The sequence below is a fragment of the Nyctereutes procyonoides genome, unplaced genomic scaffold (assembly GCF_905146905.1).
Source record: "Nyctereutes procyonoides isolate TBG_1078 unplaced genomic scaffold, NYPRO_anot_genome, whole genome shotgun sequence".
Classification (NCBI taxonomy): Eukaryota; Metazoa; Chordata; class Mammalia; order Carnivora; family Canidae; genus Nyctereutes; species Nyctereutes procyonoides.
The window spans coordinates 8,204,933-8,326,828 of record NW_026575030.1 but is presented as its reverse complement, the minus strand read 5'-3'; the positions used below and the strand labels follow the sequence as shown (position 1 = coordinate 8,326,828).

Genomic DNA, 121,896 nt, shown 5'->3' with positions numbered 1-121,896 from the left:
TATCCTGAAGTGATTCTTTGGAAGTGCAGAGGCCATCAGAAGCCAGAATGGACCTGAGTGTGAAGGTGACACCTGGTGAGGAGGATTGGCAGAGCAAGGAGACAGGAAGAAGATTCTGGACCTGGATGACATAATCTCACCTTTGCTTGCCTGGTACCTGCATCCGTTCTTTCTTTCTTTGAACTGAAAACATTCTGGCACACAATGATTTCTAAACAGTAACTACTCAAAGCGTGAACTGTGTGCACAGGATCTTGTTAGAAATGCAGAATTTCAGATCACCCCAGACCTACTGAATCATAACCTGCATATTAATAAGATCCCCCAGAGATTCACAGACATATTAAAGTTTGAGAATCACTAAGCTGATGCCCTGCAATCACAGCTGTCTTCGATGAGCAATTATTTAACCAATTCATTTATGTATTTCTTACTTATTTTACCAAGAGTTTGCAGTGAGCAGAATACAAAGGTATCCCAGCCTCTGCCAAACTAAGTCAATGAAATGGTGTGAAAACAGGCAGAGAAGCTATAAACTAGAAGTTTCAGCAGCACAGGAGGAACAGTAATTTCCTTGCTTAGAACTCCTCAATGTCTTCATGTCGAATGGAAAATAAAATGTAAAATTCTTAACACAATTTTTAAGGCTCTACAGGAAGTTACTTAGGGCCTTCTCTCTCCACCTTCTCACCAAACCCCCTGCCTGTGCTCCACTCCCCCTCCCACATCCCCTTTGCCTGGTGTAATGGGTAAAAGCTGGCTAAAAATTCTGATGCCCCTCTCATGGGCTCCTTTTGCTCTCCCTTTGAATGTAGGTGGGTCTGTGACTGCTTTAACTCCCAATCCTGTCCTGCCTGAATTTCTAACCCCAGCAATCATGAGAAATAATAAAATGGTTATTGTTTCAAGCCTGCAAGCTTTGGGATTGCTGCAATGATAAACAGAAACTTGGCTAATTTCCACTCAGCTGAAGGATTTCTTTCTTGGGCTTTCTATGGCTTCTTTTTTTTTTTTTTAAGATTTTATTTATTTATTCATGAGAGGCCCAGAGAGGGGCCCAAAAGGAGCACCAAGGGCAGGCCACTCCAAGATGGGCCACTTTGGCATGAAGATTATTTTGAGTTAAAAAGCAATAAATACCCAGCAGATTGAAGAAAAGCTCTTTATCTCCTCTTCAACTGCCTGAAAAGAATGTAGATGGAGGAATTACTCTGAGAAGGGAGCTATCACCATAGGCAACTATGTTATACTATGAACTAGGCATGGCAGACAGGGAGGGACCTAGCAAGGCCTGTTTGATCAAAGTCCTCCAACTCCCCTTGGTCCTGAGGGGCCCAGCAAACATTTGTTTACCAAACATTTACTCATTTTCAGCTTCCTGTGAATTGCTTTGCTTCCCTTTGAAGTCCCAGATTCCTACCCCCTTCTCCTTGGTCCAGAATTACATATGTAACTTATTTTGCCTGTCTTTGGAATGTCTTGTCTGTGTGGATTCCCTGGATGTATGATATTAAATTTGATTTTCTCCTGTTATTTTGTCTCATGCCCATTAGATTCTTAGTGTAGCTAGAAGGACGTCGACAGGTAGAGTAACTTCTTCCTCCCCAACAGATTCCGTCTTTCAACGGAGAAGTGTCAGTATCTTAAGAGAGTACCACATTCTCTGTTGCTCGGGCATTAACTAGATGGTGGGGTACAGAACTGCTGTAGTCATCTTACTACCAGCCTTAGCTTATGCAACTCAGAGGAGGGCAGAACCACGAGAACCATGCACAAACAGAACCTGAACCATGCGTGAGTCCACCCTGAAGTGTACTCGGTCTCTGGACACTCAATCACGCGAGCCAGTACTCATCCTTATTGCTATTTCAGCCAATTTGAGTTGGTTTGTCTGTTATATGGAGCCAAATGCCTCTCAATTTGTACATGCAGACCATTTAATTGCACTGATTTTTTTTTCAACCTCATGATAATGCTGAAAAATCAGGATTATTTTCCCCATTACACAGATGAGGATTTTAGCCCTGGAGGGCTAAAGTGGCTGCCCAAGGTCACATGGCTAATTGATGCCTAAATCAGGATTTGAACCCAGGTTTGTTTGTTGCTGGCTTCTTTTCTGTATGCCAAGCTAAACTGCCTAATTAGGCAGAAATGTGGGGAGCTCTGGGAGGTCAGGGTACCCCCTGATCTTTCTTTGTTCCCTCCAGTGAAGATAAGGCCTTGGGAACACTGGCAACATTGTCTTTCAGATATGGTTTTATTTGCTCTCTTTTATTTGACCTGTTTTAATGATAATATTTCATATAAATATTTAAAAGGATGCTGACAAATGGAGAGGGAAAATAAGAAAAGTAAAGGAAAACTGCTTTCCTGAGAAAGCCAGCCCACATTTTCAGAGTGTAAACAGTGAGCCTGGACTATAAAAACCTCATTAAAATGTCAGTGTTATACCTTTGTACTTGAGCACTGAATAGAAAATCATCCTTGCCCCATTATTTATGGCTCATCAATAATACATTAGCTCGGCTCCAGAAAAGCTCACATTCAAGAGAGGACAGACCTCTTTGTTTGGTTTATTGAGCAGCTGAAGGGGCGGAACAAGTTCATTTCATTGGTGTGGTCATTTGGTGAAGGCCTTAAATCCAGACATCCAGGGACAGCCAATTTCTCATGCCTTCCCAATGCTCTCCTCATCCCTTACCCCCAAACCAATCCCTTCTGCTCAAATGTCACTTTTCCGGGACACCTTCCTTAAGCATATGCCAGAGGAAATTGTTACAGGTGACAGAAATGGATCTAAGTGACAGAAATGGATTACAAGCAACAGAATGAACTCAAAAGTAAAAAAAAGTTAAAAATCTTTCTATCTACCTGTCTCTCTTCTATCAAGAGAGGCTTCAGTCACAGCTACATCTAGATGCCAGAGGATGGTGTTAGGATCTTGTCTTTCTGTCTCTTGGTTCTCTACTCCATGTTGGCTTCATTCTCAACCAGGACTCTTCATGATGTGAGAGGGCTGCCATCTTGCTATGAGTTTTAGGTATAATGCTAATGCATAGGTCTTGGTGATGCCCCTCTTAATGGCCCAGCATCAATCATGTGTCCATTCCTGAACAAGCTACTGTGGCTATTTGGTGGAGGTGCTTCTCCTCGCATAGGTCTGGGTCATGTGCTCACCCCTGGGCTGCTATTGGTGAAAGCCCCACTGAAGCCACAAGGTCTGAGAGTGGGAGAGAGGAAGGGAGATCCTTGTACCAGAAGAAGGGAGAATGGAGGCTAGCCAGACACACCATCCAATGTCTATTAGATTGAACCTTTTTTTAAAACGCTTTATTTATTCGTGAGAGACACACAGAATGAGGCAGAGACATAGGCAGAAGGAGAAGCAGGCTCCTCACAGGAAGCCTGACATGGGACTCAATCCCAGGACTCCAGGATCATGCTCTGAGCCAAAGGCAGACACTCAATTGCTGAGCCACTCAGGAGTCCCTATATGGTTCAATCTAGTGACTCCTCGGTGGCTCAGAGATTGAGTATCTGCTTTTGGCTCAGGTTGTGATCCCAGGGTCCTGGGATCGAGTCCCACATTGCGCTCCCTGCATGGAGCCTGCTTCTCCCTCTGCCTCTGTCTCTGCTTCTCTCTCTCTCTGTCTCTCACAAACAAATAAATAAAACCCTTAAAGAAAAACCGATTTAACCTTATAAAATCATCAATATTCAACTACATTTTACCTGTAAGAATGGTGACTGATATGGCTCAGCCTCATACATTAACCCACAAGGTTTGGTCTGGTCCCTTGGTACATGCTGCTATAGCATGTATCATAGTTTACGGTATCATCCCACCATACATTCTACAGTTGCTTACTTCAGCTGACCAATCAGATTGTTCACTATGTGGTTATGCAAGTCTCTGAAGTCTTGCAAACCAGCTTCCATCATCTTGCTTGGCCTCCTGGGAGGGGGTGCAATTGTAGTATCACAGGCTTTGTGCACTAGGCCTCTATCATTCTGGCACAGTCACCTGGAACAGAGTAGGTACTCAAGGAATATTCATTGAATAAATGTGCTTAATTAGTTCTCTAACAAGTGTTTATTGCTCCTGGAAAAAAAAGCAACCTAATTTCTTGTTGGAGAAGTTATTTATTTATTTATTTATTTATTTATTTATTTATTTATTTATTTATTTTAATGGAGAAGTAATTTAAAATAAAATCTCTAGTCAACCAAGTGAACCCTCTTCACAAAATGAAGAAAAGAATGAATCAGTTTTATTATTAAGCATTAAACCAGACTGAGATGTGCATCATTGACAATCCACAAAGAGATAGCAAAGACAAATAAAAATCTTACCGTTTGATAGAGCCTGGCACAAACAATCCCTTACACACAAGTTAATTGTCTTTATCCAAAGGAAAAATGAAACTTCTCATATCTTTTTGACAAGCAGGAAATTACAACTTGGAGCCAAATGTCTGAGCTAACCTCCCACAGTGACAGGGAGCTGGGGCATCACCGTGCCTTATATCCACATTTCACGGAGATGGATCCAACGCCTTCAAGAAAAACATTTCCTGACACAAAGCTGGCAATAGGCTTATTTCACTTTTAAAAAGATTTACATACATTTCAGAAAGATGGAGGAGATTTCTAATTACAAGTTTTATAAAGGAAATACTAAAAGAGAAGGAAGAGGAGAAAAGATCTCTTTCCCTTCGGGCACCAGAGATTTTTAAAATCTAGCTTTTGGGGGGTTGTATTGTAGGGGACGAAAAATCTTTTATCCCTACCCTCCCGGGTTCAATTGCAAATCAATTTGTTAGAAGACAGATGAACAAGAGCAAAAGCAATTGTAATGACCTGCAGATGCACTGACGTTTCATAAGGAAATGAGATTCAGAAAGGTGGTCAGATGATCGTAGTATATTTATCATTTTAGGCTAAGCAAAAGAAAAGGGGGCTTGGGAGCTTCTGGGCTGGGGAGGCAAGTATAGGAAGAGGAGGGGAGAAAATGTATGATAAATAAGGTTTGTCCTGTTATGTGGCTAAGAGTCTCTCAGGTAATACGAGTTGTCTTGGGTGCATAGCTCTCTTCCTGGTATAGACTTTTTTTTTTTTAACAAATGGAAATTTCCATTATAAGTGTAAATTTCCTTTACAAAAAGGCATATTTATACTTTATCATTAGGCAAAGGGGAGGGGAAATGGGTAAAGAGTTTTTCCTGTGGCCACTAGTTCTCAATTGCTTTTGGCTCAAAATAATCCTTATGACCAAAGTGGCATATTTGGGGTCCCATATTCTGGTTACCCTTCAGTATTTACCCTTACATTCTGTCTCACTGGGATAAGAATATTTGTATGAAACCAATGGAGAACTAGTTATCTTAGAATCAAATATAAGATCTTCCATCATCAGGGTAACTTCTAAACTACTGTTACAAGAACATGAACTTCTAGAGTTTGGGGTGGTCACGACTTAGGTTTGTATGCCCCACTCTACCTGCGTGGGTACTAGGAGAAAAGGATTAGAATCAAGATCTAGATAGAAAATCATCAAAATCAGAGAGATGGAAAAAAAAAATCAAAGAGATGGGTGCTTGGGTGGCTCAGTTGGTTAAGCTCCTGACTCTTGATTTCAGATCAGGTCATGACTCAGGGTTGGGAGATTGAGCCCTGCACTGGGCTCCACACTCAGCAGGGAGTCTGTTTGAGATTCTCTCACTCCCTCTTCTTCTGCCTCTCCCCCTTTTATTGGTAAATAAATCTTTAAAAGAAAAAAGAGAGATAGCCCCTCTTCATCACTCATGGGGGTTATAATGCAGTTTAGAGGGTGTATAGTATGGCATTTCCCCACAATGGCCATAATGATATTTGTGGTTTCACAGGTTCTTCTAGAATCTTCTCATTCTCTCATCAAGAGGTTGAGTGTATGGTGCCTTCCATTGAACCTGGGCAGGCTTTTCTGATTGTCTGGATGTCAGTGAGCCCTCTTGCTCAACTATAGACCCCCAACAGTTATAACCAGAAATAGTAAAGACCCCTTAATTCAGATCTAACTTAAACCTATTGTGCTTATTTCTTATCACACTTTCTTGAGGCATTGACAAGACATTTTGCAATGACCTCATTCCAACTGCCAGACCAGAAAAGCCTTCATAGCAATGGAATGCCTAGAAGACCACACCCCAATGTCTCCTTCCCCACCATGATCAAGTGCTGAACACATATTGACCCCCACCCATGACCAGGTGCTCTCTGCCTGCTTTCTTGCACACACACCCCAACCTCTCTCTATAAACTCTAGATGTCCATCTTGATGTGGAGAACAAAGACAAAAGAAATGTAGATAAAATTAAATTTCCTAATAACCTGCAGCCCATTGACAAATACTTGAGACAGGCAGAGTTTGACATTCCTCCAGTAACTCCCAACTGTCTTAATATTAATGCCTTGCTAGAGGAAAAAACAATCTTAGCTTGACAATAGCCAGGCCTCCAGGATCCTGAGAGTCTTCTTTAACATATGAAAGTCCTTTTGGAAACTTCCTTTGTCTCATAACTTAAAAGTATATAATCAATTGCTCCTCACAATCCCAGGGCAACTCTTTCTGCCCACAGGTCCTGTCCCTGTGCTTTAATAAAAACAACTTTCTTGCACTGAAAATGTCTCAAGAATTCTTTCTTGGCCATTTGCTCCTGGACTGAAACATCAAATCACATCACATCTTGAGGGCTGGAAAGGTTGGTTGAGCCTGCTACCTCCCTGCTGCTGCAGGCACCCAAAATAAATTTCTCCCTTTCTTTTTTCCAAACTCTCATCTCTTGAGTTATTGGCTTCTCTTGCCACGAGTTTATCGGAGTTTGTTGAACAATAATGCTAGCAAACCCAGCCAGGAGCTCTCCTTTCAATTTGTCCGCCCGTCTTTGGATCCCCACCCTACCAACCAGTTGGCTGAGGAGCGTGCCAGGGCTCACCAGTACCTTTTCTGAGTTAGCAACTATGATAGATCAATTGGTAATATGGACAATTCAAAGCAACAGAAGCAGCACTGTGTGATTCCCAAAGCTGCATCATCAATCACAATACAGTTTCCACATGCTCTTTCTTGGGATGCACACTTTTGTGATCATGAGCCACTCTCGAAGCTCTCTGTCACCAAGATCATGTGGAGAAAGCACACAGAACAGTGGGAGACACATGAGGAGCCCCTGTTGCTCCAGCCCCAGACATTTATTTGACCGAGCACATTTTAGGGTGACTCTGGTCCTAGCCACTGTCTGATTGCAACCCTTGGAGACTTTTTTTTTCTTTTTTCAGATTTGTTTATTTATTTGAGAGCATGGGGAAAGGGGCAGAGGGAGAGGGAGAAAGAGTCCCAAGCAGATTCCTCACTGAACTTGTAGTCCAATCCAGGGCTCAACCCCATGACCCTGAGATCATGATCTGAGCCACCTGAGTCAGCGCTTTACCAACTGAGCCACCCAGGTGCCCTGGGGAGAGACTCTGAATGAGAACTGCCTGGTTGAGGTCAACCCTAGAACTGTGAAATGATAATAAATAATTGCTGAGGTTTTCCATCACTAGAGTTGGGTGTAAGGGGTGTGGGATGGAAGCAATTCAAGGCTGGGGACCCACAGTCCAGAGTTCTGGTACCAGCAAGCCTACCTCCCAAATGTGTGATTGTTGAGTTACAGTCTCATCACATCTCTTTTTCTTCATCTGTTAAATGGATATAAGATTTCCAAGTGGGGCTATCCTTTCTCCTTTTGCCTCTTCCTTCCCAAATCCATTTTCTCCCTTCTCCATCCAGCAGGTAAACTGTATGGATAGTTTCTCTATTTCTCATATGCCTGTCTTGTCTCTGGCACTGGGTTGTGTTCAGCTAATGGAGACATCACCAGGAGATCAGTGGACAAGGAGAAGAGAAGTCAGGGTATTTATCTGACCACCTAACCCCCTTCCAGGGCTGCAGTTTTAACAGTGGCCACATCCCTTTCTGGTTAAGTTCCTAGGGTGACTCTAGGACAGCTCTTGCCAACTTCTGGGATGCTGCTTTTTCTCCTTGCCCCTTGTTAAAGAAAACATTTTAACACTTGTTAAAATGGTTAGAAAGACTTTATTCAAGACAGTTAGTAAAGGGGTATTGCAATAGGGGAGAGAGACCCAGCTCAATTTGGAACACAATAAGGACAAGTGGGGATTTATGGCCTAGGAGCAGGATGAGGGGGCAGTGGATGGAAGATCACTAAGAGGAGACATCAAGAGTGGGGGATTCTTGCTAGCAGGACTTAACAGGATCCTTGCTGAAGGCAGGCCAGATTGAGACAGCAGAGGTGGGGAATGAGGAACTTGACCAGATATCAAAGATGGTCAGCTATCAAGAGTTGGAGGGGGGGAAAAGAGTTGGAGGAATTCTTACTAAGCTGAGGACGGTGGGACTCTTGCTGAGACCGGGCTGGGCAGGCCAGAGACAGAGGGGGCCAAGATCCAGGCCTAGGTGAGAATAGGGCTCTGAGGAGTTAAGCTCAAGTTTTGTCAAGGGGAGAGTCTTTGCCCTCTACTTGCTAGTTGCTAGTCCCTGCTACCTCACTGTCCCTCACTGGCTCCCTTAACCTTGCCCACAGCACTACACCTCCATTGTCCTTTCATTAAACACTTGTGAAACCACCCATGCCATCGGTTCTCCGTCTCCTGCCAGGCCATGGCTGCTGATCTTGCCAACCTCATAGGGCTGTTTTAAGGGACAAATGAGATGATGCATACAAAAGCACTTTGGAAGCCCAAGAGTAAGGAAGTCATCTTCATGACGGACAAGAATCCTAGTACAGTACAAAAGATAAAGGCAGGAGCTTTGAGCTCAGTCCTGGGTTCAAATCCTGCCCCTGCCCCTTGTTAGCTGGTCCCATCTCATTGATCAAGGAAAGTAAATATCTCTCATATAGTCCTGGAGGATTGGCTATGGTAACACACTCCAAATGCCTAAAAAGGGTCTCTAGCACATGGCAGGTATTAAAAACATTGTTAGTTCCCAACCTCTTTCCTTCCACCCCTGTTATGAAATCATTTTCTCAGGCAGGTTTTACAAAGCCACTAACTGCATCCATGACTTGAAAATGGGCTTCTCATGGAGCACCTCAGACCCTTTTCTCAATACTCAGAGAGGCAGAGCCTCCCATTTAAGGAAGAATGGCTTGCCACAGGCCAGAAATTTATTAAGTTGCATAGAACCAATGTGGTTCTGCTATTTTCCTGGAGATCATGAGGCTCTGGTATAGAGCACAGATTCCGTTTTTGTACTGTTTTCTTGAAATTTCTTCCCATCAAAAAACCAATGCATACAGTGGTTATAGAAAATACAACACAGAGGTCTATACAGTAAAAATGGCAAGTCCTTACGGCGTGGTTTTTCTGATGTACGTTTAGGGTGTTGGGGCTTAAGGGGCCAGGGAAGCAACATTCTTTCCAGCCTGAATTTTGACTCATTTAAGAAATAAGATTAAGACAGATGAGGTCAAGTAGCACTTTCATGAGTGATAACGTTCATCTGGGAGACTGCGTTTATACTTGAGGGCAAGTGGGTTTTCTGACTTTGAACTGCAGAATTACCACTGTCCCTGGTGACACACAGGCAGAGCCTTGACCAGCAATGAGTCCGCTGGGACAATCCACTTACAGGCTCTCTGCAGATGAGGGAGCTGTCAAAGGGAGGCAGGAGTGCAGAACCTCATGCAAGTCCTTACCACATATGTGTGAATCACATAGAGCTCTCTCTACCTCTGTGTGTGTGTGTGTGTGTGTGTGTGTGTGTGTGTGTGTGTGTGTGTGTTAGGGGGAGAGCCTTAATGAGGGAGTAGAGAAAGGTCAGGAGGATTATACTAATGGATGCACTCCGGGAGGAAGGAAATCAAGGGTGGGGTTGAGTGTTCCCCTTCCACATACATTATCTCCTGTTCTCCACTACTGTACTAGTGCTTCTACAAACATCCTTGCACATATTTCATTGAATCTTTGGGTGAGTATTTCCGTAGGAAAAGTTCTTAAAAATGAATTCATGTGGGGCACCTGGGTGGCTCAGTGGTAAAGCATCTGCCTTTGGCTCAGGTCGCGATCCCAGGGTCCTGGGATTGAGTCCTGCATTGGGCTCCCTGCAGGGAGCCTGCTTCTCCTTCTGCCTAAGTCTCTGCCTCTCTCTCTGTGTCTCTCATGAATAAATAAATAAAATCTTTTTTTTTTTAAATTGAGTTCATTTTTCTGTATACTTTAGGCTGATATACCCTGGGTATTGACTGTGGACCTGAGAGCTGAAAGTTCTTTCTCCCTTTTATTTTTACTCTGATTTACCAGCCTTGCCCTATCAATAGCTTTTTCAGGTGAGGAAGGCCGCTAAGGACTAGCATATGCTGCTTTAAAAGCAGGTTAGCTAAACAAACAAAAAAAAGCAGGTTAGCCATCTGACCAGAGGTCAGTCACAGAAAATCAGGGTACCAGGGGTAGCCAGGCTTTCTGATCTGACCTTCTGAGTCACAGGTACCCAGCAGCATGGTTGATCCTCCTGCACCCTCAATACCCTTCTCTATCAAATGGGCATATTATGACTAAAGGGCTTGGGGGGGAATTCAAGGAGCTGATGTGTACTTAAAGTGCTGGGAGAAAGGTCAAGATAGGAGAACCAAGAGAAGAGGAGTGGGCACAAAAACAAAGAAAGAAAAAACTGGGCCTGTAAGAGTCATTTGAGGGTACCCAGTACTGAGAGGCTAAAAGCCCACCTCCAGGTCGTCTAGGCACTCAGACTCTGGTTGAGCAGCTACTGGGGAGACCTGCCTGGTGCTTAAATAGCTTCACAGGGACACCAGGAAGCACAAAGCCTCCAGGGGTTCATCTTCAGCTCAGCCCCCATAACACCTTGGGTGTACCACGGGGTCCTTTCCCGTCTCACCTGATCATCCGAACTTCCTCGTGTGATGGTGCTCAGGGGAATGAAATTCCCTAGAAATGAGCGTTATGACCTTATTTTTTTAGAATGACTTTATTTTTTTCAAAAAGAATTTATTTGACAGAGCACAAGCAGAGCAGCAGAGGGAGAGGGAGAAGCAGGCTCCCCCTCTGAGCAGAAAGCCCGATGTGGGGCTCCGTCCCAGGACCCTGGGATCATGACCTGAGCCAACAGCGGACGCTCAACAGACTGAGCACCCAGGGGTCCCTCAATAATGAGGAAATATAAAGTGAAAAATCAGAAAGGAAGTGCCAAGTAGCTACCCCCCCCACCCCCACCCCGCCCCAGCAGATGCGATCTGCATCCAGGAGCAGCCGCTCAACCTCCCTTCAACCCGGGGGCGGGTATCAACCGATGCGAGACGCAGAAGGGGGGCGCACGTTGCCCTCCGCGGCAGCGGGGCTGTGGCGGGGCCGCGGCAGAAGCCAGGGAGCGCGCCCTCGGGACTCGGGGGGCGGGGGGCTGCCTCTCCCGGGGCCTCCGCCCCCCACCCCCACCCCCCACCGCCGGCCCGGGCCCCCCTCCGCCTGCTCGGCCGCTGCCAGTCGGGCCGGCTGGAGGAGCGCGGGCGCCCGCGCCTTATCAATGGGCTGGGCGGCGTAGCGCGCGGCCACCTCCGGGAGGAGGAGCAGTCCCGGGGCCGCGGCGGGTGGGCCGCCCCGCAGGGCTCCTCCGCACGCGGCGGCCGGCCGGGGCGCGGGCCCCTGCGCAGGGCGCTGAGCCCCCGGGGCCGCGGGGCGCACACGGGCGGCCGTCGAGGCGCCCCCGGGAGCGCGCAGGGCACCATGCGTCCCCGCCTGCTGCTGCTGCTCGCCTGCGCCGCGCACGCCGTGAGTACCGCTCCCCTCGTGGGCCCCGTCCCACGCCAGGGGGGCCTGCAGGGTCCCCAGATCTTCCGCGGAAGAGGGGGAAACTCTGACACCCCGTGCCCCGCCCCCATCTCCTCTCCAGGTAGCCTCTTCCCCCAGAATGAAGAGCAGGTGCGTCTGGCGAAGGCGGGCTTGGCCCCCCTCCCGTCTGCACACCGACCCCTTCCTCCGGGCTGTGCCTCGACGGAAGCCCTGCCGCGCCCCTGGCAGGGCCCACTGTGTGCCGGGCACGCCGCCTCCATTCTTTCATTGAAACCTCACGATCGGCTTTCCAGGTCGATATTGTCACCCTCGATTTTAGGGACTGGGAAACAGGGACTCTAAGAGGCCAGAAATCTTGCCCCAGGAAAAGATGTTTGGAACCCACATCCTTCGGTCCCAAAGCCTTGACATTTTAACACACACACACACACACACACACACACACACACACACACTCCGAGGGAAACCTCAGAAAGTTCTGGCTGGAGCTTCTGGGTCTGTCTGTGGGGGGACGGTTCACAGCTCCCTCCCTCTCTTTTGGGATTTGGCTCCCTGAAGTCTGTCTGAGGGGGTCCTGGGAGTAGCTGGTCCCTGCCAACCCTATCCAGGGAGGAGCTGGAAAAGAAAAGAGAAAGGCAAAGTGGGTGGCTTGTTTTCCTTTCCTACAGAAACTCCTTGGACTCTAGAGCCTCTCCCACTGGGATTTGTGAATGAGTGGCTGCACCCAGATAGCCTGGATGGAAGGAATGGTGGTGGGGGGGGTTGGGGGGTAGGGTGGGAGGAGGGCCCAGGGGGTGCAGATTTCCAAAACCACTTCTTCCCACCAGCATTCCAAACTGGCCCTCAAGGCCCCTGTCCTAAGAAACTCCCCAGGAAAAGTGCTTGGGGACCTAATTCTGAGTCTCCAGTCTCCATCCTGGGTGAGTCCTTTCTGATGTCCAAATGACCTTGCCTTCCAGTAGTCCTCTCCTGTTTGATTATAAGAAAAACCTTCACCGCCAGAGCTGATGGGAGTGTTCATACTCAGGGGATGCCCCTCGGGCAGCTCTGTGACATTCCAGCAGCAGTAGTTTGGAAGAGTGGGATGTGAGACTCTCATTCCCAGCTCCCTTGTAACCCTGGAGTCTCTTCTCATCCGTGGCAGTGCTGGTGTCGGAAAGTGCTAGAGCAATAGTACCCCCTCACTAATCTGAACTCCCAACTTGGGGAAATACCACTCAGGACACTGGGGACAATTCAACGCCTCTAGGTATGTTGCTATTCAGTGCCCAGGATGAGAGAGGCAGTAGCTTCTTCCTTATGACCTTCCCCACCTACTGCTTAACCCTGAGGTTGTCGGAAGAAACCAACGTGTGGCTGAGCTTCAGGACTGAGGTTCAACCCACATTTTTAATCTCAAGGGGATCCCCAGGTTACGTCAGGAATAAGCAGAGGGGGCAATGAAAGCTTCCACTTGCTTTGAATCTTCAGTGTGCCTTGGAAGGCTTTTCATGATGCTCTGGTCCAATTCCCTTATTTTACAGATGAGCACACTGAGAACCACAGAAAAAAAGAGACCTGCCCCAAATCAGCAAGTTAGCGGTGGAGCTGGGACTAGAACCCAGCTCTCTTGATCTCAGTCACCCATAGCAATGCTTCCTTATGTCCTTTGTCTTTACATGTCATTTTCATACACTCATGTCCTGCTTTGTATTATCCCAAGATGGTTTCCTGTGTATAAGTTTCGGTCCTCTGGGCGTTTTATGGGGTTATCTGGACCTGAGGTCTCATACGTCTTGGCAAGAATTCCTTTAATAAATAAGAATGGAACTGACCTACTTTGGTTGGAGTATTTCCCAGCCTTTGAAACCCTGCTTACCTTCTGTTTCTTTGACTCTGAATGGTCAGACATTTGATTTGGAGATTTAGGGCATTTAAACAATTTTTTAAAGTTATTTTTAAATTTTATTTATTTATTCATGAGAGACAGAGAGAGAGAGAGGCAGAGACACAGGCAGAGGGAGAAGCAGGCTCCACGTGGGAAGCCCGATGTGGGACTCAATCCCAGGTCTCCAGGACTGCGACCTGAGCCAAAGGCAGACACTCAGCCACTGAGCCACCCAGTTGCCCCTAAAGTTATTATTTTTTAAAGATTTCATTTACTCATGAGCAACACAGAGAGAGAGAGAGGGAGAGAGAGAGACAGACATAGGCAGAGGGAGAAGCTGGCTCCCTATGGGGAGCCCATACTGGACTTGATCCCAGAACCCTGGGATCATGCTCTGAGCCGAAGGCAGATGCTCAACCACTGAGCCTCCCAGGCATCCCAACAAATTTTTATTCATTTTGCCCCCCCCCCCCATTGAGTAAGATCATGGACATCTTCCTAATGGGACATCATTAAGCCAAATTGCTTTTTACTGCTACCTACCCTGTCCCCTCGCCTTTCCATATAGGGAAGAGTCAGGAGGGTCCCTTGCAAATGGAAACCAGAAAGTGATGATGACTGAAGGGGCCAGTTTTCTGAGACCTCCATAGAAACATGGTCTTACCTCCCTTTGCTATCCCACCCCCTTGAAGCTCATGAGGACTTTTCCCTGGAACGATATTGATATTATTCACTAGCATATCTGTACTCCTCCTCCTCCCCAATACACACACTTTGAGATGTTGTCTTATTCATCTTCTATCCCTAGAGCCTGCCACAGTGTAAGGAGGAGCTCAGTGAGTGTGTTGGTTGAGTGAAAGAGCGAATGAGTGAATGAATGCGTGTCATAAGCTGTGGCACTTTCCTATAGCACCAAGTAATAAACAGTGACATCCTGAAGGCAATCATTACTTACAAAATTGTACATAACTGTGTCAAGTAAATGAAAAACAGTCATTCAAGGAAGGGCTTTTTAATCTGTGGCATCTGGCAAACTGCCAACTTCATGACCTTAGTGAGTTAAATGGGGTGTAGAGAGCTACTTTCCCCTTCAAGTGGGGTTTCTTCACTTTGACACTGTAACCCTGGATATTAAATCTGGGCTTTCAGCAAAGGGTGCCAGGAAGGGAGTGAGCTCCTCTCTCAGCTTGGAGGAAGTGATAGGGTAGGAAGAGTGGGGACACGGTGGAGAGAGGAGAGTTACAGAATTCTTTGTTATGGGGGATCCTGTACATCGGGTGCCATCTAGCACCATCCCTGGCCTTTACCCACCAGAAGCCAGTAGCACCTCTCTGCGTTGTGCCAACAGAAATATGTCTCCAGACATTGCCAAATGTTGTCTGAGAGGCAGGGAGAGAAGAACTGCCCCTGGTCAAGAATTGCTGCCTCGAAGCTTGTCCTGTTTCAGGGGAAATGCATTAGCAGAACTAACAATAGGGGTTTGTTGCATATGGGATTCAAGATGGTGGGATTGGTGACAGGGAATCGGAGCCGAAGACAGAACATGTGTACCTGATGAACAGACACTTCCAGACAAAATGACTGGTGCCAAGAATGGGCTTAATCTTCTCTGGCCTCCCTCCTCTCTCCATCCTACCTCAGTGGACAGCTCAGAAACAGAAAAAGTCTTGGCACAGCCGTCTGGCACATGGTGCTGCTGCCTCCAGGGCGCTGACAGGCTCTGTGGCAACCCAGGGGAGCAGGATTTTAGGAAGACCTGCAAGGGTCACCTGAGGAGCTGGCTCTGGACAACTCTTCAGAGGAGGCTCGCTGGGATTTTTTTTATCTGCCAGAAAAATCACCTTCTCATTTTCTGGGGGAAATATTTGTGGATTCCTTTTGAAAACTGTCGCTCTCTCTAAAATTAATGTGGATGATGATGATAATGATGATGAAGGCTTCCTTTATCGAGCACTCACTTCATACCAGATACCCTGCCAGAGCCTTGCCAGCACCATCCGACTTTTTTCTCATAACCCTCATCATGCAGAGAAAGAAGCCCAGGCTCCAAGAGGGGTGAAGCCATTTGTCAGGGCCACTCACCCAGACATGGTGTGAGGACCCAACCCTGGGATTCCTAACAAGCACCCACATCTGCTCCTAGAAAGAGGCCTGCACTGGTTTCTGGTGCCCAAGGGGGCTGTCACAAAATTTTCTCCCAAACCTCAAAGTGACATTAATTTCAGTTTAATCTAATCACTTTATAAGACATACAATAAATACTGAATTACACATGCCATTTTATTAAGGGCCCCAGAGATGAACTTGAGGAGTCATAAAATCAATCACCTGGAGGTTACACCTTCCAAACTCTTTAAGAGGCTCCTTCTCTTAGCTTTGACCCACCTTTCTGTGCTCCCATGGGGCCTTCCTCCATGCACCCTGTTCCCATTATCCATGCCCTACAGCTTCCTCCATGCCCAGGGAGGAGGAAGGGCGCCCCACTTGGAAGCCTAGACTTCATAACCAGGATTAGAGTTTCACTATCACAGCAAGTGCCCTCCAATGTCCCCTGACTTGCTCCTCACTTTCCTGCCTTTAGCAAGCTGAGATTTCTCACCACTGACCTTCACTCAGGCATTGGGACAACCTGCAGCCCAGGGTAAAACCCACAACACTCAGATCCTATCTACGTGCTTACATTACAAACAGAGGGCTACTTGGCATTCATGTGGACTCCAGAAAATAATAATATCCTGGGGCCCACTCAACCTCAATGTTCTGTGTCCGGCAGATTCCAGGGGGCATTTGGGGCAAGAACGTCTTTTCTTGGCCATGTGCTATAGTCCCAGCCCACCCTGCTGCCAGGGTTCCTGTTTTCCTGTCTTCTTCAGAATCCCCACATGTCCAACATCCTCACCTGTGGGCTCTCCCTGATGTCTGTGTTCCTGACCTTCCTGGCCCTTCTTTCATTGCCATAGACAAGCTTGCCTCCTATTTCCTGACAGCCATGAATGAACTTCCTCCGACCAGCATTGGGCTCTTTTAGATGTATCTAAATTGTATCCACCTGTTCCCTCCCTTCGCATGTGCGTCAGTCAGCTCAGGCTGCGTAAGAAAGTACCACAGTCTGGGTAGGCTCAAACAACAGAAATGTATTTTCTCACAATTCTGGAGGCTTGATGGCCCAGATCAAGGGCCGGTGGGGCTGGGCCTTGTGAGAGCTCCCTTGCTTTGTCCTCACATGGTCTTTCCTCTGAGTGGGTGCAGAGAGGCAGATAGAGAAGGAGCTCTTTGGAGTCTCTTCTTATAAGGACACTAATCCTATCATATTAGGGCCCCACTCGTATGATCCTGTTTAACTTTCATTACCTCCCTACAGACCCTATCTTCAAATATAGTCACTCTGGGGGGAATAGGGTTTCAACATGAATTTGGGCAGGATAACATGGATATTGAGTCCATAGCACCATCTGAGTGGGAAGAGAGCCTCCCCTCCTGCTTGTGAGGCCAGTCCCTGCCCCTGCACTCCCAGTCCTCCCACCCCAATCCACTTCCATCTTGAGAGGACACAGTGAAGCCACTGTGCCCTGTCTTTATCTTTCTTCCTCTTAACTGGCCTTCCCCATCTGCTGGTCTGTCTGGGTCTTGCCCAGGTCTGACCAGCCCAGATGGTCAAGAGCCCTCCCTCTGCACTCAGGGCCTTCCAGATGCAGTTCCACCTCTGCTGCCTGATGGCCAGCTTCTTGGAAGAGGCATCCACAATGATTGCCTCCACTTGCAATGATTTCTCAGCCCACCACAACCGGCTTCCACCCCAACACCCACTGAAACCAGTCTCTTACATGGCCTTCGTTTTGCTGTCTTCATTTCACGCTTTTTGGCCTTGATCCCACCTAGAGTGACCACATGACTTAGAGAGATGGGAGGTTGTAAGTAATGATGTCGAGACAGCAGGCATACACCTGACTGTCTTGGGCAAAGTGGGCACAGGACCCTGGCCTCTCGAGGCATCCAGTGGAGGACCCTCCTTCCTTTCCACTCCCCACTCCCTTGGCTTCTGCTCTTTCCAGGCTTCTGGTCCCCATCCTTGTGCCCTGTCTTCTCAGGCCTATAAGGATCTCTTGCCCAGGCTCCCTCTTACTCTCCTCACTCTGCCCACTCTTACTGTATGATCCTCTTTAGCAGTCCTACCACATCAGAGATCCAGTCTTCCAAACTCATCTTACCCCCCCTCCCACCTCCCATGCTTTCTTCTTCTTTCCTCATTTTTCCCACTCTTGAGGCAGCCTTGTGGGAGTCCCACTGTCCCCCATCCTCACCCTGACATTCAATCCACTGTCTGCCGCTGCAGAACCTACCTGCTCACTGTCACTCTGGGCCCTACTCTTCCTGGGATGTTCAGGTGTTGCTGTTCTGGGTCTAACAATTCTCACTTCCTCCCTAAGTGGTAGGGCCACCTCATGGAGGGTCCCAGGCCTCCACTTTTGGTCCATTATGGCTGTTGCCTTCACTGTGTACTGCAGCTGTTGGTCTCTCTGGACCCCTTAGACCATGAGCTTGAAGAACAGGAGCTATGTCCCATGCACCTTCGTGTCCCCAGTGACGAATCAATTGCTGGGCAGAGAAGAGGTGCCCAATAAATATTTGATGAAATTTTGCATTTTGAACTGGTTGCTTGATAATGAGTTTCCTCTTCTTAGCTCTATTGTATAAACTGACTGGTATCATATCTCCATTTATTTCCCCCTTGAAAAAATTTCTTTCAGCCTAAGTTGGAAGGCAAGTAATTATATCATAAGGTGTGATTGGCAGAGCGATATTGAGTCTCTTCACCTTCTTTAGAATCCCGTAGATTTTTACTTCATCTCCTCCCAGATACTACCTTTTCAGATGCAAGAGTCCAGAGTTAAACTAGCAGAACTCGCTCTCAACATCTTTTTCCTCTTTTTTTTTTTCATTTTTCTCCTCTTATTTTGCTTTAGTTATTCTCTCTGTAGACTAGAGTTTCCTGTTGCTTTCTGAAGGCTTTCCAAGATTACATGCTTTAGAAATGGGAGAGATTGACCTTATTCCTCCTTCTAATACCACATATCCAAGAGAGGAAAGCACATTGTCCCAAAATGGGTTAGGTTTTCTCCAAAGGTCTGATCATTGCAATGGGACCTCATGGCATACCTCAGGGTGAAAGGGTCTTCCCAGGGAAGGGTTGTTGGCTAACAGGTTGAACAGATACCTCAAAATATGCCCACCATCTGAGAAAACCCCCCAAAGAAAGGGACAGTGGAAGCTAATCAGACAGTCACGAAGCAACAGGTATGAACTTGTACATGGTAGTAGACCAGCCGTGACTAGATGCTGAGGTCAATGCTGGAGTATCAAAGAGTGATACTTGTACAGAGACACTACTAGATATTCAGTCTTAAAAAGGATACTACTTAAGTGCCTTTCTTTAAAAAAAAATTACTGTGGGTTATGCCCACCAAAACCAAAATTGCATCTAAAATATAGGACACAGGGGCACTTGGCTGGCTCAGTTGGTAGAGCACATGACTCTTGATCTCAGGGTTGTGAGTTTAAGACCCATGTTGGGCATGGAGCTGACTTAGAAAAAAAATTAAAATAAAATAAAATATAGGATGCAAAAAAGTGGAATTTATCCAGATGGCAATGGGCAGATCAGTTCCACAGTTCTGAAACACAGAGGATTTAGTCCAGAAAGTCAAAAGACTCCTTGAAATCAGTTCCAGAGAGGCTTGTTGGCAGAGCTGCTCTATTTAGAAACTTAGAATGCAACTATGCTATGCAGTTGATAAAGTGAAGGACTACAGATTTTGTGATCAACAAGAAAAAAGAAAGTGAATTTAAATTTCCAGTGAAAGACAAAAGTTACATGAAAACTTTCATGGTGCAAGTATTAAAAAAGCCAAAGTTTGACATGATTGCAGCAATATTTTTAAAACTCCAGATGTAAAAGTGGCCTGGACTCAAAGTCTGAAAATGAAGAGGAAAGTAATGTAATGTTTCTCTTTGGCTAATTAAAATAATAAAGAAAAGTACCATTTAGTAAATTTTTTTCTGACAATCCTTTAGTGAATTTATGAGGAATACATATATTTAAGTGTACTTAGGTTGGAAGTGCCTTTTTTAAAATACCAACCAGCATCCCATTCTTGGTACCAACTATTCTGGGATTTTTCTGTTCAAAATATTTTGCTTATGATGCTAAATATATAGGGTTTTTCCTCACATTGACAACCAATTCTCCAACTGGCCCAGCACCAGCTGACTATTCTAAAATTTAATTCAGTTCTGACTCTAATCATCTGGAATCAGCACAGATCCACAGACTATGGGTTAAGGACATAGTGCACAAGACTGATCCTACTTTAGATGCCAATCCCAAGTCAGGGCCTGTACTTCTGGCTGATTGTATACTGGAGGTTCCCATGACCTCCTCCTTTGATTTGATCATTTGCCAGAAGCATTCACAGAACTCAGGAAAGTACTTTACTTGCCATTACTGGTTTATTATAAAGGATACAATTCAGACAGCTGAGTGGAAGAGATGCAGAGGGTGAGGAAGGGGACATGTGGAGCTCCCAGCACCTTCATGTCTTCACCAACCTGGAAGCTCTCCAAACTCTCTTGTTTAGAGTATTTATGTAGGTTTCATCACATAGGCATGATTGACAAAATCACTGACCATTGGTGACTCCATCACTGCCCTCCCTCTCATCTCCTGTGATCAAAGGGCAGCTGGAAGTTCCAATCTCTAACTACATGGTTGGTCTTTCTGGTGACCAGCCCTGATACTGTAGTTATCTAGGGGGCCCCAGTCATCTTATCAGCATATACAAAGTCACTTTCCATCACTTTGGAGATTCCAAGGGTCTTAGAAACTCTTGTATTATTAGGAACTGAGGAGTAAGACCCAATATTAAGATGCTTCTCTCACCCTTGTTGCTCAGGAAGTTACAAGGATTTTAGGCACATGATGCCAGGAACCAGAGATGAACACCAAATCTATATTTCTATTATATCATAATATTGCATTAGGACATCCAGTTTCAAATGGCAGATTAATCACAGGTGTTTATCTACTCTGCCCCTGGTAGTGTCCTTAAAATGATAGTAGAGGAATCACAAAGGTATAAGCCCAAAAATCAAAGGGAACAAGGTGAGACAACAATGAAGCAGAGTTTTCAAGAAATCTTTGGAGACGGAAAATGAATGAAGTAGTGGTAGCAGTGTGGGAAAATACCAACCTGTGTGCTTGCACCAGGTAGAGTGGGATTGATGACAAATGGTCTGATGGGCCTGCAGTGCCCTAGAAGGGCTCCGAGCATGGAGGAGAAACATAGATCCTGTCTTGGGGATCCTGATTATTTATTTTATAGCAAAAGCCACAAACTGTTCAGACCCACAGTGGTTCCAAGGACCCCATTAGTGAGTGCTTCAAGCTTAACCATGTCATAGTACACAGCACAGTGACTATAGCTAATGGTATTGCCATAGTGTTCTGTGGGGACACATGGGAGCTACTCTAGCTACACTTGTGAGTGCAACAATAATTTATAGATCTGTAGAATCATGTTGTGTATCAGAAACTAATGTAACAGTGTGTGTCAACCATACTTCTAATAACATACATGCATATATATGTATATGTAATAATATACATGTATGTGTGTGTGTGTGTGTATATATATATATAATTGGGGAAGGCCTCCAATGTGAAAATGACGAACAGGAGAAAAGAATGAGGATATATCCACCATGCAGAGAGGAGAAAAAGGTCACATGACTACAATTAATTTCCTAAAAAACAGTTCTTTATTTTTTTTTAAAGATTTTACTTATTTATTCATGAGAGACAGAGAGAGAGAGAGAGAGAGAGAGAGAGAGAGAGAGAGGCAGAGACACAAGCAGAGGGAGAAGCAGGCTCCTTGTGGGGAGCCTGATGTGGGACCTGATACCAGGGCTCCAGGATCAGGCCCTGGACTGAAGGTGGCACTAAACCGCTGAGCCACCCGGGCTGCCCTAAAAAACAGTTCTTTAAAAAGATCTAAGGGTGCCTGGTAGCTCAGTTGGTTAAGCATCTAACTCTTGATTTCTGCTCAGGTCATGATCTCAGGGTCCTGGGATTCAGCCCCACACGAGGCTTTGCACTCCATGTCTGCTTGAGGATTCTCTCTCCCTCTCTCTCCCTACCCTGCTCATTCTCTCTCTTGGTCTGTCTCTCTCTCATCAATCAATCAATCAATCAATCAGTCAATCTTTAAAACCGAAAAGATGCCAGGTCTAAGAAGGAGGAGTATGGGAAAGGGGGTGTTGAAGAAAAGGAGTCACCAGAGAATTAGACAGCCTGCCTGGAAATTAAGTGTATGATGACAAAGCATTTATTAGGATGCTCAACAGATGATGTCAAGGAAATGCCTCAGAAAGAAGAGCATCTGACACAATGGTAGAAAAGTAGAGAAAGGTGAAAGACTAGAGAGTCCATCTAGTTGTCCATTAATCAAATAATATGAATTTTAGGAAGACAGAATAGAGAAAATGAAGGTAGGAAATAATAAAATAAATCACATAGCATTTAAAAAATTCCCAGACATGAAGAACACAAGTCTTCAAATAGAAGTGTCCCCTGAGTATCTAACCAATGAATAAAAAAAGAAACGTTTCCTCTAGGAATTTAAAAGCAACTAAAAACAAGAAAAATTCTAAATATTTCTACAGAGAAAACAAGTCACATGCAAAAGGTTTGGAAGTACAACTGGATTTCATATTGATCCAGAAAGAGAGGAGAAAGGCCTTCAAAGTTGGGAAGGAAACTTATTTTCAACCCAGAATTCTCTGCCTGAATGATTAACTTGATAATTCATCAAATTCATAAAAGCCTTTTCACTTCTGCAAAGATTTTGAAGTTTACCTCCTACATACACTTTCACAAGAAGCGGCTAGAGAATGTGCTAGAGAACAAGGAAGTGAAGCAAGAAAAAAGACGTCAGATCTATGAAATCAAAGTCTAGTCAGAAGAGCTGAAGAGAGGGTACCCAAAACCACAGCTAGGAATCAGGCCCACATTAGAGCAAGAGGAACAAGGACCAGCAGAGAGGTCTCCAGAGGTAAAACAAATACAACTGTTGATGGATGTCTCACAGAGCTGTTGGAGCACTTAGAAAAATTAACCATATGTACACAGAACACTAATCAAATGAAAAAAAAACAAAGTAACTATTGACCTCAGGAAAAACAAAATGTACGAGAAGAGACATAATCATTTTACATGGCTAGACTTAGCAATGAACAATATTTCATAGTCAAAACAAGACATAAATATAGACCATTTATTTAACAAAAAATTAAGTCAAGAGAAGTATATATAATATATGAGGGACAGAAGTATATATAGGGAGGTTTAAAAACATCTAAATCTTTATCTTCCATAACAGAGTTTGGAATAGTGTTTCAAATTAATAATCTAAGAATTAGCAGTAGAAGAATATAATTTTTAAATATGGAAGGGGGCCTGGCTGGCTCAATCAGAGAAGCATGTGACTCTTGATCTTGGGGTCATGAGTTTGAGCTCCGCATTGGGTGTAGAGAGACTTTAAAAATCCTTGAAAAAATATGGAGATAAAACCAAAAATGAACAGCTAAAAAGAATTGAAATAGTTGCCTCTGAAGAGCAGGTAAAGATTAGGGAAGGGAACTGCTACTTTTGGTGGCAAACCCCTTGGCACTAGTACAAGTAAAAGAGGAAAAAAAATCCACATATATACACAAATTCAATTTTTAAAAACTGTTTAAAGGTACTTTTTAAGGACTAATAATTCTTGTTTTGAGGACAGTTTTAGAAGTTCTTTCATCTTCACCTATCTGTTTCTCCTGTGAACTTTATTTATATATTTATTTTTAAAGATTTTATTTATTTTAGAGAGAGAGAGGATGGCAAGGAGGAGCAGAAGGAGAGGGAGAGTCTTAAGCAGACTCCATATAGAGCATGGAGCCCAAATTTGGGCTCTATCTCATGACCCTGAGATCATGACCTGAACCAAAGCCAAGAACTGGAGGCTTTAACTGACTGGGCCACCTAGATGCCCCTCTTCTGTGAATTTTAAGTAAAATTATATTTAATAATTATATATAAATATAAATATACATGTAGCTTCTCCTCCTCTTCTCTAGGTTAATTTAGCTAATAAGGGGGCTTGTTTCCCACTTATTTTCCTTCCATTGCTTCTACCACATGGTTGCTCCATTGACCACACTCCTCTCAGCCACTCCCAGCAACCTGAATGGCCCCTTTTCTTCACTGCTGGTCACCATCTGGAGCCACAGGCTCAGTCCTTTCAGCAGAATGCTTCTGCTGTCTTTAGTTGGCATGCCACCACAATACAAAATTATTTTGGTTTATTAAATTTTAATGGAAGGACTAAGGGTAAAAAATGTGGAATGAACCACTTCACATCCATCAAGATGGCTGCTATTAAAGCAAAATACAAAAATAGGGGCTCCTGGCTGACTTGGTAGAGTGTGTGACTCTTGATTTCAGGGTCCTGAGTTTGAGCCTCACATCGGGTGTAGAGTCTACTTAAATATATATATATATATAAAGTAAAATAGGGGTACCTGGGTGGCTCAGTTGGTTAAGCCTCTGACTTGATTTTGGCTTAAGTCATGATCTCAGGATCATGAGATCGAGCCTCTTGTTGGGCTCCACATTCAGCAAAGAATCTGCTTGAGATTCTTTCCCCTCCCTCTGCACCTCCTCTCTCTCTCTCTCTCTCTTAAATAAACTAATAAATAAATAAAATATTTTATTTATTTATTTTTTTTATTTATGATAGTCACAGAGAGAGAGAGAGAGAGGAGGCAGAGACACAGGCAGAGGGAGAAGCAGGCTCCATGCACCGGGAGCCCGACATGGGATTCGATCCCGGTTCTCCAGGATCGCGCCTTGGGCCAAAGGCAGGCGCCAAACCGCTGCGCCACCCAGGGATCCCTAAATAAAATATTTTAAAAAATATACAGTAAAATAAAAAATAACAAAAGTTGTTGAGGATGTCGAAAAATGGAACCTCTGTGCATTGCTAGTGGGAATGTAAAACTGTGCAGCTGTTGTGGAAAACCATTTGGTGGTTCCTAAAAAAGTAAACATAGAATTACCATATGTTTCAGCAATTCTGTATCTGGGTATACACCCAAAAGAATCGAAAGCAGGTACTCAGATATTTGCACACCCATGTTCATAGCAGCATTATTTACAATAGCCAAGAGGTGGAAGCAACCCAGGTGTCCATCAACAGAAGAATGAAAGAACAAAACGTGGTGTATATGCACAATGGAATATTATTCAGCCTTACAAAGGAATGAAATTGTACTAGATGCTACAAGATGGATGTGCCTTAAAAACACACTAAGTGAAATAAGCCAGATATAGAACAAATATAGTGTGATTCCATTTATACCTACAAAAGCCAAATTTGTAGAGTCAGAAACTAGACTAGAAGTCATTAGAGGATGTGGAAGGAGGGAAATGGGTAGTTATTGCTTAATGGGTACAAGGTTTCTGTTGTGATGCTGAAAAAGTTCTGGAAATAGTAATGATTGTTGCACAACATTGTGAGTGTACTTAATGCCACTGAATTGTACACTTAAACATAGTTAAAGCCCTAAATTCTATGTTATGTATATCTTACAAGATTTTTTTTAAAAAGAAATTATAGGATAAGAAGAAAAGGTTACTATCTTCTATTTTTTCTGTAGTCCAAGGGAAAAGCACCAAAGAAGTTGACATTGTCTTGGAGGGACAGTCCCAGTACAGGGGTTCTCTCATTTCTAACCTTGCTCCATCTTTTTCTCAAGAGTCCTCTCTGTGGTAGGACCCCTTTCTTGAATCCCACATTGCAAATTGCCACCTCTTGGGGGAAACTTCACTCCCTAAATTGCACACATTGGTACTGCCCTAGAATCTCTTCCCTACCCTGTGTCAGTCAGTTATGCTGTATAACAAGCACAAAAAAATCTCGGTGGTATACAGCAGTAAGTGTTTATTTCTCTCTTTGTTTGTAAGTGAGCTGGGGTTTAATTGATCCAGGCCACGCTCAGCTGGCTTGGCTCCAGCCCCTGGGTTAGGTTCAAGTCTGCTGTGTGTGTTATTCATTCTTCCAAGACTGGCAGGATACCCCAGGTGGCAGAAATGCAAGAGAGCAAGCACAGCTGTGCAAACATATTTCAAGCTTCTTTTCATATCAGATCTACCTAATAGCCCGGTGATCAGTCACATGGCCAAGCCCAAGTGAGAAAATATACTCCACCCACCATGAAGTCATTTGTATAAACTCCTATAGGAAATTGAGACCAATAATTCTAATTACGATAATTCCTCTTTCCCTGTCCTTGGCAGTAAAACTCCTAAGTCTGTTATGAGTTACATTGTCTATATTAATACCCAAAGGATACTACAGAATGTGGAAGCTCGCAAGTACAGTCCAGGATAGATTTTGTCCTCTGAATCTGGCAGCATAATCAAGCCTGAAATGTTGCCCTCATCCCCATAATTGAATATGGCACATCACTATATCCACACATGAAAGAGAGAAGCATGTTTCTTTCCTTTTAAGGGCATAAGATACCACTTGCACATGTGTGTTTTGCTCTAATCCATTGCTAGAACCAAGTCACCCGGGCACACGTTAGTTGCAGGGAGATGGAAAATTCTAGTCTCCAGATGGGCAACCATATATGCCCAGTTAAATTCTGATTGTAGTAGAGGAAGGGAAAAATAATTATAGAAACAAAGAGTAATCTCTGCCAGAGAGGTTATAACTGCAGATAGGAATGGGAACAGAGACATGGAATGAAGTATCTACCTTCCCCTATATATTTACATAATATTTTTAAAGTTTCATATAATTTTCGTAATACTTCCATGTATTCTCTTCCAGATTTTCTTCTGAAAATATGGTACATTCTACATCCTTACAATCATACAGTGTATACAACTTTGTGTCATGCTCTTCTCATTTAATATCATGGTGTTACCATTAACAATCTGTACTGCTGAATAGTCTTCTGAATTATCACAGGTAATGGCTGAAACTATCATGTTGAATGTAATTTCAAGATTTTAAAAAATATATTTCATTATTTATTTGAGAGAGAGAGAGAGAGAGCATGAACAGGGTGAGGGGCAGAGGGAGAAGCAGATTGCCTGCTGAGCAGGAAATCTGACATGGGGCTTGATCCAGGACTCTGAGATCATGACCTGAACCGAAGGCAGATGTCTAACCAGTTGAGCCACCCAGGCGCCCCTAATTTCAAGGTTATAGTATTATATATTATGTTGAATGTTAGCTGAGTGTTCCCTCAGATGTTTAAATTGTATCTTTTTAATATTTAAACTTTATTTTGAGATCATCGTAGACTGTATGAAATAATACAAAAAGCCCATAGCCTTTTGCCAGCTTCTCCCAGTGATAAAATCTTGCAAAACTATAGGTAGTACAGTATTACAATTCCAGCATTGACATTGACACAGTGAAGATACAGAACATTTCTACCACCCCAAGGATCACAGTGCCCTGTTACAGTCACAACCACTTCCCTCCCACTCCTACCCCTTCCTTAATTCCTGACAACCACTAATCTCTCTATTTCTATGATTTTGTCATTTCAAGAGCTATATGGATAGAATCATATAATATGTAACCTTTTGGGATTGACTTTTTTTCATTCAGCATACTTCTCTGGAGATTCATCTAGGTCGGCATATGTATCAATAGTTTGTTCCTTTTTATTGCTGAATGGAGTTTCGTAGTATGGATGCATCATAGTCTATTTAATCATCCACCCATTGGAAGACACCTGGATTGTTTGCGTCTAGGGCTGTTATGAATAAAGCTGCTATAAATATTCACATACAGGTTTTTGCATAAATAGAAGTTTTCACTTCTGTGGGATAAAGGCCTAGGAGTGCAATTGCTGGATCATATAATAGTTGTGTATTTAGCTTTTGTAAAAACACTGCCAATCTGTTTTCCAGAGTGGCTATATCAAATTACATTCCCAGCTGCAATGTATGAGTATTCTAGTTTCTTTTTTTAAAAAAATGTTTTTAATTTTTATTTATTTATGATAGTCACACACAGAGAGAGAGAGAGGCAGAGACATAGGCAGAGGGAGAAACAGGCTCCATGCACCGGGAGCCCGACGTGGGATTCGATCCCGGGTCTCCAGGATCGCGCCCTGGGCCAAAGGCAGGCGCCAAACCGCTGCGCCACCCAGGGATCCCAGTATTCTAGTTTCTACACAACCTCGCCAACACCTGTTGTTACTATTCTTTTTAATTTTAACTATTATGATGGGAGTATAGTGAAAACACATTGGGGTTTCAATTTGCATTCACTTAATAGCTAATGATTTTGAGAACCATTTCACATGCTTATTTGCCATCTGCATATCTTCTGTGAAATGTCTTTTCATGTATTTTACCTATGGTTCTAACTAAATTTTTTGTTTGTTTACTGGTGAGTTTTGAATGTTCTTTATAAATTCTAGATACCAGACGTTTCTTGAATATGTGACTGCAAATATTTTCTCTTTCTTTCTGCAACTTGTCTTTTCATCCACTTAATATGATTTTTCATAAAGCAAAACTTTAAAAATTTTTTATGAAGTCCAGTTTGCCTAGTTTTCCTTTTATGGATTGTGCTTCTATTGTCACATGTAACCCTGAAAGTCTGCTCACTTTTGGATCCTTGGGACTCCAGGATCATGCCCTGGGCTAAAGGCAGGCACTCAACCTCTGAGCCACCCAGACCTCCCTACTTTTAATTTTTTTAATGAAAAAAATATTTTAAGCTCCAACGAGGGGCTTGAATTCACAACCCTGAAAGCAAGAGTCACATGCTCTACCAGCTGAGCCAGCCACATGCCCCAAAGTCTGTTCAATTTTATTTTCAGTTTATTTTTTCTCTGTGTTGTACAGATAGAGTGATTTCTACTGTCCTGTCTTCTGGCCCAGTGACTCTTTCTTCTGTCCCTCTCCATGCCACCACAATTCTCCTGTTGAACCCTTCCACTGAGCTTTTTCCTTCAGTTATTATCTTTTTCAGTTCTAGCATTTACATTTGATTTCTTTGTATCTTCTATTTCTTTGCTGAGACTTTCTCTTATTGCCGAGGTTTATATCCCTACATTTGTTTTGAGTGTACTTATAATTGCTCATTGAAGCATTTTTATGATGGCTGCTTTAAATAAAGGTCTTTGTCAAATAGGTCTAGATCTCTCCACCTCAGTGAAGGCATCAATTAATCATCTTGTCTCATTCAGTTTGATATCTTCCTGGTTCTTAACATGATGAGTGATCTTTTATTCAAAGTGAGACTTTTTGTATTGCTGTAAGACTGCATCTTACTTAAATCTCTCTTAGTTGGCTTTTCCTGATGGGAGAAGGGGATGGGTGCTGCCTCATTTCTGCCAGGTCCAAGTAGAAGTCCAGCTTCCCCACTCTGCCTTTTTTGACAATAGCAAAGGAGAGAGTTTCTCCCCTTACTGATGAGTGGAAGGTGGGAGTATCAGCTCCCTATCTGGTCTTAGCAGTGAGTGAGATCTCATCATCACTGGTGCTGGTGAAAGTTGTGAGTGTCCATTAGGCCCCCTCCATGTTTAGAGAACCTTTTTTTAGCCATTCTTTTAGGGTAGGAGGCTGGCAACGGGTTCCTTCAGTCTTTCTTATCTGAGAGTGTCCTGATTTCCCTTTCATTTCCAGAGATATCTTCTCCTGAGTATAGGATTCTAGATTAACTCTTTTTCTTAAGTACCTATGACACCACCCCAGTGGGGAGATGGAGGAGCACCTCATTACTTCTGGATTGGAATGGAAGTCCTGTCTCCAAAGACATCATAGGCTGGGGGGACCTCTGTTAGCACATAGCAGGGAGAAAGCACCAGCTCCCTACTTGGCCATCTCTGTCACCACCCTGGCAGGGAGGCTGAGGCCATATGTCACAGCCTGGGGAAGACAGAAGTCCTAGTTCCCCAGCTGACCAGTTTTTTCTGTGGTATTTGGCTGGAGTAGGGAAGTTGTTGTCTATACATTTTCTGCCTTGCTAGACTTCCTCTTTCCTGGTCCTTGGCTAGAGAGAGCAGGCTTTTATTGGGGCTATTTTTGTCTGCATATGGCTACATTTCCTTACTGCTGACTTCTTCAGCTCTGGTAATGGGATCTAGGAAGTGAAAAGAAACTTCAGAGACATTACGGCTTCCTTGGGTCATGAGGTCTTCAGCTACTTTGCCTTCTTTCCACCTTCCAGAATCTTCCTAACCTTGTTTTGTAAATAATGTCCAGAGTTTCTTGTTGTACTTAACAGGAGTAATAGGGAAAAGCTTTGTGTATTGTATCTTCCTGAAGTCCATCTCTTTGTTGCTATAAGACGTAAAGCTGTAACAGAATCCTTCCATATAAAGCTTTTTCCACATAAATTACTAGACGTAAAGTCAGCTGGCCAAAAGGTATGAACATTTTTGTGACATTTAATGCATGATGACATCACTTAAAAGATTGTACCTGTTTGCACTACCTCCAGCAGTTTCTCACGTTTTAAGAGTGATGTTAGTCTCAAGGCAGCACTGAACAGAATGTGTGTCTACTTGAGATCTTTGGTGAACTAGAGGCAGCTTGCCAACCTGCAGGCAGATTTTTCCACTCAAGCTCTTCTACTGGCTCTGCTGAAAAGCTAGAGGGTGCTGGTGTTGATGGGCTTCAGCAAGGACTGGGAGGGAACCCCAAGAGAGGATAAAGGCATAAGTATGTGAGGCTGCATGCCTGTTCTCCCAACAATGACTACATTCTTAGGGAAGCTTGTTTCATATGAGAATCTAAATATAAGAGTCATCACAAGCAATGTGATGAAGTCGTTTTGCTATATTGTCAGGTATGAGATGGAAATTCAGGGGAGATGAATGGGGAAAGAATGACCATAGTGTAATTTTTTAAAAAAGATTTTATTTATTTATTTATGAGACACACACACACAGAGATAGAGATGAGAGAGAGAGAGAGAGAGAGGCAGAGACACAGGCAGAGACACAGGCAGAGGGAGAAGCAGGCTCCATGCAGGGAGCCCGACATGGGACTCGATCCTGGGATTTCAGGATCATGCCCTGGGCTGAAGGTGAGACTAAACCGCTGGGCCACTGGGGCTGCCCAACCATAGCATGATTTTAATGCTGGACAGGCACAGGCATTCCTGCAGCAGCTCTGTTGTGGTTGATCACAGGCTCTGGGCCAGGGGATGTGATGTGTGTGTTTCATGGGGATCATGGGCCCAGTTGCTTGGTATTGGGGAGTAGTTGGAGAAGAGCAGTTGCTGACAGCTAATATATTGCTTTTTATTTTGAGAGAGAGAGAGAGAGAGAGAGAGATTGGGGGTGGGGGTAGGGGCAGAGGGAGAGAGAGAGAATCTCATGCAAACTCCATGCTTACCACATGGAACCCTACAAATGGCTTGATCTCACAACCCTGAAATCATGACCTGAGCTGAAATTAAGAGTTGGATGTTTAACTGACTGAGCCACCCAGGCCCCCTGTGGATAGATACTTTCTGACTGCAATAGCGAAGGGTCATAAGATGTGGAAGATCCAAAATAAGAGATAACCAGATAATTTATGTTTGGTTTGCAGTCATTTGAATACTGTACTACCTTAGCTGCCCTTCTCTGGTCCAGAGCTTTTGTTTATTTGGGCCATTTTGGAGCATGGCTTTGTCCCCAGGGACTTCTCCCCCTCTCCATTATGTTAACATTTTCATCTACAACACAGTAGTGCAGGATTGACAAGAGGGTATGAAACCTAGCCCTTGACCTCTTGGAAGGCTGGTCTCTGAAATCAGGAATCCTGGGTGTCAGACTTGGTCTCATGCCCAAACCACTATGGGCATCAGTTTCCTTTTCTGTGTCTCTTTACAGGGTTATTTTGGGATTAAATAAGGTATTATATGTGAAAAGACTCGAATATTAAAATTCGTTACTCTGTAAAAGGTAAAGAAGAAGTCCAATTCATTTATCTTTTCAATTGTTCATTCATTTACTCATTCGTTCACTCATTTACTCACATATTTATCAAGTGTCAGGCACAAATAAAAGAAGGGAGCCGTGCTCTGGAAATCTACTCTAGGAAGAGCTAGGAAGTCAGGACTATATGCTAATTCTTCCTGTCTAGCTCTTTCCTCAGTTGCTCTTTGCATGGGGTGAACATGTGCTCTCTTCTGGGGAACTGGGAGATAGTTAAGTATAGGTTTCAAAGACCTTTGAACCAAAACTAAGCTTGCCAAACCTGGGAAATAAACACTGTTGGAATAAATGAAGTCCTACTGACTAATAATGGTGAGATGTCCAGAAAGCAAGTAACTCACTGGGCTCGGGAGTCTTGGTAAACTTAAGAGCATGATTTGCAGTGGACAAGCTACAGATTGAGTGTCCTGGCTGTCCCAGCTGTGTCCTGAATTCTCTCCCAGGAGTGGCTGCCTCCATCTCACTGTGAGGAGCTCCTTGGTGGCGTGGATTTTCCCCTCCTTATTTTGAATCCCCACTATCTAGTCCCACTCTTGCTCACAGAAAGTCTTTTTGTGATACACTGGAGTTAGTGGCCAACATGAGCATTCTGGGTTTTGGACTTGCAGGTGGGCGCCCTCCCCAGACTGTGTGATGTGCTGCAGGTGCTGCGGGAAGAACGGGACCAGTGCCTCCAGGAACTCTCCAAAGAGAAACCAGGAGACCTGGGCATGGAGCAACCAGCCCCAGGTACGTGGCCCACTTTAGTCCACTCATGGATGTGGATTGTGTCCAGTCCCACTGGGGTAAGGCGGACTGGGCCAGTTGAGGATGTAAGGTGCTGGACTAGCTGTATTCATTCAGATAATCAAGGGTGGGGGTGGGGAGGGTCTGGAGTGATCCCAGTGAGCTGTTGACACACACTCAAGAAGTCAGATCATCACCACTCACTGTTTCTCTGGGCTTCTGGATACAAGTCTGTGTTTTCAAACCACCAACTTGTGCATGATGACTTCACCAAGGTAAGAGTTTGGTGAGAATGACTAGTCAAGGCAGTGTACCTCTTATCCATTCTCTCGCCTCCTCTGCCAGTTTGATGAGTGAGGTAGCCAGAAAGGCAGCAAGGGGTCAGAAGAACCAGGGGTCCAATGTTGGCTTACACTCACTGGCTGTGTAACCATGAACAAGTTCTCTAACCTGCTGAGCCTCAGTTTCTTGATCTACATAATGGAGATGATAATGTCTACTTTGGGACTATAGCGATAAATGAGATAAAGTATGTTCAGTACTATGATTCTCGGGGCACCTGGGTGGACCAGTTAGTTAAGCATTTCCTTCACCTCAGGTCATGAACCCAGGGGCCTGGGATCAAGCCCCGTCTAGAGTTCCCTGCTCAGAGGAGAGTCTGCTTCTCTCTCTACCCCTCCCCTTGTCCATGTGGGCGGGCTGTCTCTCTCTCAAATAAATAAATAAATAAATAAATAATAAATAAATAAATAAATAAATAAATAAAATCTGAAAAAAAAATCAAAATAAATACTGGTGATTCTTAAATGTCATTATTTTAAGTCTTACTATTATTCATTTTAAAATACCATTAATTTGACATTTAAATGTTAATCTTATTCCTATTCTATTTTTTAGCTTCTCCTCATTTAAGGATTAGGAGGCATGTAGCATTAAGAAAAGAATCCATTACAGGTATTCAAACAAAGACTTGTACATACATATTCACTACTCTCAGTAGCAAGAGGCAGAAACAGCCCAAATGTCCATCATCTGATGCATGGGTAAGGAAATGTGGTCTATACACACAATGGAACATTGTTCAGTTTTAAAAAGAAATGAAATACTGGTACATGCTACAACATGGATGAGTCTTGAAAACATGGTAAGTGAAGAAAGCCAGTTACAAAAGGCCATGTGTCGTATGGTTCCATGTATACAAAATGTCCAGATCTGGCAACTCCATACAGACAGAAATTAGATCGGTAGCTGCAGGGGCTAGGGGAGGGGGGATGGGGAGTAACTGCTTAGCGGTTCCCTTTTGCTGCTGGTGAGAATATCTTAGCTCCAGATAGAGGCGATGAATGCATGATGCTGTAACTACTAAATTCCACTGAATTGTACACTTTAGAATGGATAATGGTTAATTGTATGTTATATGAATTTTTAAGTAGACTTTTTTTTTTTACAGCAATTTACTGCAAAATTGAGCAGAAAGTGCTGGGTTCCTATATACTCTCTGCTCCCCACCCAAGCATAATCTCCTCCCCCATGAACATCCTATAACAGAGTGATTCACTTGTTATAATCGATGAACCTGCATTGATACAACATTACTACTCAAAGTCCAGAGTTCATATTAGGGTTCACTCTTGGTATACATTCTCTGGGTTTTGACAAATGTATAAGGACATGTGTTCACCATTATAGTATCGTACAGAGTAGTTTCTGTGCCCTAAAAATCCTCTGTCCTCTACCTATTCATCCCTCTCTCTTTTCCCTAATCCTTGGCAACCACCGATGTTACTGTCTCCATAGTTTTGCCTTTTCTGGAACCTCATATGGGTAAAATCATACAATATGTAGTCTTTTCAGATTGGCTTCCTTCACATTGATATGTATTTAAGGTTTTCTCCTTGATAGCTTGATAGCACATTCTTCATAGAGCAAAATAATATCCCATTGTCTGGATTCACCACAGTTTACCCATTCACCTACTGAAGGACATCTTAGTTTCTTCCACATTTTGATAATTATACATAAAGCTGCTATGTGTGGACATAGGTTTTCAACTCATTTGGGTAAAATACCAAAGAGCTTGATTCCTGGATCATATACATGGTAAGAGTATGTTCAGTTTTGTGAGAAGCTACCAAACAGTCATCCAAAGTGGGCGTGTAATTTTGCATTCCACAAGCAGTGAATGAGAGTTCTTGTTGCTCCACAGTCTTCACCAGCATTTGCTGTTGTCAGGGTTTTTTTTTTCAATTTAATTTGATAAAATGCATGTAACATAAAATGTAATATCTTAATCATTTATAAATTTAAAAAAATTTTAATTTTAGGAAAAATTGCATAACGTAGAATTTACCATCTTAGCCATTCTCAATGTACAGTGCAGTAGTGTTAAGTACATTCACCTTGTTGGGCACTCGGTCTCCAACACTCTTTTCATCTTGAGAAACTGAAACTCTATATCATTAAAACAACTTCCTTGGGCTGCCTGGGTGGCTCAGTTGGTTAAACGTCCAACTCTTGATCTCAGGGTTGTGGAACCTCCTGAAAAACAAACAAACACCCAACAGCTCCCTTTTTTTCCCTTACCCCATCACCCGGCAACCACCATTCTACTTTCTGTTTCTATGAATTTGACAATTCTATTTACAAAAATTTTTTTTTTGAATTTGACAATTCTAGATACCGCATGTAAGCGGAATCATACAGCGTTTGTCTTTTTGTGATTGGCTTATTTCACTTAGCATAATGTCCTCAAAATTCATCAATGTTGTGGCATAGAGCAGAACTTTCACATTTTGTTTATGCATTCATTCATGAAAGGACACTTGAGTTATTGTCACCTCTTATCTGTTGTGAATAATGCTGCCATGAACATGAGTGTGCAAGTATCTATCTCTTCAAGTTTCTGCTTTCAATTCTTTCAGATATATAACTGGAAGTGAAATTGTGGGATTATATAGTAATTCTATTTTTAATTTTTTCAGGATCTGGCATACTGTTTTTTTTCATAGTAGCTGTAATATTTCACATTCTCACCAGCAGTGCACATGAGTTCCAATTTCTCCATATCTTCACCAACATTTGCTACTTTATTTTTTTATAGTAGCTATTCTAATGGGTATGAGGTGATGTATCATTGTTTTGATCTGCATTTTCATGATGATGAATAATGTTGAGCATCTTTTCATGTGTTTGCTGGTTATTTGTATGTCTTCTTTGAAGAAGTGTCTATTCAAGTCCTTTGCCCATTTAAAAATAGGGTTGTTTGGTTTTTTGCTGTTGTATCATAGGAGTTCTTTATATATTCTGGGTCTTAACCTGTTATCAACTCTATGATTTGTAAATAATCTTGCCTATTGTGTAGGTTGCCTTTTCATTCTGTTGGTTGTGTCCTTTGAAGAACAGAAGTTTTTAAGTTTGATATAGTTCAATGAATCTATTTTTTATTTTTGTTGTCTGTGCTTTTGAAGTCATATCTAATAAATCATTGCTAAATTGAATCTCACAAAGCTCTTCCTGTATGTTTTATCTTAAGATTTTTATAGTATTAGCTCTTATATTTAGGTCCTTGGTCCATTTTGAGTTAATTTTTGTATATGATGTCCAGCTTCATTCTTTCTCATGTGGATATCCAGTTTCTCCAACAGCTTTCATTGAAAAATGTCTTCCCCTTGAATGGTTTTGGCACTCTTCTCAAAAATCATTTGACTGTATACGTGAAGGTTTATTTTTGGGTTCGCTAGTCTATACTATTGGTCTGCACAGCTGTCTTTCTGCCAGTGCCATGCTGTTTTGATTACTGTAGCTTTGTAGTAAGTTTTGAAATCAGAAAGTGTGAGACTTCCAACTTTGTTCTTTCAAGTTGATTTGGCTATTTTCAGGTCCCTTGAGATTCCATATGAATTTTAGGATGGATTATTCTATATCTGCAAGTAATGCCATTGGGATTTTGATAGGGATTGCATTGAATCTATAGATTGTGTTGGATAGTATCAACATCTTAACAATATCAAGTGATCTGATCCATGAACACAGGGTGTCTTTCCATTTATTTGTGTCTTTAGTTTCTTTTAGCAATATTTTGTCATTTTCAGCATGCAAGTTTTTAACCTTGTTGGTTGGGTATTCCTAAGTGTTTTATTTTTTTTATGCTATTGTAGATTGATTCATTTCCTAATTTCCTTTCCAGGTTGTTCCTCATTAGTGTACAGGAATACAACTGATTTTTGTGTGTTAATTTTATATCTATCCTGCAACTTTGCTGAGTCCATGTATTAGTTCAATAGTTTTTTTTGTGGAATATTGAGGATTTTCTACATATAAGATTATGTTGCCTGTGAACAGAGATAATTTACTCCTTCCTTTCCAATTCGGATGCCTCTTATTTCCTTTTCTTGCCTAATTGCTATGGCAAGGACTTCCAGTACTACTCTGAATACACCTGGTGATAGCCGGCATCCTTGTCTTGTTCTTGATCTTACAGGAAAAGCTTTCAGTCTTTCACCAGTGAGTATGATATTCACTGTGGGCTTTTCACATATGGCTTTTATTATGTTGAGGTAGTTTCCTTGTCTTCCTAGTTTGTTAAGCGTTTTTATCATGAAAGGGTGCTGAACCTTGTTGTATGCTTTTTCTACATCAACTGAGATAATCATGTGGTTTTTGTTCTTTACTCTGTGAATGTGGTATATTACATTGACCGATTTTCATATGTTGAGCCATTCCTGTGTTACAGGGATAGATCCCACTTGGTCATGGTACATAGTCCTATTAATGGATTATCCTCTTCAATTAAGTTTCCCGGTATTTTGTTTAAAATTTTTTGCAATAATGTTCATCGGGGATATTAGTCTGTAGTTTTCTTGTCTGGCTTTCTGTCTTTGTCTGGCTTTCGTAGCAGGATAATACTGACCTCATAGAATGATTTACCCCCTTTTCTCCCTTTTTAGAAGCGTTTGAGGAGGGCCAGTGTTAATTCTTTTTTATTTTATTTATTTATTTATTTATTTATTTATTTATTTATTTAATGTTAATTCTTCTTTAAAGGTTTGGCAGGATTCACCAGCAGGGCCCTCTGGGCTTTTCTTTGTTGGGAAATAAAAGTTTTTTTTTTTTTTTTATTGACTCGATCTCTTTACTAATTAGAAGTCTGCTCAGACTTTCTGTTTGTTTGTCTCAGTAGATTGTGTGTTTCTAGGAACTTACCCATTTCATCTAGGCTATGCAGTTTGCTGGTGTATAGGCCATGCATACATATCCTTTTGCAACAGTCTTCCCTCCAAGTCATGGCCTTTGTTCTTGAAATTCTTGATCTGTTGGTTATCCAGTTTCTCACTGTGTACCATGGCTGGGTCGGGGGCTCCTTCCCCTGCTCCAGCACCATGCAGCATATATACTGGTGCACACTGCTTTTTCGCTCCTCTTGTCTCTTCCGCCTCCACCTCCTCCTTCTCCCTCTTACTTTCCCACTTCACATGGTGCCTGACTACTGGTGGCAATGATGGTGGAATGTGCTGTGAGCTAGAAGAGGAGGCAGCCTCTATCTCTGTTTTGTGAAATTTACCTCAATTTTTAAACAGAAAGAGGAAGAGGATGAGAGTGGAGGAGAGAGACCCAGACTTTTAAATTAAACAGTCTGGGGGCACCTGAGTGGCTCAGTTGGTTAAACATCTGACTCTTGATTTCAGCTCAGGTCATGATCTCAGGATCATGAGATAAAGCCCTGCATCAGCTCCGTGCTCAGCGTGGAAACTGTTTAAGATTCTCTCCCTCTCCTTGTGCCCCTCTCCCTGCTCACTCTCTCTCTCTAAAAAGATAAAATAAAAATAAGTTAATAAGTTAGACAGGCTGTGTGACCTTGGACAAGTTACTTAGTGTCTCTGGGCCTCAATTCCCAATTTTTTTTTTTATGGAGTGGTGTGAAATTACAAGCATTCATTTACAAAATATAGGACTTACTGTTATGAGGTGGGAATGATGAGAACAAAGGATACAGTGATGAGAAAAAGGAACACAGATTCTAATCACCGAGGGATCTATTTTTCCACATGTAGTAGAAGCTTGGTAGCCTAGTTTCATCAAATAGGAGTTGGCTTTTTTGGCACATTATAGGAAGTCCAGAACTGGACTTTTTGTGCTGTTTGCCTCATGGTCATAAAAAGGCTGCCATACCTCCAGGCAGGAGGGGGAGAGTACCTGTCTCTGGCAGAAAGAAGAGAATCACCAGTAGAAAGGGTGAGATGTACTGGGAAGTCCCGAAGTTCTCTAAGTGACTTCTGTTTATATACCTCATCTGCCAGAACTGGACTGCATGGCCACCTCTGGCTGCAAATGAGGCTGGAGATTGATTTTTAGCTGTGCCTGCGGCCACCTTGAACAAAATCACGCTCTGTCAGTGAGCAAGGTAGACAGTCTCTGCTACAGCCGTTATGACTAGCTGATGAGGGAGACATTACTCAAATATCACAAATTATTGTAAAATGGAAACAAGATGAGTAGAGTGTGATGTTCGGCTCTGTGTAAGTATGAAGTGAGGGACTCTGACCTGGTCTGCAAACCCTAAGAAAGCTTTCTGAGGAAGCCATGTTTGAGCCCAGACTAGGGATGAGTAAACTTTCCTATGCAAAAAGGAGAAAGAGCAATCAGGGCTGGGGGAACAGTGGAGAGCACACCTGTGGTGGGAGGAAGGCCGAGGTGGCCAGAACGCAGCCTAGGGAGGAGAGCCAGCTTGTCACAAAATGGGCTCAAGAGGCAGCAGGGCCATGGCCATGCACAGGAGCACACTGGCTACATAGAGGATTTTTAGCCTGATCTTAGGAGCACTGGAAAGCCCTCAAGAGTCTTCAGAGGGGAGCTATGAGATCCTCTGTTTATGCAAAGATCACCTTTGCTGCAGCATGGAAGGTGCGTTGGAGAAGGACAGGAGGAGGTTCCCAGACCCCCCCTGGAAAGCTAGTGGTCTGGGCAATGGATAATGGTCCTCTGGACTAGCAGGGTTCCTGGGAAGCAGGTGCCGGGAGGAGGGTTCAAACGCAAGTAGCTAATTTGACAGCTATCCCAGGAACGCCCAGTATGGGGAGCTGAGGGAAAGGAAGGAGCCCCTAAACGTGGCATTATCATGGTGAGCAATGGCATTCTTTTCATTCACTTTTTTTTTTTTCATTCAGAACAGGGAGGGAGCATCGATTCCCTGTGCTCCCAGCCTGCCCTACTTGTGTGGACATGGGTTCCAGCGGCTGGAGAAAGCCTTCAGATAATGGGATTCAGGGGCTGGCATTTGAAAATGAGGTTGGTGTGTGCAGAAAGGGGAAAGAGCGAGGCCACACGAGAAAGGTCCGCTCCTAAGGGGAGGTGGAGGCGGAGAGGAGCGGACACAAGTAAGCCAATGCAGGCAAGACGTGGTGGAGATTCAACTCAGGGGCGAGGTGGGAGAGGGCACGTCCAGGATGGCTCCCAGGTGTTCCACTTGAGCAACAGGTAGATAGGGCAGAGGAAGACCGGGTGTGCAGGGGGAGGAGTGACACAGATCAGGAGGTGTCAGCCATGCAGAGGAGGGGTCAGGCTGGGGACCCCCTCTGTACAGGTGACAAAGGGGCTGAGGTTGCAGGAGGTGAGGGTGTGAGGGGGGAAGAGTGCCCAGGAGCCAGCCTCGAGCTGCCCAGGAGGCATTGTCAGGAACAGCCAGAGGCAGGAGGAAGATCAGGATGTGGTGGGCAGCTTGGGACCAAGCAGCCTGGATGTTGCTATGTGCTTTCAGCGATTTGCCCATCCTCTGCATCAGGGACAGGGACAGGATGACCTTCACCCCCAGCCCAGCCTTTCCTTCCTCTGCCAGCTGTGAAAGCCATTTGCCAGAGGCAGACCTTGGTCTTACAGTGCTCACTGGGGGGCACCATTGAGCCTGAGCCTCTTGATTTCCCAGAGCCCCTCCTGCTACCCTAGAAACTGTGTCTGGAAGGGCAGAAAAGGAGCCACCAACTCAGCCAGCCTTGGGTGCTGCAGTGTTCGCAGCTGACCTCTGCCTGCATGTCCCCAGCATGAATGCCTACAATTCCAATGACAGGGCATGGGCCTTTCATTAGCCCTAGGAGAAAGGCCTAGAATGCCAGGCCTCTGGGCGAGAGACGGTGGACTTCAGCTCCTACTGAGAAGTAAGGGGCACTTCTCTTGAGAATTAGTGCCTGATGTGTTTGGAATGTTCCATTGCTCTTCAGTGGGTCCAGGATGAGGTCCAGCTCCTGACTCGGCTCTTGTCCATGCCTCCATTCCAAACATTTCCCCATGGCTCAACCAAATTGCTTACGGTTTTACGATTGTGTCAGTTTCTCTGTGCCTCCAGGCCTTTGCACATGCTGATCCCTCTGCTACAGCACCATTCCCTCTTCCTCACTCTGCCAACTACCCTACTTTTTAGACACTTCCCAAAACAATTTCCTGAATGCCCACAGCTCCGCTGGTTAGGTGGCCACCCTGACCCCTACAGGGAGCCTGCTTGTCTCCCTCCTGGCACCTCGGCACTGCACTACAGAGATGTATTTGCTAGACTGTGTTAACTTTCCTCCCCTTACCCGATGCATGGCACAGGGCTTGCACAGACCAAGTACTCATTGTGTGTTTGTTGACTGACTTACCAAGCGAATGAGTGAGTACAGATACTGACTGAGAGCAAGGAGAGAGGAGAAAACAAAAAAGCTGGCCCTGAGTGGACAGTGGGAGATGAAGCAGAGCCATCCACGAGCCAAGGCCCCTGCAGGCCTGACCTGTCACAAACTAGCTAAGGTGGAGAGTGTGGCCCATGCCACCCATGGAGGGATGCAGAGAGCCTGACCCAGGAGCAGAGATGCAAGCCCTTTGTCCTCGAGGAATGCCCATAACAAGCATCGAGCTGCTCTGCTAGCCCCACTCAGCCTCCGAGTGACCCACATCGTTGGCTGGGCCCCCTGCTTGGCCTTCTGGGTGCCCCAGTGCTCCTGTTGGCTCCTGCACCATGAGGGCACATGTGCTCCTGTAACCTTGGGGGGAAGTGGTTGGCTGTGAGCTGAGCACCAGGGGTGCACACCAGGCCGCAGGACAGACAGAGCCAGCCAGAGTCTCAGTGCTGTTGCTTCCTCTCCGTGATCTTGGGCCAGATCTCTCCAACTTGCCCATTTAAAAATGAGGTTATCATGGGGACCTCATGACACCGTTGGCCATATATAGAGGCAGGGATCTCGTGGTGGCAGGGGGCTTCTCTTATGGCCCCTCTGCTGGGTCCGCAGAAACCAGGCTGGCCTCTGCTGTGGATGCCTAGCCTCCACCTGGGCCTGCTGTCCACCTGCATGCTCAGCCCTGCCCGGGGAGGCTCCCCTATCTGGAACTGCTACCCAGGCGCTACGGACGCCGACCTCACGCACACAGTGCTTGGGGTGGCTGTGAACGTGCCCACACCGGGTTCTGGGTTGACTGATCTGGAGCAGGTCTGCTCATCCTTTCTCCTTAAGGCTCCCACGTGGTCCTAATGGTCCTCCAGGTCCGAGAAAGCTCATTAGGAGCTCCCGCCCTGGTTCTGCCTCTAACTCCCTTGGAAGGCCCTGAGCATACCCTCCTTCTGGACCCACTCTCTCCGTATGAGAAAGGGACTGTGCTGGATTTGCAGTGTTCAAGAACGTTTGGTGAGGCTGGGGCAGGTGAGTGAGAAGGTGGCCAGGCTCCTCTCCTCGACACCCCCCTCCCCCAACACACACACGGGGCCCTGTGGGATCTGTTTGGCATGTCGGCCTTCTGCAATTTTCATTTGGGAAAGCGGATCCGTGGCGTGGAAAGCCTAGTTAAAAAGCCCTCGAGGCACAGGATGTCTGAGCACCTGGCCTGCTGGAAAAGTCTTCAGGTTCACTCTGCTGAGAGGTTGGGAAGACAGAGCAGAACATGCAAGCTGGCCCGGGCCTTGCTCTTGAGACTGCCCAGTCCCCGGGCCACCTAGGCCACAGGCCCACAGGCCCTCCGTCCCCAGCAAGGATCCGTCTCCTCTCGGTGCCTGAGGCAGGAGGGGCTGGCCGGACTCTCGGTTGGGGGCGTGGGGTTAATGGTTAAGCTGTCCAGTCCTCCCTGGGGAGGAGGTTAATGTTTGATCACCAGACGAGTCACAGGAAATGCCACTCACCGAGCTGTTCCCGAGCCCGGCACACTTATCACAAATAAAAAATTAACTCTTCAGCTATTCCGGGTTAGGTGGCCAAGGCCTTCCCAGCATTTTGTGGGAACATTTCAGGGTCACCCTAATAGCTGCATGAACCACTCTACCAGGCTATTTATTGCTCTGTTTACAGAAGCTGATACCCCCTTGGAGCTGGCTGGTGGAAGAGCTTTGACTCTCCATGGGGAAGAATGTTCCAGAGAGTTGGTATGGTGGCAGGAAAGGTGTGGGCTTGGCAATCACAAAGACATGTGCATTCCTCTGTCACATAGGGGCTGTGTGACCTTGAGCAAGACACTAATCCTCTCTGGGACTTCATGTCCTTGCCTTCAAAGTGGGGACTTGCCATTCATTCCCTCTTTCTTCTTGTCTCTGCTAGCTGGTTGCCCTGTCCTGAAGAACATGAGCAGGAGGGGACAGGCTGACTTCTTTTTGGGGGGCGGGGAAAGGGGAAGGAGTGAATGAGGTGAAATTCACATCACTTAACCAAACTGAACCGGTATAGAGTGAACAGTTCATCGGCATTCAGGGCACACAGTGCCGTGCAGCCAGCATCCCTCCAGTTCCAAAACATTTTCATTGCCCCAAAATAAAACCCCATCCCCAGTAAACAAACCCTGCTCACTGCCCCCATCCCCTGCCCCTGGCAACCACAAATCTTCTTCCTGTCTCAACGGATTTGCTGACCCTAAATTTCTTTCTTTTTTTTTTTTTTTTTTTTTTTACCGATTTTATTTATTTATTCATGAGAGACACAGAGAGAGAAGCAGAGACACAGACAGAGGGAGAAGCAGGCTCCCCATCGGAACTCCGATGTGGGACTCAATCCCAGGACCCGGGGTCACGACCTGAGCCAAAGGCAGACACTCAACCACTGAGCCACCTGGGTGCTCCTGACCTTGGATTTCTAAACAGAATCCTACAGTATGTGACCTGTGTCTGCCTTCTTCCACTGAGCATGTTTTCGAGGTTCATTCACCCTGTAGTCTACACCAGTATTTCAGACATGCTGATTTTAACACAGTTTTTTTCTAGCAAACATTCCCAGCTCCTTTTCTGGATTCTCCTCCTGAGGGGTTCCAGAAGCCAACTGTCTTCCCCCAGTGCCTGACACGCCCACCCTGCCCACAGCTCACTTCCCCTCTCCTTTGCTCGGCACAACAAATCTTGGCTCATTTTTCAGAAACAAGTAACTTATGTTTGTGTAACATTTCAGACTTCTTCTTCTTCTTCTTCTTCTTTTTTTTTTTAGTTTTCACCCTGTATAGTAGGTACTGTGATTAACCCCAATTCACAGATGAGGAAAATAGGGGCCCCAAGAGACTCAGGATCACCCAGAGCTGAAATAGGACTCTATCTCACATGTCTTGACTTTAAATCCAGAGAATTTTGTAGTTTGCAACCCTGCCTGAGCTGTGAATGATTGATACCTTCACACTCCCAAGAAGGGATTTAGAAGTTAGAAAAAAAAAAAAAAGACAGACTGTTGATGCCAATTAATCTTTAATTCATGGGAGAGGCAGCATGAAACAAAGAGCTTTAGGCCAGGTGAGAAAGAGCTATTGGGGTGGATGAGAGGATTCTGCAGGGCAATGTACAGTTTGCCCAGTGCCTGAGAGGGGATGGGCTCAGCGCACAGTGCTCAGGAGCTCACCTTAAGGAAAGCAGCCTTCAGCCTCAGGCTCGAAGTGTCCTTCCTCGTATCTCTCGAAGCCTCCATGCAACATCTAAAGTATTTCCCAGTCTGCTAATTCCGTGCCCTGCTTGAATACTTTTAGTGGTGGGGAACTCACTACTCCCAATGCAGTGTATTCTGTGGAACAGCTTGTGCTTCCTGGTTTTGGGGTTTTTAAAAAAAGACTTTAGTTATCTATTCATGAGAGACACAGAGAGAGGCAGAGACATAGGCAGAGGGAGAAGCAGGCTCCCTGCAGGGAGCCTGATTGCAGGACTTGATCCCAGGATCATGCCCTGAGCCGAAGGAAGATCCTCAACCACTGAGCCACCCAGATGCCCCATGCTTCCTGGTTTAAAGAGAACTGCACCCCCCCCCCCGACCTCCAGGCTGTTTAGCTGTTCCTCCCATGCTCTGCTTTGAAATGTCTTTTTCACCTGGGACTTCAGTTCCCTTGACCCCATCCTGACCACTCCTGTGTGTGGTCCAGCCATCACCTGGAGGGCAACACCTTTCCTGACCCGGATACTGTAGATCAGCTCATTAGCAAAGCCCAGGAGGCCTCACCGAGTTGCCCGAGTTGCCCGGTGGATGGCCTAGGGATGGGGCTGGGGTAGCTGAGAAAGGTAAAGAGAGACGCGATGAAGCCGAGGAACAGGCGGCTGCGGGGCCTCGGGGAGGACACAGGGTGGGTGGCAGTGAGCAGGGTCAGGAGGCACCTGGAAGATGGCTATGGCAGCTCTAGTGGGAGGAGAGAGTTAACACTGATGCAGGCGGAAGCTAGGGGAGGACCCGAAGGGCGAGGCCAGGGGGACCTTGGGTCCCCGTGACCTCCCTTAGCTGGCCCAGCAAGCAGCAGGGGTGGTGTGGGGGGCTTGGAGGGCCGGAGGACCCACTGCCCCCACCCAGCACATCCCCGGGGGCCTGGCTTGGTCCTGGCCCCATGGCACTGCCGCCTGACACAAGGCTCCGGAAATGCTCTCAGGTTATCGTCAGGCCGTCTGAGCTCATTTATAAATAAATCAAGGCCTGGAAGATGGATGCTCCCCTCTGGGTGGATGCAGGGCAGACATGCAGTTGGCAGAAGGCTGGCTGTTTGCCAGGCACTGGGCTGGGTGGGGATGTAGAGATGCCCAGGCACTGTGCTGCCCTCTCTTGGATCACCTTTACCTGTAATCCAGCCCCTCCCCGTTGCCAGACCTGCCCGTGGGCCACCCTTCTCTACAGGGGCAGGGGGTGAGGCAGGACAGCAGGACTGCAGGACAGAAGGAGGCTATGTCACCGAGCCTCGGCTGGCCCAGTGCCAGGGGCTTCACAAGTGCAAAGGAGACCGATGTCTGTCCATCAACTCCAGTGGGCAAAAAGAGAACTTTCTCAGTTTTCTGTAACTTTAATTCTGACTCCATTCTCCTGGGGTGAAGAAACCTAACCTAAGCCTTGGGATTTTGTGGCTCTTCCCCACATCTTGCCCAGGGTATCAGAGATCCACAGGCACCCTGGTATCTGGGGGAGCCCACGTGGTCCTGAGCTTGGTGGCCAAGAGAGTGGTCTTGAGAGCGGTGGCCAACAGATTTCTGTGCTTCACTGGGAGGCATGGGCTCTGCAAGGCTTGTCTGTGGTCCTGCTGGTCTAGACGGTCCCTACAGCCCTTTCTCCTCTGGGCTATCCCACCATCCAGGGCTGGCTGGACGGCAGGGCTCTCACACCTCTTTCTGGAACCTTGTACGTCCCACTCTTCACTTGCCTTCCTTTTCTTCCCAGTCTGAGGGAAGTCTTGCTCCTTTTCTGTTTTCTCCCAAGCATGTTGTTCACACCAGAATTCTTGTTTACCACAAGTCACAAGTGGGAGGATTTCTTTAGTTTTTAAGGCTGAGTAATGTGCCATTGTAATCTTCCTTATCCAGTCATGGTTCGGTGAACACGTGGGCTGCTTCCACAGCTTGGCTATTGTGAACAATGCTGCAGTGGACACAGGAGTGCAGAGATCTCTTTGAGGTCCTGATTTCACTTTTGGGGGGATATACCCAGAAGTGTGATTGCTGGATCATGCGGTAGTACTATTTTTATTTTTTGAGGCTCCTCCATACTGTTTTCCATGGTGGTTGTACCAGTTTACATTCCCCCAACAGTGTATGAGCGTCCCTCTTATGTTTTTTTTTTTCCTCCTACGTTCTTAAAAAGATGTATTTATTTATTTTGGAGAAAGAGAGAGAGAATGTGAGTGGGGAGAGGGGAAGAGGGCAACGGAGAATCTCAAGCAGACCCTGTGCTCAGCCTAGAGCCCGATGCGGGGCTCAATCTCCAGACCCTGAGATCATGACCTGAGCCAAAAACAAGAGTCAGACGCCCAAATGACTGAGCCACCCAGGTGCCCCAAGGATTCCCTTTTCTTCAATAGACTTTTACTTTTTAACTTAGCCTCATCCTAAATAATAACAGGTATAAAATCACAGCTGTGACATGCTAGTTCTATAACTTTTTAATGCATATTAAATCCTCTTTTTTTTTTTAAAGAAACGAGTAACCTATTAAAATGGAAAGCATTTAGCCATGTACCAGCTAGAAGAGCATGCCACTGGGGATGTGCTCCTCATACTGGGAACACTAGGTCTGTTCCAACACCCTCTGAGTTGAGGCTGGGAGAGAGAGTGTGGCTGCATCATAGCACATCACAGTGCTCAAGACACGAGCAATGCCCCATGGAGGTAGTAGCATCAGGTCTGCTGCCACCAAGCAGCCTGGAGGGTGGGATTCCGGCTCCACCAGGATTAGCTCTGTCCTCTTGCTCATGTCACTTTGCCTTTTGGAGCTTGGGCTCCTCATCTCCATCACCCATGCTGTGGGGCCGTGACCTTACCCAACCCCTACGGGCTCCACAGGGTCTGATGCATGTGCAGCGCTGATCTGGGTTGGCCCCATCCCCAGGCTTTTCTCCTGCAGGGCTGATATGAGCCAGCTGTCAGGGGGACCCTACTCATGTGGAGGGGAGCCTGCTCCCACCTTACCACCAGCCGCTCCTCTGCTGCCATCTGCGCCAGGGCAGTGTCCCCATGGGCCCAGCCTGATGACCCAGGTCAGGAATCCTGCCAGATGCCCTGGCACCCTCTCCATCTGTCTGGCCAACAGGACGTGGGTTGTCTGACCTCCTGGGCAGGAGCCGTGGGCCCGTGCCTTGGCTGACCTGGCCAGGCCCAGCCCTGGATTCATTTCTCCCAAAGTGAGGAAAGAGGCCCTTGAATTTTTCCATGGCTGGAAAATGCCCCAACTGCTTCGAATACAAGAGATGTGGCTCATTGTAAATGAGGCATCCTGCAGTCATATATGGAGACTTCTGCAGAAGAGAAAGGACATGGGTCAGCCCCATCTTCCAGACTCCAGACGCTAGAATAACTCACGTAGACACAGCGGATTACCTGTTACGGGCCTTCCCAGCGCAGTGTCGCCGTCCCAGGGGCAGCTGGGGAGGCCAGAGTCACCGGGAGCCCGCAAGCTCTGGCAGTCTCTGCTCTGGTCTGGTGAGCAGTGTCCACAGCTGGAACCTGGCTGACCAGATCCTGGAATTCAGGAGTCAGTGTGCAGACGCAAGCCTGTTTTGCAAGGGATGCACACCGGGAAGGGCACAGGAGCCTGTGGTAATTCAGTGTCATGCCTGGGCCCCTCCCCAGACCGGTTAAATCAGGATCCCTGGGTGTTTTTAAAGCTTCTTAGATGTAAAGCTTTAAAGGTGTATGTTTTTAAAGCTCCTTAGACGGTGACATTACGCAGCCAGGCTAGAGATCCCCCGCTCCCCAGTCTAATGCAAGCTGCCACCAAGAGGTATTCTCTCTTCTGTTCTAGAGAAACCCAGACCTGCCCTTGTAAGGCTGATATCAGATAATATGTGTTCTTTCCTTCCTTCGTGCCTTCAGCGTGAGTGCTTACTGTGTAGATGGCCCCAGAGATACAAAGGCACATCAGACAGCCTTTGGTTCCCAACCCGGAGAGTCACTGCCTAATGGGAACTCTGAGCAGGCCCCGGAGCGCTGGGGACGGTGACAGGTGGTGGGGGAGGCCCTCGCCCATGCTCCATCCTGTCTAATGCTGTGGCTCCTCTTGGCAGGTTGCGAGGGGCTGTGGGACAACATGAGCTGCTGGCCCTCCTCCGTTCTGGGACAGACTGTGGAAGTGGGGTGCCCGCAATTCCTCCGGATGCTCACTGGCAGAAACGGTAACCACTCAGTGCAGGGGGCGCTGGCTGTGAGGCAGGGGGTGGCCCTCTTGTGGGGGCGCGGACTGGCCTGGAGGCCCAGGAACCTCTGGGGACAAGTGGTGGATGGAATGGTGGGAGGTGGTCCCTGCTGGGGGTTGGAGGCCTTGCTTGGGGGTATGGGGTGGGCTCGATTGCAGGGTCCTAAGGGAGGGGGCCAGGAGGTCTTTACTAGGACATGATAAAGGAGACTGGGTTTGCTTCTCTCTGTCCCATACCCCCATATAAGCTCCCCCATTTCCTTCCATGCTTCTGTCCCCTTAGCAACCAGACCGTTTGTTCCAGGCCCTGGGTCTGGGTCCCACCCTGGCACAACCAAGCTTTCCAGAACACTTCCTTCCTATCTGCCATTCTACTAGGTCCTGCTGATAAACTTGCCCTCCCTGAAAGCCCCTGGCCTCCTGGGGATCTCTTGCCCCGGGGAATACTACAGTTTACAAGGATTTTTTTTTTTTAAGATTTTATTTACTCATGAGAGACACACACACAGAGAGAGAGAGGCAGAGACATAAGCAGAAGGAGAAGCAGGCTAGGCTCCATGCAGGGAGCCTGACATGGGACTCGATCCCTGGTCTTCAGGATCAGGCCCTGACTGAAGGCGGCGCTAAACCGCTGAGCCACCCAGATTGCCCAAGGATTTTCTTAATTTGAGGCAGGGAGGTGGGAGTGTCTCCGACAGGGAATATTCAGGGACTGACATGGTCTAAAGCCCCAGTCCATGCTGGGGATTTTCATAAACATGGGCTCATTTAACTGTCACAACATCAGAGACCTTGCCTCTTCCCCTTGACCCAATAATGAGCAAAAATAACAGAGACTACGAGAACTTTAGCACTTTGCCTAAGGTTCACAGCTAGAAGGTGGAGAAACTAAGATTCAAACCCAGATTTCTCCAACTTCAAAACCAATGCCCTGTCCTCGAAGCCATGGTCAAGGTGGGACTCCAACCTCGAGATGGGGGTGACGCTGGCTGGAAGCAAGGTAGTTTCATGGCCTTTGGCCCCTGCCCTCCATGAGGTAATTTAAAGCCTAAAGCCTGGCCTGGCCCTGCTGTCCTTCTTCCCTGACCAACGAGGACCTTAATGAGAATGAACCAGAAAAGATGGTCTAACACTGAAACCCACCAGCATCCCAAAGCCAGGTAAGGAAAGGATGACTGGCCGTGGGGGTGGGGGACCAAGACCATGAAGTGTGGGACAGGAGTGTAAATTCCTCACCGTGTAATTCTCTAGTATGCAGGTGCACACACATGTGCACATAGCCCCTCCCCCCCCAGATCTGAGGAGCACACTCTCCCGCTCAGCCATTGATGCCCAGCAGACGGGAACTGCAGGGGACCAGGAGACAGGTTCGAGTCCCCCTTCTCCACTTACGGCTTGGATAATGCCAGCTGCTGACACAGGTGTCCCAAATCTCAAAGCCTTCATACAGACACTATCTGCCTGCCTGACATCCACACCAGCTGTCCCTGATTAGCACCAGGCCTGTGCATGATCCTGCTTCTGCCCACACTGCCTCTGCCAGAACTCAGTTGGGTGGTGACACCGACCTGCGAGGGGCGTGGGAAAGCATGGTCCAGCCAGGTATCAATCTCCACCTGAGAGCCCAAGTTATTCATTCTCAGCCTCGATTTTCTCCCCTGTAAAATGGGGAGAATAAACAAGACCAATCTATAAGTCTGGGCTTGGAAATTAATTTTAAATATCTTCCTTTTCTTAAAAAAAAAGATTTTATTTTTTATTTGCAAGAGAGAGAGAGAGAATGAGCAGTGGGGAGGGATGGGGGAGAGAGAGAGAGAGAGAGAGAGAGAGAGAGAGAGAGAGAGAGAGCAGACTCCCTGCTGAGCAGGAAGCCCTGACTCACAACTGGATCCCAGGACCTGGAGACCACTACCAGAGCTGAAGGCAGATGCTTAGCTGACTGAGCCACCCAGGCGCCCCTAAATATCTTCCTTTGTCCTTTCTCTCCCTCTCTTTTCCCTTCTTACCCTCCCACAACTTCCATCCTGCACACACATGCCTGCAGGCCTACCAACAGTCTTTTCCTCCCAGCATCACCCTTCCAAGTCTGTGGCGGGGGGGGGGGGGGTCCATAGAACTCGCAACACACAAGATTAATCCACACATGGTTGACCTGGAGCAATGTGCTGGTCAGATGCAAGGCCAGGACCAGATCCTGGACTCCCTGTCCAGTGCTCCTTCCTTGCTGACCGAGTTCTCCTGTTGGAGGGACTTGAAGCTCTCCTCCTCTCCCAGCCTCTCCCTCACGGCGCTGGCAACACCTCTGCCTCCCCCACCATCATCCCTCATACCTTCCTGCAGCCGGGCCAGTTAGAACCATGCTCATGGCCAAATCCTTCCGGATCACTTGCTAGAACGCCTGCCTGCCTCATTAACTAGTAGCCCACTGACTCCTTTTGGAGGATCCCCTACGCTTTAATTGCTCAAGACCCACTGGAGAGAAAATGAGTGGAAATATCAGAGAGGGAGACAGAGCATGAGAGACTCCTAACACTGGGAAACGAACTAGGGGTGGTAGAAAGGGAGGTGGGTGGGGGGTGGGGGTGACTGGGTGATGGGCACTGAGGGGGGCACTTGATGGGATGAGCACTGGGTGTTATGCTATATGTTGGCAAACTGAACTCCAATAAAAAAATACTTAAAAAAAAAGACCCATCGGAGTTCACCGAGGGGTGCAGGTCCAGGTCTGCTCACTGCGGGTGAGGAAGCTGGGGTCCCGCCCCTACCTCTGCTGCAGTTTCTTCTTGCTGCCACGCGGTGTCGCTGCGGGGCCGCAGGAACCAACCCGTCTCGGCGTCCACGGGGAGGCCCAGACGGCTGAGAGCCCTGCGCTTGTTGGGGGGCAGTGTCATCTCACCCTCCCCCGCAACCCCCCAGCCCCAGGCCCAGGGTACCAGCCAGTCCAGGGGCGCGGGTCAGCACTAGTCTGGCCTCAGTCACCAAGAACCATCTTCTGAGCACCACCTTCCCTCCCCATAGATCCCAACATCCGCCTACCCCAGTCAGGAAGGAAAGCTTCCCGCAGTCCCACAGGATTCCAGGGGCCCCCAACCCAACGCAGGCAGGAGCACCCAGTGAGGACATGAGGACAGTCTGGTGTTTTGGACCAACCCTTCCTTTTGAAAGAAGAAAATAATAATCATAAGTTTAATTATTTCTCAGGGCACCCACTACAGGGGCCCAGACAGGTTGGTTGTCCATGTGACTGAAGAAACTGCCGGCCGGAATCTGCCCCCAGATATTTTTCTGTATGTGCCAAGGTCTAGAATGTTCCCTCCAGGATGCATTCCTGTGATTCTTAATGGAGCACCGGTCTTCCAGAGTTCCTAGTTAGAAAACACACCTCCCGGGCAGGGGCAGGCTTTGGCCTTTCCCTTCTATCTTGGGATTGGAGTCTTAAAGCAGTAGAGGTTCCTAGCCTGGTTAGGGTCCTGGAGCCTTTTGAGAATTGGATCAAAGCTGTGGATGGGCTCTTCTCCAAACTGCACATATGTATATGCACAAAAATACTGACTGTACCTGCAAGGAACCTCAAGGTATACAGTGTCCTGAACCTGGTAACGACCCCTGACCTATTAGAAATTAACTCCAGAGGAAGTGGGTGGGGTTGAAGGGACTCTAGAGAGAGCCCAGCCCTTGTCTCTGCCACAGTTCTGCAAAGAGCCCTGTCAGCAAAGGGCACTGCCTTGTTAGCCACACCAGGGCCTGGCCTGGATCACATGCAGCCTCTGTCTGGGGCATCCCACTGGGTCAGTGAGGAGGAGACCCTCAAACAGGCAGCCCAGGCCAGCCTCAAGGGACACACTGATACGATACCTAGTTCTGGGCTCCAGGGAGTTTGTGTTCTCTTAATTCAACTTCCCATCCAGCCAGCCTAAATCTGACCACCATTCTATCCTGTTGCACAGCCTTACTCCCTTGACTTAACTGTGGAAATCTCCCACCCCCTCCTAAATTCCATGACTCCAAGCCCCTCCACCCCTGGTCTATTTTTGAAAAGCTAAAAGGAGGAGGGAGTCACACTCTGGTGTTCACTTGTGCCTGGCACCAGCCTGGGCCCTTTCCGCATGCTATCATGTTTCCTGCCCAGTCTTGCAGAGTGAGTGGTTATTCTCAATGGGCACAGAGAAGTGATGCCCCTAAGTCAACACCCAGATGGCCAAGAGGGGGAGTTGCCAGTTTCAGACTCAGATCTAGCTAGTTGGAAACCCGTCCTCCAGGTCTCAGGAGCCCTCATGGACTGCATTCCCTAGATCCAGAAAGTCCGTGTCTCCTGGTGTAGAAGCTTTCCCCGGGACTGCAGAGTCACTTCCCTGGGGGGTGTTGCTCAATCTCTGGTGCTCGGTTTTCTTGTCTGTTAGAATAAGGCCTAGTGGTACCTCCCTATGGGTGCTATGACGATTCGATCAGAATCTGTCATTAGCATCGTGGCTGTGTTCTAGAAATGCCGAGCCAGATTTCTCAAGTTCAGTGGAACCTGTTTGACCTGAACTCCTTGTGAACCAATTCAGTCAATGGAGGGCAACCTCCTTCCTGGGTTCCCATGGCTTCTTCTCAAGCTGAAGCTCCCTTCCCATTGTCTTCGGCTTGCTGTTCTAAAAGGTCCTTGTAGGCAAACTTCCCTGTTTCTTATAGAAGAGTTTAGCGAAGGCGCTTCATTCTGCACTCAGTGGCTCTTCTGGACAACTGGTCAGCAAAACAGATGAGCAAGGGGTCTGGGTAGGCACATGGAGCCCTCAGGAAACTATTCCTCTGCCAGGGGGAGAGGGAAAGCCAGCCACCACTGTGTGGTGGGGCTCTGGAATTGCTATTGGGCCCTGTGCTGGAGAAGGGCAGTGAGCTCTGCGGGAAAGATGCAGTTATCCTGTGATTCACAATGCAGAGAATGCAGAGGTGTGGCCTGAAGGGACTGTGAAGTACTCCTTTCCATGAGGGAGTGGCCCCTGGGAGTCTGACCTCAGTGTGATGCTCTGGTGGTGGTTTTCAGGTGTGGTTAGCCAGGTTGTGGAGTTAGATTGAATGGAACTTCTTGGTGCCACAGTAGCACCAGGAGCCAGAGGAAAATTTCACCATGGGTCGTGGCCAGATCCTTCCAAGGGTGCCAGATTTACTCGGGGAAGGCCACCCATGAAGACGACAGTGCAGACCTGGGATTTGGATAAGCAGGAGAAAGAAAGGGGCCAGTACATAGTGTGGGCTAAGATTAAGGGTCGGAGACCTGGGGTTCAATCTCATTCCCCCCACGTACTATGCTGTGATTAAGAGATTATTTATCTGCTTTTGCCTCAGTTTCCCCACTGTAAAATGGATGCAGTATTTACATGTTATAATTTATTTTACAGGAAAAGTAACTGCATAGCTCATAGTCTTGCTAAGGATTAAATGAGTTGCTACCTGCCATAGGCTTTAGAACGGTGTCTGGCACATAGTAATCACCTTGTGTTATTTTATTAGAGCTAGAATTTTATATTGAGTAAATAAATCATCTTTAGTGAGATGAATGGGTTTTTTTGGTTAGGGTTGTATAATTCAAAATTGCTTGAGACTGTTGTCCTCGGCCTCTTGAAATTTATGGGGACGCTGCCATCCTTGAAAGAGTACTGGTGTCCTACCAGCGTGAAGGTTTATTATTCACCTCCTGTGGACACAATGTGGATTGGGAGGCGCCCCTGTTTGGGAAAATACCCTCAAAAAGCCAGAAGTGGCACCCCAGGCAGTAGGGGTGAAGTATGGGGAAGTCCCTCCTGGAGTGCCAAGGGACCTTGGAGCTGAGATTGGAGCCTGGGAAGGGAAGGTGAGGGGTGGGGTGGGGGTGGGAATGGAGGTGAGGGATGGGGTGACCTCAAGTCCTGTGGGGGGCTTGGAGTCCAGTGGAGGAAAGCTGCTGGGACCATAGGGTGCCGCTCACCTGCAGGATGCTTGGCCCCTATAGGTTCCATGTTTCGAAACTGCACGCAGGATGGCTGGTCGGAGACCTTCCCCAGGCCGGACCTGGCCTGTGGGGTTAACGTGAATGACTCGTCCAATGAGAAGCGGGTAAGCCTGTCTGCCCATCTTTTCCAGGTGGGGGCCTGTAGGGTGAGAAGCCCTCTGGGAGAGGACAGAGTAGGGCCAGCCCCAGGTCAAGATCAGGGGACTGGGAGCTGCTCCTGTTACCCCCCATGTCCCCTGCTCATCACCTGGGGTTCGCTGGGCCTGCCTTGCTGCCCTGGTCTGGTGTTCATGACAGAGATGGTGTTCTCGAAGACCCAGACACGGTGCCACCATGAGACGGGGGGTGATTTAGTCATGAAAGCAAAAGAGAAGCAACATGGTGGCTAAATGCCTGGACCCAGACTGGAGAGTCTGAACCCTGACTGTGACCTTGGTCAGGGAGGGAAGGACTTAACTTCTCTGTGCTTCAGTTTCTCCATCGAGGAAATGTGGCTGTGACCTCACAGACTTGTCAAGAGAACCAAGTGAGGTAATCCAGGGAAGTGCTGAGCAGGGTGCCTGGCTACAGTAAGTGCTCAATAAATGTTTACTATTGGGGTGTCTTGGGCTCTGATGGGAAGGAACGAGCAGACTGGTGTAGGGTTGGCCCATTTAAGAGGTGATGCTGACCAGTGGGCTGAGCTTCTCCGGGTGCCTGGAGTGCCCAGGAGTTTCAAAGAGCCCCTCATCCTTACTTTTCCTGCCTGATTTGTACACATCCTTCAAGACTCCACTCCTGCCCATCAACTCCAGAAAGCCCTTTCTTCCCACCTCCCCACCCCCAGGATGGGCTCCCTTAATATGTTTCATTGGCCCCCACCTACTACCTACTACGTTAAATGAAATTGTCAGCATGTGCCATGGGCATCCATCTCTCTCACTAAAATATGAGCTCTTCAAAGGTTTTAATTCACTTAACCAGCATTTATTAAGCACCTACTGTGAGCCAGACTTGGGTCTAGGTTTAGGGATATTACAGGGATAAATCAGTCGCTTGTTCACTTCCAGGCCCACAGACCCCAGCACAATGCCTGGCACCTACCAGGTGCCCGATGAATGTTTGTTGTTGTAGTGACCACCTACCGTGAGCTGGCTGCTTGATACAGTTACACGAAATCCTCAGAAAGATTCATTGTAAAATTGTCCCTATTTTGCAGATGAAGAAACCGAGGCTCAGAGGGGTTAAGGAACATGCTCAGAAACTAGTGGAGGCAAGACTCAAACCAAGTTAATTCCAAAAAGAGCCTGTGTTCTTTCCTCTAGTTTCTTTTTTTTTTTTTAAGATTTTATTTATTTATTCATGAGAAATACAGAGAGAGGCAGAGACACAGTGAGAGGGAGAAACAGGCTCCCTGTGGGGAGCCCAATGCAGGACTCGATACTGGGACCCCAGGATCATGACCTGAGCCAAAGGCAGATGCTCAACCACTGAGCCACCCAGGCGTCCTATCCTTCCTCTAGCTTCTGCTACCTCCCTAGTACAGTGCATGCCCCCTGTGAGATGCTCTTTTGCAGCCCCGTGGGCTAAACTCCCCAATGGGAGTCCAGATGGACAGGTTTACTGGTCCCTTGGAGGATGGGATGGGGGTGTTAGAGAAGCATGGGTGGGGAGGAGAGAGCAGCAGAGTGAAGGGAGAAAGCATGAGGTCTTGAGACAGACCATACCCACTTCTGAATTTGTTCTAAGACTCTTACCTCTGGCCAGTTCTGCTCTGTATGGAGACCAATTGGGGGACCAGAGTGGAGACTTGAGTTTCTTCCCTCCCAGGGCTTGTCATCCTGTTTGGGGAAACACACGAGGTCTTCAGATCTGGCCAGAGCAGGGTGCTTTAATAACGAGACCAACAAGCATTGATCAGTGGGTACCGATGGTTTTGAAGGACCCCTGCAGGTTACCACTTCTATCACTGAGTATCTGAGGACAGGAAGTTTATGTGATCACATTGTCAAAAGCCATAAAATTAAGAAAGAACCTTCTTATGATGGATGGCATCATAAAGGTTCGAAAGGATGCTCTGGGCTGCAAGAAACAGAAATTTCCAACTTGCCTAATAAACAAATGTGGCTCATGTAACTGGGGGTTCAGAATTCTTTAACAAAGCAGCCCTAAGAAGCTGCCAAAGGATGAGTTCTTTCCATTTCTCCTCCTGCTATCCTGATGGCTTCTTCTTGAGGCTGGCACCTCTCTTGATGGAAGGTGACTGCCATTGGTGATGACAGCCACGGACTCCCCGATGCCTGCTTGTCCAGGAGGAGGGACAGCCTGATTTTCTATGGCTCTTTCCTAAAAGTAGGAAAACTTCTTTACCCAAACCCCAGCAAGCTTGTCCTCATATGACTTGAGGCCCCAAATGACTTGAGCCTGTCCACCCCTGGACCATCCTTGGCAAAGGGATGGGACACAGGATTGACCTAGGCCAGTGGTTCTCAAACCTTTTGGCCTTGGAACCCTTTTACACACTTAAAAATTATTGAGGACCCCAGGGAGCTTTTGTTTTTGTGAGTCATCTCTATTGAAACCACATCTGAGACACTGTTGGCTTAGACCAGTCAGCTGGGAAAGGACAAAGCCCAGGGCCTTAACCATGATATTCATCCAGGATTGAAACTAAAATAACCGGGAGCTAAAATTTAACAAAGATAAGTGCAAAGTTTGGACTTAACTCAGAATTTTAATTGACCAAAAATAGTGGGAAGGAGACCTACCTTGGCTTCAATGCCCATAAAAAAATTAAAAAAAATTAAAATCCCTAAGATCAGAAGAGTTTCCAGACTGTGTGATTTACTGGAGCCTAGATTCTGGTCCATGCTTTGTCTTTTACTCTGAGATCTGAATCATCCTATTGATTGAAAAAGAAATGTCTTTTTTCTTTTAATCAAATGATGATGGAAATGTGCATTTGTTGATTGTCTTTTTTCAATTTCCTTACTTGGCACATGCCACTCTACTTATTGACAAATGCCCATAGTGGACTCCAATTGGCAGAAAGACCAGGCTGCCGCTTGAGTGAATAAAATGGGTTTGCTTACCTACAGCAGAGGTTGCCACAGCCTTTGCAAGTAAAGTTTTATTGAGACATAGCTACGGCCATTTGCACTACAAGAGCAGAGCTGAGTAGCGGCAAGACACCAAATGGCATCCAAAGTCTAAAACATTTATTATCTATCCCTTTACAGAAAAAGTCTGCTGACCCCTGATCTAGAGGATGCAGAAGGAATTTGGCCCAGTCAGGAAATACAGCAGAGAGACAGGCAGCTTGATCTAGGACAGACAGCAGTGAGGCTTCTGGATCCCAAGCCCCCTGGGGGGTGGCACCCACTGCAGATGTGGAGGGCTGGCATACTGAGGGCACAGCAGGCCTCCTGGGAGGAGAGCTCTTTCTGGGTCAGAACTTAAACACACAATGCAGGAGCAAGTGGGGTTGGCTGGCATCCTGAGGGTTCCCTGGCAGACAATAAACCCGACCTCAGGACAGTGCAGAATATTCAGGCCAAACACCCCATACTTGTCACCCCCTGCCTCCTCATGCTGTCACAGACTGGCCCAAATCTGCTTCTGAACTGGGAGCTGCCAAACCATGTGTTCCTAGGAGTGAGGCTCATGCCCTCAGGTATGGGGCTCATCCTGCCCATGGCAAGATTATAGGCTGACATTTATTGGTCCTCTGATTTCTTAACATTTGACTGCTCCTCGATGTCCCAAAGTCCAGGCACGGTTAATTTAGCAAAGGCAGCTTACTGCCCTTTTGGCTCTCTTCCTCATTCCTGGGACGTGGCTCCTGGCTTCTGGGATCATAGTCACCTCAGCGGGGAAGCTCAATGTCACATGGCAACCATCCCATCAAACACTACCTCTTGCTCTCAGAAAATTTTTGGTCACCCTGAGTCAGATTTCTTTTTGGTAACTTCCTTACCCTGGAGCTCACACACTGGGTCTTATGCTTCTACCTGTCAGTCATTCTAATACTTTTCTCCCCCAAGTTTGTTTGTTTCCTTGGGGCATAATATACCCAGTTTTTTCACACACTCTTCCCTTCTCCTAAAATGTTCCAGTTTATCAACATGCCTCTTAAAATACCATGCCCAGGGCAGCCCTGGTGGCGCAGCGGTTTGGGGCCGCCTGCAGCTTGAGGTGTGATCCTGGAGACCCGGGATCGAGTCCCACGTCGGGCTCCCTGCATGGAGCCTGCTTCTCCCTCTCCCTGTGTCTCTGCCTCTCTCTCTCTCTGTGTCTATGAATAAATAAATAAAATCTTTAAAAAAAATACCTTGCCCAGAATTGGACATAACATTCTAAACACCCCAATGTTTCCTGCTGTCCCACAGCACTCCATTATTGTAACTGAGATTGGCCTAATTTTTTTAGCAGCTCTCTTATAACTCATACTTCATATGACCCATGACTTGTGTTGAAGGGTGGAAGGATGATGGGGGTGGAGGTGGAGGTGGGGAAAAATTAACACGCTCCAAGTGTCTTCTAAGTGCCAGGCATTGTCTAGATACCCCACCTGATACTTTATTTGTTCCTACAAGCCTGCAAAGTAGATATTATCCACATTTTGCAGATGAGGAATCTGAGGCTCAGAGAAGTTAAGTAATTTGCCCAAGGTCACACGGCTGGTGAGTAACAGCCCTGGGTTTGGAAACCTTGTCTCTGGGCTCCGAAGCCTGCATTCTTTCCCTGCAGTATTAACACCACGGAGCTTGGGCCATTTGAACTTCAAAGTCATTTTCATATGAACAGCTGTCAGCAAGGTTTCCCCAAAACTATCCTTGTGCCTGTTTTTTCTTTTCTTTTTTTTTTTTAATTAATTACCCTTTTCCTCTGGCTATAAAATAGTACTTACCCACTGGAGAGAAATGAAAAGTGTGGAAAAAATACAAACAAAAATAACAACTATGTCCACAAACTTACCACCCCAAGTTAACCATTATTAACATCTAACACATCTTTTTACAATCTTGTGATCTATGCATGTATGAGATTGAACCACATGAAATGACCAGTATTCAATCATTTGACCTACAAAAAAAGGGCATTTTCATGTCATTCAACTTACCACTTTTTTAAAACAGATGGCAAGAATCACACTGTACATGTAAAATTTGAATTCTGCTTTTTCGCTTAACGTTACATTCTTAGCATGTGCTGACATCTTTTAAAACTCTTGGTGAGCATCATCTTAATGGTGGCATACATTAAAATAATTTGATTTAAAATAATTTTGTTAATTGTTCTTCTATTGTGGGACATTTCAGTGTTTTTCATCACAATGGTTCTGTGATAAATATCTTGTTATGTATAAATATGCTTTTCCTTCTGTGTTTATTTCTTCTTGTGTGTGTGTGTGCTCATAGAACTAATTGTTAGAGGTAGAAGGGAGGTCAAAAGGAATACACTTTTTTTTTTGGAATACACTTTTTAAAAAAGATTTTATTTATTCATTCATGAGAGATGCAGAGAGAGAGGCAGAGACATAGGCAGAGGAAGAAACAGACTCCCTGCGGGGAGCCTGGTGTGGGACTCGATCCCAGGATCCTGGGATCAGGACCTGAGCCAAAGGCAGACTCTCAACTACTGAGCCACCCAGGCATCCCGGAATGCATATTTCAAAGGTTCTTGATACATGATACTTTCCAGAGAGATTGAAGCAATTTTTACTCCCACTATACCATCACCTGCATAGGATATTATTGCCTTTAAATATTTGCTGATTTGGCTTGGAACAAATGGTATATAACATTATTTGTTTAATTTTCATTTCTCTGATTTCTTTTTAAGACTGTCATACTAGTTTTCTTTTTCTTTTTTGGATCTAAAAGATGCAAGGTTTACATTTATCTTTATATGTCACATTTTTTCATCCCATTGAGATCTTTCTGAATCAAAGATGAGTCAGTAATGTGAAGTGGTGGTTGGCTGCATTAATAGGAGTGCAGTGTACAGGTCAGGGGAGGTGATGATCCTCCTTCCTGGTCAGAGAATACATTGGAGCTTTCCAGCTACCAGTTCTGGGTGTCTTATTTAGGAAGGATGTTGACAATAGAGCATATCAATTGAACAGAAGGATGAAGGATTGTGGCAAGAGATTGAAGACACAGGAAAAATGTCATTCTGAGAATGTATGTGAGAGATGAGTGAGTAGAATAGCTGTATTAAGAAATGACAGATCTCTCTGTACGATATTTGCAACTCTTCTATAAGTCCAAAACTATCTCAAAATGACACGTTTATTTTTAAAAAATAATGATAGGCCTTAGGTACGGACAAATTCAATTTATTTCAAGTGGCTCCAGGAGTGGGTCCAAAAGAAGAACCAATAAGTACAATTGAAAAGTAATGGATTTTAGCTTCACAGGAGAAAAAAATGATCTAATATTTTGCACTGCTGTATAGCAGCTGACTTCCTAAAAGGCAGTGAGCCTGTATTCCTGGAGGTGTTCAAGCAAAAGGCTTGAATTCAGGGTGGTGGTAAGGGGCGCTGTACATGGAGTAGAAGCTTGAGTTTGGCAGCAGATGATCCCCAAGGCTTTCTCCAAAGCCAAGATGTTCCCAATCTATGAATTGAGGCCCATGGAGTGATCAGTGTAGCAGTCCGTATTGAAAGGTTCAAGTGGCCCCAGCAGGTATCTCTGAGGCAGAAAACAGCACAGGTGGCCGGGTAGGTGGGTGGGTGGGGCTGACACACGCCTCTCTCTGCAGCACGAGTACCTGATGAAGCTGAAGGTGATGTACACCGTGGGCTATAGCTCCTCCCTGGTGATGCTCCTGGTCGCCCTCAGCATCCTCTGTGCTTTCCGGTGAGAACACATTGCCAGCCCTCTGTCTCCCCAGCCTTCTCCAGGCACAGAACTTGGGTCTCTTTAAATTACTTGGGCCGGAAAAAAGAAGGTATGGGTGGGCCACCTTGTGGCCTCTTGCTCTCGATCTTACCTGTGGCAAAACACTAATATCCCTGTGGCCTTATTCATATTTCTATTCATTTAGCATTTCCTGACCATATCTAGGAACTTACTGCACCACTTGCTTTACATGTGCTATTTGTAATTTTCACACAATCCTGTAAGATAGGTATCATGAACCCCATTTCATAGGGATGTTAGCCAGACTCTTGGTTGCAAGAAATAGAAATCCACCTTAAAACAGTTTAAAGAGGGATCCCTGGGTGGCGCAGCGGTTTGGCGCCTGCCTTTGGCCCAGGGCGCGATCCTGGAGACCCGGGATCGAATCCCACGTCGGGCTCCTGGTGCATGGAGCCTGTTTCTCCCTCTGTGTCTCTGCCTCTCTCTCTCTCTCTCTCTCTCTCTCTCTCTCTCTCTCTCTGTGACTATCATAAATAAAAAATAAAAAAAAATATTAAAAAAAAAAACAGTTTAAAGAAACAAAGGTGACCCGACCTACATAATTGACAAAGTCAGGAGTATCTGTCGGGCTTTAGGAATGGCTGGATCTAGGTGCTCAAAGGTATCAGCAGAACTAGATTGTCTCCCTCCCTTTCTCGACTCTGCATTGGCCTCATCCTTAGGCAGGCTCTCTGCAGGGGTGGCAGAGACAACCACCAGCAGCCCCAGGGGTACATTCCATGAGCTCAGCCACATCAGGACAAGGAAAGCTGCTTGCCCATTAGTTGCAATGAAAGTCCTGGGGTGGGGTGGGGGGAGGTTCTCATAGGTCGCGCTTGGGTGGCACACCCAGCCTGAGCCAATCACTGCAGCCAGGGTTTGGAGTACTCTGATTGGTCAGGTCTATCAACAGGGTAGGGGGTTTGGAGCCACCCCCACCCAGCGCTGGGATGGGTTCCCCATAAGAAAGCCTACTTCTGGTACCAGAAGACTGAACGAGTATCCGACTTTGACCCTTTCTGCAGAGGAGGAGGCTCCGGCTCTGGCAGGTGAAAAGGTTTGCTCAAGGTCATAGAGCTAATGTGTGGCAGAGTGCCTGTGGCTCTGGCCCCACACCCTTGCATTCTTTCCCTCCAGGAGGCTCCACTGCACCCGAAACTACATCCATATGCACCTTTTCGTGTCCTTCATCCTGCGTGCCCTGTCCAACTTCATCAAGGACGCGGTGCTCTTCTCCTCGGACGATGTTACTCACTGTGATGCCCACAGGGTAACACACCTGCAGGTCCCAGCATGTGGCCAGGCCTGCCCTCCTTCCCCAGCCTAAGTTTTGAAAGGGTGGCGGCCCTGTTGCCCCACCCCCAAGTACCTACTTTGGCTGCACTTCATGCCTAGAGCAGAGGGGCCGGTGCTGGGCTAGACCTGGGGATGGGGGGAGAGTCCTGCATCTCCAGTGCACAGTCTGGGTCATGTATGTGAGCAGCTTGTCAGGAAGCTGCTGGAAGCTGCCCTTTGACTCTCAGCATCCAGGAGTGGATTAGCCACTGGAGCAATTAGATAGGTAGTGAGGCTTTCCCTCCACCTGCAAAGGCCCAGCTGTGGACAGATGACCAAGTCTAAAGAGGATTGAGGTCGGTTGTAGAAAGCAAAATGGGAGCACACGCCTGTGTGTCCACATCTGCAGGTCTGTAGTGAAACTATTGTTTTGTTAAATCTAACCCCCTTCCTCCTTCTGCAGGCTCAGATGACGACTCTTAATTCTTTGCAATATCACTCTGTGTATCAGTTGGGAATCCCTTTTGCCACATATAACAGAAAACTATGCATCAGTGGCTTGGACAGATGGGGGTTTCCCACATAAACAGTCTGCAGATGGGAAATCTGGAGGTGGCACAGGGGCTCCATGATGCCATGGTGGACACAATCATTTTCCTTCTTTATGCTCCACCGTGCTTGATTCTGTGCTTTACACCACATGTTTACAATGTGGCTGCTGAAGCCCCAGGCCTCACATCCATGTTCCAGCCAAGCAAGACAGTCAAGTTTAAACAGCTTTTGTCTTTGGGCAGCTTTGCCTTTTGTGGATGGGAAAGAATGTCTGCCCCCAAGACACCTGTCTACATTTCATTGGCTAGAACTGTGTCATGTGACCATAGCTAACTGCAAAGGAAGCTGGGAGATTGAGTTTTTTACTATCATAATCTCCATAGCAGAGGCAAACAAAGGAGAAAGGGATTGGAGATTGAGATTGGTTTGATCAACCTGCCTGTCACTCCCCTTCCCTCCCTGGCTCGTATCTCTAATTCCTTACAGATCTGTTAAGGTTTATAGTTCTGTGTGTGTGTGTGTGTGTGTGTGTGTGTGTGTGTGTTTTCCGACTCAAACGGAATCTCCCAGGGAGATTGGCAGGATGAAGGAAGAGTACCAGAGTGAGAGTCAGAAGACTTAAATTCGGGCAGCCCCAGTGGCTCAGCGGTTTAGCGCCGCCTGTAGCTCAGGGCGTGATCCTGGAGACCCTGGATCAAGTCCCACATCAGGCTCTCTGCATGGAGCCTGCTTCTTCCTGTGTCTCTGCCTCTCTCTCTGTCTCTATGAATAAATAAATAAAATCTTAAAAAAAAAAGACTTAAATTCAGGCCCCCCACCTCAACTAGCCAGAAGTCTAGCAGTGCCAGCAGGGAACCTCCTTGGGGCCCACTAAACAGCAGACTCACAGGCCAAGCATGGGCCCTGCCTAGAATCAGAATCTATGGGTGGCTGTAGGCCAGGAACCACAGCTGGCCAGCAGGGCATCACTGGGTGCTCCTTCTCTGTGGATGTGACCTCGAAGCAGTCCATGTAGCAGCCCTTGGGCCATCCCAGAAGCTGTCTTCTCTCCAGGGAACAGCTCAGTGAAAGCAAAGGAGACCCTTGTAGTGTTGGAAGGGTTGCCTTGCTGGCAAGGGAGCCTCGTGCCCCATAAGTCCCCAGGCATGGCTTCTGGTGATCCCTGTAAGAGACATGCCCATAACCAGGCACAGCCAACACCCATCCCCATCCAGTAGTTAGAGGTCTCCAGAACAGACGCAGTGTGCCAATGAGGGGCTGTTTTCACTATAATCAATGTTGCCTCCTGACATAATTGGTACGTCCCTTCTTTTCATCTGTTTCTGTGGAAATAGCTTGGAAAGGATTTTGTTAGGCCATTGCTCAGAAATCCCTTTCCTTCTCTAGACCTGTGTTCTCAACTGCAAATGAGGAACGTGGGATTTGGGCCCTACCTGACACAGGTTTACAACTGGCAGCCAGTTCCAGGGTTTGAATGCAATTCCTGCTTCTGTGATGGCCCATTAGCCTTCTTGTCTAAGCCTGTTGGCATGTGGACTTCCGCCCTCTAGACACCTCTGTAGGCCTGGTCTTTTGAGAGTGGAAGGTCACAGCAGATGGCCATGAGCCCCAGAGACTCCCTCTGTGACCTGACCCTTACCACACCCTGTCACTTCCTTTGGGGGTGGCCACTAGAGGGAGGCCCACTGTCACCTATCCTGGGGCTCACCTGCCTCTCTCTGTCCAGGTGGGCTGTAAGCTGGTCATGGCTTTCTTCCAGTACTGCATCATGGCCAACTACGCCTGGCTGCTGGTAGAAGGTCTCTACCTTCACACACTCCTCGTCATCTCTTTCTTCTCGGAAAGGAAGTGTCTCCAGGGATTTGTTGCCCTCGGATGGGGTATGTTTCTCCATGGGTATAACGACTGTGGTATATGGGAAAAGGTACTGAATTAGAGAATTTGGTTTCTAGTTCCAGCCCCACGCTTAGTTAAGTTAGCTAACTTGTGGAATCAGGCAGGCTGCTTCTTATTTAACACCCTGGTTCTGGTTTATTTGTATGTCAAATGGGAATTAAAAGCTAAAATATATCCCCAATTTTGGCTACCCAAAGTCTCTTACCATTCAATACCACCCAACACTTGTCTTCCTTAGACATTCTGCTGACATATTTTCATTCTTGCTTCCTTTCTATATCAGTTAGGGTACTTTTGACTGTAGGTATCAGAAAACCTGGCTTAGATCAGCTTTAAACATAAATCAATTGTCTCCTATATCTGAAAAGCTCAAGGACTGCCAACTTCAGATGAGGCTGGATCCAGCAGCTCAATCACGTTTCTTTGCGTCTGTCTTTCTACTTTGCCTTCTCTAACATTGGCTTTATCATTAGACCAACAGCTTCTGGTCTACCAGATTCCTTGTTATATCCAATGAGAGAAAAAGGCTGTGTCCCAGCATTCCCAGCAAATACTCTGAGGTTCACTCTGATTAGACCGGCTTATCTCATATACATCCTTGAACCAATCACAGAGGCCTGAGTGAGGGAAATACACTGATTGGCTTAAGCTACTCAAACCACATGGTTTCCCAAAGGAAATTCAGGGTTTGTTTGTGGGAAGGAGGGGAAATAGTAGTAAGAGAGCCAACTACAGGCCCCATTCCATCTCTTCCCCCTTTCATTTCTAATCAATGAAGATGATAACTTCCATTTCTTGAGCAATTACTAGGAGTACAGTGCTTTACATACTTATTTAATTGCCATAACAACCTCCAGAGGCCTCTCAAAGAAACCTGCTCAAAGAAAGGATGTAATATGCTCAGCTCACACTGCAGACAAGAGCAGACCCAGGATTCAAACCAAGGCTTGTGTATTTCCAAAGCCCCTAAATTCTTATTCTGCCATTAACACAAACATCCATCCATCCATCCATCCACCCACCCATTCATCTATACATCGAACCATCCACCCATCCATCTATGTACCCATCCATCCATCCATCCATCTACCCACCCACCCATTCATCTATACATCGAACCATCCACCCATCCATCTATGTACCCATCCATCCATCTGTACATCCATCCATCCATCCATCTGTATTCATTTGATGAACATATGTAAGTTACCCACTGGGCTCTAGAAAGATAGCCAGGTTCCTTTGAGTGACTCATATGCTAACAGGGATAGTCATGTGTACCAGCCATTAATTTCATTTGCTTTCTTCTTAGTGTCTTTAATTAAGAAGTGCCCTTGCCAGGAATGTCCTGTCTTTTCTGCTTGTCTGAATCCTTACATGCAAGGGCCCTATCTCCTCACATCAGGAAAGTCACCTGAGGTGCCAGAGCTCACTGAGCCCTCCTGTAAACTTTGGCAGCCTGATTAGCACATGACCCTTGGCCAGTGGAAGCTGTGGGGCTCTGCAGATCTTTGGATTTCTGCATAGGACAGTGGTCCCAGAGTGCTGGGAAACCAGGGACTTGCTTTATGCAGGTGACCCCAAAAAAGCACCCAGTTTCTAACCTCATTCACTGACTTTGGCTCCCAAATCTGCCAGGATCTCACCATATGAACATGGGCAGTTTCATTATCTGTAATACCAGGATCACAATTTATTTGGCTTCCTTCGAGTATTTCTTTGTGCTAGGAGGGGCTTCTAAAGATTACAGAAACAAAACCAAAAACAATTCCAGCTTCAAAGGTGTCGTAGTCTAGTAATGAGACAAAATTGGATTGTGACATCCCCAATCCAGATTTTTAAGGAGGGTTTATTTTATTTATTTTATTTTAATTTTATTATTTTTAAAGATTTTGTGTATTCACTTGAGAGAAAGAGAGCACAAGCTGGTGGGGAGGAGCACCTGCTCAGGGCTCAATCCCAGGGTTTAAATGAGTTTTTAAAAGAGTTTAAATGAGATCATGAGAGCCATCCTTTCTTCCTTAAATATTTACTGAGCATCTACTATATGCCAGGCCCTCGGGGTGGAACAGCACATAAAACAGCAGTTAAAACAGCGGTTCCTCCTCTCTGCCTGCATAGTCCTGAGGAGACCATGAAGGGACTCAGGAAGGTCTAAGGTGTTTTGTCTGGGTGAAGCCATTCTCTTGCAAAAGCAGGGGCCCCTCCTAAGTTTATATGCAACTTGTTTCCCCAGAGATAGGTTGCTTAAATGAGTCCATGCTCACTGTAAAAGTGAAAAAACATTTTTTTAGTAGAAAAAAAATTACCCTGGTCTCATCTAATGAAAAAATTTTTTTGGTTTCCCTCCAGACTATTTTTCCTACTCAGTTTTTCTCTGCAATTTTGTGGTCATTCCATATGTAGAATTCTGAATCTTGCTTCTTTCCATTAACACACAAGCGTACTCTGTATTTTTCTACCCTTTCCATAAACATTTTTAACTAGTCCATGGACATATTTAGCCAAATACCTATTATATGGATATTTAAGTTGTTTCTAATTTTCCACTGTTATAAATAGCACAGTGACAAATATTTCTGTGAGCTAGGCTTATTTCCATGTAATATGGAATCCTAGAATTGGGATCGCTGAAATCAGGAGTGAGCACTTTTAAGGTTTATTTTTTTTAAGATTTTATTTATTTATTCATGAGAGACACACACACACACACAGAGAGAGAGAGAAAGAGAGAGAGAGAGAGAGAGAGAGAGAGAGGCAGAGACAGGCAGAGGGAGAAGCAGGTTCCATGCAAGGAGCCGATGTGGGACTCGATCCTGGGCCTCCAGGATCACACCCCGGGCTGCGGGCGGTGCTAAACCACTGCGCCACTGGGGCTGCCCACTTTTAAGGTTTTTAATACTTATCCAACACTTACACTTTTTCAAGGTGGCTGGGGTGTCAGCCTGTACCCAGAAAATGGTGATACCTTTGGCTTTTAGGAAGATGAACCAAGCTCCCACTCACTGAGTTGGGAGCCAGCATCAGAGTCACGTGGAGGGTGTGTCAAACCTGGCTGGCTGGACCCCATGTCCTGTGCCTCTGAGCCAGTTGGCCTTGGGTGTAGCCAGAAACTCTTCATTTCTACTAAGGCCCCAGTGACTCTGATACTGATAGTCTGGAGACCACGCTGGGAAACCCTAACTCGAGCCATTATCGGTTCTCCCACTTTCCACCCACTCTGTTAAAGATGGAAGACAACAATGAATAGGTGGCCCTTCAGAACCTATGTTCTTTGCCCAAAGCACCCAAAAATAAGGCAGGGAATTTTTGGAAAAATGTTATTTTTATTAAAGTCATGCACATACTTGGTTTAAAGAATTAAATAGGACCACAAAACTTACGATGACAAAATGCAGTCTCTTGCCCCCACTTCTATCCAGAGGTGACACCATACAACTCCTTAGCCGGTCCTTCTAATGTTCACTCTTGTGTTTCTAAACAAGATTCTACTATTCCCTGATTTGTCCATCTGAGGCACTATTGGTTGACTCTAAATGATGGACAGTAAGAATGTAAAATTCTCCATCCACTACCTCCATCCTATCACTAGTTTTTCCACTTTTGGTTAAGTCCTATTCGATGTATATATCAGTATGTCTACGTAAATGTTTACTGCAGAGCCGAGTTGTGTACAATGATTTTACTTCCAATGTCTAACCTTTTGTTTTTTATGGAGTCACTTTTAATTGACTTACTTGTTTTATGCTCCTGTACTTAATTCCCCCAAATTCTCCCACAGAACTAGAAGACGCTCCTATGGCTGTTTTCCAAATCATCCAATGTCAACAGGAAATCTATTAGTTCCTATTTGTTTGGACTCTTCCTGCTGTCTTAGTTTCCTATGGGCTGCGTAAACAAATTGCCACAAACTTGGTGCCTCAAAATAACAGAAATTTATTCTCTCACAGTTCTGGTGACCAGAAGTTCAAAATCAAGATTCAAGCAGGGTTGATTCCTTCTGGAATGCCCCATGCCTCTCTCTCTTCTAGCTTCTGGTCATTGCTGGCAGTCCTTGGTGGTTTTTGGCTTAGGGATGCATCCTTCGATTTCTGCCTTTGTCTTTATGTGGCCTTCTTCCCTCTGTGAGTCCTTTCTCTCTGTGTCTCTCATGGCCTTCTTATAAGAATGCCAGCCATATTGGATTAGGGCCCCCATATGACTGGCTTCCTTATAAATATGACCTATGACCTCCTTTTACCTAATTACATGTGCAAAGACCTTCTTTCCAAATCAGGTCATGCTCTAAGGTTCTGGGTAGATATGAACTTAGGGAGGATGCTATTTAACCAAACAGACCCAACAATGGTCTTTTAAGAGACTTCTGCCTTCCTGCTCTATTTGAGCTGGTTGTTTTCTAGACTTGCTCAATTCTCTTACCCTTCATGCTGAGAATTTCTTTCGTTTTCCTCTACATAGCCTATTCCTTTATTTCTTATCTCCTCTGCGGTTTGCTCCTGGTGGTGTTGGAGCACACACTCTAGTCCTTGTCTAACAAAGAGTACATGGAAGGTACATGTTTTTGCATTGCATTATCTGAAAATATCTTTTTCAACTTTCACACCAAATTCATAGTTTTCCTGGGCATAGAAATTAGGTTGAAAAACTCGTTTTCTCCTAGAATCTTGGAGGCTTTCTGTTTGGGCATCTGATGCTACAGGATGTGCTGTGTTATTCTGTTTTGTTTTGTTTTTTTTAAGATTTTACTTATTTATTTGAGAAAGAGAGGGAGAGAGCATGTGTAAGCAGGGGTTGAGGGGTAAGGGGCAGAGTGAGAGGGAGAAGCAGGCTTCCAGCTGAGCAGGGAGCCTGACACAGGACTTCATCCCAGAACCCCGAGATCATGATTTGAGCCAAAGGAGGATGCTTAACCTGCTGAGCCACCCAGGCACCCCTGCTGTGTTATTCTTCCCCCCACCCCCATGAGCATTTTTATTCATCTTTTTCTACTTAAGCTGGAGGGTCTTCTCTCTGTGCCCTGTGTTTTGAAATGCCCTAGGGATGTGCCCCCAAGCAAGCTGATTTCATCCTTTTCGCTGACATCCGGTGGTCCTTTCATCTGGAAACTCACATCCTTCATTTTCTTAGACAATGTTCTTACATCACGATTTCTTTCCCCTTGGTTTTTATCCTCTCTTTCTAAAACTTTTCATCAGATGGCGCACATCCTGGAATTGACCTCTGATTTTTTTCCTGTCTTTCCTCCTACTTTTCATTATCCTCTTTGTGTTCTGCTTTCCGGGCAATTCCTGGTCTCTATCCTCCAACCCATCTATAGAGTCTTTTATCTTGGTTATCATATATTCAATTTCTAAGACCTCTTCCTGGTTCTCCGACTGCTCCCTATTTTCAGCATCCTGTTTGGGTCTTGCAGATGTAATCTTTCCTCTTATCTCTCTGATGATACTCCTTAGAGTTGTTTTGTTCAAGTGCCTCCTGCAGCCTGCATGGTCTGCTTCCTTTGAGTTCCTTCTCTCTGATTATTTTGGTCCTTGTCTTTTATGTAATCAGCTTTCCTCAGATGTCCGTGACCTTGACTGTCTGTTCATGTTTAAGAATGAGTCATTTCAGTGCTGACTGAACATCTTGTGTGTGGGGTAGAGGGGTGTGTGTGTGTGTGTCATGTCTCTTGAGGGAGACGGAGCTGGAGGTGGCCACTGTGTTGGGGGGTCCCCAGCCTCATGATCACTAGACCCTTTGTCTGGGGTTGTTTGATTCTTCCAGAGAAAAATCCTTTAATTCTCTGCCTGGGGATGAGGGGCTAGGGTGTAAACCTGGCTGCTGGAGGTCTGAAAACTGAGCAGCCCAGGGGCAGGGCTGTTACTGTGCAGGTGCACGTGAGCATGGCCATTAGAAACAGAATGAGCCATGTATAACCTAAAATCTTCTAGTAGCCACAGCAAACACAGTAAAAATAAGCAGGTAAAATCAATCTCAATAATATATTTTAGGGCACCTGTGTGGCTCAGTGGTTGAGCATCTGCCTTTGGCTCAGGCTGTAATCCTGGGGTGTTGCTGGCGAGTCCCACATCAAGCTTCTCACAGGGAGCCTGCTTCTCCCTCTGCCTGTGTCTCTGCCTCTCTCTCTGTGTCTCTCATGAATAAATAAATAAAATCTCTAAATAATAATAATAATAATAATAATAATAATATATTTTCTTTAGCCTGGTGTAAAAATATTATCATTTCAACATATAATTAATATAAAATTAGCATATTACACATTCTGTTATTCCTACTAAATCTTCAAAATCTGGCATCTTGCACTTACAGCACATCTCCACTGGGACCAGCCACGTAGCAAGTACTCGATGGCTAAGCGTGGCGAGGAGCCACTGCCCAGGACAGCGCAGGTGTAGATCATCACTGTCATCACTGTCCCCTTCTCTCCCTGCAGTGGGCCGGCCGGGTCTGGCCCAGGCTCCCAGGACACCCTGAGCCCACTGTGGTGTTCAAGATCCTTCTGATTCTGCCTGGTGTGTGCCTAGTACCCTAGAAGCAGGAGTCTACCCATTTGCACAGGATTTCCAAGGGGGTTTCTGTGGCACCTGTTCACTCCTAGGCCGGGCTCACTGCCCTGTTGCTGTATGGGTGTTGAAAATTGAGTCCCCTCTCCCCCTCCCTTTATTTTTAATCCTCAGGTTCCCCGGCCATTTTTGTTGCTTCGTGGGCTATCAGCAGGCACTTTCTGGAAGATGTCGGGTAAGCTGTTTGAAGGAGAGGTAACAAGAGTGTATTTTATGTTGTCCAGCTCTTCAAGCATGATGGACACTTCTAGGAATGGCCTGTTTTTCAAACTGGGGGCCACAGGCGAGTACCCCGGGGTGCTGGGCTAGTGGTGTGGGTCGTGGCCTTCACCACGCCCGCACCCTCCTGGGCCTGCCTCCCTTCCTGCCCACCCCATCAGCTCCTGCAGGTGCCTGGCAGGAGCCGTGAAATTCCAGGCAGGTGCCGCTCAGAGAGGGAGCTCTGGGCCAACCTGGCTTTTCCTTCCTCCTGGGGTATCTCTCCTCTGCTCCTCCCTACACCCCGGTGTTTGAGAGTCCAACAGAGGTGGGCACAGTTGTATTCCCGTAACCCCTGATGGGGATAAAGAGATCTAACTTTGTTCTCTAAAGATCCCAGGCTCTGAGGATGGAGGTAAACCCAGGTGGGTCTGCTGGGAAGTAGGCACGCAGAGAGAATCTTGACAGAAAGCTGGGGAGGGACGTCTGGCTGCCTCAATGGTTGAGCCTCTGCCTTCGGCTCAGGGCGTGATCCTGGGGTCCTGGGATCGAGTCCCACGTCGGGCTCCCTGCATGGAGCCTGCTTCTCCCGCTGCCTATGTCTCTGCCTCTCTCTCTGTCTCTCATGAATGAATAAATAAATAAAGAAAATCTTTAAAAAGAAAGAAAGAAAGCCGGGACAAAGTGAGGCAGCGTGACAGAATAGAGGCAGCTGCTCACTGGCACACTGATGCACCCGAGCCAGTATGAGGCTTACCGGTGTCTTGCAGTCCAAATGTGCCTCCCAAATAATTGTTTCAAAGTAATTATTTTCATTGGGTGAATTAGATTTTTTTTTTTAATCGGGATTTTTAGCTTCTCTGGAAAACATGAGACGTTCTACCAACATCTCTCATTTCCCCTTGAGGCAAAAATCAGCGGGAGCAGAGTTGGGGTTGCCTTAGGCCACACTCATGCTCTCCAGTTTGCCAAGTACTCCCTTCACCTGGTGTCCCAGGGTCCTGAGGTCACATGGCAGTCACCCAGCCCCTTCACTCACTGATGTCACCTGCCTGGCCATTCTTGGCAGTTTGTCACTGTGCTGGCTTTGGGCTCTGGGATCTTCTGGCTCTCAGGTTCCATGTACAATCTACTGCCCCAGACACTCACTGGACATGCACAGGGATAGGGAGCTGCTCCAGTGCCCTCAGAAACGCTCCTGGGCAGCAGAACAGGGTCAGTTAGAACAGTCCTGGGCACACACCCACAGGGTTCAGGGCCACCAGCGTGGGGAACTGGTCTTTCCTGGTCACCTTGGCTCTCCACTCCTAACCATGCCTGGCCACCCCTCCACAGGTGCTGGGATGTCAATGCCAATGAGTCCATCTGGTGGGTCATTCGGGGGCCCGTGATCCTCTCCATCCTGGTGAGTAGCCATCCTCCAGGGGGAGAGATGGAAAGGGTGACTGACCTGGACAGAAGGCCAAAGGACAGGGCTAGCATCACTCCCTCCAGGAGCTGGGAGGGACAAACCACAGAGCTTCCCGAGATTGGCCAGTGCCTTGAGGGTCTAGATGATGGATGGGAGAATGGTAGGTGGTGGACAGGAGTGAGATGAGGTGTACTTAGGAAGCAAAAGTTGATATAACTCTCTTTGGTCTGTGAGTAGCCACTAAAATGTGGTGAGCAGAGCTCCTTGCCCTAAACTGGCCTGAAATCCCTCCTTCAGATCTTTGGGTCCTGATCTTTTTTCCAGGCAGGCTCTTGTTAAACAGAAAAATCACTGGGGCTGAGGAAAGCCGAGTGAAACTTGGTCTTGGGTCTTTGGGATGCTGTTGGGGTGGGGAGGGGCAGGCCTTGAGGGGTGGCTTCCAGGGAGGAGATACAGGAGTGAGTCTCATGGACGGGGAGCTCAGAGTGTCTCAACTGAGCTGGCCTTCAGAATCACCTGGGAGCTGTTTAAAAATTCTGATAGATTTGGGCTTTTTTTTGTTCTGGGGTGGGGCCTGAGCGCTCATTGGATGTCAAAGTTCTCAGGTGCTTCTGCTCTGCAGTCAGAGTTGGCAGGCCTGGAGCTGAGCCTGTGGGAAGGGATAGGAAATAGGTGGGCAGAAGATGGGGACACCCTGGGGTTATCCCCTGGAAGGAATTAGCCCCTCAGCTGTGTGCAAGGCTCCAAGGGACACCAGGCACGGCTGCAGGACCATTTGACAGGAGGAGTCCTTCATGGGCTCACTGGAGGGGGAAAGCATGCAGCACAGGGCAGTGGCCACCTCCACACACCCCCACCCCACTTCCACTGGCTGGCTGTGACCTTCCAGGAGCAGTTGGGAGGAGGGGGCCATTCTGGGACCCCTTCTTTTTACTTTACTTTTTTTTTTTCCAAAATAGAATTCATGTAAAAAAGTTTGGAAGATACAAAATGTACCTTTTTTCAAAAAGGGAATAAAACCACATGAACTTTTAGCACCAAGACACACTGGAATACACATGTACTTTTCCTTCCTCTTTTTTTTTTTTTTTTGAGCACACATACTTTTTTTCCAAATGCTCAATATAGTTTTGTATACTAGTTTTCAGTTGCCAACCTTAGCAATAGATGTGAGCTATCCCATGTTCTTTGAAATTATTTGACCAGCCAATGTGCTATGGCCGCATAATATTCCCATAGGCGGTCTTTCCTCATTCAGTTAGGCCAGTTTCCCTACCATCATTGTGGGCATCTGACAGCCCAGCCCATGAGAACTCCGGCTGAGGGGCGATGGGCCCCGTGCCCTGGTGGGTTTCACCAGACTAGTGATGTTTGGTGGGCACTCCTGATGCAAAATATCTCCCAACAGGGGCCTCTGGCTGGCTCAATTAGAAGAGCATGCAACTAGGTCTCAGGTCATGAGTTCAAGTCCCATGTTGGGGGTAGAGATTACTTAAATTAATAAATAAGAACTTAAAAAAAAATCTCCTAACCAGTAGGTCAAGGGCATCAAATTTCACTATTTAAGACTCATTCTTGGGCTCTTAAAGATGTTTTTCTTTTCTTTTCTTTCTTTCTTTCTTTTTTTCTTTTTCTTTTTTTTTTTTTTTGCCTTTCAGTGCTCCCTATAAAATCAAAATGCAACTCTAAGACAAAACAAATAAATGAAAGTAAAATAACCTTTATTCATTTAGGCCATGCATAGTCAGCTGTGAGCAAGATGCATAAACAAACAACAAGCTGAGAAGCAATGTTGCTGAAGAGGCAAGCTGGGCTAGGAGTCCTGGACAGATCACTAATCCTTGTCTTTTGGCCAGCATTCCCAGGCCCCAGTCTGGTTGTGTGAACAATGAGGGTGCCTGGCTGGGCGATTCCATGGATCCCTGCTTCTGCAAATGGTGCTGTAGCCGGTGGGTGGGTGAGAGAGGTGGAGAGGTGCCGGCTGGCTGCCACGTGGGCACTTTTATAACATTCTGGCACTGGGCTTGGGGAAAAGGACACAAAAAAAATAATGAGACTACATTCTTGTCCTTGAGGAAGTTATGATTGAATTGGCAGATAAGTAGATACATGTCCAAGTTTGACAGATGCATGCGTTTAGCCTCCCTCAAATATTTCAAGTGCTTGCACACCAACATGACCCCTTAACTGCAATGTATCAGGAAAGAGAGGTAATCAAGGGTGGCTTCCTGGAGTTGGTTATTAAACTCCAAAGTGATTCTAGAAGGCTCTGAGGCAGTGGTACTCAAAGTGTGGTCCCCAGACTGGCAGCTTCAGCATCACCTGGAAGCTTGTTAAAAATGCAAATTCTTGGGCCCCACCCCAGATTTGCTGACCTGTAACCCCTGATGGAGGGAGCCTCCCCACCCCCGACTTGCCCCCAGAACTTTAAGAGTCTCTGCTGGAAGAAAGCCTTGCTACTCAAAGTAGTCAGGGACTGGTTTGGGCATTATCTGGAGCTTAATAGAAATGCAGACTCGGGATCCCTGGGTGGCGCAGCGGTTTGGCGCCTGCCTTTGGCCCAGGGCGCGATCCTGGAGACCCGGGATCGAATCCCACATCAGGCTCCCGGTGCATGGAGCCTGCTTCTCCCTCTGCCTGTGTCTCTGCCTCTCTCTCTCTCTCTGTATGACTATCATAAATAAATAAAAATTAAAAAAAAAAAAAAAAGAAATGCAGACTCTCAGGGATGCCTGGGTGGCTCAGTCAGTTAAGGGTCTGCCCTTGGCTCAGGTCATGATCCCAGGGTGCTGGGATTGAGCCCCACATATGGTTCCCTGCTCAACAGGGAGCCTGTGTCTCTGTATGCTCTGCCTGCTGGTCCCCCTGCTGTGCTCTCTGTCAAATAAATAAAATCTTAAAAAAAATTTAAAAAAGAAAGAAATGCAGATTCTCAGGTCACCGGTGACCTGCCTTTTAACAAGGTCCCCGAGGGAGTCCAATGCACTCCCAGTGTGAGCCATCTCTGCCCCAAATGAGCCGACCTCAGAGCTCCTGCAGCCAGTGCCTGGAGCAGGCGCTGTGTCAGTCAACATCTCCAGACAGCTTGTTCTTCCGGGCCCATGGAGATACCTGGAGGGCAGGGTGGTGCAGTGATATGCACCCTGAGTGTGGTCTGCAATGCCTTCTCCGACCTTCTCCCAGGGGCCAGGGCCAGGAGAGGTGGCAATCACCTTCAGCCCCATGTCCCTCTTGTGTTTTCCAGATTAACTTCATCCTTTTTATAAACATTCTAAGAATCCTGATGAGAAAACTTAGAACCCAAGAAACAAGAGGAAAAGAAATGAACCATTATAAGTAAGTAGAGGGCAAAGGCTGAGTGTCACTCAGCCAGTCAGCAGATATTTACAGAGCACCTATGGTTTACCCAACTGGCCCTGATTCCAAGGTTACAATGTTCTTGGGAATAGGGATGGGGAGGGATGGGCCCACTGGGAAGCCTTAGACATTGCCCAATGGTGGGAAGATGGAAATCTCTCAGGATCCCAGGAAACAGACATCTATGTTTGGGGAAACGCTAGGGCTTCAGAGGCCCAAATTCAGAGAAATCTGAACAGGTATGTGTATTTTTCAGGGGAGAAAGACTCTAGGTTTCATCAGATTTTCAAGATGTGGGATCCAACAATACTTTAAAACCTTTAAAAGATGTTAAAGGGAGATGCCGTATTAGCTTGCTAGGGCCACCGTAAAAAAATAACCACACACTGGATGATGTAAAGAAGAGAAATTTATTTTCTCTGAGTGCTGGAGGCTGGAAACCCAAGATTCAGGTGTTCACAGGTTTGGTTTCTTCTAAGGCTTCCTTCCTGGCCTTGTAGATGGCTGCCTTCTCCCCTGTGTCCTTACTGGACCTTTTGTCTGTGTGTGGGCATCTTTGGTGTCACCTCCTCTTCTTACAAGGACACCAGCTGATTGGACTAAGGTCCCACCCTAATGACCTTATTTTAGCTCAATCATCTTTTATGGGCCCTACGTGCTTGTACAGGTAGGTATTTCTAAGGTCTTGCACCTAGGACTTCAATTTGTGTATTTGGCTGGAGGAGACATAATTCAAAACAGAATAGTTAAAGATAAATCAGTGTCCAACCAAGACTTTCTCTGTGATGTTCTGAGCTTTGAGAATCTGGTAGTGACGTGATTACTTGGTGACAGATTCTCCAGGACACCTTTAGGGCAGTGGGCTCCACAGTAGGGTAGAGCTGGGGATCCAGGATAAAGTTGCCCAATAGAGGATGCCCAGTTCAGTTTGAATTTTGGATAAACAACAAATAGTGTCTTAGCACTTTGTCCAAAAAAACTATTATCCATTGTTTATCTGAAATTCAAATTGAACGGGGCATCCTGTATTTTTTATCTCTAAATTTAGCAACCACAATCTGGGAAGAAAATAAAAGAATGTCTCCTTATAGATAGTTATTATCAAAAAATTAAGAATGCTGGCTTTGTGAATAACAGGTTTGATGACTTATGCATGTAATTAATAAATAATAAAGTTATTTGGGTGGCTATGTGTTCAAATTTCTTTTCCCGATGGGTGCACGATCAGAAAGCTTAGGGGACTGGCCCTGGGGGATGGGTACGTGGGAGTTGGACATTCTCCAAAATGAAAGATAAAACCACAAAGATTTTGGGGCACCACTCCAGGACTCCTACAATGAGGTAGGTTGGGGTGTGCGGAGCTGTGCCTGTGGGGAGTAGACGGGACACGACAGTGGGTCTCTGTCTGCAGGCGCCTGGCCAAGTCCACCCTCCTGCTGATCCCGCTCTTTGGAGTCCACTACATCATCTTCGCCTTCTCCCCAGAGGACGCCATGGAGGTCCAGTTGTTCTTTGAATTGGCCCTTGGTTCCTTCCAGGTAAGCTTCAAGGACTGTGACTCTTGGGGGTTCTCTCTTTCAAGAGCATTGTGGGAATGGGGGGCGGGGGAGGGCATCTGAAGGAGAATAAACTCTTCATTCTGGGAAGTCCATGAAATGCCCCAAACTGAAAAATCCAGAAGGAGCAGCATCAGCATATTATTCAGAAGCTGCAAAGAGAATTCCAAGTAGCTGCCTCTGAGGAACAGGAAATGGGGGCAGGGGTGTTGGGAGGCTGCCCTTGTTTTGATGAGAATCATTTGACTCCTTGAAACTATGTGCACACACAATGTATCAAAAAGAAAAACCAACTATAAAAAAAAAGGAAGGAAAGTGAAGGGGGAAATCACCTACCCCCAACTCATAAGATGTTGTCAGGCTAAAAAAAAAAAAAGAATAGTCAAAAACAAAAAACTCCAACAACAAAAAGCAAATAATAAACACCTTCAGACAGAAGGACTCTTCACATGAATCCCAAACTTCAGAATGTTATTTGTTTACACTCTCATAGCTGTCTCCTTCCAAAAATAATATGATGTAGCTTTCAGGAAAACCACACAGAGGATTAAAAAAATAATAAGTAGATGAAGAATCAGTGAAAAAATAATATAAAAACCCAAACTGAGTTCATACAGAGAAGCAAATCCAATAGAGTGCCACGAAGGTGGGAGAGATGGGTCATACATTTGGTTTGGAGCTCCCCAGTAGCCAAAGCAATCTGTTCCAAAATTTGTAATATCCATAGATGGGAACAAGCCAATTCTCAGGAAAAGCCTAGACATTAAAGGCTTGGGGGCCTGAGAGAAATTTCTCCCAGTGGCTGTTCCTCAAGAAGCCAAGCTGTCCTCAACCGCACTGATTATCCTGAAGAGTCCTCCTCATGGCAGAGGCTTTGGTCTCAGGACGGGACCCTGAGTCTCCCTCGGTCCCTGAGTTCAGTTCAGGGCGAGTGGGTGAGTCAGGGTCATCCTCCTGTCACTTTCAGGTTTCAGGCAGGACACATTACTGGAGACACATTATTGAGCAGTTAGGTCTTGCCCTAGCCACCCAGGGGCTGTCCCCTCTGCCCTCCCTGAGCTTCTCTCCTCTGCCCGGAGCTCCCTGCCAGTGCCCCAGGCCTCCAGGGAACCCAGCCTCTTGCATAATCCATATTCTTTGTTTCTGGACCAGGGAGTTTTCATGCCCACCTGCTCTTGTAACATGCCAGGAGGCCTGGGTCACGATGGCCCATTAGCAGGTAGGGGATTCCAGGTCCACAAGGATGGAAGGCCTTGGCCTGGCTTCCAGAAATGAGTAGTGACCACACTACACTGCGAGCAAGGAGACCCAGGTCAGCCTCCCAGCCGAGAAAGGGAACCGACTTCCTGTCCCCTGGAGCTGGGGCTTGTGGTTGGGGTTGAGGACTGTCAGCGGAAGGCCATTCGGCTTCTAAGGAAATGGCTTGTCGAGACAAAACCAAAAGCACTTTCCTAATGTGTCCATGTTTATGCAGAAAACAGATCTTTGAGGTTTTTTGAACCCTTGTTCACAAACATGTTATCAGTTTATTATATATTACACATATATATTCTCTATGTGTCTATTTTTAAAAGTCTGTATTGTAGAGAATGTCTTCACATATTAAAGTGAAGAGAATAGTAGTGAACCCCCATGTGACCACTGCCCGCTCAAGGTGCAGCATGTTCCAGCTCTGTCCCCATCTGTTCCCTCCATCCCATCCCCATCATTTTAAGCCAAAGGGATGATTCTTCTCAAATGTAAATATGCAAGTATGTATCTCGAAAAGATCGGGCTTAAGGAAAAACATACCCAGAACCACAAACATTATCACCATCCTGTTCCTTTAGAGACGCAAGTTGATTAGCTTTTTTCTGATTGTAGAAATGATACTTAATATAGGAAATTTGGAAAATAAGGAATAGTTAAGAAAGGAAATCATCCACAATCTCATGACTGCAGAAATAACCTGTTAAAATGACAGTGGGTTTACTCGTCCCTTTTCTCTGCAGGAAGACACATACACATGTATACACGTCCCGTAAAATTGAGGTCACGCTGCATGTGTTTTTTTTTTATCTTGCTTGTCCCAATATCTCTATCTTACCTGTGGTGAACATTTCCCTATGTCATTAATTCTTCCAAGACTTCATTTTTTAATGATTGTATAAACACTGTGGAATTTCTTTAACTTGTCAGCTGTGGGAGACAGCTCTAGATACCTGGGGTACAACTAGCTTTCCCTCACCCAGGACTCCTGCCCTCACCTGAACTGTGAAAATGTGTCCCAGGATCTTGGCAGCACAGGCACTCCTGGGCCCAGTGAGAGGGGCCACACCCACAGCCAGCAGCCTGACCTCCAGCTCGGGCTTTGGCAAGGATTCAGTGATACACCTGGAAACCAGAGCCCCACAAGTATGCAAGCCAGGTGGCACACCACATCCTGTTCCATTTCATCCCAAAGCCTTTCACACCCTCTGATGGTGGTTTCCAATTGGGAATACCTGTTAGAACCATCTGGGATTTTTCAAAGCTGCTGGGGCTTCCATCCTCAGACATTTGGACTTGGGTATGGAGTGCAACATAGGCAAACGCTCCCACGTGATGCTAACATGCTACAGACTTTAGAGATTGGTACCTTGTGTAAGTGTTCCTGCTGCCCACCTCCCCCAAATAGTCCCTGTTCTGCAGTGGTCCTCGATGCCTGATAATTCTTTGAGGTCTGTCACTAACTCTTGTTAAAAATGACCTTAGCCCTGAGCAATGGTACATATTAAGCCCACCATAGTCAGGCTGGCTCATCATTCTTTTGGGTCCTTTCCAATGTAGTAAGTAGGTGAGGGCAGGCTTGGATGGGACTGGGAAGTGTCGGGGGTTGGGGGGGAGGGTGCGGTTTAGGGCCCCCTGAGGTCAGAGCTATGACACCCAGGCCTCTGAGGGCCAGGGTGCTCACCAGCTAGGGAAGCCTCAGGGCAGAAGCAAGGGCAGGCTGGCTGGAGGTGTGTCCCTGAGATGAGCAAAAGCACTGTGGAGGACCCCCCCCCCCCATAGCTTATGGCCCCAAGCAGGCCTCTTGGCCTCAATCCTGCATCTTGAGACTGGAGTCCCTGCCCTGGCAAAGCTCCAAGCCACGACTGGGGGCAGGGGGAGGCGCCACTGGGAAACAGGAACCCTAGAGACTGGAGAGCGAGGGTCCTGATAGGTACACACCCCCACCACACCAAGGAACGTAAGTATGTATAGCCCCAAGGTCCCTAACCAAGGTGACATAAACAGGGAGTCATACCTCACTGGCCCGGACCTACATGCGGGTTTTGTTCTGACATCATGCTCACGTGCTTGTGTTTCAGTTTGAATAGTTGCCTGTGTTGGAACATCTCCAGGTTTCCAGCTTATCTTGAAAATGAGCCCACACAGGGCCCAGGGGGTCTCACATGGGCTGTCCCCACCCCCTACCTGAGGGACAGGTGCACTTCAGGTGCCACCACTCCTTGCTTCTCCCAGACGGCCTGCCTTACTAATTCTGGTGACTTGCCGGGTCTCCACAGGCCCAGGTTAGCAGCTTCTGCGCTGAAATCACATGCATGCAATGCCCCATGCTGGACCCTGCCCCTGCCCCAAGGAGCTGAGCCTGTGCCAGATGATGCCAGCACAGCCAGGGGCACTGTGGGCCCCCCCCAAGAAGTAGCCCCAGTCCCCCCTGGAGTGAGAGGTGTGGGAAGGCTCTGGGGCACTCTCTGGGGAGAAGTGAGCCTGGGGCTGACAATTTTAAGGACATAGGGAAGAGGTTGAAGGAAGGAGGCCGGGTGCCCGAGCACCTGCACTGACCCCCTGCTGCCTCTGCCCCCTCTGCAGGGCCTGGTGGTGGCCGTCCTTTACTGCTTCCTCAATGGGGAGGTGAGTGTTCTCCAGGTGCCCAGATGGAGGAGCTCCCTAGCCACCGGATTCCTGCTCAGAAGCTCCCTGGAAAACCAGGGTGGTGGGGAGAGATGGGTGGTCTGGGAGGGGGAGGTCTCCTGAGCCCACTTCATGGAAGCACTGAAGCACCAGGTCTCATTAAAACAATTGCTTGGCCCTACCCGACCCACACCACATCCCTCCCCCCCTTCTAATTCGACAAAAGGATTGTTATGTCTGGGTTAGAGCCTGAAAATGTTTAACAAGCATTCCAGGTAATTCTTATCCTTGAGCAAGTCCTGGGACTAGAGCAAAAGTTGCAGGCACCCCAACAAGAACCCTGGTTCCCAATGGCTCTGATGCTTGCCTGATGGGTCATCCAGGTCACTGCCCTCCTCTGGGCCTCAGTCTCCCCATTTGTAAAATGAGTGACTCGATGATGCAATCCCTAAAGCTCAGTGCTCACTGACCTCCAAATAATCGTTGACTCTTTGGAGGGCTGCACACTTACCTTGCAGTCTCTCTGCTCCCTGCCCAGAGCATTTGTGGGGGGGGACACACAAGCCATGCAACCAACAGTTGAATACAGTATTCTACCCAAGTCGGGCCTTCCTGTGACTGTTGACCATTTATCTGGTTCACCACACTTGAAGGGGAATAACCTGTTTTCCAGAACTCAAGCCCTGAAGCCTGGCTTCAAAGGTTTGGGCTGCTACAGCTTGGGGACCGTGAAATTAATATCCAAAGAGCCACTCCAAGGTCCCCAGATTTAAGTTCTGAGCTAGGCTGGCTTTATGGGAATGGGTCCGGTGGTCCCAGGTCATGATCTGGATGTCATTCTGCAATTCATAAAATAACCCCAAGCCCCTTCTTCAGGACACGTGCAGTAAGGTGGCAGGTCAAAGTGTCCAGATAAGGTGAGGGGATTCGATCCCCACTGGATATTGGAGCTGGAAGGGGTCCATCTGAGTGGCCTGCAGGAAAGGCAGGGCCTGTGCTGAGGGGGCAGTGAATGGGGCTCTGGGGACAAGGTGAGTTGTCTTCCCCAACTGATGGCTGGTCTCTGGGCCAGGTGCAGCTGGAGGTGCAGAAGAAGTGGCAGCAGTGGCATCTCCGCGAGCTCCTCCTGCGCCCCGTGGCCCTCAGCACCTCCTTCAGCAATGGCACCAGCGGCCTCACTGGCTTCACCCACAGCACCAAGGCCAGCACCTCAGAGCAGAGCCGGGCCACCTACAGGGCCAGTGTCATTTGAGGGTCTGGAGCAGGGCCAGTCACAGGACAGATAGACGCCAAGACAGGTTGTGAGAAGGCCAGACACTGCTGCAGGACAGTTCTCTGCAGACATCTGTTCCTCCTGGGACCCATCACAGCCCTCCTCTGGGCCTTGGGTTGGAGCCCAAGGTGATATGTTCCTCAAAACTGAAGACCATGAGGGACCACGGGGCAGGAAGAGAGGGCCTGGGTCTGTTGTATTTGGGAAGGGCAGTTCGGGCGCTCCAGAAGAGGGCAGGGAAATAAATGGTAGTGGGGATGGGTTTGGTCTGTAACTGACCACTCTTTTTGCCCTTGAGACACCAGGTGGAGGAGGACCCTCCCACTCGCTTCCCTACCCCTTCCTGGAGTTTTCAGGGATAAGTTCAACACCCAGGAAACGGGAGAAATGGAGACCCTTGGCTCTAGGTGGACCCTCCCTACCCTTCACTACAAGTCACCTCTCTGGTAGTTCTTCCCCTACAGCGTCAAGGCAGCTGGATTAATCTGTCCCAAGTCAGCACGGCTGACAGTCCTAAGATCCCTAGCTTCCTTAGTAACCCTAGTGTGGTGCAAGCATCCCTCTGGGAATGGGGGTGTGATTCCGCTGGACAGAAAAGAAACAGGTTCACTAAGGTCCTGTGACTTGCCTGAGATACCCAGCAAGAAGGGACAGAAGTTCCATTGAGGGCTTTGGTGTCAAATCCCTGTTCTCCGAGCCTGTATCTGTTTCTTCAGTCCTGGGCAGGGGACAGGGTGGTCTTCTGGGGGATGTCTCCCCTTTAATCTCTGGATCTCAGTTCCCCTTATCAGCACACCCTCACCACCAGCCACATGAGGATGAAAGTGAACTGAACATTTGAGCCCTTTTACAAAACAAAGCCTACCAGTGTTCAGGGGAAAGCATTGTGTACAGGAGCTCAAATGTAGAGGAGACATCTTGTTGCTGGGTGACCCCGGACAAGTGCCATCCCCCTCTGGGCCCTGGCTTCCCACCTTTGCACCTCCCCATTGCAGACAAGGTCACCCCTTTGCGCCTGGTGAAGGCTCTTGAAATGAAAGGTCAGGTGCTTCTTTGCCAGGGCTAAGAACCCAGCCCATAGGGTTGATGAGCTCTGCTCTCTGAAAAACTGATTGGCCCGTAACACCTTTCTTCAGTGATTGCCATGGACTCCACTGGAAAAGCTTTGAAGAACCCCAAGAGATAGATAAACGCACCCAGCCCAGGCCAGGAAGGGGACCTTCAGTGACAAGGATGGGGCAGAGACCCAAACCCATGCCAGGAGCAGCAGCAGTGTGGCCCAGGTGGAGAGGGAAGGGGGGAATGAAGTGGCTGAGGGGCGAAACCCCAGCTATGGGGCAGAGAAGAGACTGGAAAGGGGGCAATTGGCACAGAAATGCACATCTGTGGGCAAGGATGGAAATCTCCACTGGTTCCTGGTCCCCTTCACCCGCACTCATCCCCCGGGGCAGGCTGTTAATCATTACTCAAGGCCCTGCAAGTCCCCTTTACCCCTTGGAATTTAGCAGGTCCAGATCTGTGCTCTTTGGAAATGTGCTCTAGGATCAGAAGTGGTACCCTGAGGCCGTCCTGACACATCAGAAGCAGACACGCAGGCATGCTGGCCTCAGGGAGGACTGCCTTGGAGGGTTGGCAGGCCACCCTGGGAAGCTTGCTGGAAGGGCTTAGGGCAGGGTCCCCACAGACAGGACAGCCGGCTGCTGGAGGCTACAGTTATTCAAGGATTATGCCCTCCCCACCCCTGCCCCAAAGGGCAGGGTTCAAACGGAGTCAAATGGTTTGAAAACCTAAGTATGTACAAAAAAAAAAAAAAATCAAGGGAATCCTGAATTCTGCTTCCAAGCGTGACTGAAGCTACGGCAGGGCGATGGGCCCAAAGGCCCTTTGAGCTGGTGGAAGAGAAGTCTGAGGCACTGGCTGGATATGCTTAGCTGGAGGCATGATCCACTCTGGGCAACCCCAGGAGACCCCAGAGACCCGACAGCCCCCATCCCAGCACAGTCAATAAAACAAGTGTCAGCTGGGCAGGCAGCTGGGCACCAGTTACCCACGCTGCTTCCCAATCTATTCCCATCCCAAGAAGAAGGATCCAAGAAAAAGATTTTAAAATATGTTACTTCTTCTAAAATCAACATCCTAATGACTTGGCTAAGCCTGTGCAGCTGGTGGCACTGAGGCACCCTGGCCTCTGGCCCTGCAGGCCAGCTGCAAAGGCCACTGGGCTGATTGTGGCCAACCACCCAAAGGTTATTGGCTAAGCAGCAGCAGTTTCAAGGTCACTGTCCTGCCTTTACCCCCACCAGAGGTCACATGTTGGAAAAGTCGAATCTTGCCCACACTTGCATGTAGAACCTGATGTCCTCGGATGTAGGCGAGAGGCCTAAAATTTCCTTGGTTGGCCCCAGGGATGGGTGATGCTGTTGATGTGAAGGCCACTGATGGCATTCAGAAAGAAGAGGAAGGAGGCTGTGAACTCGCACCAGAACATCAGGGTGAAGCCAATGAGCGTAACGTGGTTCCAGAGGAGGATCACAAAACTCAGGAGCCCTCCAGAGGAGAGGACGAAAGAGACGAGGAGGAGGATGGAGCCCATGGCCCACTTGCGCCGCGAGTGGAGGTCCTCACACACCTGGGACACCATGAGGAGCTCTAGGCCCAAAATGGCAACCACCACGGCCAAGGCGCCCACGCTGCGGGCCAGGACCATGCCCACCACCAGCCCAGGCACACGGGCTTGACTCAGGTCTCTGAAGCAGAGTGGCCCTGTCTGGTTGGAAGACGTGCAGAAGTGCCAGAGCCCAAAGAGGCGGTCTTCAGCCAGCAGCCAGTGGCCATCGCAGATGGAGACGGAGGAGAGGACCAAGGCCAGAGCAGCACACACAATGATGAGGGCCCGGATGAAGGATTCCAAGAAGGGCCGCTGGGGCCTCCTCTGGGCCAGGAGCCTCTGGGCCTGGAAGACACCAGAGAGCATGTCAGGGAGGGCCCTGCTCTACCCCTCCAACCTCTGCAGGGAAAACCCTTGACCATGTCCCCGGCTTCCCAAAGCCTCATTTTCAGCTGCAGTCTCCTTGCCCACCTTTGCAGGCAGCTTCTTTCCCAGCTCCTCACCTTTCAGCCGACTCACCTTTCTTGGGGAGTCCTTCCCCTATTCCACCTGCTGCGTCCTCCATTCAAGACCTAGAAGCACTGCCTGTCCAACTATTCACCAGGCACGAAAGGTTCCCTGACCTTTCTTTCTTCAATGATCTTCATGAATAAGAAATCCAAATTCTACTGACCAGCAGGTTGGCAGATCCTAGTCTGTTCTGAATTCAGAAAACTTGTCAGGCCTGGCTCGTGTGACCTTGAGCTTGCAGTACCCCCTGAGTTTCTTTGTACACACGGCAAGAATCCCAGCACTGGATTATTAGTATTCCTTTTTTTTTTTTAATTAGCATTCTAATACAAGGCTACATTCCCAGTACACTTCAGTTTTACTCTCATCTCCACCCAGCTGCTTCTGCATGTTCCAGACTCCATGTTATTACCTTGTTTTCCTTGGTACTCAAAGTGGTGTTTGCACTTTGCCCTTCAGTCTTGAACCTGCACCCCTCCCAGAGTTGGCCAATCAAGATGTCTGTCTAGAAGCTTCTGGGTGTGGGGAGGCCACTGAGCCTCTAGTTTCAGCCCTGAAGGGTGCACCTGCCCCTTTCTTCTGCCAAGCTGGGCCAGACATCCAATGAGGTGTCCCTTATCTCATGGCTGCAGGACGCCACCCAGGCATGAGTTCTATCCCCAACCATAAAGCAAAAAAAAAAGAAAAGCATGTCAAAGAATCAAACTCCTTACCACTACCCACAAGACCTGCACCTTCTGCCCTGCCTCTCTCTCCAACTTCACCCCCCAGCACACTCTTCCTGGCCCCCTTGCTCTGACACAGCAGCCCTCTTTCCAGACCTAAGGATAAGCCTAGAACTTTCTTCCTCAGACCTACTGGCTCCTCCACCTGAAAACTTCTTTTCCAGGCTACCTCCTTTTCTCCATTCTTCATGTCTTTATGGAAATGTCCCTTTCTCACAGAGATCTTGCCTGCCTCCCTGACCCAACCCAAACCAGGACTCCTCCCGTCAGGCGCCGTTTTCTTCACTGTTCTGACCACAGTTGTACTTAGGAGGGCATGGCCTCCCAAGTAGGCACTGCTGCATCCCTGGTACATGGCACAGGAGCTTGACCTGGGCATTCAGTGAGGCCCAGTGAGAGCTTGAGAAGCCACAGGAAAAATGGTCATTGCAACCACTGTCACCTCCATCAGAAGCTCCCTTTAAATAAGTCTCCTACCTGGTCATAAATTATCCTTTACAGTGTATACAGAAGCAGCCCAGGTTACACTTCAGTTTGGGAGGCAAGCAAAGCAGGCAGCTCATGTGCAGCTCTCACTGCTGGGAAACTGAACAGGGACTATGGGGGGCACCTTATACCATGTGCAAATGGAAGCTTCCAGAGGCAAGTCAGTAACACCTCTCAGTGAGGGACAGAAAGCAAAGCCATGCTCCTGGGAGACTCCTGTGGTCAGAGACCCAGCAGGAACATCAGGGTGCCTGCTAACCTGCCCATCGGAGCAGAAGCTACTGCTAAATCTCAGCCCCCCCACCCCCACCCCGCCCCATACACGAATAAGAACCTGGTTTGTTTTCAGCACTTCTGCCTAAGCAGGGACCTGTTTTACTCAAACCTGTGAGGTGGGAGAGCAGGGAGCTCCACAGGGGGTGTGTAAAGAGGGAAACTATGTCATGCAGAGGTCAGATGACTTCCCCCAAGATCACTCACCTAAATCACAAAGCTTGTTCCGGCTGCCTGGACAACTGTATAATGTGCAGGGTGCGGGATGCATTCAGCCAATAAAAACTGGGGCCTTCCAAGTATGGGGCATTCCTATCAGGGGCTCATTACTACTGGTGGGGAAAAGGAGTAGAGAGTACAGAGGGATGGATGCCGAGGTGGGATCAGGGCCCCAACTCACATCCCCAGACAAAAGTAGCCCAGGACCTTCGAAAGAACACTGTGGTGGAGTCGGCTGGGGTTCTCAAACTGTGACCCCCTGTTTGCTAAGCGGCCTCCAGGTGCTAAGTAGGGGGAGCAGGAGAAGCTGGGCTGGCCAGCTAGGATCACTTCCCTACTTCAACCACAACAGGTACTTCTTACCTGCTGAAGACACCGGTAGCCTAGGTGTCTGTGCTGGCTTTCATCAGAAAAAAACGGTTTTACTGCTAAGAAGCAAACTAAGGAAACCTTTGTCTACAAACCATTCAAGGCCTTTGTCTTTGGGTGGCTTCTGAACCTCTGTGGCCCTGGGTTTCCCATCTACAAAATGAGAGTTGGCGACTGCTGCAGGAGAGTGGGAGCCACGAAGTTACCTGGCCAGGTTACAAGGCTCCTAGAAGTTGGTTGGTAAGGTCCTGGAATAGGAGAGCCCCAGAGGCAAGGCCCCAGTCAAGTCACAAAACACCAGAGGACCCAGGAACTAGAGAACAGGTATGCACTGTCCCTCACTCGGCCCCACCTGCCCTGGGCAGACTGGACTTTGGCCTCCAGTCCTTCAGACATCACACTGGGATCAAAGAGGAGCCAGTTCATGTCAGTTCATTTCTTCCCCCTCCCAACTTCAAAGCTGGCTTCATTTAAACTCTTTAATCAGCAAGAAAACTCCCAAGGATTAAGTGAGATCATGTATGGAAAGGTGCTTGGGGGCCTACTGATAACATGACAACAATAATAACGCAGACTGGAGTCTTCATTCCTAACTACACTGCACTACACTCGAGCTGCTCTGCTGGCTGTCAGTGACAGAGGGCCTGAAACCACCTCGTGGAGGGGCGCGGGTGGCAGTGTGGTCAGCGGAAGGCCAATGCACAAGAGGAATCAAGACTGTCTAGTCCTGCCCCTGCCTGAGGGCCTCGGGCTTGGGGACCCGGGCCAAGACACTAATCTCTTCTCCATGAAAAAAATGTTTCTCTTTTCCATCTCTAACCCCTAATGATTTCTATGAGCTGTAGGGCAGGGTCACTTGACACTCCTGGGCCACTGAGTCCAATCCCAAGGTCTTCTTTTTCTCTACACTCCTGGACCCCACCTGCTCCCCTCAACCCCTCAAACCACTCACGGGTCCTGCTCACTATTCCTTCCTCACATCCCCAGCCCTCCCTCCCATTACTTGCCTCTAGAATCACTGCCCACTCCGTGCAGGCCCCGGTCAGGCCCCTATCATGATCAACCAGAAATATCTTTTTTTTTTTTAAGATTATTTATTCACCAGAGAGACAGAGGCAGAGACACAGGCAGAGGCTCCATGTAGGGAGCCCAATGTGGGAATCGATCCCGGGACTCCAGGATCAGCCCTGGGCTGAAGGGAGGCGCCCAACCGCTGAGCCACCCAGGCATCCCAACTAGAAATATCTTGGCCAGCTTCCTGCCACCATCCCTGGAACCATAGCCCACGCCTGCCTGCACGCCCCCAGCCAGCCTGCTCTTGGCTATGCGTCCTCTGGCATGCATGTATCCCCTTCCACTGGGTTTCCTCGCCTATACATGAAGATAGGGCATCTCCCTCCCAGTGGTGGTGGGTGGGTGGGTGGGGCTGGAATGAGTTATCACAAGAGCCTAGAACAGCCCCTGGCAGGGCTTTAAGGCGCTTCTGAAGAGCAGCAACCGCAGTCAGGCAGGGACAGCCTGGGGCGCGCCCCACCCCTGGGGCAGAGCCTCGGGGCCCCGCTCGCCCCTGCCCCCTCCCGCTCCGCCACCACCGAGGCCCCCCACCTGCTGCCAGTCTTCCAGGCCCCGCACACGACGCCCCCGCCCGTTAACCCAGCCTGCAGCCTTTGCACCTCTTAATTTAGCCCCCACTTCCCGATCTGTCTTCTAAATCCTTGTTTACAAGCCTCTCTCCGCAGCTGGACCGCGGGCTCCGGGAGGACAGCGACCACACCCGGTCCCACCCTCCTCCCTCCCGGTCCCCTTCTTCCCAGGGGCTGTCCCGGACGCTCCCTCCTCGAGACTCCGCATTCTGGTCCGGAACAAAGAGGAGGGGCTCGCTGCGACCCGCCCCCGCTCCCCCGAGCGGCCGCGCCCTGAGTGGATGGGGTCCGGGGGTGCCCGGCGGGGAGGGTTTCTCGTTAGTAAAAAGTAGAAAGGGCAAGTACGACTTGGAGTAAGCAGCCGAGCGCCGGACCTCGATTCTGTCGCTTGGCTGCCTGCGGTGGGCGGGCTACTTCGCTCTGAGCCTCAGTTATTTCGTCCATAAACTGGGTGAAGGCGCACGTACGGGAGTCGGTGTTGGGGCAGGGGTGGAGGCTGGGCGTTTGCGCCCAAAGTCAACGCGCCTCTCTGAGCCTCTCTAGTCGTTAGGACGGTGGGGCCAGGAGACTCGGACCGGGCGGGCCGGCAACCGCCTCCTCGGGGAAGCGGCTCGCTCGCAGGGGACCCGGCGGTCCCGCCACCAAGTTGCCTTTGGACGGCAGCGCGCCCAGGGGACGCGGCAGGAACGGGCAGCTTTCTCGGCCAACAAAAACATCTTCTCCCCGTCTGAGACCTCGAGCCTTCAGGGGGATGCGGCTCCCTTGCCGCCCGGCAGCTTTTCTCTTAAGCATCCGCGCGCCCCGCGAGTGGGTCCCCGTCCCGGCACCCCAGAAGCGTCTGGGAGACGGTCTTTCTAGCCCCTGCCCAGAAAGTTCTGGCTTCCCCCGAGACAAATCCTCACCTTACATAAGACAAGCCTCCCTTTTGCAAGTGGACTGTGTCCATCCTCCACCCCGGATGCGCCTCTCCTTCTTAAAAAGGAGGGACCCCCCCATGGTTACTGGGGACCCCAAAGAGAAGCAGAAACCCCCCCCAAGAAGCTTGGGAGCCACGGCCGCGAGCAGAGGCCCTAGGAGACCGCGCGCAGGGGCGGCCCCGGGGTGGGGGAGCGGGCTCCCCAAGTTGCTTCCCGCCCACTTCCCTCCGCGCCCCGCAAGCTTGCAACCGAGGGCGGGCACCACGGGGCACTCGGCCCCCGCGCGCCCACCCCGCCGCGGCTGGGCCGGGCTCCGCGCGCAAAGTCCGCTCCCGCCTCCCGAGGGGCGCAGCCCGCGCGGCGCCGCCGGGCCCGGGTTACCTGCACGGCGATGGCCGTCATGCTGCGCCCGCCCCGGCCGCGCTCCGGCCCGCGCCCTCCAGCGGCTCTGCGGCGGCCCCGCCAGCTCCGGCCCGGACCTCTCCCCGGGGGCGGGGCGGGGAGGCGGGGGGCGGGGCGGGGCGGGGCGGGGCGGGGGGCGACCCGAGCGGAGCCCGGGAGCCCGGGAGCCCGGGGCGGGCGCGGCTCGCTTTACGCTGAGTCAGCGCGGGCGGCGCGGAGGAGCCCCGGGGAGGGCGCAGGACGGGGGGGCGGGGAGGGCAGGGTCCCCCGGGGCCGAGGGCGGAGGACCCGCGGCGACCACCTCCCCGGGGCCCGGATTCCTCAAGGGAGGGCGGGCCGGCGCCAGGGGAGTCGGTTCCAGGCCCGGCTTGTCCGGAAGAGGCCGTAAGGTCCGGAGGGTCTAGGCCCGGGCCCGGTTCTGCTGCCTTCAGCACCCGCTGTGTGGCCTTGGGCTGCTTGTTTAACGCCTCTGAGCCAGGGGCAAGGAAGAAAGTATCTGTGAAAGGTCGGGGTCTTGCAGGCCCTCAGTAAGTGTAAACGGGAGGGGACCTTCACAGGGCACCCCGGGCAACCCTTTTTCTCTGCCCTGAAGGCGGGTTTTACAAACCTGTCCCCTTCCTGGCTTCAGGGATCACCGAAAAGGCAAATAGGACGAAACAGAGGTCGTTGTGCTTCCTTGACTTTTGATGGGGACTGAGTTCCAGAGGAGACCGCCCTAAGTCCCCACACCAAAAAGAAGTGGGAGGCGGGAGAGGGTCCAAGGGCAACAGATGCCGACTAAGACCCTCCTTTCTCTCCTCAGGGGTAGGGGGGTGTGTTGATGAGGAGGGAGACCTCTGCTTGGGGAAAAGCAAGATGCTCTTTCCCCTTAACCAAATGGAGAAATTAAATTATTTGGCTCAATTAGGCAGGCAGGCAGCTTCCCTGTGACTTTACCCGAGGACCTTCAAAATAGCTACACTTCTTCCGGACCAGAGACTTTTCCAGCTGCTGAGAAGGAAACAAAACAAAACAAAACGCAAAAAAAAAAAAAAAAAAAAAAAAAAAAAAAAAAACGACCACTAACAAAACCAGGGCACTTCTCTCTTTTCTAAGAGCCATGTTTTGAGAAAGGGGGAGAGTATCACAGGTAGTCTGCATCTCCCAGTTAGATGTTGGTTTGACTTCATTACTGCCAGAGAGCCCTCATAAAATTCTTTATTTAACCCAGTGGACAGCCAGGACTGGACTTTACTGCCCATCCCCGTCCGGTTTCACCTGTCCCACCATTCTGTACCAAAATCACCCAGGTTTATTAAAACACAGATTGCTGGGCCTCATCCCTCCAAATTTCCTTTAAAAAAAAAAAAAAAACAAAGATTATTTATTTATCAGAGACACAGATTGAGAGGCAGAGACGTAGGCAGAGGGAGAAGCAGGCTCCCCGCAGGGAGCCTGACGCAAGACTTGATTCCAGGACCCCGGGATCATGACCTGAGCTGAAGGCAGCCGCTCAACCACTGAGCCCCCCAGGTGCCCCCTGTGTGTTTCTAACAGGGGGGCTGCTGCTGCTCCTGGTCTGGGAGCCATGCTTGGAGGACTACTGAGCCAAGGCGAAGGGCAGCTGGCCAGGCCCAGCCATGTCAGCCCCTCTCTGCTGGGCGCCTTCCCTGCATGGCTCTCTCCTGCCTTCTCCCCCACTCACGGGTCCCAGAAGCCAGGTTCTCCTTCCTCCACAGCCCCGGGCTCTAGACGAGGGGCTCACACAGGGAAAGAGGAGCTGCCCTGTTAGGGCTTCCTTTGCAAAGCCCTAGGATGCTCTGTGGGAGGGACCTTCTGGGTTTCTGGGGCCTGAAGAATCTCACATGACCAGGAGGGGCGTGCCTGGCTGAGAATCAGGAACAATTGGCAGGTTGGGTGATCCCTGCCCATCGTGTGCCTCCGCGTGCCTTCTAAGGTTCCATGTGTGGTCAGGCATGTTTGGGGATATATTGCTGTTATACTTTCTTGGTAAGAATAGAAAGTCTTGAATCAGTGGAATTTAGAACATGTCTCGTCAGCAAGATTGCTGGAGAAGCAGAAATGGTTTAGGAATCATAAGGAGGAAGTGACTGTCATTTTGCTGTCATAGGAAGACCCGGCACAGCCAAGAGTCTGGGTGCAGTACCAGCCATCAAGTCTGGGCTGGTCTTTTGCATTGCAGAATCCCAGATTTTCCTAGGTATCTCCTTGGTGGCCAGAGGTTGAGGCCGAGTAGCGGACACCCTCTTGGCATATCCTTAATCCCTGGGGAGATGATGAGTGAGGCAAATGACTCGCTAGCAGATGGCTGTCTGGAGAGGTAAAGGGTTCCCCCTGACATGGGGGCCATGTCGGGGGCAGAGCAGAAGGGCCAGGTGACAGGGTGGGGTCCCCCAAAATAGCATGGGAGTGAGTGGTGGCCTCTGGGATAGCACAGAACCAGCCCTATTCCTTGACTTTCTCTGCCTTTCCTCCAGGCAGTGTGACAGCTTCAGTATCTGTCCATCCCACTACCCCTGCTTCTAGGCCTGGTCAGTGCTGGGAAAAGAGGGACAGCATTAAAAAAAGGAAGGGATTGGCTCCCATTCCACCCTTCTGACCAGTCTTGTTCACTGGGAAAGACCCAGGCATTGTTCTCAGAGGCTTCCAAAGCAGAGACACAGGTACTGATTAATGAATCAACAAGTAAGAGATCTGCTGGTTGGTCAACAAGCACTCCGCCACCTCTGGGCCTTTGTACCTGCTGTTCTGTTTGAAATGTACTTCCTCAAGATACATGTAAGTCTCCCCACCTGACTCTTTTGAGATCTAGGCTTAGAGATCGCCTCGTCAGGGAAACTTGCTGTGATCACCACATTTAAAACAACCTCCCCCCCTCAACTGAGGCCCCTTTCCCTTCCCTTATCACCAATCACACACGTGTGCACACACATGTACCCTCTCCCTCTATAGTATAAGCTCCAAGGGGCCAAGGACTTTGCCTGGTTCACTGGTATATCCCTGGGGCCTAGGACAAAACCAGGCACATAGTAAGTGCTCAATAAATATTCACCGAATACGTGAATGAGTTGATTGACTACCCACTATGTGCCTGCCACTGTCATGGCCAATGAGGGCCAAGGAAGAAAAAAAGTCACTGTCAGTGGTAAAATGTTTGAGCTTTATTTATATGTTTTTTAAAAAAGATTTTATTTATTTATTCATGAGAGACACAGAGAGAGAGAAGCAGAGACATAGGCAGAAAGAGAAGCAGGCTCCATGCAGGGAGCCTGATGTAGGACTAGATCCTGGATCCTGGGATCCCACCCTGAGCAGAAGGCAGACAAATGCTCAACCACTGAGCCACCCAGGCATCCCAAAATGCTTGGGATTTATTTATTTATTTATTTATTTATTTATTTATTTATTTATTTATTTATTTATTTTTAATGCTTGGGTTTTAGGGTCAAAATCCTCCCTACCATGGGCCCCATCATCTCTGAGCCAGATGCCCTATGGAATAGCTACTCACTTGGCCTCCCTGCCTCCACTCCCACCTCTTCTAACCCTTCTTGCAGCTTCCCATCCTCTTTTGCCCAAAGCCTGAAGATACCCAACTCCTGCCTACCCCCTTCAAGGTCAGATCCAGTTCTGCTTGCCCACTTGCCACTTGGGCAGGAAGGGCATGGCAGGAAGCTCCATCTGGTCTCAGGGCTTCCATGCTCACCCTTCTCTCTGTATGGGAGGCTGTCCCACTTCCCTACTTCTAGAGTGTCTGCTGAGCAGGGGTGTCTACTGGGCAGGGGCCTCCCTCGGCTTCCCAGCCTGAGGAGCAGCCCCCACATGCTTGCCCCTCTCTATCTGCTTTGTATGTCCTTCATCATTAGCTCAACCTCTTGATTTGCTTCTTGGATTTTTTGTCTTCCCCTGTAAAAAAATACCAGAAGCCCCCTGAGAGCTGGGGGGCTGTCTCTCACTGCTGCATTCCCAGTCCCCAAAGCAGGGGCTCTCAGTAAAGCTCACAGAGAGATGCACCAGGCTTCAGATGTGTTCTGGCCCAATTATTTCCCCTCTGGGAGCCTCTCTTTGATGTCAAATGGGGAAACTTTCCCTCCTGGTGTCATAAAGGTCACGGTGTGTGTGTGGGGGGGCAACTCTAGTGAAGTGTCCTGAAGACTGCTTGGCACATGAGTGCCCGACAACCTATGGTCTGGACCATCCAGTGGCCCGGTCCCCCAGGGAACCCTAGATGGGAGAATGACCCCATGCCTGCTGTTAAGGAGCTTTGGCCCCAAAGAGGGAGATCCCTCTCCTGGAGTTTCTCCCTTGAGGGGTTGGGGTTGGGGCTGGCGGTGAGGGGGGGGCTCCTGGTCTCAGGGGCAAGGCCTGAAGACACTCTGGAGACCCGGAGGCACTGAGGGAGTCTGCCCGGAACGCGGCAGTTGACTGAGCGCTTGAAAGCCGGTGACTAAGCCTGCCAGCCCCTTCCCTTGTACTTTGGACTTCTCCGACTCTTGCCTGCTTTCGCCTTAGAGACAAGCAGCATCCCCCCAACCCTCCCCCTCCTGCGCCTCCTCCCCACTGTCCTGCCTTCATCCACCAGATCTTCCTCTTCTCCCAGCTCCGTCCACCCTCCTCCCTGCCAGTCCCACTCCCTTCCACACCAGGCCTCCTCCTGCCCTTTGCCTCCACCGCTCCACACCCCCACACCCCGGCCCTGCATGCTGACCTTGTCGCAGGTGCCTGGATTGCAACACAGACCTTGTTTACCTCATTCTAGTGCAGCCGGGGGCCAAGGGGCTCCTTCTGTCTCTCCTTCCTTCCAGGCAGGCTGCAGGTGTAACATTTACTCTGCAGTTGAGCAAGCGCCCTGGCACCAGGAGGACTGGCTGTGGTTGAAGCCATGAATGAATGAAGCAGGAACCCCCTCCCCGCCCAACACACACACACACACACACACACACACACACACAGAGGTGCATGCATTTTGAAGGTGGTGGGGTATCTGTGGGTGGGACCTCTGAGGGTGACCTTTCTATGGGGTCTCTGCTTTCTAAAGCAAGTCCTTCCTTGAGATGGGAGGCCTCTACGGTCCTGGGATCCAGGGATTCCCAGGCAGACCTCCCACCTGTGCTGGGGATACTTCTAGCACCTTCTTTTCAGAACCGGACACTGGACTTTTCAGCATCCTCTGAGGCACCCAATCCCTTGGGGACAGTCCCCTATTAACCAAATACACTCAGAGGCTGTATGGAGCAGGATTGCCAGCCCAGTCCTGTGTAAAGGGTGGGGTTCTTCCCTAATCAGGGGACCCCATTGAGACCAAAGTGCCCAGGAATCAAGATTAGGCAGCAGGAATGGTTGGTGAGCACAGACCATGATGAGGGGGATTAAATGGTTTAGACAGGGCTTTGCCTAAGCTCTGGGGAAGCCCAAGAAATAACCCTCCGCCCAGGTTTTTAGATTCTATGTTTACAAGGAAAGCAGCCTGGGTCAAAGGATCTGGGATGAGTGACAAAAGACACAGAAATCTCTAGGGAATTCACCAGGGGAAGATCATCTCCCCAGCAGAAGGGCAGTGGCCTCTGCGTGCTGGTTGCTTACCATCTTCTGTCCGTGGACACGTTTTGTCCACAGTGTTTTCTTGTTTTGTTTTGTTTTTAAAATTTTATTTGTTTCAGAGAAAGAGCACAAGTGGCCTGGTGGGGGGCGGGGAGCAGAGGGGGAGGGAGAAACAGCCTCCCTGCCTAGCGTCGAGCCCCACAAGGTCTCGATCCCAGGACCCCGGGATCATGACCCAGGGTCTGGCTTAACTGAGCCACCCAGGTGCCCCATCCACAGTGTTTTTTAATTAAAAGCAAAAAAATGTCAATTCAAGAATTAAGGAGCTTTCAGCTAAATTCTTGATTTCTGGCTTTTCTAGAAAATGCAACAACCTGGAACCCTGAGGGTCCTTTTCCCACGTAGGAATGATGGCCACTTTGGGGGGATGTTGTTAGGACGGTGTGTGCTCTGCGGGCCCCAATGATCTTACCCCAGGGTCTGTCCATTCTGTGTTGCCTGCCTCGCCCTCGTAAGATTTCAGTTTGCAAGCCCAGCTCTGGGTTGTGCTGGTAAAGTAACCCAGCCATGTTTCCAGTGTCTGCCTATTTCTACCCCACAACCGCTGCCTTCTCTTGCTTGACCCTGGTTTCTGTTCCCTGTAACCCTGACACCCACCCCAGGCTCTCCGGCCCAAATTCATGACCGCCCTGCAGCAGCTCTCACAGTGAGGTCTCCCTTCCTTGTTCAGGGTCTAGAGACAGAAACCCCCCTGCCCCCCCCCCCCCCCCCGCCCCGAGTCCAGGAGAGCCAACCTGCTCGGTTTAAAGGGAACCTGACAGCCTAGTGTTGGTTACTCTGGGGCTCGAGGTCAACCAGCTCAGAAAAGCTGTGACCAAGGGCTGGGCACAGGGTCACACAGTATAAAATACGCCTCCTGGGTAGCAGAGGCTGTAGGCAAGAAAGGGTTGGGAGCAAAGTAGAGTATATACTGACCAGTCATATCTCCGATTTTCCTTTTTGCAAGCTTCCAAGCCCACTGCCTCCTTTTTAGGTGGCCTCTCCTTGTCGATGGTGAAGGGACCCTATTCCCTCTCTTCTAAGTGAGCCCTGGATAACATTTTGTCTCTGACCCTTATAAACTGATTTTATTGATGCATTTCAAGAATTCTAAATGTGGCATTCTCCAGCTTCTACGTATTTCTGGAGATTTATGTGATTCTCAAACTTTTCCAGCAAGAAATTCATCCCCATCCCATCTCTGTTTTGTCAGACCCCAGTTTAGGACACAGTCAACCATTCTGCTCTGAGCGTGGCACAGTGGCATGATCCTTGCACTCAAGATCTTCCGGCCATTTACTTTTTTTTTTTTTTTTCATTTCCCCATTGGCACTCCCTTTAATATATTTGCTATATTTCCTTAACTGTGCAGGTCCGTGTGTGTGCAGAAGCGTGCTTTTGGCTTTCCTAAGTGGCACTGGGCTATAAATCTTATGTTTCCCATTTTTTTTTTTCACCCAGCAGCTTGATTGAAGACCATCGCTGTTAATGTGTATAGAGATCTAATTCACTGTTTTCCAAATGGTAAGTTGGATTCCAATAGTGGCAACTGGAAACAATTTGGCAGAGGCATAACCAGCATGTACAAGAAATGAATAGGACTTAACAGAAGTTACCAGAGTGCCTTGAACATAATTAGGGCAGATATTATCTCATGAATTTTTTTTTTTTTCAAAAATAGACAGACTGGAGCGTCTGGGTGGCTCAGTGGCTTTAGCGCCTGCCTTCAGCTCAGGTCATGATCTCTGGGTCCTGGGACTGAGGCCCGGCCTCAACAGCATTGGTGGCATTGGCATCTGGCTCCCTGCTCAGCAGGGAGCCTGCTTCTCCCTCTGCCTCTGCTCCTCCCTGCCTCCCCTGCTCTTGCTTGCTCTTGCTCTTGCTCTCTCAAATAAATAAATAAAATCTTAAAAAAAAACAAAAATAGACAGACAGATAGTTATAAATTACAATGGGAAAAGTATTTCTTACTGTGGGTCCCAGTAAGAAAAGCTTGAAAGCTCCTGGTCTAGCTCACTGCTTCTTACCGCTGCTCCTCCATTACTTAGGGCCACTTCGGAGTCCCCACCCCATGTCAATCACACTGATGAATATCTTGATTCATGTTTTGTCATGTGGGGAATTACTTTTATGCTACGAAAACCTCCAAGTACACTACCAAGCATGTTGATCCAAAGATCATACAACGGAGAGGTTCACAGACCAAATTAGGATGCCTGAATCATAGGGAGTATTAAGTCAATGTAAAGCCACAGAGGGAAGATGGGAAGAGATGGAGGGGGTTAACATACCTAGGACAGGTGCAAGAAATCTGGAAGGCATGTATTACCTGGATCCTGAGTATGTAATCAATGCTTGTTTGTCTTATCTCTCTCTCTCTCCCTGACCTTAGCCTTTTCTATTGAAGGTGAATTATACTGTCTAGAGTTGAGGCTTGAGCCAAGGGCCCAGCAGACAGAGGTACTCTAGGGCAAACACATACCTTTGCTCTTTTGAGTCAAAGGAATAGTGGGCCTGACCCAGCTGTAACTCACCACAAATCTGGTGCACAGCCCTGGGCTTTCTCTGGCAGGGGACCCCTGGGGCAGAATGGGTCACCAGTGCGAAGCCACATCAAGATCATGAGTATCAGGTACCTTGTATGCTTTGTGTATATCTAGTGTTTTAGAAATAGTCTGTGCCCCCTGGAAAATGTAACATACCAGGAATAGTTAGCATCTCCTGCTCCTTCCACCCCTTTCTGTCTATATTCACAGTACGATCTTCTGGTCTGTTATGTCCAACCTATCTCTACCCAACACCTTCTAAGTTTCATCCTTCCCATTTTTCTGGCAAAATTGAATGTTCTCAAATCACTTTAGCAGATGCACGTGACGTGTTCCCAGGATGCCGGGCCACAAAACACATGTATGGATTTGAATTTGTTAAATGCACCTGTTGCTCCCCAGAATGAGTCCTCGGTGCATACCAGCACCAGCAGCTGTGCCAGCTTCCATTTCCCCACATCATTGTTGACATTTGATTTTATCCTCTTTGTTAAAGTTTGCTATTTCAATGGGTATAAAACAGGGTATTTTTATAATTTCAAAATTTTTTCAGAGTCCTACATGATGGTTTCTTATTTTTTTAAATGATTCTTTTTTTCTAAGATTTTATATATCTATTTGACAGAGAGAGGGAGAGAGAGGGCACAAGCAGGGGGGTGGAAGGCAGAGGGAGAGGGAGAAGCAGGCTTCCCACTGAGCAGAAAGCCTGACATGCTTGTGGATCCCAGGATCCTGGGATCATGACCTGAACCAAAGGCAGACGCTTAACTGATTGAGTCACCCAGGTGCTCATAAATGATCCCTTTTCTTCTTTTTTTTAAAGATTTTATTTATTTATTTATTTATTTATTTATTTATTTATTTATTTATTTAAGAGAGAAATAGTGAGAGACCACAATCAGGGAGGAGAGGGAGAAGCAGGCTCCCTGTGAGCCTGGCGCCTGACACAGGGCTCGATCCCAGGGCCCTCAGATCATGTATGACCTAAGCCAAAGGCAGATGCTTAACCAACTGAGCCACCCAGGAGCCCTTACATAATAGTTTCTTTTTTTTTTTAATTTTAAAGAATTTTTTTTAAAGATTTTATTTATTTATTCATGAGAGACAGAGAGAGAGAGAGAGAGAGAGAGAGAGAGGTAGAGACACAGGCAGAGGGACAAGCAGGCTCCATGCAGGGAGCCTGACGTGGGACTCGACCCCGGGTCTCCAGGATCACACCCAGGGCTATAGGCGGCGCCAAACCGCTGCGCCACTGGGGCTGCCCAATTTTAAAGAATTTTAATACAAACTTAATACATAATAGTTTATTGATTGAGAAAAGTATGTGTTTGCATGTGGATTCCTAGACTCCTCCTTGCAAAAGGCTCCTCCAATTCTCCCTCCCATGATTGCTGACCACTGGTCTGAACTATTGACACTATCAAAAAACCACTGTTCTCAATTTTTAGGGGTCTGAAGACCTGCTGTTATGCTCTGTGGGGGTGGTGGGGTGACAAGAACATGTAGGGACTGAGAAGGCCCTCCCCACACTCCAACTTCCAAATGGGCTAGAATTCATGCTTTAGGTGTATATTACACATTTACACATTTATTTGTAGGTACAAAAAGGTTTCCCTAACCACGGAGGTGGTATGTTCCAAACTTTCTCTCCCCTTATGTTTTCCAAGCTTTTTGGGGGGAAAGTTTCTTGCTTTGACTTGGGTGTGTCTCTGCCAGAAGTTGGGTAGACATAGTGGTGAGGTGAACGGGCTTGGCCCACTAGAGCTGTATAATGGCCCCAGGGCTGCCATCTTAGGGGACTGGGGTACAGGAGGGGAAGAAGAAATTTTCTATCATTTCCCCTGAACACACACTCAGGTCTCAAAGAGGTTAAGAGTTTCGTATTGAAGGGATGCAGAATTCACCAGGACATAAAACCTATTTTGAGCTGGAGTTGTTTGAGAATGGGTTGTTCCATTTGTTTGTTTTTCTGAACTGCCTTATCCACCTAAAAGCTGAGCCCCAAAATAACTTGAAGGAAAAACTGTTTTCCCTCTCCCCATCTTTGGTTCACTGTCTGGGGCTTCGCCAGTTGGACTGACAAAAGACAGATCAAGAAGAGAATAAACAAACAAACAAACAAAAAAGAGAATAAACAAACATAAGTTAGTTAGCATGAGTATCACCCACACACACTGGGGGGCACTCAGTGATTAGTAACTCAAAGGGGTACCTTGGAACTTGGCTATGCAGCATTTTAATAAAAGAATAATACATTTTTATTTCATTTTACTATTATTTATTATTGTAGTATAACTGATGTATAATGTTATGCTGGTTCAGGTGTATAAGTTAGAGATTCGACAGTTCTATGCATTCATTGTGCAGAGCTCACTGTGTTAGGTGTAGTCACCATCCGTCACCACATGACATTTTTTTTTATAAGATTTTGTGACATCCCAGGAGTTTTTTTTTTTTTTTTTTTAAAGATTCATCTATTTATTCATGAGAGGCACAGAGAGAGAGAGAAAGGCAGAGACTCAGGCAGAGGGAGAAGCAGGCTCCATGCAGGGAGCCTGATGCGGGACTCGATCCCAGGACTCCAGGATCACGCCCTGGGCCGAAGGCAGGCGCCAAACTGCTGAGCCATCCACGGATCCCCACCACATGACATTATTACAATATTATTGGCTCCATTCCCTATGCTGTGCTTTTCATCTTCATGATTTATTTATTTGACAACTGGACATTTGTACCACTGAATCCCCTTTGCCTAGTTCATTGGTGTCCCCTCCCCCAACTACCAGCTTGTTCTCTGTGTTTGAGTCTGTATTTGTTTATCCTTTTCTCTCCCTCTCTTTTTAGCTTCCACATGCAAGTGAAATAAAAAATGACAAGACAGGGTGCTTGGGTCCTGGGATCGAGTCCTGCTTTGGGCTCCCGGCTCAGCAGGGAGTCTGCTTCTCTCTCTCCCTCTGCCCCACCCCTTGCTTGTAGTCTCTCTCTCTCTCTCTCTCTCTCTCTCTCTCATACTCTCCCTCACAAATAAATAAATAAAACCTAAAAAACAAAAAAACAAGACAAAGGAAAAAGGCTGAGTTTCCAGGGCAGCAAGTTGTGAGGAGGCAAATCCATGGGGGACATTTGTGGAAGGTAAGGGCTAGTCAGTAAGTTTGGAATGTAGCTGTAGCTGGGCTGCTAAGATGGTCTACAGTTGTCTCCTGTGCTGCGATTCTGTCCTTCAAGGGGGCAAGGGGAGGAGGGACACCTGTGTAAATTTGTGTTTGCTTTTAGTGAAGGGACAGAGAGCTTTTCTTGTCTCTGCTTTTTCTCAGGTTCCTTCAGCTCAAAATAATCCTTATTATTCTGGGATGGCATCTTCTACTACCCCTCTAACCTAATCGTCATGAATCCCCTCCCTAGGAGCCATGAAGGAGGATGGACTCTTATCACTAGAACTAAAAATCTGCATCCCACACGAACAGACATTGTCACAGGACTATCACATCTCCCATCTGCTCTCCTAAGAGCCTGTTTATCTTTCCCCAAAGTCATTTGTTTTCCCATAAGTACTCTCTCTCTCCTTTCTTCTTTCCCTATTAAGAAATCATTTGGTTTTTTTTCCAAGAGTACCTTCCTCCTCTCTCCCTTCTGTATTTAGGTGGTATATAAGCACCAAATTCCAAATACCTCTTTTAGTCATGTTTTGTGTGTGTGTGTGTGAATTTTTGTTTGTATATGGTTAAACTCTGTCTTTTCTGTTGCTAAGCTGTCATTTGTCTGTTTCATTCATAGGCCTCCATGACAACATGGGAAAAGTTTTTTGTCCTCCAACAATATCTTTTTTTCTTTTTTAAAGATTTTTATTTATTTATTTATTTGAGAGTAAGGGTGAGTAAGAGAAAGAGAGAGAGAGAGAGAGAATGAACAAAGGGAGAGGGAGAAGCAGACTCCTTGCTGAGCAGGGAGCCCGACTTGGGGACTTGATCCCAGGACCCCAAGATCATGACCTGAGCCAAAGGCAGAAGCTCAACAGACTGAGCCACCCAGGTACCCCTTCAATAATATCTGCTTTCTTGGACTGGTCTGCTTCCTGGTGACTTTCTTCTCCTAAACCAGTGGGCCCTAACTTTGGCTACTTAATGGATGGAAATTCAGATTTCATGGTCTGGGCTGGCCTGTTGACGACATTGTCCTAGTCTCTAGAGTTGTGACTGGGGCACACCCAGCCCAAGTACCCTCTCTAACTTCCCTTTCCTCAGCTTCCTTCCTTCATTGACCTAGAACTCAACTGGGTGTGAGGAACTGATTAACATTAAGTGGAAAATGGTCAATTGACTTCCCTTAAGGAAGTAAACTTTTAACATGAAGATACTGGTTTATAGAGACAGATCCATAATTCAAACATGACTGGGCAGTTGTAGAAAAGTGGAATTACAGAGAGTTTTAGGCTGATGTTAGACCCTAATCCAGGATTATCAACCCTACGTGCATACAAGGATCACTAGGGGAACTTGTGAAAAGACATTCAAGGCCAACCCCCACAGCAGACCCATCAACTCTGTGTCTCTGTGGGGCTGGGCATGGGTATTCTTTCTCAAAGCTCCCCAGGTGATCTTTTAAAAATTTTTTTTAAAAAACAGATTTTATTTATTCATGAGACACACACACAGAGGCAGAGCCACCCCGGGGTCCTGCTCCAGATGATCTTAATATGCAATTGAGATTGAAAATCTCTGTCCTACGGGCTTTCTGCTTTCCTTAGTTTCTCGCCTAATTTATTCTCTTCTGGGTTCACAGAAGATGTTTTGACATGGGAGTTTTGCTTGTTTGTCTGTTACCACTGCTCACAGAGCAATGTGGGCTCAGAGGTGCAGGTGCGGGGCATCTGGGTGGCTCAGTGGTTGAGCATCTGCCTTTGGCTCAGGTCATGATCCTGGGGTCCTAGGATTGAGTCTCTCTTTGGGCTCCCTGCAGGGAGCCTGCTTCTCCCTCTGCCTGTGTCTCTGCCTCTCTCTGTGTCTCTCATGAGTAAATACATGAAATCTTAAAAGAAAAAAAAAAGTGCAGGGTGGGTGTTCGCTCTTCATTTCAATAAATGCTGTAAGTCAGGGACTGTGCATGTGCATGTGCAATGTGGATCTATATAGCTGTACCTGTTTACACATCTCTCGGGAGAGACAAAAGTCCTTGCTTATCCACAATGTCATTTACTTGGCAGTGTCACATGTCTCAAACACTAGTGAGAACCAGGAAATAAGCCCGCCAAAAGTTCCTCAACAGTCAGACAGAGTCCCTGAAATGATTACTGAATCAACTTGCACTGATTGGCATTCCTGTGTCCTCAGGTCAATGGGAAAAGTTGCTTGAGAGGACAGGGAGCCCACAGGGGACTTAAAGGCACTGGTGCCTGACAAGGCCAGCTGCAAATATTTGACTGATTTATATGCACTCAGATAAACAAGGTGTTAATGTATGGTTTGTGTTAGAGGCCCAATAATATAGCAATATTTGTTGAGCACTTATTATGTCCTAGGAACCATGCCAAGCTTGCCAGAAGATATTGTTTCATTTATTACTCATATTGCCCTTTTAAGGCAGGTACTGCTGTTATATCCATTTGGAGAGAGGAAACAAGCACAGAGAGGTTAAGCAACAGACTTAGGCACACACAGCCAGTACTGGCATTTTGGGGGATTCAGATCCAGGCCTCTCTGCAAAGTCAGCACTCTCAACCTCAGCATGACACACAAAACCCGGACTCACTGCTCACATCCTGGGTGCTCTGAAAGAGGTTTTATTTAGAAAATCTCCCAAGTCTGCCACAGACATTTTCTAGAGCTTTTCCAGAATGCCCAGCTACCAAGATGGTGAGCAGAGAACCAGGAAGCACTTCTCTCTGGGGCAAAATGTAATGGAAAACTGGACCAGGCTGGAGAATTGTGGGGCTCTGGCTCTCTATCTGCTCACCCCACACCCCCGGCCAGGGTGGCTGGGCTAGGCTGTTCTACCACTTACCCCAGCTCACCACTGTTGGGGGTCAGAACGAGTCGCCCCAAGATGTACCACTTTGGTTTACAGATTATTTCGAGCTAAAACTAATCAAGGCATAAAAAGACTTAGGAAGAAATTAGGCCCTTCCCCCTAACTGCCTAAAAGTATTTAGGTAGAGGACCTGCTGCAGGAAGGGAGCTATCACCCTAGATACCTACAGAATGATATGACCCGGGGGTGACAGACAGAGAGAATTTAACAACTTCTTTGTTGAAATTCCTCTCTCTGTCTCATGGTTCCTGAGGGGGCCCAGCAAACATTTGTTTAACAAATGTTTACTCTTTTTCATCTTCCTGTGAATTGTCTTCCTTCTCTTTGAAGTCCCAGACCCCTACCCACTTCTCCTTAGTTCAGGATGACATGTATAACTCATTTCTGCCTCTTTGGGGTCTTGTGTTCATGTGGGCTCCCCATATATACATACTTATATTTGATTTTTTCCTGTTAACCTGTCAGTTTGATTCTTGGGCCACTAGAACCTTGAAGGGTAGATGAAAATGTTTCCAGCCTAACACCACCAACAAATTTGTCCCAGCCAGGCAAGAGACTTGGCTTCCCAAGTCTTGGCTCTGGGCAGAGAGGACCCCAAAAATCCCAGAAAATCACAACATCTCCCTGTGCTGACCTCTGCCTGAGGTTACAGTCAAGGGATTGATGTTTCATCCCCCCACCAAAGCATGGCACCCTATATACACATACATACCTCCTGGTAACAGTTCTCTTTGTGGGAGATTGGCTCTCTCCCATTTCCGTGTCTCTCAATTTCAATAGAGCCACAATCATGGAATCCCATGCCCCCCGGCCAGGCAGTGGGCATGCAGCCCAAGGCGGTGAAGGGCCTGAAGGGCAGGCACATAACCCAAACAGGACAGTCCTGGGGCATTATAGGCCTATGCTGTGCAGGACCCCTTCTGCTGGGGTCTCCCTGGGAGACGCTGAGAGCCTGGGCTCCCTGTGGCTTGGCTCTCTTTCCACATAAGGAAAGCCTGCCCACCCCTGTAAGGCCCATACACAGAGAAAGCCACCGGAGATGGAGCAGGAGCCTCATGGGAGTTCTCAGATGCAGAGAGGGCTGGTTCCTTAAATGGAGTACAGGCTTTGCTGTGGGAACTGAAACCAGTGGAAGATAAGGCCCCAAAGGAAGAAGTTGGGATTCCTTGGAGGGCTTCCCATCTTCCAACTTCCCTGGGATATGGCTGAACCAACTGGCCACGTGTTCCCAGGATGCCCTTGGTCAGTGAGTACATTACTTGTTAGCATTCACTGAATTTGTGTTTTTCAAAGATTTCTCGTATTATATCCTTTTATCCACCCCTCGCTGAAAGTCCCGAGTTTTCTCCCTCTCTGATTAGCTGGGGAAGATGCTTTTCTGGCTTCTAGTGGTTATGGTCCTGTGGTTTTAGATTGGGAGGGCCTCATGTGAAGCCTCAGTGTATGCAGTATGTGGCCAAGGGCCTGATGGCAGGAGCACACCTCTCCCCTCCTGTATCCACACAGCTGCTGGCTGCAGTGACTTGGGAACCCACAGAGGCAGGATGTCCCACAAAGGGCAAAGATTTGGCTTTCCTCTCCTTGCCCTTAGAGCTGGGGTCCCAGATGCAGCAAGGCCAAACAAGAGTGCAGATTTTAAGGCCTGCATCATTTCTGCATTCCAGGGTTGGTGGCAAAATTCTTCTACAGGAGATTTCTTTCTTTTTCTTCCTTCCTTCCTTCCTTCTTTCCTTCCTTCCTTCCTTCCTTCCTTCCTTCCTTCCTTCCTTCCTTCCTTTCTTCTTTCTTTCTTTTCTTTTCTTTTCTTTTCTTTTCTTTTCTTTTCTTTTCTTTTCTTTTCTTTCTTTTCATTTCCTCCTTAAAAATAAATTGTCCTTTACTGCAGAGGGTGAGCCAATGATAAGTGACTGAATTTCTGCAGTCATCTAATGTTAACTTTCTTGTTTTCCTCTCCTAATGTTCTCCAAAAGGTTTGGAATAAGGATTGTTAGGGCAAGACACATCAGAACAGGACCAAAATGGAACCTCCCATTGGTGGGCCCGATAGCAATTTCTACAATGGAATGTAGACATATGGTGTGGTTTTTTTCTCTTTTCTTTCTATCTCTTTGTGTCTTTGTTTTCCTTCCTTCCTTCCTTCCTTCCTTCCTTCCTTCCTTCCTTCCTTCCTTTCTTTCTTTTTTTTTTCTTTGATAATTAGAAACCTATTTGTCCCTCACACATCAAAGAAGCTGATGTTGGGGCATCCACGTTTGATATGGTATCTCCATGTTGCCACTGGGGGCTCAAACTCCATCTTTCTGCTTGGCCATCTTTAGCAAGTACATTTTGGTCACAAGCTTATTATCTCTTTGTCAGCTCACAGTATTTGCTCCACCTTCAACATGGTGTTTCCATTCTGGACAGAAAGGAGGGGCAGAGCTAAGAGCAAAAGGCACACACCAGCCCGGTCTCAAAGGATTTTCCAGATGCCTCATCTTACAATGTTGGCTTTTCCTTAGCCAGGACTGGCCATTTCTAGCTGTGAATGGGACTGAAATTTATAGTTTTTCACTACACTCTGCTTTCCCATACAAAATTGGTGTCCTATTGTAAGATGGAAAGGGGGAATGGATATCAGGTGGTGACAGGGAGTGGCTGCCTCTGGATCACACTTGGTCTGTACTGGAATGTTCTGAGATAGCATTGCTTCTTGAGTTTCTACTTAATGGCTCCTCTCAGTTATTTCTGTACCTGATTGGAGTCTCAAATACAGAATTTTATGCAGGTGGCTGGATGGCATTACTGATCTAAGTAACTTACACAAGACAGACACATGTACAAGCTATTCATCTGTAGCTCACATCCATTAGGATAGCTACTACCAAAAATGCAGAAAGTGGGGTGCCTGGGTGGCTCAGTTGGTTAAGTGTCTGACTTCTGCTTAAGTCATTATCTCAGTCCTGGGACTGAGCCTCCTGTGGAGCTCCCCACTTAGCGGGGAGTCAGCTTTTCCTTTTCCTCCCTGCTCATGTTCTCTCGGGCTATCTCTCTCTCTCTGTCTCTCTCAAATGTAAAATAAAGTCTTTTTTTTTTTTTATAAATAAAATATTTTTTAAAAATGCAGAAAGAAACAAGTGTTGGTGAGGATATGGAAAAATTGCAACCCTCGTGCTCTGTTACTAGGAATGTAAAATGGTGCAGCTTCCATGGAAAACAATATGGTGGCTCTTCAAACAATTTAAAATAGAATTACCATATGATCCAGCAATCCCACTTCTGGGTACACACCCCAAACAATTGAAAGCAAAGTCTCAAAGAGATATTTGCATGCCCATGTTCACAGAAGCATTATTCACAATAATGGAAAGATGGAAGCAACCCAAGTGTCCATCAATAGATGGACAAAATGTGATGTATATATACAATGGAATGTTATTCAGCCTTTTAAAGGAAAACATTCTGACACATGCTACAACATGGATGAAACTTGAGGACATTATGCTAAGTGAAAAAAATTAATCATAGAGAGACTAATACTACATGATTCCACTAATATGGGGTGTCTAAATTAGTAAAATTCCTAGAATCAGGGATGCCTGGGTGGCTCAGCAGATGAGCATCTGCCTTGGGCTCAGGGCATGATCCCAGGATCCAGGATTGAGTACCGCATCAGGCCTCCTGCATGGAGCCTGCTTCTCCCTCTGCCTGTGTCTCTGCCTCTCTTTGTGTGTCTCTCATGAATAAATCTTAAAAAAAAAAAAAATTCCTAGAATCAAAGAGTGGAATGATGGTTGCCAGGGGCTAGGGGAAGGTGAAATGGGGAGTTAGTGCTTAATGGGTATAGTTTTGCAAGACGAGAAAGTTCCAGAGGTGGTTGGTGGTGATGGTTGCATGACACTAGGAATATACTGCAGTCTGTACTTAAAAATGGTTAGGGTGGTAAATTTCATGTTATGTATATGTTACTATAATTGATCTGATTTGAGGAAATCTCAGAACTGTTCAGACCTGCCTTGGCAACTGGCTATTCCTGAGCTTGTGTCTCTGGCACTCCAGCCACCATGGAATTGCCCATATGGTGTGGAAGTCCAGGGGGCAAAAGACCACTTCCTTTGCTTACTACTCTCAGACATTGTGTCAGTGCTCTGATCGGGGACAGAAACTAATCACTATTTCTTGGTAAGAACTTTCCAGTCAAGGGACACCTGGGTGTCTCAGTGGTTGAGTGTCTGCCTTCGGCTCAGGTCATGATCCTGGGGCCCTAGGATGAGTCCCACATCAGGCTCCCTATGGGGAGTCTGCTTCCCCTCTTCCCCTCTGCCTATACTTCTGCCTCTTTGTGTCTCTCATGAATAAATAAGTAAAATCTAAAAAAAAAACAAAACTTTCCAGTCTAAACATTGTACCAAACATTTGTCAAAGCTAGTATTCTGTTATGTCAAGGGACCATTTTGGGACCAGTAACCTGGCAGTGTATTCCATGAGCCCTTCTTGGGTGAATGAATTTATTTGCTTTACAATTCTTGAAAGAGTCTCTCTGTCTTTCTAGGTATTCTCCATCCTCGGTCACCCACAACACTGAATCTGTACCACCATCACGAGCACCCTAGGAAGACACCCACAAGAGCTGCGTCTTTCCACAGCATCAGCTTTATTTGGTCATACAGCAGGGTTAATGTAAGTGTAAAGCAGATTCAGGATTCCAGAGTCAATGACATTTCACTACCCATTTAACTTGGCTTCATGCAGGCCACACAAAGCAAGCACAGGACAAAGTCACACAACAAACAAGATATGATAAGGGGTAAGAAGGTAATGATCCAAACGTGCAGGGAGTCCGTGAGTGTGCGAGGTGGAGGCAAGGACTGGATCAGGTGCAGTCAGGCTCGGCTCTCAGCCCGCAGCAGAGGAGCTCTGCTCTGTTCAGAGGTCAGTGCCTCTGGTGGCAGCTGCCTTTCCAATGCAGTCATATGGGGTCAGGTCAGCCTCTGGAGAGTCTGACAACTGGCTGCAACTCCCTTTTTGAAGGAGTTCCGTCAGCCTTGGGCCTTTGCAGACCTCCTCTGGTGGTCATGATTGCCAGCTCCTGGTCCTTCCAGGCTTTCTTGGCTTTCCTGGTTATTGGTCGAGGGTGCTGGCAGCCTCTGCTGATCTTACTGATATCTGGTCTTAACTGCAACACCCTCGGCTGCTTACATCACTGCTTGACATGAGTCACTGTTTGACGTGAGTGATTCCATCTTGCTCTCTACAACCATCTTCAAGGAATCTTCTCTGACGCTCTGGGGGCCGCAGCACCTGGCTTGAAATAGCTTCCTGAGCATTCCTTCAAACCCCAGAAAGAACCTCTAACCTAGGAGAAAAGTGCAAGAGTTGGAAAGGTTTGAAGGAGTTGGGAAGATTTGAGTAACTCAAGAACATTTATTCTTTTCCTCTCTTGCTAACCAGAGTCTCAAGAAACCTGTTGTGACGTTATGATTTATGATAAGAAATGTATATTTGATCTTTGTTTCCATTCTGGCACAGAGCTCCTAAAACTCTTGGAACTTTCTAAGTGATGAGGGTGATAAAGGTGTCTTTTGTTAGACTAATAAGTGAATTTTGGGTGCAACTAAGGATGGGCGCTGGTTGTCAGGAGAACCAACTGCGTGATTGGAGGGTGGGAACCTTCAGTCTCCCACTCCTCCTCCCGCCTGGGGCGGGGTGGGGGGGCTGGAGGTTGAACAGGTGTGAATAGCCAATGATTTAATCAATCATGCCTATGTAATGAAGCCTCGGTAAAAGCCCAAAAGGACAGGGCCAGAGAGTTTCTGTGTTGCTGAACAGAAGGAGGTGATGGAGAGTGGCGAAGCTGGAGAGAGCACGCAGCGCCCTGCCTTTCCCCGACCTTGCCCTGTGCATCTCCTCCATTTGGCTGTTCCTGACTTACATCTTTTCACAGTAGGTGGGTGATCTAGTAAGTAACATGTTTCTCTGAGTTTGCTGTGCAGCTCTAGCAAATGAATCGAACCCAAGGAGGAAGTTGTGGGAACATCTGATTTATATAGCCAGTGGTCAGAAGCACAGGTGACAACCTGGCTGTGACTGGCATCTGAAGTGTGTGTGGGGGAATGGGTGGTCTTGTGGGATCGAGCCCTTAGGCTATGGAATTGAGGCTGCCTCTGGGTAGGTAGTGTCAGAACTGAGTTGAATTGTTGTGCTGGTGTCAGAGAATTGCTTTGGAGGTGAACCTCCTCTGTCCTTCTGCACATTGCAATTGGATGCAGAATCCAAAATACCCGAGTACCCTCTGGTCAGATTAAGACACAAGTGCTGGTTGTGCATTTTAGAGTGTCCTTCTAGGGGAGTCCTAGGTCCAGTTAAGCCCAGCTTAAGGGCTTGGGCTCCAACTTCTAAACAAATGTTGCAGACAGAAAGTGTGTTTGTTTCTCCTCTATCTCAGGGAAGTGAATTAAGGAAGAGAACCAAAGGGTCATCAGGAAAGGGTGAACAAGAGATTAGGGAGAGTGGGGGGCGGGGGAGATCCTGCCGTGACTGGCTGGTCTGCTGGCCCTGCTGCTACCGAGGTGGTGGTGACCTAGCCCTCTGAGTCAGGGGTCACTCTGGCTCCTCCTCCTCCTCCTCCAGCTCACATTCTGCCTTTGAGGGACTGGAATGTCCCTGTTGAAAGATGGGCAGCGATAGAAAGAAAACCACAGGTCCAAATGCTGTCACTTAGGCTGAGTTACCACATCTGGCTAAATAGCTAACCTAAATGCAGTTTTCACCTCTCCCCAAAAGCTAAATCTTAACCTGTCAATCAGGAATCTTCTGATAAGCACCCAGGAAGTAATCTGTCACTTGGGCCCTCTCTATCCCCTGAAAGAAGATGAGGTAATCTGTGTAAGACCCTGTGGCCCTTCCCCCTAAGATGTAGAGGGCTTGGTGTCTTTGCTAACACCAATTTTAAACTTACCCCATTCCTACATTATAAATGCCTTCAGATCATAAGGTTTGCTGCCCATTCAAACTCAGGAGCAGTCTGGAGAAGGGAGAGACCACTTCCTATCAACAAGTGGGACACAGCAGAAGGCACCAGAAAAACCCATAGTGGCTTAAAGACAGGTTATAAGGATCAGAAAAGGTGAAGTCTCTCCAACAAACCCCAGGAGAATACAGGGCCACACTTGAGTCCCATGTTTGGTGTAGGCCAACTGTGAGTCCTGGCCTGGGCCTGGGCACCCACCAGCAATCACGGAGTAAGGAATGGCTCCTAACTTGGCTACTGTCCTTGTCAGCCACAGGGCTCCAGAGGCAGAGCTTCCTGTCTTCCAGGCACCCCGATAGCATGAGGTAAGGCATGAGCTCCACACAGGGAGTGCTCACTGGGTGACACCTTGCTCTTCACTGGGGTGGCCGGATTCTGTGAGATGCCACTGGACCAGAGCTTGCCCATGCAGCCACAAGGCACCCTATGCTTGGAGTGCTTGTGGTTGCTTCAGTGCTGTCACACACATCCTGAAATTCTCAATAGCATCTGAACAAGAAGCTCTGCATTTCCATTTTGCTCCAGGCCCACAGCTTAGGCAGCCTCCTGCTCTCGTTGGAGGTGCAGACCCTGGCGCAGAGCAGGATGGGAAGCCAGGACTGCAGGGCTGGGGGATCAAAATCCTTCCTACCCCTTCCTTTTGCAGAGGGAGGAAACAGAGGCTGGGGGGGGGGGGGTGTAGGAGGGGTGGAGGAGGGCAGGAAGAGGCAAGTTTGGTTAGGTGCAAAAGCAAGGCTCTTCATTTCCACACCCGAGTTCTCATAGCAGAAGCAGTTCCTGGGAATGTTTCGCAGGCAAAGGCCCAGTGTCCTCTTCCCGCAGCCCAGCCCAGAGCAAGGGGCTTCCCAGTAGTGGTGCAGTGCAGATGGGCTGGAATCCAGTGCTTAACTGTGGAATCTTGGGCGACACTCTGGGCCCTCCTGAGTCCTCATGGGAAAAATGGGAATAGCACTCAGCCACTGCAGGGACTCTGTGAGGCATGGAAGGCACCGATCACACCCTATGGGCCATTTTATAAGTGTTAGTTCGCCTTGCTTGTTCCTCCTCCTGAGGACAAGCCACTGTGTGCAGAGGTTGGATGGCTGCTGGACCCAGAGCATTCCGTGGGGGCTCTTGGACTCTCAGGATCGGGGCTGAGTGGCCTCTGCCGGGGGCTAGCCCTGTCCCTGCTCTGCAGGGTCTATTTGCTTGTGTCTCCCCTAGCATCTCCTGTCCAATAAGGGAGACAACTGCATGGACCGGGCATCATGGAGGTGGGCCCTGGGGCTTTGTCACTGGGCTGGCCTTTACGCTCTGTCCCTGGGTGTCGAGGGGCCTTCAGGAGGGAGGCCCCAAGGGCAGGGGCCAGGGGGATCACCACCGGATGACCTTGTACTAAAAGCAGCTGAGCCATCTGGGCTCAGTACACACAGCAGCAATCAGCAAATGCTTGATGGGTTGAATGAATGGAGACCTGAATAATCCCTGGAAGGAGCAAAAGCTCCTTCCAAATGCCTTCAGGCTGTACTATGGTTTGGGGTCTGTATTTTCAAATGCTGAGCAGAAATTCCCTGGAGGCCCTGTATGGGGCAGCTGGAGGGGTCAGGAACCAAGAACCTTTGCCCAGCACCGTGGGTGTTCTCCAGACTCCGGCAAGTCGGCAACCTTTAGTGCTGAGGAAAGCACAACCTTATCACTCCTGCCCTCTCTGCCCCCGGCCGCCTGGGAGTTCCAGCTCCAAGCTGCTTGGTTTCTTCCTTCTTCTTCCTTCCTACCGAGTGGATGCTGCAGGACAGGTCAGAAAGAGGCAGTAGAGTGTAGAACAGCGATTCTCAAACTAGTAGAAAATCTGACTCCATGAGGCCAATATATAGATGAATGTATATGGAGAGGCCACGAGTATATGAAGCCCACTCAGAAAGATAGGCCGTCAGACTAACATTCATCACTGATGGCAGAATGGAGGCCAGCTGAGGACAAAACAGAAGCTGACACTCCACAACCCACCCCCAACCCCCGGGTGGGATACGTGTGAGGTTCCTCAGACATCCTGGCTGCCCTAAAGCTAAGGAAAGGAAAAACAAATAGCTAACTTAGAGATCACGATCCTGAAAAACTGGAGTCACCCCCAGTTTACAAATGTCTTACTAATTTACAAGAACCAAGCATTTTTATCAATAACCCAGCTTCTAGAAAGAAATGTGGATACAATGAAATGTCCCTATAACCTGCAGCCCACTGACAGATACTTGAAGGGGGTAGAGTGTCACGTTCCCTGGGAAGCTCCCAGCTGTCTTATTGTTAGTGCTTTGCTTAGAGGGAAGAACAACCTCAACTAGGCAAAAGCAAGGCCTCCAAGTACCCTAGGAGTCTTCTTTAACATATGAAAATCCTATTGAAACCTCCTTTGTCCTTACCTCCCCCAACTTCTGAGTACACAATCAGCCACCTCTCACATTCCTGGGGCAGCAGCTCTTCCTGCCCTTAGGTCCTGTCCCCAGGCTTTCATAAAACTATCGTTTTGCACCAAAGATGTCTCAAGAATTCTTTCTTGGCCGTTAGCTTTGGACCTCAGTCTACCCAACTTCACTTACATTCCAAAACAGCAATCACTATTTTCTCCGTTTTCTATTAATATTAATTTCTTCATTTAATTTTAATTGGTTGCCACTTATAAAAGGGGGGGGGTTAAGGGAAAAGCACTTGACATTGGGAACATTCTACCCAAAGGGGAGGTGGGTGGGGGGATGGGGTAACTGGGTAACAGGCACTTGATGGGATGAGCACTGGGTGTTATACTACATGTTAGCAAATAGAATTTAAATTTAAAACGGGGTGGGGGGTGCACCTGGGTGGCTCAGTTGTTGGGCACCTGCCTTCAGCTGGGGTCATGGGATCAAGTCCCGTGTGGGGCTCCCTGCTTGGTGGGGAGTCTGCTTCTCCTTCTCCCCACTCATGCTCTGTCTCTGTCTCTCTCTCTCTCACTCACTGTCTCTCTCAAATAAATAAAAATAATCTTAAAAAGAAAAAAGAACATTCTACCCATCAACTTGGGAAACGGGAAAACCATGTTTCATGGTGGAAAGACCATGAGCCCCTCAGGAGTTGGCTCAGGGTGACCAACTGTCCAGGTGTGCCCAGGGCTGAGGAGAGTTTGTTTTTTAGGATGCGGGACTCTCAGTGCTAATACCAGGACAGTCCTGAGCACACTGGATGAATGGCTTGCCCTACACTAGCTGCTTTTGTCTTCCAGGCCCGAATGTGCTTCCCTGGAGAATCACTGTGAGTGCTCAGTGACCACAGAGCCAGGCAGGTGCAGAGCACTCAGCAAGTGCTCACTGTTAGGAACCAGTGGGCTGGGTGGTACGTGGGTTTGGCCTCTGCAGCACTCAGGCAATGTCACTGTTCAGTGTAGTCCAAGAGTGACTGGGTTACTTAAAGAATTCTAGAGTTCTGGCTCCTCAGCAAGTCAGGGGGGCAGTCCAGGGTGTTGGGAGATGAAGAAGCTCTCTGGCTTCCCCACGAGAGGCAGGAATTTAGAGAAAACTGAGCTCCTGATTGTGAGGGAGGCCTAATTCCACAGATGGAGGATTCAAGCCCAAAGACTGGGCTGCAAGTAGGGTCATTGATTCTTTACATGCCTGTGCCCTTAGCCTTCTATTTCACATGTCAATTTTTTGAAATGTCTTTTTTTTTTTTCTTTTTTGAGCAGCTCACTCTTTATTAATGGAAGGTCCTGGGTCACTTAGAGCTGGTGAACTTGGTGGCAGCCTTGGTGCCCTCAGATATAGTGTGCCTGGCTAGATCCCCAGGCAGCAGCAGATGCACTGCCCTCTGGACTTCCTGGGTTGTCAGTGTGGTTCGGTCTGAGTGCTGGGCCAGCCGGGCAGCCTCGCTAGGCATTCATTCAAACACATCATTCACAAACAAGTTCCTGATGCTCATGGCCTTGGAAGAGACACTGATGTCATGGTGCACCTGCTTTAGCACCTTATAAACATACATTGATTAGGTTTCCTTGTGCCGGCTATGCTTTTTGGACTTCTTATTCACCAGAACTATGGCACCTGTGGCCCTCGAACAGAGGCAGAGATAAAACCCCATGCACCTATCAGCTCCTTTCAACAACTATTAATTCATGGCCACTCTTGTTTTATCTATATGTTACTATCTACTCTCCTTCCCCAGTGATTTTTAAGCGACTATGTCATATTTCATATATAAATACTTCTGTGTGTATTGGTAAATGTAAACATAAGAGTTCTTATATAAAAAAATGCATAGCCCACTATCATTATCATGCTCCCCCCCTAAAATAGTAATTCCTTATACCGTCCAATCCATCAGTATTCAGATTTCCAAATTATCTCATAACTTTTTTTTTATTTTTTTTGGTTTTTTATTTATTTATGATAGGCACACAGTGAGAGAGAGAGGCAGAGACATAGGCAGAGGGAGAAGCAGGCTCCATACACTGGGAGCCCGACGTGGGACTCGATCCCGGGTCTCCAGGATCGTGCCCTGGGCCAAAGGCAGGCGCTAAACCGCTTCGCCACCCAGGGATCCCTTATCTCATAACTTTTTAAAAAGATTTTATTCATGAGAGAGAGACACACACACGGGGAGTGAGAGCACAAGCAGGTTGAGGGGTGGGCGGAGGGAGAGGGAGCAGCAGATTCCCCACTGAGCAGGGAGCCCACTTGGGGCTCCACCCCAAGACCTGAGATCTTGACCTGAGCCCAAGGCAGATGCTTAACTGACAGCCACCCAGGCACCCCACATCACTTTTTAAAAAAGAGTTGTTTTATTCACATCAGGATCCAAGCACGGTCCATCAATTGCACTCGATGGAATGATCTCGTAAGGGGTCTCCCTCCCTATTTTTCCCCTGTAGCATTTTTTGGACAAAGTTGGGTTTTTGCCTGGTAGCATTTGTCTGGATTTTGCCGGTTGCCTGCCTCTGGGGTTGCTTACCACGTTCTTCCTCTGTCTCCTATACTCTTTGTAAGCTGATAGTAGGATCTGGAGGCTTGATCAGATCGAGGGGAGATCATTTGCAAGAACCAGAGGTAGAGCTCTGGTTCCATTTGCATCATCCCCTGGTGACTGAGAACTCTTGAAGACAAGGATGAGTCAGATTTAGCAGTGTGTCCAAAGACCAGGAGTCTCAGCAGCTGCTGCTCACAAGGTAAGAAGAGCCTGGCCTCCTTTTGCTGTACACCCCTGTGCCCATCACCGGCCAAGGGCACTCGAATCCCTCTCCAGATGGTTGAGTGGGCTCCAGGGCAGCTCTTTCCCAGAGTCTCCCTGCCCCCAGGACCGACTGAGGTAGGGACAGGAGGCATTGTAGATGCACCATCGCTATCTCTTGCCCAGCAGGAGGCCTGGAGGAGGCTGGGAAGAGGCCAAGCAGAGTATCAGGGGAGGGCTCTGGGGCCAGACACCTAAGCCAGAGCCACTCTGCCCCTTACTGTGCACTTTGTGTAACTTACTGAACTTTCTGGGTCCCAGTTTCAGAGCCTGTCTCATGGGGATAATAGTATCTCCTTTGCGTAAGGGCTCAGAGAAGGCCTTCTTGGGACACAGCTGCTAAACCCTCCCAAGGTTGGTGATCCTTCTTGTGATCAGCTTACTCCATCTGCCTGAATACCCAGGCGAACCCCTCAGATGGTGCAGGTGGAAGAGGCCGTGCCTGGCCAGGGTTGGGAGGGGCCCCAGGAAGGTGCCATCCCGCAGACACACCGCTTCCCTGGCTCTCTGATGCCTGCACGTGGAGTGAGTCACCTCTTGGAGTTAACCATGGCTTTGTTCCTCATTTCTCCTTTTGAAAAGCAAATATTCCTAGGTAGCATTAAATTTCTGGAGAAGGCCTGAGAGGAGGGGGGAAAGTCCAGAAAATGGAGATAGGGCAGGGAGTGTCCATAAAGGCAGGTCCCCTCCCGGCCTTGGGGCAGTGGCTCACTGGCCAGAGGCTCTGCATAAACTGAGCTCGGCTGGCCCACGCTGGCCCAGAACGTCCCGGGACGCCCGGGGGAATGGCCGTTTTGGGGTCAGGCCTTCCAGAGTCACTCTCAAAGGCCTGTGCGCGCTCGCGCAGGGTTAGGAGAATCCCCAGGGTGGGAGGGGACGCCAACATCTGGACTCTACATCAAGGGGGCTGGCAAGTTGCGCGGCCGGCTTGGAGGCCTCGGCGCGCCCTCTAGAGGCCAGGAGCCCAAAGCACAGCGCAGGCCGCTGCCCGAGCGCCCCGCGTCCCTGCTCCCGCCCGCCCCGCCTCCAGGAGCCGCTCCGACGGCGCGGGCGGGCCCAACAGGCAGGCAAGACCCACGCGCGACACAAGGCGCGGGGGACGAGGTATTGGCGCAGGCAGTTGTTCGTCTTGCCTCACCTCGCTATGCCCCCAGCCCACTGCGGGTGGGAACCGAGTGATGGGAGCTGGCAACTGGCAGATCAAAGGGACTGAGTCTCTCTAGGTCTGCAAGAGCTTTTGCAAATACTTAGTTTTCAGATTTAAGCCTCCCTATCAGGCCTCTTCTCTGAGGGAGGCTTCCCTCCCGCCCTTCCGAAGAGGTCAGAGGCAGAGGATGAGCTGTGGCCTGGGCCTGTGTCTGGGGCAGCCCTGAGTCCCTTACTGGTGTGTGGGGTGGCTCAGGGAACTCAGGACTTGCTGCTGCCTTTTGTCCCAAGCCCTGCCCCTGCTCCCAGCTCGCTGGCCCTCACCTGGTACTTGCTGACATTGTCATCCTTGAGACCTGGTGGTGGTCTGGCTTACAAGTTCTGCCTGTATCCCTTTTTCTCAGATCCCCTTTGTGCCTTACTGAGGCAATCAGCACCAGGTTATCCTCCTGGGACCACAGGGAGTCTGGGTCCTGGAGCTGTCCTATCCTGGCTCTCAACATGGGCACACTGTTTTCCTTGGTAGAGGTCTTCAAACTTTCCCAAGATCTACCCATGTGTCATGGGCAATGACACATTCAAAAGACTCTTATAGGGCTCTAACTTCAAAAATGAAGATTATTATTTTGCTTAATTTCTAAGTAGCCAGGTTTGGTACTTTCATATAATTTTGCACTAAAGGGAATCAGGGCTCCATTAGAAGGTAATGAATTCCATATCCAGGGAAGAGAAAAAGATAGGAATGGGCCTAAACTGTCCTGCTGCTGGCCTCCAACAATAGAAGATTGCAGAGGTGTGGGGTGGGCCTAGGGGGCAGCAGGTAGTGTTAACAGGACAAATGGTCTGCTTGGTCAAACAAACACCCATTTATCACAATTTGAGTGTCAAAGTTGAATAATAATTATAGTTGTTAAGAGCAAGTCTGGTCTAAAAAGACCCTAGAGGAAATGGTAGTTGGCAATGCTTACATGAAGTATACAAAAAGGCAGTATTTTAAATGCATTTCAATGGTGAGAAGAATCTTATGTATGGCTTTCTTATTTCTTAAGGTTCTGTTTATAACACTATGTGTTCTTTATGTTTGTAATGGGTGAATATGGGATATGTGAGCAGGCGAGAGGTAACCCGGAAGAGTAGTGTTGATAGTCACACAGTCACACAGTAGAAAGAAGCCTGGGAGTATGTTGCAAGTTGGAGGATGAGGTAAGTCTCCAGAAGGAGAAAATCAACTGGCTAGATGTTATTCATCTGGGAAATGAAACCTCTAGTTGTCCAACTTAATTAAAATGAGTCCCCAGAAAGCAAGAGTGTTTCCCCCCTCCCTCCTACCCCTCCTTTTCTGGTTCTTCCCCTTTCCATTGCCTCCCCCTCATTTTTCAAGGTATTTTGCTGTATTCCTAGAAGGTATCAAATAAGGACTGCCATGATTGTAAAAGAACAAGTGTAAGGGTGATGATTATAAGATAAATCCCATGGTGCTGATATTTTAAAACACATTTCAATGTAAATGTAGTAGATAGTTTCGTAGTCATTGGGTTTGTGGATATTTTACATCAGTATAGATCTTTTTTTTTTAAGATTTTATTTATTTGAGAGAGAGAGAGAGAGAGAGAGAGAGAGCAGGGGCAGAGAGAGAAGGAGAAACAGGCTCCCTGCTGAGCAGGAAGCCTGACTTGGAGCCCAGTCCTGGGACTCTGGGATCATGACCTGAGCTGAGGGTAGATGCTTAACCGACTGAGCCACCCGGTGCTCCCCTTTTAATTTTTAAAAAGGTTTTCTTTTTAAGTAATCTCTACACTCAATATGGGGCTAGAACTTGCAACCCCAAGATCAAGAGTTGCATGCTCTACTGATTGAGCCAGCCAGATGCCCCTATATCTTTTACTTTATATTCATATTTAAAATTTTAATTATTTATTTATTTGAGAGAGAGTGCACACATATGCATGTGCAAGCACTACCAAGTGAGCTGGGGGAGGGCCAGGGGAAAGGAAGGGGATAAGCAGACTGCACTGAGCACATAGCCAGCCAGATACATGACCAGATTCACAGAGCCAGGTACCCATGGCCCCAAGATCATGACCTGAGTCAGATGTTCAACTGACTAGGCCACCTTGACACCCCTATCCTTAGATCTTAGATCTTTTTCTTCTGGGGCTAGATAGTAAATGTTTTCAGCTTTGTGGGCCTGTTTTGCAACAATTCAACTTTGCTGTTATAGAGCAAAAGAAGCCATAGACAATTTCCAAATGAAGGGCATGGCTGTTGGCCATGAGAACCAGCTTTATTTGTGTGCAAATAAAACTTTATTTATAAAAGCAGCCAGTGGGCCATAGTTTGCTAATTCCTGGACTAGAGTATTTATTTTCTATTTATTTATATTTATTTATTTATATTTTTTGAAGTTTTTTTTGTTTTGTTTTTATATGTATATTTTTTATTGGAGATCGATTTGCCAACATATGGTATAATACCCAGTGCTCATCCCATCAAGTTATTTTAAAAAAAAGATTTATTTATTTCTTTTAAAGAGCGAGGGATAGGGAGGAGCAGAGGGAGAGGGAGACAATTCCTCAAGCATACTCCCCACAGAGCACAGAGCCTGATGTAGGACTCCATTCCAGGACCGTGAGAACATGACCTGAGCCAAAATCAAGAATTGGACCTTAACCGACTAAGGCACCCAGGTGCCCCCGGATTATAATCTTTAAAGCTTCAAATAATCAGTTTGTGATAAGACTATAATTTTAGTGTTAGCCATTTAGGATATTTATTGAATTGCCTTTGTAATGACTGTTCAAATGTTTATGAAAAATTGTTCTTCAGAT

The 121,896-nt window shown here is 47.6% G+C and overlaps 2 protein-coding genes across 3 annotated transcripts; one reads left to right on the top strand and one right to left on the bottom strand.

Moving 5' to 3' along the window:
* Positions 1-11,689: 11,689 nt before the first annotated feature.
* On the top strand, positions 11,690-85,372 carry SCTR (secretin receptor). 2 transcript variants are annotated; one of them, XM_055316424.1, is made up of 13 exons: positions 11,690-11,823; positions 32,380-32,500; positions 48,440-48,547; positions 54,539-54,642; positions 61,283-61,380; positions 62,560-62,692; positions 64,976-65,129; positions 71,826-71,886; positions 73,245-73,314; positions 76,565-76,656; positions 78,089-78,215; positions 82,068-82,109; positions 83,182-85,372. In XM_055316424.1, exons 1-13 carry the CDS (start codon positions 11,779-11,781, stop codon positions 83,359-83,361), a joined length of 1,335 nt encoding a protein of 444 aa, XP_055172399.1. In that variant the 5' UTR covers positions 11,690-11,778; the 3' UTR covers positions 83,362-85,372. The 2 variants fall into 2 exon arrangements, with proteins under 2 accessions (XP_055172399.1, XP_055172401.1); XM_055316426.1 differs by lacking the exon at positions 82,068-82,109.
* A 108-nt stretch (positions 85,373-85,480) lies between these two features.
* Positions 85,481-91,582, bottom strand: TMEM37 (transmembrane protein 37). Its single transcript, XM_055316427.1, has 2 exons — positions 91,514-91,582; positions 85,481-86,335 (listed from the first exon to the last, which is right to left on the bottom strand). Exons 1-2 carry the CDS (start codon positions 91,532-91,534, stop codon positions 85,763-85,765), a joined length of 594 nt encoding a protein of 197 aa, XP_055172402.1. The 5' UTR covers positions 91,535-91,582; the 3' UTR covers positions 85,481-85,762.
* Positions 91,583-121,896: the final 30,314 nt, after the last annotated feature.

Coding starts and splice junctions, on each gene's coding strand:
- SCTR (XM_055316424.1), top strand. CDS start 11,779: ATGCGTCCCCGCCTGCTGCTGCTGCTCGCCTGCGCCGCGCACGCC. Junction 11,824..32,379: donor TCGCCTGCGCCGCGCACGCC/GTGAGTACCGCT, acceptor TTGGACTTGCAG/GTGGGCGCCCTCCCCAGACT. Junction 76,657..78,088: donor AAAGAAATGAACCATTATAA/GTAAGTAGAGGG, acceptor CTCTGTCTGCAG/GCGCCTGGCCAAGTCCACCC.
- TMEM37 (XM_055316427.1), bottom strand. CDS start 91,534: ATGACGGCCATCGCCGTGCAG. Junction 86,336..91,513: donor TGACGGCCATCGCCGTGCAG/GTAACCCGGGCC, acceptor GGTGTCTTCCAG/GCCCAGAGGCTCCTGGCCCA.